Source organism: Sebastes umbrosus, chromosome 10 (assembly GCF_015220745.1).
Source record: "Sebastes umbrosus isolate fSebUmb1 chromosome 10, fSebUmb1.pri, whole genome shotgun sequence".
NCBI classification, from domain to species: Eukaryota; Metazoa; Chordata; class Actinopteri; order Perciformes; family Sebastidae; genus Sebastes; species Sebastes umbrosus.
Window position 1 is genome coordinate 8,219,906 of NC_051278.1, and position 144,179 is coordinate 8,364,084.

The following is a 144,179-nucleotide window of genomic DNA, read 5'->3' on the forward strand; positions in this document are numbered from 1 at the left end:
CTCATGGGCCCCTTTAGATGGTCGGGTGTTCGGGGGCTTGAGCCCCGGTAAGGGACCGACGTGTAGTCCGTCATGTGTCGCGGCCGAGTCACGACAAGAATTTATGACTCTCAATCGTCTAATCTGACAGTTACCATCGTAACCGTCAAAAATACCGTGTAGTCTGATCCTAGCATAAGGTACACACTAAAAAAAAACACTTCTTAATATTATATTCCATTTCTGTCAATAAATCCACCCAAATGCTACACACACCCTTTAAAAGTGTCCTACTTTGAAAATTTACAATACATTTGTTGTTTCAATGAGATGGAATTTTGTTTGATAGACGTAGGGGTAGGCTATATAGGATGCATTTAGACAGTAACTGGACCTCTTTGACTTTTAATTGAATACCCTTCATCTAAAACAATTAAAGCTACTACTTATCTACTACTTTAGAGATTACATGTCACGCTGTGTCCATTAGAGTGCATGCGAGAAGAAGATGTGCCACACTTTGCAGCTGTGTGTGAAATCTCCACTGCTGCAGAACACAGTTTCACAGTCAAGTTGAATGTTGAGCTAATGTGAGAGCTGGACAGAGGAGGTGATACCCCAGCAGAGCAGCTGAGTCGGTACCGGGAGGATATAATTACATGACTCTTTCCAGTAATGTAGTACATATTATTGTTAGATTTGTATTATAAGTAGACCAATTAGCGATAGGACATTTTACAAACTATTGTTATTGGCGGAACTTGGCTCTGATAGTGGCCGATGGCTGCACAGTATCCATCAGTCACGTGTAGAGGTACCTCACTGTTTTGCATGTAAGCTTCATTCACAAAGTCAAGGTAGAGGGGGAGAAAAAAAAGTTATATCTCGAATATATAACGCAACATTATCAGCTCTTTTCCCAAGATACAAGACAGGCAGACAAGGAGGAAAAGAAAGCATTCACTGTTACTTTAAAATGACAAATTGGCTTTTTCTCTTCCAAATAATTCAGACATGTAACTATCCATTCATGAAATGAAACTGCACACTTTAGGATCCTCCTTAACCCCAGGAATATGCATCAACATTAATGGTTTGTAAGAGTGGCATTTAACAATGTAACAAGACGCGTTTATTCTTTGATTTTTGGGTTACTGGAAATATTTTTTTATACATAATGCCTTACAATGACTGATACATTTGACTTCAGGACATCCCTGACTACCAAACATGCTGAAAATCAAACATTTTTAATGTATTAATTTAGATATTTTCCAAAGTTAAAGTCCCTACGATTGTATGATTCAACTTTTTCCCATGGTCTAGTAAACAAAAATCACAAGAAAATCATACTATCTAATCATCGGGATGCACCGGTACCATTACCAGTATCGGGTATCAGGTCCTATACTGTGCTCATATACTCGCACTCGCAAAACGGCTCCGATACCATTTTACGGCAGCGTGACGTTAATCTCTCGTCACCATCTTTCGGGTCCTATCGCACATGCTCATGCTTCACCTCCCCGACGGTGCGGGCGAGACCGGCCGGTGGTGCGCCTGACCCCACGGGGCCATGATCCCACCTCAGCTGGCGCACGCCGGCCCTCACTTTCATTGCGCCACGGGGTTTTGCTTGCACCCTCTGACTCGCGCGTGCGTTAGAGTCCTTGGTCCATGTTTCAAGACGGGTCGGGCGGGTTGCAGACATCGCCGCAGGCCCCTGACGCCTTTCACGTGGGCCAAGCCCCACCCTGGGGGCACGACGTGGTTGGGGCGCACTAAGGACAGTCCGCCCCGGTCGACAGTCGCACCGGGAGCAGGGGGCCCCGTCACTCCCTGGCGGGGAGAGAGGGCGCAGCGAGCACTTTGGCCATGGCCACGGGAACCTTCGCCCCCGAGCCTTTTCAAGTATGCAGGACTCCCCGGTTTGACGTGTGTCGCTCACACCCTCCAGCTGGCTGTTAACGAGGGTCTTTTGGCACAGAGAAGCACTGGTATCCGTACTCGGTATCGGCGAGTACCCAAATGTAAGTACTTGTACCTGTACTCGGTCTGAAAAAAAGTGGTATCGGCGCATCCCTTAATACATCACTGAAGTCTTCCTATATGTAGAAATTGAGTGAAAGGGAATCAACGTTTATTCTCGCAGCATCAACAGTTCCTGCTGTCAGCGGCAGCACCTTACCACTCAGAATCTACTTTTCCAGATAGTCAAGCAGTCAGTGCGCTGTTGCAAATCCCGACTGTCACACTGCCAACCGAGATTCAGAAACACTCTATCTGCGAGCGCTCAGCTACATCCACTCAATATCTCAGAGCAAGAGCTCTGTAAAATTCAGTAGGCACTGCAGCGAACTGCATGTCACTCTCCGACTCTCAGACACACACACCAGCTAAACCGCCGTGTGATTGCCAATAAATCAATACGACTATGAGCGGTTAGAATGAGACTGGTCCCCTGTGTTTTAAAGAAATACTCTATGTGTCAAAGGGAATATATACTGATGACTATTTATAAATTATATGCAGTGTGTATTTATTCATATATTCATAAACTCACGTATATGGGTAAAAAATTGCAGCTACATAAAAGCTCAAAATATGCAAAGCCCCGTCAGAGGGTTTCTTTAATTGTTGCTTAACGAACGCGACAGCTCGTTAATGGTCTCATTAGAGCTGACACCGTCAGACGCCACTCCTGCTGTGAGTGTGTAAGAGTGCTGTCATCTCAGACGCTTTCTATCGCCTCTCGCTCTCATCTCTCTCTCTCAGTGTTTGTGAAGATGCAGCCCAGGCAGGAGGCTCAGGGAAGAGGGGTCACGATGGGGGGGGGAGACGGGGTGAGGAACAATCCCCTCTCCTCCTGTGGAGATCTACCTGAGCTCAGCCGACATGTGCTGTGGTCAACTGTCATCTGTTCAGTGTCCTTGAAAAGGACATTCATACACAATACATGAGGTCCGTCAAATATAACTTACAGCAGCATCTGCCAATGTGAACATTTCAAAGCTCGGTTACTTTGGCTGTCAATCTCAGTCAAAATCTATTTTGAAAATGTATTATTAATATCTAAACTGTTTCTTCTCTTTTAAAAACAGATTTGACTGAACAATTTTTATACTTCAGACAAAACCATTTTTGAAGGTGGTAAATGTTCCGTTGTCTGACTGCTTTCCGCACCAGCTGCCATGAAAAGCTGATATCTACCTGCAGCAGCTAATTCAAAGCCGGTATGATAACGTGAACGTGACTGACAGGAGTACTATCTGATATCACCTGGAGAAGGAGTTAGGAGTACTAATCTACCACCAGGCTGTGGTATCTTCTGCCAGCAAGCTATTTAACAAACATGATCTTGAAAGAGTGAGAAATATGGAAAACTGTTGATGCCTTTAGTTTAATAGTGCTTTTTTAACACTATCAATGGCACACTGTGCTTTACATTTATTTTTTAGCCAATTCAGTGAAATTCATATGTGAAACAAACCTTGATAACTTTATAAACAATATATTATTAATAATAATAATAATAGTTTTCAAACTTATGATTGTAATGACACATCTGACTGATGACCCTTGAGGCCATTACACACTTTTTTCGTGCAATTAATTTGCAATGTATTTTTTTCAAACTGTTATTTTCGTCATGAATACTTTCACACAGAACGTGAATATTACGCGTCGAAAAATCGACGTACTTTTTAATTTATATTCTTGTAATAGGAAGAAGAAGGAGAAAATCACCAAAGAAGCAAAAAGGATAGACATCCTGTGATCCAATGATGACACTTTTGAGGAAAGTCCTGTTTCATATTTAGGAAACATTAGCGCTTAAAGAGAAATGAGGGATACCCTAATAATTTCCGCTCCATCTCATTTTAATGTGACTTTTCTGACCTTTCCCGCAGACAAATGAACTAAATGTGCTCTTTCTTTCTGGCCCACAGCAGATCCGTGTCTCTTTGGATGACCAAACTCATCCAGTATACATGTCACATACAATAACCAACACCATATCACCGTCATGTCACTGATGTCACAGTGTGTGAATGTATTACATAAGTGTCATGTTCCCTGTGTCAATCAAAGCACACATGGTGCACCAAACATCCAGGTCCACAACCTGAAGAGATTTTCACTGCATGAATTCTCCTCCACACTGCAACACAGACCAAATAATGTATGAGCTTCAGTTCAGAGCAGCAAAAAGAGAGAAAGTGTGTGTGTGTGTGTGTGTGTGTGTGTGTGTGTGTGTGTGTGTGAGAGAGAGAGAGAGGAAGATCATCACTGTGGAAATGTTTTATGTGGAGAGATCGGACAAAACACACACTCACACACAAACACACACACTTCAGTAAAAATTGTCTATCCAATGCAGAAATGACTTCAGACAAGACAGTTATGTAATCAGGGTGTATTTGCCTAAATTGTCCAAAAATGTACGGGAGGGGGGAGGAGGGGAGTGTTTCTCTGTGTGTATTCCACAGGAGGTTTGAACAAAGCACAAAATGATCTTAGTTGGACAAAGTTGACTCCCCGCCGGGGCCTAAGCATCAGGGATTTTTTTTTTTTAAATGTATTTTTAAGATGCTCTAAACTAAAATGTGTTATACAAGTAGCAAACTCCTTTAAGGAATAACTAGTAGGTTAGTGTGCGGTGTAGAGAGTGCGAAGAGGTGACAATAGAGTGAGTAAGCTGGGTGTCGGTACTCGATACGATCGAAATAACCCAGTACCAAGTAGTATCAAAACTTCTCCAATCAAATGAATCGATTGTTTCTGTGCCCAGATCTAGAAAACAATTCAAGTCCCTGCAAACGTTCTTCGATTTAATGCGACGTGTGATTGGCCCACTACCACAGCATCTACAACCCATCCATACAGTCTGACGCAAATCTATAAACAACATATAATTTTTGATGCACCTGTTAGGTGTTTTAACACCCGATATTACGCCAAAGCGCATAATAGACCCGCCCGTCCACCAGAGGTCAGTGTCACGTTTTCCCTCGCTGAGGCATGAATACTACACGTGTATGAAGGTACATTAACAGCACGGTCCAACGAGACCACTCACTTAGGTTTAGGCAACAAAACCACTAAGTTAGGTTTAGGAAAAACGTCACGGTTGATCTTAAAATTAGTACGTAACCTAAGTAAAACACGTAGGGAAACAACGTAACATCGGAAAACACGCGACAAACGTCATTAAAGTAACTTAGAAAACACCGGTCTCCTGGTCGAAAGTTAGGGGTGTCCCGAATACCATTTTTTGGGCTTCGAAGCTTCGGTGAGAAATATTCGAAGGTATTCAAAGCTTTGGGACAGCGTCGCTGCTGCACTACTGTACACAAACACCTCTACACAAGAAACAGCGATATCCATCTGAGAATAACTAATAATACATCATCAACCTCCCCTCTCGCCCACCATTAACGGTCTTTCTCCCCTTTTATTCTCTGTCATTACACTGCAGTCAGAACAGACTACATGACGTGAAAATGACACACCTAAAGCAAGAACGGCGTTCTTATTACACACTTTTGCCATGCACATTATCGCGGCATTCACACGTCTTTTTGTCTGTTTTAATGGGGAAGGACATGCCAACCTGTTGTCACTAAGTCTGTTTTTAAGACTACTTGAAGACATTTTGATGAACTTCTGAAAGCCTCCGTCGGTCCATCTCCAAAAGTTCTCCAGTCTTTACAACATAATACACAATATCTATGCCACTTGGAAAAAAACAAAAACTTATAATCAAGGCAGTCTTGAATAGAAAGGCTTCTGGCAGCCAGACTGCCTATGAAACACAGAGTTCTCTGAATGAAGAGCAGGCTGCCGATAAGGACACAGTTTCACTCATTATCTTCCCAGTGAGGAGATGAATATCCTCAGCATATTTGTCTTTTCAATAGGAAGGGCTTTTCTAATCTCTCCCATAATAAGCTTATCTCCGACTGTCTGTCTCACAACACACACATTCACACACACAGACAGACAGACAGACAGACAGACAGACACATACAAACACAGATACACAGATCGTTAAATTTGATTCAGAGTCATCTGAGAGTGTGATTAATCTGACTGGAGTAATTAAAAGCATAGTGGGTTCCTCTGGCTCTGCTAAGAGCAGGTGAATAGCACTGTGATTGTGTTTGCATTGGTCTGGGGAACAAAAAAAGGCCCTGCAGGCTAATCGCTGGAGGAGAGCTCAATCACACATCCCAATGTGTCATCAACAAGAGACACTCAGAGCATTCAGAGATAAAACACGTCGGTTTAAACTGTCATTTTCCTCGTTTTTAGTCTGATGGGGGAAATATATCGAGGAGTGGGAACCAGAGGGGCGCAAGTGACATTTGACCAACACTTTGTCCCGACTTTGTTTATTTAATTCAATCTTTAATATTTAAACTTCATTAACATGTAGATGACAATATACCTAATGAGCATTATTTTGCCATTTTTTTAAAAATACATTTTTCTTTTTTTGTGTGTGTGTTCAGTGGTAGGTCTTTTGCATTTTGATTAATAACTCTAGATTGGTGAAGACTTCACATGTACCCTTTTGGCAGTAGAAAGAGCTCATCGATAGCTTTTAAAATCATTCATCCCTCAACATGAACCTGTACAAGGTAGAGCTTAGGCTGTCGTGGGCTTACTGTATGTCTTCAAGAAGAAAAACCTTATGTTTCTGTTTTTGAGGAAGGACAAAAGATGTTCATTATTGGTTCAAGATTGCTCATGAGGACAATGTCTTCAGGAAGATACAGAGCAAATGTATGAAGTTGGTTGGACTAAAATTCTCCAAAGACCCAATATCCAAAGCAAATGTGGTCAACGCTGCCGTTCTCTTGCATTTAACAACATAAAATGACAGAAGATATAATTTCGCTAAAAAAACGCTGCTGTTTCTATGTATACAGCCTCAACTATTCTGCTAGCATGGCAGAGGACTTGTCCATCCATCCATTGTCTGTAACCGCTTATTGTTAGAGGGTCACAGAGCCGATCCCAGTTGACATTCGGCGAGAGGCAGGGTACACCCTGGACAGGTCGCCAGTCCATCACATGGCTGACACTTAGAGACAGACAACCATTCAAGCTCACATTCACACCTACGGGAAAGTCAGAGCCAACAACTAACCTAACCTGCATGTCTTTGGACTGTGGTAAGAAGGAGACTCCACACAGAAGGGCCCAAGCCCGCCAGCTGGTTTGTACCCAGAACCCTCTTGCGACAGCGCTAACCACTGCACCACCCTGCCGCCGGGACTTGTTGTATTCCAAAATGTTATGCTAAAACATACTGGTGTACCACTAATATTCATGGTCATTTTAATTCTATCAATATGGACAAGAAGTGCTCAGGAAACCTCAAATTGAACATTTATAATTCCATGACCTGATATAATTGAATGCTCCAGAAAAGCTACTTAATTTGAACTGTGTGGTGAGACCGTTTTCTCAACTATCAAGAATAAAATGGTAATGGCATGTAATGGTGTAATGGACAGATATCCTGGCTCTCAGAGCAATTGGTGCTTCACAAAAGTGGAACCAATTCTATCTCTGGTATTAAGGTCATTATATTTCATCCAGTCATTTTTTCAACTGCACTGCAAGTGTCCCATTCAGGAAACCCCATTAACAACAAAACTATCATCGTCTTGGCTTATTATCTGGTTGAAAGATTTCAACAGAAATACCAAGGTAGGTAAATCTCAAATGTATGAGGATACATAACCTTGATATTAATCTTTAGCCACTAACCTACATTTTACTGCAGAATAACTCTCAGTTGTGAAAACTAATACTGTCAGACTCGTTGCCTCAGGGGAAAACAGCAGGTCTGTTCCAGTTTAAATGTAAAGGGAGGGTCTCCTCTATAAGTCAGAATGTAGAGAGCCGGTGAGATGTATAGCAAGTCTTTGCCAAGCTCCTCAATCAGATGCTTAATGAGGACTTTTTGTTCTCCTGCTGCACTATTTTATGTCTTTAAGGCTTAGTCTTTTATGTGTATATATGAGCACTGTTGGAAAGGAGCCTTCACTGTAATTGTGCACATAACAATAAAGAACTTTATGCTTTTTCCATATATAGCTGCGGGTTCAGCTTGAGATAGTAGCGGGACATGATTTTAAAATGCTATATGAATGCCAAGACTGTGGTTGGTTGGGTGAGCAAGTCAAACAATGATTGTGAGAGTTAAAGTCGCAATAAGTAAGAGATTTATTAACACCAGGAACTAAGACTTTTTGTACATTTTTATAAATTTAAAAGAAACGTTTCAGTATTTTTTAAACTGGGTTTTATTCTTGTGATTGTGTACATTCTGACGATGGGTCATACCAACTTTGCAGTTGCCACCTCTGTCGATTGAGGCTGGCGGTATTTCTGCACTCACGGAAACAGGAAAAAAAAAAAAAAGGAGAAAAACTTTTGCTGCAGAGAGTGGGACCGGTTGATGATATCGCAATCTCAACATCAGTCAAAATAACTGCAATTAGATATTTTTATCAAAATCGTTCAGCCCTAATAGTTGGCGATTAATTTAATTAATTATTCATTGCAGCTGTAGTTCATTTCTGTGTTGACTTCTGGTCTGACATGAGAACAACTATTTGAAATGATTTATTTCAAATTGAAGTTTATTTGGAAAGCTTTAGGTGGATCACGCTGTTTGTCCCCAATGGACCTTTTTGTCCGACTGCGTATTCTCTACAATGTTGAGTGCAAAGTTTGCATAACTCAAACTCAGAACGGCCACAATAAGGAGAAAAAAACCCGGGTTGAAAAAAATACCATTAGCTTTCAAAACTCAGTTTACTGTTTCGCACGGACTGTGTTTTGGAGCATGAAATCCAATCCCCCCCCAAAACCACTGGAAATGTCAACAATGGATGATAGTGCTAAGTCTCAAACTGAGCCTCATGTCAATTGCGATTACCAACACACTGTATAACAATGAGCCTAATAGACAATGAGGAGGAACAGGAGATCAGACGTGGAGGGAAGCAAAGCGAGGAGAGCATGAAGTGATAAAGAGAGAGCAGTAAAGACAACAGCAGGTCTAACGGATCTAATACAATGGTCGCACTCCTCCTCCGGGATGGACCCCTCTCTTCAACTCTTCCTCCTTTCATCTGTCTCTCCGAGCCGTGCGAGGATCCCAGAATACACATGGCGGGTGCTAAAATAGGCTTTGGGCTGAGTGATGAATTAGCCAGGGCGTATTTGGGGAGCAAGGGAGCGACAGAGAGAGAGAGAGATTAGAGAAAGAGAGCAATGGCGAGAGAGAGAGTGAGAGATAGAAAATAGCTCCTAATGTTTAATCACAGCTAGATCTAATACAGTACATGGCCCACAGACAAACTCAGTGACCCTCGCTTAGATTTGTTCATCCATCATAACCGAGCTCTGACTGTGTTTATGTGTGTGTGTGTGTGTGTCCATATGATTTGATTATGAACACGTGAGAAAAGACTCCTGAGGGTGAAAGATAAAGCTGTTGTTAACAGATTGGGGACAACCAGGAGACAGTGACACACACACACATTAACACACACCTACAGGATCTCTAATTGTTCAGGTGAGGTTAATGTGAGCTGTTGCTGCTTTTCTATATTTAAAGTCATTGTAAACGGAATATCTTTGGATTTTGGACTGTTGGTCGGACAAAATAAGCAATTTGAAGACCTTGTACCTTTTTTCACTATTATCTGACATGTTAACATACCATATTCCCTACTAGAACTGCAACGATTAAATGATTAATTGATGAGTTGTCAACTATTAAATTAATCGCCAACTATTTTGTTAATCGATTAGTCTGTTTGAGTAATTTTGGACGAAAAAAAAAAGTAAATATTCTCTGATTCCAGCTTCTTAAATGTGAATATGTTCTGGTTTCTTTACTCCTTTATGACAGTAAACTGAATATCTTTGAGTTGTGGACAAAACAAGACATTTGAGGAAGTCATCTTGGGCTTTAGGAATCATTTTTCACCATTTTCTGACATTTATATAGGCCGAACAACTAATCGATTAATCAAGGAAATAATCGGCAGATGAATTGACAATGAAAATAATCCTTAATTGCAGCCCTTTACCATACTGTACTATAGTATACTATAGCATAATACGCTATATTATAATATACTACAGTGTTCCTCCTATAGTTGTACACAAAAATATAATTTCCCCTATATTAATTCTGCTGAAGCGGTGCATTGCAATGAACAGCAGTGTGTCTGTGGTTAGTTCAAATGTCTGTTATAACAGTAGGACAGTTGAGTGTCCGTTATCTTAACTGCTAAAGTCAGTTGAACAAGTGAACTGAAGATAACGTTGTTGGTAGCCTACCGGTTACAAACAGGTTCGGTACAGGAAAGGAGCGCTAACGTACTGACAAATTCTGTGTTTTTTGTGTTTTTAGCTGAGTTATATCAGAGGATATTTGGTTATAACTGATCGGTGATGCTGTTTTGCCCTCATTGTTCTCTGTGAAGTTAGCTGGAAGTGATGTTATGTGGAGTGAGCACTGCAACAGACTTCATTTAAAAAATATCCTTTTAAATTCATTGCTTGTCAGCAACCAGTCTTATGGTAACCTAGGAGGCAAGTTGGCCTCATGTGCTCTGATTAATTTGGTATGCAGTTAACACACCAGTCTTAATTTTGTTTTAATGAAAACTCAACTCCTGGCATTTGCTCCTGGTGTTCTTCACCACAGTTTTGGAAGAAGGAAATAACAGGCGAAACCAGCTTTAAAAAGTGATGCATTTGTGGTAATTTGATTAAAACTCACGTGTTTAACTTGATTTCTTTAGGAATATACACCATGCAAGCACAATACCCACACAATAAAAGCAATAGAATTTGGTGATTTTTCGGTTGACTGACTTCCTTTATCAACTCATCATTGCACATCAGCACTGGCCCCAAATTGAAAGCAATTTTTTTTGCATAAAACCTCAATTCAAATGATTAAGAAATAAATGATTGTATTTGTATTTAAATATTTGCTTTGATTTGATTGACATTAGTAGTTTTAATTATGTATCATAAGCTGCGTAGAGTTAGTGTTAGGAAGTTAAACAGGTCATAATTCCCTCTCTAATATCTGTTTTTATATTGCTGTGAAAACATCTCCTTCAAACAACTGGATTTATCCAAGTTTCTCATCAAAAACTACATTTTACAAGATTACATTTGATTACATCATGATAATGTTAGAATTTACAATTAGTTAATTAGTTAATAGAGTTTATGTAACTCAATGGAACCTGTATCTGTTACTCAGCCAAGACGGACCGTGCAGCCCACCGGCCACTAACAACTAACGTCAAGGGATCGGCGAATGCCCTCATTTCAACTTCACAAATCAGCCATTCCTCGTTTGATGCGGTGCTTTCAAAGCAAGCGATAGGAATAAATAGAAAAAGGGCATCCAAAAAAATGTTCAGTCGCGCTGTGCAGTGCTGCGACTCGGCAGCGGAGAGAGCAACAGCGTATCCTAACAGCAAGCGCTACGTTACGTCATGAAAACAAACCACGTACCTATCAGCTGTGCGCTCGAGATCAGACTGTAGACGTCACCTAAAATAGCCACTCCAACATTAAACAATGCAATCAAACGGATTTTGTAACTGCCGCTCGCGTCACATTCAGTCAGGACACCGTAATCTCGTTGAGACACAAATTTGGGGGACTTTTTGTGGCCACGGGCCATCGGGCCAACCCTGTTATCTCTAGGATAATGGAAGACCCACATTAAGGTGCTTGTTGTTTCAGTTGATATTGAGCTGCAGTGGCACATATTTTCAGACAAATTTGCAATTCATGAAACTACCGGAAACTAATTGGCACACATCAAGAGACCAACAGATCTCAGGGGCCTCAGGGCAGTTACTCAACTTGTCCCGTTTGGTGATCCAGTCTTGACTGAGGTATATATACATCATCACATTGTCCACCATACTATATTTATAGTACATTAGTGTGGGTTCTCTTGCAGCCTGAAAGCACAGTGAGATTTGGCTGCCGCTAAAGTGGCCCATTTATTATCAGCTCAACACAAGAATGTTTTTCTAAGTGCACACATGCACACACTCATAAGCTCTCTTCTTCTCTCTCTCTCTCTCTCACACAACATTCATTTGCAAACACAATTCTGAACTTAGTGTGACATTATCCTCGCTGCGCTTATTAAATAATTACCTTACTCTCTGATTTGAAATGCACGAGGCGCTGCATCACAGTGTCCTTACTCCCAGCAGACCTGGTAGAGCAGCATCACCACATGATCCCACACCGCTCTCCGGCACGTAATCCACAGTCTTCCCCCACAGTTCAAAGTGTCATAGTCTTGTTGCATACTGGATCTGCTCTGCTGTGGATTCATTATTCATCTCCACGGTTTAAATTAAACATAGGCAGGGACTTTCAGGGAATCAACAGGAGCCTCATGATAGCATCATTATTTGCGAGAAGCCTGTGAGAACCTGTGTTTGAATAAGTGTGTAAAGTGTTTATATTTTTAGCTGATTTTACCTAAAACTGTGAGAGAAGAATAGCTCGGTTAAAAAGACATTAAATTAATCAGCAACTATTTGGATAATCGATTAATAGGTTTGAGTATTTTTTTCAGAACAAGCTTCTTAAAGTGGCAGTAGGCATTATATTTTTGGCATCATAATCTTTCAGCATATTGTAATTCAAGTGTTCTGAGAGATAACTAGACTTCTGCACCTCCTCATGGCTCTGTTTTCAGGCTTTAGAAAATCTAGCCCGTGACGGGAGACTTTGACCAATCACAGGTCATTTCATCGAGAGAGCGTTCCTATTGGCTGTGCTCCAGTCATGTGACCGGAACTTGGCGTTCCTTCAACAGATTTTACAATGTCGGCCGCGTCACAAACTTTCTCATTTTACAGCTAAACCGTGCACTACAAGATGTTTCTGAAAATATCTGAGGCGAGAAATAGACATTAACATAACATAATATTGATTCATATATGATCGGCGCTGCCTAGTTTGACCGTTTGGTCGGAGTTCGCGAGTGATTGACAGCCGGTTCTCAAAGACGGCAGCTGGACAGCGGACCTCAGATCAGCTCTGACTGCTTGTTTTCCTCCGGTCTGTGAAATCTTACAGATGTCGTTAGGAGCACTGGAGGACTCAGACGCACATGATTTTTTTCAGGTTACCTTTTTTTATTCATATTTGCTCCAATCTCGCCTACTTCAGCTTTAAATGTGAATATTTTCTGGTTTCTTTACTCCTCTATGACAGTAAACTGAATATCTTTGAGTTGTGGACAAAACAAGACATTTGAGGACGTCATCTTCGACTTTGGGAAACACTGATCGACATTTTATAGACCAAACAGCTAATCGATTAATCCAGAAAATAATCAAGAGATTAATCAAGAATACAAATAATTGTTAGTCGCAGCCCTATTTAATTGTGAATTTTATGTAACAGGAGCATTGTGTGATGATGTGAAACGCAGCTAAAACACAATACTATACACATTGTAGGATCAGACAATATTTCCATAAAGGTACACTACTGCTACTGGAGTGCTATTTCTGCAGGACTTTTGAATTGGTTGTCTTAATGCAGCACATGCAAACAGGGATTTCTACCATATCAGTCAGTCACTGTGGTGAAAAAAAATAGATGGGTTATATCCCACAGGGACAATTTCTTGTTTCAATGAGTCTAGTCAAAGACAATCAACATCTGTCAGAGTGCTATGAGCGAATGTGAGAGTGTTCAGGGGCCTCCTGCGGTGACTATTCCTGGTATTCAATGACAAAAGCGCGGACCCGTCACCCACACGTTCATACAATGGGAGAATGGAAGCTTTGAGTGGCTCACACCTGCGGCTCATTGGTCTGCTGAAGGTACATTGCTAAAGCAGGAAAAAAAACGGAAAGTGCTGACATCTCATTCAACCCACAATGACACTTTACAGCCTCTCTAGACCCTGCAGACCCCCCATTGGACAAGGTCTGATCTGAGGGACCTGCATATGGGTCACACAATGATACTGATTCAGTGGTAAATGGTAACTGCTACTATACTCTTGTGCTGCATGGCAGTTATAGTATGTAGGGAATAGTAGGACTGCATGACAACGGTGCAAGCAATATGATCATTACCTACTGGAACGGACACACTGCTTTAATTTTAATTTAATTTAAGAATAATCAAGTTTGTCTCTTTCTAACGTCTTGAAACACGGACCCCGTCTGGTTTACCGTGCTGCGTGGGTGTGACTTTTTTTCCATTCATATTTATTAGAGCTGTCAAAGTTAACTCAAATTAATTTTAACGCCACTAATTTATTTAACGCATCAACGCAATTGGTCTTTCGGAGGTTGTAGCGGGCTCAGTGTTAAAGCTAGGGAGAAGATGCTGGTATCATATGAAACTAAAAATACGTCATACCAAGCTAAATTTTGTTGAGAAAAAACTGTCATGGCCATTTTCAAAGGGGTCTCTTGACCTCTGACCTCAAGATATGTGAATGAAAATGGGTTCTATGGGTACCCACAAGTCTCCCCTTTACAGATATGCCCACTTTATGATAATCACATGCAGTTTTGGGGCAAGTCATAGTCAAGTCAGCACACTGACACACTGACAGCTGATGTTGCCTGTTGGGCTTGAGTTTGCCATGTTATGATTTGAGCATATTTATTATGCTAAATGCAGTACCTGTGAGGGTTTCTGGACAATATTTGTCATTGTTTTGTGTTCTTAATTGATTTCCAATAATAAATATATACATACATTTTCATAAAGCAAGCATATTTGCCCACTCCCATGTTGATAAGAGTATTAAATACTTGACAAATCTTCCTTTAAGGTACATTTTGAACAAATAAAAAGTGTGTGATTAATTGTGATTAAATATTTTAAATTACTGACATCCCTAATAAAAACTAAAAGTAAACCTTTCTGAAAAACTGAAACTAACTAAACTAAAATGAAATCACACTAAAGTAAACAAATTAAAAACTATTATAACCTTGAGTATTAAATAATTGAAAAATCTCCCTTTTAGGTACATTTTGGACAGATAAAAAATGCGTGATTAATTTGCGATTAATCACGATTCAATATTTCAATCAACTGACAGCCCTTATATTTATACAACCAATATGTTTATGATTAAATTGTTTACTAGAGCACAACGTTCTACCAGAGCTCTAGTAAACACAAAAAAAGTTTTCCCCCCACAGTTCACTATCATGCATGTTACTTTGTCTTGTAATTGTAAGCCCTTTACAACTGACAGTAAATACCTTCTCTTGCTTATTTTCCATCCCCGAGTGCCCTGATGTCTTATTTTCATGTGTTTCCAGGTTCAATCTGTACAAGAAAGATGATTCAGTTTACCGCAGCTCTGAAATGTGAAATGGAGGTGCATCTGTTGGTTAATGTGGCTAAATGTGTCTCTGACCACCTCTGGGGAGTATTTTACTAGATTGTATCCCCACGGTTTCTTTACTGCATTACCAGCGGGATTTCATGTGAACCCTGGAAAAACTCCTCGACAATCCCACTTCAAAGCACTGGCACAAATGGTTACTGAATTAACTTCACATTATCATCAGGAACTCTATATAACGTAATAGAAAAAGATGTAAAGAGACTCATTTCTCAGCAACTTTGCCCATAATGATGCTGTCTCGCTATTCCTTTCCAGGTGTGTAGAAGAAGCCATCAAATTCAAGCTGCCACTTCAAAGCAAAAATATGAAAGTCTCTCTCTAGAGACAGTGTTTGGTTTGTCCATTCTGGGCTACTGTAGAAACAAGCAACATGTCGGATTACGTCAAGAGGACCCGCTCCGTGTGTAGATATGAAGGGCTCATTCTAAGATAAAGAAACACTAAAGAAATGAATAGAAAGCGTTGAGACGCCCTCCGTCACTAGATCTTGTGGAAATGCGGCGTGAGGAGTCAGCTGTCAATCAATGGCAGCATCAAACAGGCAATAAAAAGTGTTTTGACAGACTGTGAGTCACTGCAACCACAAACATGCAGTCATAAATGAGCACCCAAAATATTATGCAGTTTGGTGCAGCAGTATGACAGATTAGCCGTGGACAGACACACAGATGCATTTACAGAAGACATTTCATTTTGTGTTAAAACCAACAATATCCTTCATGCAGTTTTACATGTGTGAACCTTAATCTCCTCTGTCCATTCAGATTGTAAAGCTGCATATATTTGCATGTGGCGGCGTTACAGTATTGATACGAATGGACTGAAAAAACAAGAGCGTGCTCTTTTTCCATCATTCAGTCAGAGAGGAGAACAATATGCAATCTAACCCGGAGAGGAGACGGGCCCCATTAGGTGTTCAGCTTGTTACAGTAACACAAAGCCATCTATCAAAAACCTGGACTCGCTGTCACAAAGCCTGCTCCCATAATGAAGTGCTACATGACCACTGGATCAAGAGGGGTGTATAACAGAGAACAGGCAGAGCGAGAAAAGAGAGAGAGAGAGAGAGAGAGAGAATGAAGCAGTAATAAGAAGCAAATAAGAGAAAGAGAGAGAGAGAAATCCATATACTGTAGTCCCTGATGAACACCAGCAGCCCATTTGCACCTCATGTTCTGACTGTTTCATTCATCACGCACACACACACACATACACTGCCTTTGTGTCATGTAGCTACTGTGCGCTCTCCATTTTACAGCAGTGAGAAACGTTAACACCGTAAAAAGGTTTTGTGTGTGTCTGTGAGTGTGTGTGTGGATAACCTTGATGTGCATCTATTATATATTGCAGATGAAGGTCACTTCATCTATGCTTAGCACCATCACTCACAGCAAAGTGGAGAGGTTAATCTGTGTGTACCTGACGTGTGTGTCACACATTCACATAAACAGTTCTCACAGACGCACTATTTCTCTCATCAAATATGTTTAACTTGATTAGATTTGACTCAAGATTTTATGCAAAAATGTTAAAGCTGCACTGGTTAATATTTTTGTTTATATTAGGGCTGTCAAAGTTAACGCGATAATAACAAATACGGCACTAACTACATTAACGCATCTTGCGATCTTTACGTTGTAGCAGGCTCAGTTTTAAAGCTAGATACTGGTATCATATGAAAACTACAAAACCTAAGGAATCCATTGGTACCAACCACGTCATACTAAAATTAATAAATTCACAAAACACAGTTTGCAATCAGTAATAAAAGGAGTTTATGTTGAAGTACATGGGATTTATTGTTTTGTTTTTGTATGAAGAATCGTAGAGCAATCCACTGGAGCGGAGTAATCCACGACAGGATTTCAGCGCAAGTTGTGACGGTCATCCCACGGCTAGCGACCATCCTAGCCACAGGCACGGCATATTGGTAGCTCGTTAGATTAGTCAAATCCTGTCATTGATCTCTCTGTTCCAAAGGGACAGCACTTGCATAAATAAACTATAACTACTGGAAAACAAAAGAAGGTCTGACACAGCTTCCCTGTCTTATACGTGTTAATTGTTAACATAAAATAGATTCAGAAAGTGACAGCATGTTTAATAATAATAACACATTTTATTTGTATAAATGTAAACGTTTATTTATACTGCAAATGTTGTTGAAATTCTATGCTCCATTCAAATCGTTTACCGTGTTGACGCTGCCACCTTGTGGTTTCCCCGAAACGCCCTCGCAATATGCGCGTATACAAGCAAGTTGCAGTATTTTTTCCATCATGTTATTTAGCCTCCAGAATAATATCAATGTTTTAAAATTGGCCGTTGCTCCCCTTTAACAAGCTCAAATATTCTAATTAGTAAAATAAAGCTGAGGCTCATGGCAGTCAATGATTTCATGATAGTCCGCCAAATATTTCAGCATGGAACAAAGTGGAAAGACATTTCCCCGCCTGGAGCCCCGTTGTTAGCCGGCTAAAAGGGCTTTTATAGAAAAACACATTTGTACTTCTAAAATAACCCTTTTCTACTGCAGGAACTTAACAAAATATAACCTAATGTGTGGTCATTGTCATTTCTCCACGGAGCACTAAAACAGTCCCCCATTTCACTACTGCAGACGTCTAGGCCCTCATTTATGCTAAAGGTATTGAAAAAATCATCAGTACTAAAACAGAGGCATCATAACAGCACTATTTTGAAAACTGACATCCAAGATTGCACTATTGAAAAAAAAGAAAAAGTCTAATTTCTTTCACTTATGTTGAGCTGCATTAAGTGTGCTTGGGCAAACACAGACGGCTACCATATTTAACTCAGAAACAATGACGCAGATATGGGACGGTGAGGCAAAGCAGCAAATAAATAAGTCAACAAAACAGGCGAGCTGTGCTTGAGCACATTCTGTGAGCAGGCTTTGGCAGACTGTTGATACAGGAGAGAGTGAGCGAGGGTGAGAAAGGGGAAGAGAAAAGAAGAGACCGGAGCTGCTGCACGGCTGGGGCGCTACGAAGGGCACAAGAGGTTACTGCTACAGGGGGATACACCTAAATGATAGCTGAGAGCCACTGAGGGAGAGAGGGACAAGATGAGAGCATAGTGACCGCTAGATGGACGGGATGATTGAGAGAGAGAGTACGACAGAGGACGGATGAAATGGATAGATAGAAAAAAAAAAGGAGAGAGGGGTTGTTTGTGTCTGTATCAGACTGGGAGAGTGTTGCTCTCTGTTCACACAGGCTGACCCAGATGCAGCTGAATTAGACACAGTCCTGTGTCTGGAGGTGTGTGTGTGTGTGTGTATGTATTAGTGTGTTTGTGGATGACAGCGTAGGTATGAGAGCTAAAGAGCTCGAGGTAGAGGAAGACGAAGAGTGACAGAGTGTTCCGAGCCGACGTCGCTCTGTTTTTGAGGGTCACAAGCCCCAAAATAACTTGGAGAATCTGAAAATTAAAAGGTGCATATTTGCACTTCTACATCATTAGCACATTGATTTTGAGACTTTTGGTGCCTTCAAATGAAACTCGTGAGCTCCTGTTTACAACATGGGAAGTCGTGTACACAATATGCTTGGCGTTCAAGTGGTTAAGTCGTGAGAACAGCTCGTAGACTCTGAGCTTTCAGAAACTTTCCACTTACGAGGTCGTGAATACCACAAGAGGGGGGTGTTCATATGGACTCTTCTCATGAACACGGTAAACACAAACCCATTTGAAGGCACCATTTAATCGGGCTTGGTATTATGGTTGGGTGAAAAAAAAATCGATACAGCATAGTATCGCAATATTTTGCATGCCAATATTTCATCGATACACAGACGTCAAGTATCGATCTTTTATTATATAAAATACTAACCTCTTAACAATCTGATGGCTCGCCGGCGGACCCGGCCGCTATTGATGTCTTTCAGAGGTTGTATCAGACTCTATAATCTCTGTAATCCATACTGTGCAATATTCATTCTCACTGTGCAATATCATTTTTCCACTTGTACAATTGTGCTAATAGTCTGGTAATAGTCAATACTGTATATATTGTTCCTATTTTTAATATTTCCCCTTGTTTATATTGTTCCTATTTTTATATTTCCTTCTATTTAAATTGTTCATATTTTGTTTCACTTTTTGCACCGTGTTGTATCTTGCTTTTTGTTTTTTACCGATGCTTCTTGTTTTCTGCACTATCCCCTTTGCTGCTGTACACTGAAAATTTCCCCACTGTGGGACTAATAAAGGAATATCTTATCTTATCTTATACTCGATATTGGTGACTACTTGCAACATGTTTTTACAAGAAATGTAGTCTTAAAGAGATATATTACCAAGGAATCTTAGAATATTTTTCTACTATGAATTATTACTTTAATAACAAATTACTTTTTTGAAGCGGCACAAATATTTTCATAGGATTGTAGTAATATGTGGCCTGCTAAAGTACTCAATTAATGCAGCTTTAATTAGTCTGCCTAATATAACTCCATTTATGACTGTTTATGAGAACACGTAGAAATAGGGAACTTTAAACTTCTCTAAACAAAAATGACTGGTCTAACTTAACCACATATTATAACTTACATATTTAGACAGTTGCTCATTTCACAATGAGAACATGTCAACCGACTTAACACTTCCTGTTAACATCAAGTGTTGGCACATACCCATGGGACCTTGCTGCCCTGAGCTGTACCTATCTTACATACAGTACATACATATATGCTTCATATACGGTAAATATGATTTTTGCTGGTTTCCAATCAGCTGTCTCATCCGGAACATGATGTAAAAAAACAATATTCCTGGTGTGTACCTCCACAGCCCCATCTCCATTCTCTCGTGTTTAACTGGCTAATTAATGAACCTGTCAATCACCCGTTAAAAAGGTACCGCCCAGGGAGGAGCAGCAGTCCATTTGTGGGAAATGTCAGAATCTGCCCATTGGCAACAGGAACAGAAGAGGAAAAAATGAAGGAAGAAGAGTAAAATAAAGCTCTTAAAAGTCCGCCTACACTACTAATAAGTAGAATATTGTCCATTGAAGATATTGAGTTTCCTGTAATAAAGCTGCTTTAGATGTCTGACGGCTGCCTGCTAATTCATCTTTGCTTGACTTAAGCTGATGGGGCTTTTACTTTGTTCCTTTTCCTATGAAATACTCTTGTTCATCATTCTGCGGTCACTACAAAACTCCTTCAGGGCCTGGAGTATTCTGCAGTGCTAAATGTTGAACAGGGCATTATAAATACCTGTAAAATCTGTTTGGATTAAGTGAAGACTTTTATTTTAAATGACACATTAAAACTTTGTGTATTATATCTCACATGTTTGCTATGTTACGTAAGTGTTGAGAGTAAATATGTTCTAATGTACAATTCATTTCACTTTCCTATAATAAAGAATATTTGTGTTTTAATAGTACATTTAGCAACTTTGTTGAGGAATGTGTGTGACATGCCTGCTGTGTAGCTTTCAGTCCTAGAGTGTACTGTTGAGATGATGCTACCTAGCGTGGGGCGTTTAGTGCCTCTGTTCGTGGTGTTACACAGGCAGAGAGAGGGTTTACATAAGAGAGACATTGTGAATGTTTGCTTCTCTACGATGCAGGTTTGTGGCTTTATGCACGGGCATTTTTTGATTGTAATATTTTCTTCAGAAAGAATGTACTTTGGTTATTTATTTTATAAGAATTATATTTTCTTTCTGGACCTTTCCCTAGGAGCATCTACGCAGGAGAGACGATGCTTTGTTTCTCTACTATTGCAGTGAAGTTATGCTGATGCCATTTTGGGTTCTTGCAATAGACAGCTACAAGACAGTTTTGAGGTTTGATCCTTGTCCACTTTACAACACAACACAGTTAGACCCACTTAGAGTTGTACTTCCAACACCAATACCATCCTCTGAAATGCCTCCAATACAGCCTAAAATGCTGGATTTGGTATCAGCGAGTACGCAAATCTATGCAACGATCTAATATCACATTATCACATCATTTATCAGCTCATTTACACAGAAACAACAACACCAACACGTGTCACTCGCTACCTGATCCTACTGCTACTGTGCATGAGCAACTCTCAACAGAAAAGAGAAAGAAACAAGATGGCTCATTTGTTAGCTACTTCCAGAAACCGACGATGGAAGTAGCTGACGAGTGAGCCATCTCGCTTCTTTCTCATCTCTGTTGAGAGCTAGAGTGAAGATACGGTATCATATGAAACTAAAAAACCTGATGAATCCATGGTACCAACCATGTCATACTAACTTGTCGCGAAGGAGGTTAAATAACGCTCCAAAGTTGCGCTAAATTTTGGCAAGGAAAAACTGGCACAGACATTTTCAAAGGGGCCCCTTGACCTTTGACCTCAAGATATGTGAATGAAAATGGGTTCTACGGGTACCAACGAGTCTCCACTTTACAGACATGCCCACTTTATGATACTCACATGCAGTTTGGGGCAAGTCATAGTCAAGTTTGAGGGTTTCTGGACAATATTTGTCATTGTTTTGTGTTGTTAATTGATTTCCAATAATAAATATATACATACATTTGCATAAAGCAAGCATATTTGCCCACTCCCATGTTGATAAGAGTATTGAATACTTGACAATTCTTCCTTCAAGGTACATTTTAAACAGATAAAAAATGTGGGATTAATTTGCAATTACTCACGATTAACTATGGACAATCATGCGATTAAATATTTTCATCGATTGACAGCCCTTTTGTTTTTAACGCACTGGTATCAGATCAGTACTCGGTATCGGCCGATATGTAAGTTTGGGTATCGGAATTAGTATTGGGAAGAGAAATGATGGTATCAAAACATATCTAGACCCACTACACTACAAATTAACCTTTAATTTGGGTTTCTTCTATTTGATGTTGATTCTGCTGCTGCACTCATTAGAAGTCGTTTTGCATAAAACACCAGCTAAATGCCTCAAAGGTAAATTAATTATTAGTTTGGACTTTTTAAGAAAACGCCTTGCGCAGTTTATATTTAGATTAGAGAGAGAGAGAGAGAGAGAGTCAGACATTGAGAGTGATCACATAAACTCCTCTTGCTCCTCTTCCTCCCTGACTCCTCACTACCTTTACTCCCATCCTCACTTCATCCACCTCAACATGAACGAGCTCCCCGCTTCATTTTTTCCTCTCTTTCTGCCTGCCTACCCCGGGCTCCATCTCGCCCTCACCTCATCCCTCACTATTTCCCTCTGTCCGGTCTACTCCATCAGCATCTCCCTCCTCCACCTCCTTCCATCACTGCCACTTCTGTCCTTGCTTGCTCCCACTTTTCCTCTTCACATCACCTCTCCTCCTCCTCCTCCTCCTCGTTTCCCTCCACTCTTGTCTCTTTTACTTTTTGTCTAATTCGGCTCCGAGTCCCGAGGCTTCGTCAGCGCAAAGTGCTCCTTCTGTGCTTCTCCCCTCCCGTTCTCTGCTAGCGTGCAGAGGGAAGGGGACCCACCTACGAGAGCTTTATGTTATGTAATGAGATCATCTGGAGACTAATGCTGTATACCAGATATACCAAGCAGCAGCCATTAGTGGCTTCTCCATAGCATGACCATTTGTCTGGCTGGTACACATCTTTATGTTTGTCACAGATGGATGATGAAGGGACTTTGGCTCAATGATATTAAAACCTCCAGATGATAGCAACATGTGTTTGCCCATATGGGTAATCCTTATTCCTATAGTGCTTTTGTCCTGGGTCAGGCTTTTATTTTGTGTTTTCAGGAGGTGAGATATGTGGATGGATAGATGGATGGGCTTAGAGGGATGGTGGGAAGGACAGATGGAGGACAAGGGGATGTGAGGAGAGGTGTGTGCACATCCACGTGTTGGTCCGCAGGGCCGTGGGGGGGGGAAGCAAAGACATGAGGGAATAGACACACACCTCAACACGTGTGTGTTTGTGTGTCAAAGACCTTGAAAACCTCAGCTTGGCCCGAGGGCAACTATTACCAACATGAGAAGAGGTCCATGTGAAAATGCCGTCACTTAGCACCAAACTCAGAACACATTTCTCCATTAGGCGAGGTCACCGTTGACAGTATAGTCCACTGATTTTTAGGGCTGTGTATTGGCAAGAATTTGTCGATACAATATGTATCATGATATAGGGGTATTGATTCAATATATTGCAAGGCAATATTTATTTTTTTTCAAATCTAATTTTAGGAAAAATTGTCATAGTATAAAGACACACCACCATATGTATAAAAACTGAGTAAAAAAAAGTCACTATGTGAAATGGCTATTATGGGGACAAACATCATGAATACAATTGGACTCGTTGGGTCCACAAGAGTCTCAGCTTTACAGTGATACCCAATTTATGTAATTCTAAGACTGTTTAGGGACCCCAATATGCAGAAATATCCAAACACACCATTTTAGAATAGGTGAAAATAACACATTTATACTGCATGTAAAAAAAGTGCATCGTTTTTGCCCAAAACTGCATGGGATTATCATATTGCATATCTTGAGGTCAGAGGTCAAGGGACCCCATTGAAAATGGCTTTTCTTTGCCAGAATTTTGCGTAACTTTGGAGGGTTATTTAGCCTCCTTCTCGACATGAATGCATGACATGGTCTTCACTCTAGCTTTAAAAACTGAGCCCGCTACAATCTCCGAAAGACAGAATAGCGGCCGGGTCCACCGGCGAGCCGTCGGATTTTTTAGAGGTAAATTCGATTTTGAAAGTATCCAACTGATAAAAAATCCCAGCCTCTCCCTTCCGGCCTCAATCCCACAAACACATGAACGCACACTACCTGACTACTGCTGGAGGACGAGTCCACGAGAGAGTGTTGGGGAGAGAAGCGCATCGTCGTCATCGCTAACCGTATCCAACTACTGCAATGAGCAGCAATGCACAGGTATGTAACCTGTCTAATTTCATGCAGGCTGAATGAAATGATTGGACGGGCTTATTACAGGCCTGCGACAGCCACAGATAACAGTTTTTTTTTCTCTTGTTTGCTGTCAGAATGTAAAAGAGAATTTCAACAAATAAGCAAAAAATTACAAAATCAATAACTTCAGTACAGCTTTGTTCTTTCATTTCATGGTAGTTTAGTAGTGGATCAGTGTAAGCTTATTTTTCTCATTGCTTCTTATACATTATTACGGGTGCATGGGTTGAGCTGAAATAATGATAGACACAGCACATCATGGGAAACACTATTCATGTCACAAAGCTTGAGAGTCACATCTGAGAACATAGAAAATCATCCAAATTTAAAGGGGACTTATCATGCTCATGTTCAGGTTCAGATTTGTATTTTGGGTTTCTACTAGAACATGTTTACATGCTTTAAAGTAACAATCTCGAAGATTTTCATTTAACTAAATGTCTGTTAAGTCGCCAAATGAGGTATTACAATGGAGATTGAGCCTATGGCCCACTGATGAAAGTATTGCAATATTTATATACAGTATTTGCAGAAAATAAACTGGGTGTCTGTGGCGACAAAATGCTGTATCAAGCTCCTGCTAATGCAAACCGAACATTTCCTACAGGCTGCAGCTTCACATTAAAAGCATTTAACTGGCGAAACACGAGTTGACTTTTAATATGAAGTAGTCACAGGAAATGCAACGTGTTTGTCAGCGAGTAGCGACCACAGTGAGCTGTTAGACGAAGAGCAGCAGGCGACAGGATGCACATCTACAACTTCTCAACGAGAAAACCAACTACTTTCACTGTCGATGTTTGTAGACTTGTGTCGTGTTGTGCAGCATAAATTCTAATCACGGTTGTTCACAGAATGATGGACAAAGAACAATTATTTCCTGCCTTCTTTATTAAAACAACAATAGTTCGTTTTGCTGCCCCTAGTATTCTGGGATCTGAAGTATTAAACCGTATTTGCTGTTACCACCAGTAAACAGAATGTCGCCAAATCAACCAGGACTGAAATCTTACGGATTGCCACTATAATGTTAAAAAAACACATTATTTTCCTCATACTGTCTGTCTGAATGTACCTGTATTCACCCTCTGTCTAAAATGCGCCGTTTTAGCCCCTGTCTCTTTAAGCCCAGTCTGCTCTGATGGCTTGTGAGGAAAATATGGTGCATCTTTGCGAAGGTAGTTCTCAAGCCGTGGGTGACATATTCTAATGAGCCTGCATGTGACATAGGAAGGGGAGCCTGGGGCTGGGGCTGGGGGAGTTGAATCACGTGTTTTCTGATCTAGACAGCCCATAAAAAACTGTCTGGGTTGTCTTATTTCACAGTTTGTGGGTTTGTACAAGCACTGAAAAAGTGGGTTTTTCATGATATGTCCCCTTTAAATGTCTCATCTGGTGCCCACACTTGGGAAATTTTTCATGAAGTGAAATGTGCCACTGAAGATAATTTATTTGCTTTTCCCCAATTACACACTGGAGACATCTGGCACTCTCATAATGCCTCTGTAATCAATTCACCTAGTCATCTTCTCTGTGGGCCCCAAAAATAGAAGCTTCAGCACACTATCAGAAAAAAGTCGGTCAGTTGCCAATTAAGTGAACAGTAAATGTATAAAATCATACTGTATATGCTATCCCTCTGGACGAGTTCATTAGAAGACAGGGTTATCATAGTGAACTAAAACTGTAACTAAAACAAAAATAAGCAGTGAATAATATTCAAACTAAAACTAAACTGAAACTATATTGTCTGGGTCTAAAAACAAAAAAATAAAAATGAACAAATTAATTTCAGTTTTTGTTTTTTAGCTATGATAGTTCACTACCAAAAAAAGGACACAGCATGAATTTCAACTCTCATGACGTTGAACCACAGAAATTGAACTGACTTGATGTTCCAGGAGATGGCGTTACGCCGCATTACTTCACTAAAGTAGCGCAAAGATTAAACATTAGACATTATGGCCATTCCTACAGTTCTCAAACAATATAATTTGTATGTATGTAGCTACAACTACAGTATACCTGTCCCTAACAAAAACTGAAACTATTGATGTTGATGCCTGTTGGGCTGGAGTTTGCCATGTTATGATTTGAGCATATTTTTTATGCTAAATGCAGTACCTGTGAGGGTTTCTGGACAATATTTATCATTGTTTTGTGTTGTTAATTGATTTCCAGTCATAAATATATACATATATTTGCATAAAGCAGCATATTTGCCCACTCCCTTGTTGATAGGAGTATTAAATACTTGACAAATCTTCCTTTAAGGTACATTTTGAACAGATAAAAAGTGTGCGATTAATCGTGATTACATATTTTAATCAACTGACAGCCCTAATAAAAACTAAAACTAAACCTTTCTGAAAACCTGAAACTAAACTAAAACTAGCAAATGCACTCTGAAAACTAACTAAACTAAAATTAAATTGCACCAAAGTAAAAATAAAAACTACTATAACCGTGTTTGAAGATAACAAAACACAAACATCTAGAGGTAATCAACAACGGGGACCCATTATGTTTCTATACGGCTGCAACAGTTGTTTTGTTGACATCCTGATAATGGACTTGAGTGTGTAATATTCAGCAACATTAACTGGGCTGCTGACTTGACCATTAACAAGACCTACTTGGCAAAGGACACCAAAACATTGGCTGAGCTCAGAGGTGGTAATAATATAAAGCTGTTCAAAAGTCTGAAGCCTATTTACACTATTTAAAATGTTACAACTGACACCACACGGCGAATCGATTACGACTAGACGATTACTGATAACCCAGTCGATATGAAAATCCCCTGCTTGCAGTGATAAGCGTGGTACTGTTTAAAATACATAAAGACTGCTGCCCCTCAAGCTTGTCATTGACTCCATGTCGCCAGTGTTCACAGAATAAACTGTCACGACACATTTACACCTCATATCTTGCTCATCTGCTGTCTTCTGCCTACTGTAGCTAACAGGAAACGGTTGAAAAAAAAAAGAAGTGGATTTTCTGTTAAGTAATTCAAGCAACACAGAGCAGCAGCACAGTCACCGCTACCATTTCCAGGGGATTATTAGTTACAGATGTTGAGCTACAAGAAGGCATGTTGTTGTTTCGTTCTTTACAGTGGTTGTAAATGTGTGCCCCAAAAAGCTGTAGGCCTATATACTCTGACAAAAAATGTAATCTGATTTATCTGTACTAATCCTAATGGGATCTATATTGTCTTTGACAGCCTGTTCAGTCGGGAGTTTACAGGTTCAGTACTGTACTAAGTACACATTATTGGCACTCAATCACTTAAGTTTACATCTATTTTAATACATGCAAGTGTCTGTTGTTCATTAGTCAATATTGATCTGACTGTACTTAGATTAATATTTAAAATAACTATATTATTTTGCATGTTAGGCTTCATTTTCTGTGTATTTAGGGCTTATTTTGTTGTTTTACTGTACTTAGATTAATATTTAAAATAACTACATTATTTTGCATGTTAGGCTAAATTTTCTGTGTATTTAGGGCTTATTTTGTTGTTTTACTGTACTTAGATTAGTATTTAAAATTACTATATTATTTTGCATGTTAGGCTACATTTTCTGTGTATTTCAGGCTTATTTTGTTGTTTTAAAATGTAAAAAGCACAAAGATTTGAGGAGAAATCCTAATAAATGTACCCATGACAGTATGTTTCTCTAACTGCCTGTTGTTCCTGCATGCCACAAACTTCACATGGCTGTCTTCCTCACACAAATAAACATATAATGGTTTATTATCCTAAATTCAATGTTGGTTGACAGTAAAAAGACAAGACATTAAGTGCCCCCTCACCTGCTTTCTGAACCACAGACTTGAGCCCCACGACGAGCCCCAGCAGTACCCCCGCAAAGCACATCTGGATGGCGAACAACTCCTTTCGCTTTCTCCGCCTGGCTTTGCTCCTCCGTCGGTTCAGCATCACTCCTCCTCCGGCGGCCGTCTCCGGCATCCCTTCAACCACCACGCGGGCCATGGCGCTCTGTCTCTCGGGCGGAACACCCCGGTGGTGGTGGTTAGTGGTGGTTAGTGGTGGTGGTGCAAAAAGGTACGAGAAGAGAAGGAGAGATGTGCTGCTGAATGGCCACTGAAGTTACTCGACGAGAGAAGATATGACTGGCTGGTCGGTTGGATGCGTAAAGTCAACCGCAGTTTAAACACAACACTTCCGGTCTCAAATTTCAAAATAAAAGTCGTTGTAGAGTTGTGGGTACCAAGCAAAAACAGTTAGCTAGCTATAGTCAACTAACTATAAAAGTTAACTTCATAAGTTAGCTAAATATATCAGTTAACTTCATAAGTTAACTAGCTATAGTCAACTAAATATACAAGTTAGCTAGCTATAGCCAACTAAATATATAAGTTAACTAGCTATAGTCAGCTAAATATACAAGTTAACTTCATAAGTTAGCTATAGTCAACTAAATATACAAGTTAGCTAGCTATAGCCAACTAAATATATAAGTTAACTACATAAGTTAAATAGCTATAGCCAGCTAAATATATAAGTTAACTACATAAGTTAAATAGCTATAGCCAGCTAAATATATAAGTTAACTTCATAAATATATAAGTTAACTTCATAAGTTAGCTAGCTATAGCCAGCTAAATATACACGTTAGCTAGCTATAGTCAGTTAAATATATAAGTTGTTGTTAACTTCATAAGTTAGCTAGCTATACTACCGTTACTTAAAGCTGCAGTGCGTAGAAATCCGGAAAACGCAAAATCCTGCATCCCCTCGAGCTGCTCTCTCCTCTCTCTCCTCTCTCCGCTCTCCCCTCTCTGTCCGAAGCCCCTCCCCCCACACGAGAACGGGCATATGCACGCGCTTCTTACGTGCTCGCTACATCTGAGGAGGCTACCGCAGCGAGCTACACATTACCTTCTAACGACATCAACAGTTTGGACTGTCTTTTTGAAAGTCTGTCTTTCTTTTTTTGGGTTGTTTTGAGGTGTAGGCAGTTGCTGCCAATGCTGGAATAGCAAGCTTTTCAGTAGGTTGTTCCGCCATTGACCGAGGCTTTCACTATCTGCAGAGACCAGACGTGAACGCGCATCTCCTTTTGTGGAACAGCCAATAGGAACGCTCTCTCTGAAATGCCCTGTGATTGGTCAAAGTCTGCCGTCACGGGCAAGATTTTCTAAAGCCTGTAAACAGAGCCATGAGGAGGTGCAGAGGTGTAGTTTTCTCTCAGATCACTTGAATTACAATATGCTGAAAGGTTATTATGGAATTTTTGCCAAATTATGCCAAAATATTGTTGCCTACTGCCACTTTAACATTATTTAACCAAGGATAACGTTACATAGGCACAAAATATTGGACTTTTATGCTACTTGTAGAGGAGTATTTTCTCTGTGTATGTTACTTTTACTTAAGTAACAAATCTAAATTACGTTACTTATGGACGTTAACGTTGGTCTTCTTTCTTTCTCCACAAAAAGTATATAATATAAAGTATAAATATTTTTCTTATTTGCAAATACAGTAACTCTGCATTAATTTGGCTCATATTTCAGCATACACACATTAAAAAAAAATGTTTTAAAGCAAAGAAAGATTAGCTATGCCGCCACTCAACAGTCTATACATAGTAAAACAATATTTAGTAATTTTATAGGCACATATATTAGTAATGGAAATTGCTGGATATTTGTAAATGGAAAGCTTGATATCCAAGATATTCCGAAGATAAAATATCATATCTTAGATATTTTACTCTTGACAGGAAGTAAGAGCCCATCTGCAGCAAATTCAAACATAAAAATAGTAATAATAATGAAAGACCAAATAATTAATTTATCAAAATGTTGTAATTTATTTGTTCAGTTATTATTCATACTGAGTTTACATTATTTTGATGCAAAATATATATAAATAATTTGTTATACTCTTGACAGGAAGTAAGAGCCAATCTGCAGCAAAACACCTAGTGGGCCCATAACAGTATGTATGTATATATATATATATATATACACATATATATATATATATACAGAGAGAGAGAGAGAGAGAGAGAGATAAATATATATATATAACTATATATATACGTATATATATATATTTATATATATATAGAGAGAGAGATAGATGGATAGATATATAGAGATAGATAGATAGATAGATACTGTAGATAGATAGATAATGTTTTTCTTTTAATCTTTTATTCATAAATATAAATTTAACAATAAATAGCTAATTTTGTTGTTTTCTTGATCGATGTTGAGCAATATGTGAATCCACTTTCTAATTTGACTAAGAAAAAAGGCTATTAAGACAACACTCAATTGGCCTTTATGTGTAGGATTTAATATTTTTTATTTAGTGTGCTATACGCCTGGCTCTTTTGTTATTGTTATACTAAATGTGAGTTGTGTTTCTTTTGTTTCATAAAGAAAGAAAGCAGAGATATGTAGCCAACGAGTGTGTAAAATAACATGAGGCCGTGGGTTGGTTTTCCTCCCGTCCTCCCCAATTATCCAATTTTTTTGAGTTACCAGCTGCCACTGATATTTATTTATTTATTTATTTATTTATTTATGAGAAATGAGAAATGAGAAATGAGAAAATAAAAGATAAGACAAGATAAGATAAGCTAAGATATGCCTTTATTAGTCCCACAGTGGCGCAATTTGCAGTGTACAGCAGCAAAGGGGATAGTGCAAAAAACAAGAAGCATCAGCTAACACAGTAAAAAAAAAGAAAAAAAAGAGCTAAACAAAGTGAAACAAAATATGAACAATTAACCTTAAAGGAAATGTAAAAATAGGAGCAGTATATACAGTATTGACAATAAACAGACTATTAACAAAATTGCACAAGGGGGAAAAGTATATTGCACAGTGTGAATTAAATGAAATTCCACCTGAAAAATATTGCACAGTATGAATGAGTAGTAATAATATTGCACAGTCAGTATACAGTATAGTCAAAGACTATAGTTAAATACATTTTTATCAACTGGAGGCGGAACCTCAAATTGCAGCATGAAGATATTTTTCGGGGGAATCGGAATAATGCAATCATATATCATCATCATCAATATTTGCAAACCATGAAAAATCCTGAAATTAAAAAAAGAAAGATTCAAGATTCAAGATTCACTTTATTGTCATTTCACTGAGTATTTGCATACACAGAAGGAAACAAAATATTGTTTCTCCCAGCTCCCGTCCGCAATTATGTCCATAGTAAAGTGCTGTTTGCATTACTGCTCCAAAAATTGTCTTTGACATGTGACTAGCTTTAAAAACGGTTTCTGTGTTAAAGGGACTGTTTGTAACTTTTTACATGTATAAATCTACCGGTAGGCTACGCGCTCGCGTATGCGCACTCAAACGCGCGCTCGCTTATGCATGCTTGCGTGTGGCTACGCTGTTCAGACTGCTCCTCTGCCTGCCTGCACTTACACAACGCGCGCGTTCTCGCTCCACCTCACGTTCATGCACACTCACTCCACACTGCAGGAGAGTTAGTTTAGCTCTGAGAATATCTAGTGAATGTACAGTGGACGTTTGTGCAGAAATAAATGCTGCAGCTCCTCCAGACCAACAGAGGTTTCCCGTGTCCTGTGAAGTGACAGGGCTCCACAGCGAGAAACGTAATCTTCTCCGACCGGGTGCCGGTGTCTCCCTCCGGGCGCAGTCGGGACACAATAACGTTTCTTTTCCTGCTTCAGCCCCGGAGGCTGCAGCAGGAAAAGACAACACTAGGATCAGCATTGATTCATGGAGAGACCTTCGTCTGGTCAGCTAACATTACTGCCAAGCAGGTAAAATATAGAGTGATATTGTGGTTTTAGCTGACGTGTGTCGCCTCGCTGTTTTGAGCGATGCTCTTTCATGTCTATTTAGAGCGAGCACAAGCGCGAGCCCGGCGCTGACTTTCGTTGACTTAACGGCCACAGGTGTCGCTGTTAACAAGCATTTCTGAAAGTTACAAATAGTCCCTTTAATGCTGGGGGGTTGGATGTGAGTGTGTGTGTGTGTGGGGAGGGGATACAGTCCATTTGAAAGAAGTTACAAATAAGGCATGTACTATATGCTTTTATTTTGAAGTTTCCATTTCCGGTTGTTAGCTCACTCTGCAGCATTGACGCAGTGTGAAGTGGTTGTTGGTTGTTGGTGATAACGGTCTGCCTGCCTCTGCACGGTTCTTCCTTCTCCGTGTTTGGAGCCAGAGGGCGGGCTTCCTGGCTCAACGAGCCGGTACAGGAGTGTGGTTTCTCAGCGTGGATGTTCAGGCTGCTTCAGGCTGGTGATGAGCTGCTGCAGAGCTGGAGATGATACCCAGAGGGAGACAAACACGAGAGAGGGGCGTGTGTGCATGTGTGCATGTCTGAGAGAGAGAGAGAGGGAGAGAGAGAGAGGTTTTTATTTTTTATTTTTTATTTTTTTTATTTTTTATATATACATTTGATATTTGATATTGCAATATATTGTTGTTAATTGTTTTTATTTGTTTGTTTGTTTTATTGACACAACAAACAAATTATTTCTCTATTGTTTTCTACCATTTCAATGTTCTTTTTTTAAATATCTATATATTGTAATGTTCTTAATGAATTGTATATATGTGTATATATATATATGTTTTTGTTTTTATTTTGTTAATTTTAATTAAACACATTGTTTTGTTTCCACTGCTGTTGATGGTATTAGCTAAGGAGTGAGCCTTCTTTTATATATAATATAATTATTTATATGATATAATTTTTATCATATTATTTTATATAAATAAAATTAAATATATATAATTTTATTCATTTATAATAATAAAATAACATGATAAAATCTATATTATATTCATCATTTTATTTATTTATTTATTCAGTTTGTACCACCGGGTGTATAAAAAAATAAAATTGTAAAAAGTGCAAATATTTTGTGGACATACTGTATAATTGGATTGTAATAAAAGTATTAAGAAAAAATAATTGTTTTTTTCTAGAGCTGATGCTGGAATTAGATAAGGAGTGAGCCTTTTTCTGAAGCTTCACAAATTTTATGCAGAGTAATTATGGTGAGTTGTCAATTTGTTTTTCAGTTAAACTCAAAGATACTGAAGTTATGTTGTAGAAAATGAGCCTCCTGGGAGATAATAAAGTGCAGCTATGGATGGCTTGTCAGCAAAAGCTCTTTTGAAGCAGACAGCCATTATTAAAAACAATGAGGTTGATCTTTCACCCTCAAAACATGCAAACGCCCTCAAAGGCAGCTGATGAGGGCCAAAGGTCACGTCCTCTGACCTCTCCATAATGAAACATTAGACGGATGCTTTTATTCTGGAAGAATGGAACATAAAAGTAAATACACTTGAGATTGTCACTTGAAACTGAGCCGTCACATTTAGACTTTCAAATACTGTGGAGCGTCTGACTGCACTGAACTTTCATGTGTAAAACATCACTCTGGGTCTTTGTTCATTTCCTGCCCTCCCACCGAGGTGTGTAATGATGTCATCACAGCGAGGACGGTAACTCGAGACCCATAATGCCATGTGAGAGATAGACGGCAGTGTGGCAGAGCTCCCAGATTACACCCACAGCCCCTTGGCCCGTGCTCACAAACACGCACACACACTTCCTTCATGACGGATTGGGCATAATCCTCATCCTGAGCAATAGTGTCTGACAGCCGTGATTCCAGACAAAGACAATGACATCGAAGCGTGCTGGATTAGGAGGCAGCGAGGGATTTTTACCCTTCATCCTTCGGGTGAAATCTCTAAACAGAGCTACATGGTGTTTTTTTTTTACATTTACTCTATGACCTCATGGTTCCTGAAGCACGTCAATAACACGCTCCGTGTCATATTCTGTTGCTACTGACGGGGCATTAAAATATGTTGTGTGGATGAGATCATCTCATCTACATTAATGCTGCAGTTTGACATGACATAAAACGTAAAGGACCAGGCCAGAGGGCAGGCATGTTACACATGTTTTAGCTCATTCACCACAAATTACATGTGTTGCTGACCATTTTCCTTGAGACGGTCCTCACCAACAGGATTGGGCATTTGTTTTAACACACTTAAACCCATGTTTAAATTTTACTCTCAAGCGAGCTCGTATGGTTTTGTAATGACCGTTATCTCTCTCTTTAAAGGGGCTAGATGTGTGAATCAGAAATTGATTGTTAACAGTGACACCTGTGGCTGTTAAGTCCTGTTGTTCGCGCTTGTGCTCTCACTACAAAGATGCAAGCGAGCATAGGTCAAAACAGTGAGGCGATATACACGAGACTGAACGTGATGTTGATTAACGTTGAGCAATATTAGCCATCTAAAAGCACAATATCACTATATATTTCACATGCTTGGCAGTAATGTTAGCTTGTCAAACAAAGGTCCCTCCATGACTCGAAGGCCCGGCCGATCTTGATCCTAGTCGGTCACATTACTGTTTTGCAAGACTGCACACTGTTAGCTCTGTGGCGGAGCTGAAAATAAAGACACTTGCGACCGTGCATAACATCAATTTCCCAAATTCTTCACATTAAAAGCAGTCTACAGGCTGATAGAGGAAACCCAGAAAGTCGCAGAAGGTCTCATTTTTTAGGTTAGGTTAAAACCTGTTCAAACATTGGCAATAAAAAACTATTGAAAAACGTTTATATGTGTAAAAACTTACATACAGCCCCTTTAAAGGTGCTATATTTGATATCCAGAGCATCAATATAGCAGCAAACAACTATTGTCTATGTAAAGATATAGAGGAGTAATGTCTACCTGAGCAGAGAATGAAGTCACTCTCCCTCTCTGTGTGTTGTAATCAGAGCTTTTCTGTGCTTTGCTGACATAGCACAACAGCATTTGCTTTTAGTGCATGTTCATGCATGTGTTCAGAGTGCCCCACTGGCTGGCTCACGGCCGCTGCTCTGCACTGCCTTCATACGGCGGTTACAGCTGATAACGCCGTCCCGACCGACCACGTCGTCGGGGAAGTGTAGCACCCACCCTCCAGTAAACACTGTTATCTCTGTCAGCACTTTCAATGTTATTTGCACTGTTAGCACTGTGAGCTGTTGGCTTGCCAACGCCATGTTGAGAGTCATTGAGAGGCAACAGAAATGCTTCCAATCCTGTCTCTAGCACCTTTAAAGGAAGGAGACCAGCAGGTGTCACCAACACGTTCTCATCCCAACTTGTTGCATACTGACGCTTTGTCAGAACCTCTCGCCGTCACTTTTCGGGCACAGTAAACACGTACTCAACGTTGTGAATTTAATAGAAACACTTGTTTAGGTTCAGGCACAAAACCACTTAGTTAGATTTAGGACAAAAAATAAATGGTTGGGCTTAAAATTACACTGTGAAAATGAAACTGAACGTTGTGAACACAGGGAAGCGAACAGCGGTCTCCTGGATTGTGTTTGTTGGATCCCATCCACCTCCCCTCCCACCCGCCATAAGTGGTCTTTCTCGCTCTTTATTCTGCGTCACTACCTCTGAGCATAGCATATTTACGCAGATGTGTTTACATTGCAGTCAGTACAGACTACATGGGCGTACAAATGACATGCCAAAGGCAAGAAAGGCGTTCTTATAGCACGCTAAATACCTTGCACATTATCGTGGTAATCATACGCCTTTTTGTGTGAACGGGCTGGAGAATCGGAAAAGAAGTCTCGTAGATTTTCCACTCTCACTCTCCTTGCGTCTCTCTCAAACACTTGCATCATACCTGTCCTCCCTCTACACACACCAACACACACACGGCGTTTGTAGTGTGATGTTACACCTGCCTTTGATGTGTTGTTAGTCCGGTCATTGTCTTGTAAATCATTCTAGGATTCCATGTTTATTCCTTTCTGCGTGGACCATTGAAGCTGCTCCTCGCCTCTTTTGATCATCACAGATTTGGTTGGAACAGTTAAAAGGATTTTTGTTTTCTCATAGAAGATTGATTAGGTGTGTTTGAAATTCATTACGTGAGACACAGAAGACTGACTGTTGGTTCGGTTTGTCCCTTATACACCGCCACACACATATTCATGATAAACATACCTTCCTCCTCAACTCCAAAGAACATCTGCTCTATCAATAGAAAGCTGGACTAACTAACTATGGATCTTTCAATTTAATGTCTAGTTGTACTAAAGGGTGAAGTATATGTCGTCCATCTTTGTATACAGTTAATGGTTTAGCCCGACATTTTGCTCTGTTGAGTACTTTTGTGTTGTGTTATAATGAACATCACAACTTCTATGGGTCACTAGTGGAGGTTCAGATTTTTTAATCTTGCTGAGAGAGGTGTTATGTTTGAGCTTTGTATTGCTTCATGTGCAGGTTACCTCAGATGAACTATATATAGTATTAGGAAGCAGTTATTTCACTGAAACATCGATGTGAGTGTGAAGCAGTGTGTACAGTAGTTGCAGCTTGTCCAGACAGGAAAGGTTGTATTAAATAAATCCTCGCTGCCCTCTGGATGAATAATCCTGTCCTCTGTAAAAGATTATGTGACTGTTTTGTTCAGGTTCATATTCACACAGATGTGCGCACAAAATTACATGCACAAATATGCTCTTCAGATACAGACAGACGCGTACATGTAGGTACACCTGAGTGCACTGAATGATGTACTTTTAAGTACAGGTGCACTTACTGTACACACGTACTTTGTTATGATCAGTTTAACTACTGATCTGGGAGCTGTCCGTGGTACTTCTCTGTTAGCAGGTTTTACTCCCATTGGTTAATAGTTACCTTTAGGTCTTTTATCTGTCATTTACTTCATTTTTTTCCCGCCCTTACTGTACATACTGTCGATGTGGTGTGTTCCAGATCCAGGTTATTGATCTCACATGGTCAGTCAGTCCGTTTTGTTTCTCCTGCTCTATACTGGCAGTGCTATATTGTGTTTTGTGTGTTTGTTGTGCTGCTGAGCCTACAGTGTATTATAATTTTGACTGACATTGACAAGAGAAAGGCTGAACTGTTACCTTAAGGTCCGGACAACCTGCAATGTTTGTCTCCAAAATAAGAATTTTCATTTAAAACTTTAAACGGGTTTGTTTGGTTGCAAACACTCACATGTGTACTGTACCACATGTAACAGAAGGATGTTCCACATGTTTTTTTTTAGTATTGCACATGAAGAAGACGTATTGCTATCTGTCCCTGTGTAGTATGTGTGCACACTAGAGGTGTAATCTGGTCCTCTTTCCGGATCAATAGTGTCGGTCGCCGCTCTGCCTTTCTGCAGCTCTGCTCAGCAGCTAGGCTTTCCCTGTGGGGATTCTCCACAGCACTTATGTCTCTGCTCTCTGGGCTATTCCAGTAGTGATGGTTAGACTCCTTTCTCTATATTTGGAAGAGATCCGCTTGCAAAGTCACACCAGGGACAGAGAGCAAGAGGGGATGGAAGAGGAAGGGTGTGATGAAGGAGGGGGGAGTACAGAGGAAAGGAGAGGTGAAGGGCACAATCACAGCAAAGACTTAAATTTTAGGGTCAAATTCAGTTTCAAGTTCAGTTTAATCAAAATTTCATTCCATTTTTAAATGAAACCTACAACCCTGGCACAGTCTGTGATCAAACAAACTGAGAAAAGCAGACAATAAAGGTGACATTTTCAACCTGCCCTACCAGATCTTGTTGTGATCAGTGGTGGAAGAAGTATTCAGATCCTTTACTTAAGTAAAAGTACCAGTACAGCAATGTAAAAATACTCCATTATAAGTAAAGTCCTGCTTGAAAAGTTTTCTCAAGTAAAATTACATAATTATTAGCAGCAAAATGTAGTTAAAGTATTAAAGGAAAAGTATTGGTTTGGTCCCTCTGACTGATATATTATTATATATGACATCATTAGTTCATTAATACTGAAGCATCAATGTGTAAGCAGCCGCTATTGTTTTATGTTCAGGGGCACCAGATAAATCTGATGGGTCGTGAGATGATTAATGGGAGAGGAAAGAAGAAAAAACAAAGTTATGATACAGATATCTGTTTCAAGTTTTTGGACTTTTGCCTTTACTCTTTGATTTTTGGTGAGATATTGGATCATTTGAACATTTATTGGCATGAAACCATGCGAGAAATTTAGAGGAAAAAAAATCAATATTTGGTGGAGCTGTTAACAATTCATAGACATCTGAAATGTGACCCCGACTACACTGCTTTTTGTAAGACGTAAGAAGCCAAAAAGGTTGGAAACCACTGGTTTAGTTTTTAACAATGTGTTGTTATATTATCCAAAGAATCTTAAAAGTAATGAGTAAATAAAGCTGTCAAATAAATGTAGGGAGTAGAAAGTACAATATGTCCCTCTGAGATATAGAGTAGTGGAAGTATAAAGTAGCAATGCACAAGTACAAGTACCTCAAAACTGTACTTAAGTACAGTACTTGAGTAAATGCACTTAGTTACTTTCCACCACTGATTATGATGTCGTAGTATCCCCACGTCTCTGCAATTACTGATAAGTATGTTAACAGCAATAGAAATGGTGGCCTAAACTTTGAAAATAAGAGCTAAATTGTAATAAATTGGAATAATCCTTCAACTCTAGACCCCATTTAGGATCTTTTTTTTCTCCAGATTGTTACTGGACAGCCAACTGAGACCTTCCATCTGGACAGGACACCTGGACTAATGGATGCAGGGTTGTAGGCAAAACAAAAGCAAGGGGACGTTTGAATAAATGAGCTTATTTACTGTCAGGCCAATCTGTCTGGATGACCCTCATCTCCTCTCCTGTCACACTGTGACACTGGCAGGATGCATAATGGATCTCAACAACACGAGCCCAAACTCAGCAGGAGGACTAACAGTGAGCAACACACTGTTTCCAAACACACCTCCGCGAGCTGATGACCAGCTTCCTTCCAGAGACTCTGACATCCCCACGTTTCCATACATGTTCGGTCTCGTTCTGTGTAAACGTGTTTTTGCTGCCTTTTAAGATGTTTTTCCGGCGGCGTGTGAAGTACAGGGACATGGTGCTGCAGGTGGTGGGAGGCGAATCGATGTGAACAGGCCTTCTTTAGCCTCAGCGATCACACACACCCACACACACACATGCACATTACCATTCATGTAACAGAATCACCATTAATGCATAACTACATGCTCTCAGTGTGATGCTATATGGAAAATGTGCTCGATGCATTTTGAATATGGAAAAGTATGCCTTTAGAGATGGACATGGATGCAGTAGTATGCGAGATTAGCTGCAGACAGACAGACAAACACACATGATCTTCCAACACATGATCATCCTACAAGTTTACACCTTGCGGAGATAATGATCTGGTAATGTGGGTGCCAATAGTTGGAACACATTATTTAGCAAGTATGCTAACATGTCATGTACAGTAAACCCTGGAAAACGACATTGTAATGCCATCCAGTATAACTTCTGTGAAATAAATGTGACCTTTGTGAAGTTTAATGTGCAGTTTTTCTTTGGATTGTTAAAGTTGTGTTGAGTTGAATGAGTCGTAAATGTGCGTACCTAACGACCAATCACTGACCCCAAAACACACCTATAGGGGACTAAATACATACACATACTTTGCCCCTTGCACCTTACTTTGCGCCCAGATTATCGATAGGTAGTTAGGGCCCATAATGTCTACACAAAGAAATATGGATGGATACCACAGGACAGTAATTAAGGATCTTACGAATCATACACGCTGAGAAAAATCATCTACATTCTTGCAGAAAAGGAGACAAAAATAGAGCAGAATAGAAGGCATTGTGGGATGATGCAAAAGCCTATAAATAGAGACTTGAGCTGATCTGGAGCCATGACTTTCAGAATCATAATCTCTTATTTTGGGAAGGTTGGGAGGCTTGGTGACAGATTATCAAACAGTGGGCTCACACATTAGAGGAGACACATTGTGTAACACCATGATACACTCAGACACAAGCTGGAAGGGAAAGAATGTGTCAAAAAACACAGTGTGACTCGATGATATGATCTGAAATACATCTCTTGCTCCTGTCAGAACAATTAGCAGATTGGACAAAGTAGTGCTTAAATGTTGCCAATCAACGAGCAATCCTGTCAACATTTACATCAGGCACAACAGATACAAGTGCCAATCAAATTTAGAGACGGTCCTCAACAGAAAAACAACTGTTTTCATCTCTTAAACTGTTGTTGTCTATATTTACATCTACATTAATGTCTGACTGACAATATGAGGGTGTGAATAATGGCTTTTGTGTCTGAGAAGAAAAGCTGGAAGTAGCGTGACGTCGTTGTAGAACTACAAAACCTGTTAAGGAGGAGGTCAGGGTGGATAAGTAGACATAAGAGGAGTCTGACTTTTTTCTATCAAATGATGAGGGTCCGTGGTCTAATTTGTGTCAGTTTAGGGGTCCTTGACCTGAAAAAGTTTGGGAACCACTGACCTAACCAAACTTTAACCATAGAAAGGGCAGATCAGAAAACGCTCACATGGGTCATTTTCGAGGGCAATGACAAATTACCTATTTTGTCATTTAGGACAAAATTATGAAGACACAATTTTTCTATAAAACAGCACAATCCACTTATTTGCTGTCTATCGATTTGCTCAGTGTGTTCAAAATGCTCATAGTTTTGCCAAAACATGGCTGAACATGTTACTTACAGAGGAGATTCAGAGCTTCAAGGAGTGAGATAGCGTAGCAGAACCATTAAATATCACCATTCTTTGCTGACGATAGTGTTTTGTATCTCAAACTAAATGTATTTTTATGCGCATTTTGAATTGTTGCATTAGAAAAGCTGTATGGAAAGAGCAAAATTTGCTTAAACTTCCTCAATTGAATCAAAAAAGTTTTACTCTCTTTTGAAGTGTTTTTTTGCCTTTGTCAAAAAAGAGTTGATGCGCTAAATAGGATATGGAAACGCCTTTGCTGAATAAGTTCTGACGTACTGAACATTTAACTGACATGAATGATCAGCTGTTTCCGCTGTCGGTGTCTTCCCGGATATATATTTGTATTGTCTTTGTCTCCAGACAGCATGAAATATGGTCAATACTAGCTGACATAAAAGAACAATTAAAAATTTTACAAAAATCCCTGAAGACTCTCATAAATCAAGGCGACTTGTTTGGTTTCCGGTTCGCAACCTCTACTTCTTCTTCTACTCTGTTTGCTGGGGGATTACAGTCATGCGTAAAGCATAGCCTACACCGCCAACTTCTGATGAAACTACACAGCCTAATTTATTTGCTCAAAACCAGTTGATGGAAATGCGTCTAATTTTTTTTTGTTGCAAAATTTAAAAAGTTTGCTTAAAATTCACTTCGACAATTGAATGGAAACACGACTGCTGTAACATTTGATTAATCGGGTAGTTGATTGAAATCAAGATAGCTTTTGCAAGAGAAACCTTAGGGTAAAAAAACATCCTAGTCAGACAAAACAAAAGCACATACGAGATTAGTAACAATCACAGATATAGATAAAGTATCCTAATACTGAGATACTGATTCTCAGCATTTTGTTCTCACTCAATAAGGCAACTTGTTAAATAAGATGACAGAGAAAAGTGTCCATTTTGTAGGGGAAACATTCAACAGGACATGCTTGTCATATTTTTAGTAGATGGCGTTCTTGGCATCTGTTCAGACATGGTGTTTGTAACCGATCATGCTAAATGCTCAGTTCTTCTGGTCACTCTAGAAAAATAAACTAATACTGTGTTAATGTTTTTTTATTTTATTTTACCAAATTAGATTCAATCAAATGCAAAAGCTTCCAAGAACTGGCTCTAGAATACATCCCCTATTATATTATCGGTCAGAGTTGAAAGATATCAAAAGAATTTAATATGAAAATGTATGATCTGCCTCCGACAGCCTGACAGTATGACATTACAGTGCTGTCTGGGTAGGACCACAGCACGTTTCTTGACCTGTGATTGTAGGATGGGGGAAGGGAGCTGTGTGTGTGTGTGTGTGTGTGTGTGTGTGTGTGTGTGTGTGTGTGTGTGTGTGTGTGTTACAGTGACAGTGAGATGGACATAGACAGAGAGAGAGACTGTATGACTGAGAAAATCTGCCTTCCCGCTCAAGTGATTTGACTAATCCTGCACCAAACCCAGTGTGGGAAAACTAATGCCATATAATCCATGCAAGTCCATATCAACACTGTCCACTTGCAATGGGACAGCAGTGACATAAACTACATTATGATAATGCACAGTGCTGTGTTTCCAGTGTAAAGGCTGTCCACAAACACTGTAAGTCATGTGTCCAACCAAACCTCCATCCGAACTGATGACAAAATAAACTGCAAACAAATGTGTTTCCACCTGCTAGTGTTATGCAAATACAACATACGCAAGTGACAAGATTACATAATGAAATGAGCAACTAAAATGGCATTAATGTTATTTTAATGAATTAATGTCTCCCCTTTGTTTACATGCACTGTGCTGTATTGTTGTCAGGCGCCAAAGGAAACATGAGGTCCTCATGCTCTACCCCAGCCCGCTCTCATTTCCAGGGCGTCAAATACAGACACTTTGTCACGGCCGTCGGTGTTCGATACTAGCGCGCAAGGCACCCTTTAGTGCCGGTATGAGACGCATCGGACTTTCCATTAACTACAATGTAAACCCATCCGCAACAGTAAACGCACAGGGAAAGTGCTGTGGTGACATAGTTTAAAGAGCAAAAGAAACACACCAGGTGGGAGGAGAGGTGGATAGGTCCAACAAACACAGGGCTTTCATCCAGGAGACCGCTGTCCGTGCCCCGTGTGTTGAGTTTCACTTTCACGTTACAATTATCTGTTCATTCGTGTCCTGTGTTCACAACGTTAAGTCACATTTTCACTGTACAAACGTAGTTATTTTAAGCAAACAAACGTTGACTTATTTTGTCACTTCAGTCGTTAGTCCTGTGAGTCATTAGTCAGTGAAGTTAACGTCAACTACGACTGTTTCCTCACCCTAACTAAGTGGTTGTCTTCCCTAAACCTAACCTCCTATGAAAACGGAAGTTTATTTTGAAAGGACACTATGCATGTAACGAGTGTATATTGACATGCCGTCCCCGGTCCGTCCAAAAGTAACGTAAGAGGGGTACCCCGTGCTTCGGTCTGATGCCGAGGGGCGCTGACCAAGCGGTGGTATTTGACGAGTTGGGAGTGAAAATGTGTTGGCTTCATACCGGGGCTAGGGTGCCGTGTGCGGCGGTATTTATCGCCCTGGGAATGAGAACAGGCTGGACATTCATGCTCCCCACAGGATGAATTGTACTCACTTTGGTGATCCGTTTCATCCAACATCATCATCAGATCAGAATTACATTAAAGCCATGTTGAGAGCTGTGGGGAGGCACTAGATATGCTCTGAATATCAAATTCAGAACGTCTAAGATTTCTCACATTCACATAGACTACAAACTAAAAAAGACCTTATTCAATACACTCTTAGTGAGTGTTTATGTCCACAAAAGTTCTTCTGCGGTGGAGTAAAAAAACTCAGATGGACCGATATTAGAGGACCATTATGTGTTGTGTGTATGCACGCATGCACGCAGGCACACACAAACACACACACACACACACACACACACATGGCTGAATACGTCAACATTACATTCTTAGAGCACTCTCCTCCACAGAGCAAACTCTATTAGCAGGCATCTTCCCGCAGGGCTGACACTGACTTCTCCTATCAGACTCCACTGTCCTCAAGAGGACACACACACACACACACACACACACACACATACCCATGGGCGTGACAAACAGACACACATGTTTCAAGCAGAAAGTGTGTACATGCGTCACAGAGAGAGAGAGAGAGAAGAAAAGGGACTTATTAAGGAAATAGGCAGAGGAGACTTTTCAGTAAATCACAGTACAGATTATTTCTCATACAGTGAAATCAGAGTAAACATTTCTAACAGTTTGATGCTCTAAGATGCGCACGTCGCTTTCAATTTTGGTGGTTCAATCCATTGGGCGACTCCAGGTCTGAGAAGTGGAGCCAATGGAGAAGTGCGTTAAACTTGTATTCTTTCTAATATCCAGCAGGGGGCGACTCCTCTGGTTGCAATGTCTGATTGTATAGAAGTCTATGAGAAAATAAAAAGACGAGCAGCCCTCCTCCAGGTTTGCTCCACAAAACAATTCCTCAGATTTCCTGCTAAATCCAGTCCGATGTGAACATGATGTGAAATGCAGCGTGGAGGCTTCTAATCCTCTTGGCCATAGTGTTGCTTAGTGATGATTAATACAATAATTAAAACATAATCACACATTTAATGTGAAAATGATACATTGATGTTATAGAGCTGCGTACAATCCCTTTAACCAGATATAATCACTACTGAGTGGGAACAGAAGGTACAACACATCGCCGGGGTAGGTAACCATGTACAATAACGATCAACAAACACAGGACTTTTAACCAGGAGAACGGTGTTTTGTTTTGCAAGTTTCGTTAGTTTGTCGCATGTTTTTAGAGACATTTGTGATGTGTTTTCCGTACTTTTGTTACGTTGATACCGTATATATTTTACTTAGTTTACGTACTTCTTTTAAGCCCAACCATGACGTCTTTCCTAAACCTAACTAAGTGGGTTTGTTGCCTCAACCTAACTGTGGACGTTACCATAGTTTTGTTTTGTGGTGTGCAAATGGCACGCGAAAACCCTAAAACGCGTCCTCAGGACACGCAGAATGTCGTAATGTCATGCTATTTATACGCCTTCCCGTGAGACCGGGTTACTTGAGATAACGGGATAGACAATCAAGAGTTGGTGTTCTCATTGTCCTACTTTAATGACGTCATCGGACCTTCCTGTTTTTTTTCCTACTGGCGAAGGCATGACCCGCCACCCTGCCTCTTATTACCTTCGTTGGTTGTGTTGGTTAGGTTTAGGAATGAGGAGTGAGGTTAGTTAGGTGTAGGTTAAGATTATCAGGGTAAGCCAACCAGAGGCAGAGTATGGCGTGTCATGCCTCACCAAGGTCCGATGATGGCATTCTGCATGATAATTAGCCATTTGCTTCTGTTCATTGCACGGAGAGTTTGTATTTTCGGAACAATGGACGTTTGTTTTCGGGATAATGGGCTGTCGGACAAAAGGGCTTTCGGCAATATGGGACATTATTCGGGCTATTGGGGTTTCATAATAATGGGCCTGCGGAACAATGACATGGCACTGTGTATTATAGGTTGAACTCACCACAGGACATTTCTTAATAAATCTTTGAGGCACTAGTCAGTAAAATACTTGCAGTAATAAGATGACAATCCTTTCCACTGCTTTCTTGTTCAGTGTGTTTTGTGTTGTGAGATTGAACCAGGAAATTGTCATATAAGTGTCATAAAATTCAAACAACAACGCACAACCATCCATGTTAACAGTCAGAAAAGGAAAAAAAACATATACGCATACATGTTTGTCTGCATTACACCTCATAAAACAGTGATGTCAAAGTTGTGCTCCGTCAGATGCCTCATATCAGCCATAATAGAGTGCATGCTTTAAGGGTCTGTGTTCAAAAATGAGTCCAAATCATGTTGAATGATCTCAAATATATAATCAGTTAAATCAGATTCTAAAAGTGTTCCTTTCATCTATAGATGTGTTGAGAAGCATGTAAGAGAGTAGATGGGTGAGTAAGTCCTTATTAAGTATGAGTCATGCAGTCACGCTCTTCTACCTTTACTCCATAAAAGTGTGATTACATACCTGACGCACCGGGCCCGGCTTCCCGCTATAGAAACGGTTGCTGTGGCGACTGAGTGTGTCCTTTGAGTGGATGAGGGTCTGGTGGTGAGAAACAGTGATACGCTGCTCTGGTTCAAGGTTACTTTCTGTTCTCTGAGAGAAACCTGCTGTGGAGCAGCAGCTTTTACTGAGCTTAGTCTATATCAGTGACTCATACTGTTAACGCAGCCCTGTCTCCTACAAAATTACATTCCCACACAGCTAAACTGTGTTTTCAATTACATTTCGAGGGAAACATATTTTCTCCCGGATTATGGTCGTAGTTTTAAACAGTTTTAAACGTGGTTAATGTTGTAAATTGAAACAAAAACGCAACAAGACTACTTGGTTAGGTTTAATAAAAGATCACGGTTCGGCTTGAAATAGTTTGTGATGTTATTTAAGTTACGGACGTAAATTAAACTGAGTCAACAATCCTTCTATATCACCAGTGGTGGAAAGTAAATAAATACATTTACTTAAGCACTGTAGTTAAGTACAATACATACATTATTTTGAATGCAGGGCTTTTACTGTTAACAGAGGCTATTTCTTCATTGTGGTATTAAATAATAATAGTCTGAATACTTCTTCCACCCCTGACTTTCACAAAGCACACCTATACTACCTTACTATATCACATATTGATATCAAAACAATCAAGTTTACCCAAAATGTTTCATACATCTTTCCAACCTGCTAGGACACGTGACTGCACACACCTGACTGAAATGGCTAGCAAATGGTGTTATCTTGTTTTGTGACAACTATAGAGGAAAAATGTCAGTCAAAATCAAATTCAGCCTCTTTTAGGGGGTTGCTCCATTCACCAAGTCTGATATGTTAACTACACCTACAGCACCATCTAGTGTTAAATATCAGGCATCACACTCCAGTGGTACACTCCTGGCAGTAGCACTGAAATTCATCAGCAGATTTTTAAGTCTAATTTTCCATAGTTAGGATCGTTTAGTTCTAGTCTCTAGTCTCGTTTAGTCTCATTTCTAGTCTTTTGACCACTGCATGCTTTTGTTTCTCTTTTAACCTCTTCTATCAATTTTCTGTCCTTTTTAAGGGGGTACAGGGAGGTCTTAAGGGGGAGATAGTAGGTCAACAGTGGATGTCACATAGAAGTGGTGTACATCATCTGAAAGTTGTGAACCTGAAGATTAATTTGAGATGTTTTTCTAGTCATAAATCTGTATAAACATTGTGCTTTGGTTAGGCGATTATTCAAATGTTGAACGTTTAGAGTGAATGAGGGTTTAGAACATCGCGATGGAAGTATATGATGTCTATTCCCATGCTCTATTATGTTTCATAAGTTGTTGCAGCACTTTTTGGGTTGATACCATTTGTTACACAGATCTGGTGCTAAATTTAACAATGTTTTGACCACTAGAGAATTGATAAAAAATGATTAATAATCCCTCCAAAATACCATATTAAGACACCAAGACCTTGAGGAACACCATAGAAAAAGCTGTGATGTGGTTTCAAAAGATTTCTGCAAGAATTGCATTTTTTGGCGATTGGATGACGAGCACTTCTGTTGTGTAAACTGCTCAGGAACCCCCTTATTGTCAATCTAGCATCCTCTGAATGCTCTGGGTCTGTAGTTTGTGGCTGTAAAGTTTCATGAGGTTGTGATTATCCTAGAGGTCACCACAGGTCATATTATACAATTACGTTGATTACATAAATGGAATTGATTTCGTGCTGACCATCATGGAAAAAATGTGAAACTCGTGTCTTCGTACACGAATCAATACATTTAATTTCGTGACTATTTCACAGACTGTTGTGCGACTGGGCTGAATAAACACAAATCTATACATTTATACTCTCAAAATAAGATCCAGTGGTTACAAGTAAAATAAAAAAATATCTTAGGTTCTAAAGGCATATTTACAATTACATTAAGACAAGATGAAAACATTAACCACACATGCAAACAAAGATAAAGCTGTCAACAGTTCATTGTTTATTTGCAGCAGATATGTTTGGAGCAGGAAGCATTACCAGACGCCAAAAATATAATTACTAAGAAGAGTGAAGGACTGCTGGTAAACACCACAACGTTCCTGAAACCGGTTTTCCAGCCAGTTTCATGAGGCTGTGATTATCCTAGAGGTCACCACAGGTCATCTTATAAAGTGAAGTCAAGTTTAATAAAATTGCCTCACTACAATGAATTGTCTACTATGGGGACTAACATCATCACACATTAACACAGTTGGGCTCATTAGATCCACAAGAGTCTCAGCTTTTCAGTGATACCAAATTTATCTTATTCCAAGACTGTTTAGGGACCCCAGTATGCAGAAATATTCAAATACACCATTTTAGAATAGGCGGAAATAACACATTTATACTGCATGTAAAAAACATCATATTTAAGTGGGCATGTCTGTAAAGATGAGACTCATGGGTACCCATAGAACCCATTTACATTCACATATCTTGAGGTCAGAGATCAAGAGACAGCTTTGAAAATGGCCATGCCAGTTTTTCCTCTCCAAATTTTAGCCTTACTTCGGAGCATTATTTGGCCTCATTCACTCTAGCTCTTAAACTGAGCCTGTCACAGACACATATCAAACAGAAACCTGTTTGACGGGAGCGGTGAAAATGTTCTAAATATTTAGGTGAGCCTTTGTTTAAGGTGTCGAAAACATGTTTTGCTGTTGTTGTTGTTGCTCTTGTGTCGGTACTCCTGTCTGCTTCTGCAAACCGGGGGCGTGCTGACTGCCGTCTATTGTAGGTAATACACTGACAATGGATAAGTACCTCATATAATTCCACTTCAAAACATCCAAACTTTCCTTTTAAATAACGATTGAATGGTTTACAAATTTCTTCATAAAGAAAGTTTACCTCTCAAAGTGTACCTTATATTTTCCAATCCCATATAATGTGCCATATTTTGAACCCAGACATCTGTAATTGGCTTATCAATTTCCCCCCAGTTCCGAGCAATAAGTAGCTTTGCTTGTAATAAACCAACACAGTCTCACAGCAGTTTGTTAAATAGTCACGAAATTTAATCTATTTGATTCGCGTACATAAATACGAATTTCCCTTTTTTTCATGATGCTCGACACGACTTTCAACAACATATTTTCGTTTTCTACGAATGTCCGGCAACACGTGACGCACGTGACAATTTCCGCTCTAGTCTTTTCAAAATAAAGCTACTTAGTTAGGTTTAGGAATAGATTGACTTGGTTAGGCTTAGGCAAAAAAAACAACTTAGTTAGGTTTAGGAAAAGGTTGCGGTTTGGGTTTAAATAACACCGGAAGTGCTGTAACTTATAAGTACGGAAGTTACGTGACAAATAAATCAACTTTGACGTGTTGTTTCACACGGGGCACCAACAACGGTCTCCTGGGAGAAAGCCAGCCATCAAACCCTATCTCCTCCCTACGTTCATGGTTCACAATTACGTTGATTACATAAATGGAATTGATTTCGTGCTGACCATCACAAAAAAAACTTAATACATTAAATTTCGTGACTATTACTCAAACTGCTGTGCGACTGGGCTGAATAAACACAAATCTATAAATTTATACTCTCCAAATAAGATCCAGTGGGTACAAGTAAAATAAAAAAAAATACCTTAGGTGCTAAAGGCATATTTACAATTACATTAAGACAAGATGAAGACATTAACCACACATGCAAACAAAGATAAAGCTGTCAACAGTTTATTGTTTGTTTAAAGTAGATATATTTGTTTATGAGCAAGAAGCATTACCAATATCAGTACTAGGAAGTGTGAAGGGCTGCTGGTAAACACCACGACATTCCTGAAACCGGTTTTCAGCATGCAAACAGAAGCACCTGAGCCTGTCTGTCTATCTGTCTGGATCCTACAATTTGTCTATTGTTGTGACACTGTTTATTTCAGCAAGATTGTAGTGAAGTAGAAAAAAGAGAATTCGTTGATTATTGATTGTTGCATTTGATTTAGAGGATAAGTAACAGTGGTTATATGATGTACAGTTTACTAGATTTTGTTGATCCAGATCTCATTGTGGTGAGTAGTAGACCAAAAGGTGTCATAGCCAGCCGCAGAGTAACTATTACAATTTGAATACGTCAAGTCTTCACAGAACTTCTCTGCCTTTTCTTTACCTTCTTTGATGCCTGGAATGGCATTAATGGTTCTGTTGTATGACATGGAAACAATGACAGAAAAAAATGGTTTCAGATTACATCAAATACTTTGGCAAAGTCATCATTCACTGTGAGGTTTAGGCTGGTATGTGTGTCATGTTTTATTTTGCACAATATATATGCCAAATTAACCGATCACTTAAATCTGAAAATGAATAGTGTGAAGAGTGTGAATTCTCAGTTACAGTAAATTCTGACCCCAATAAAGGTCATGTTACATAATTAAAGTGTTGAATGTCTGTTAAATGTAACCCCAACATAACAATAAATTGAAGGATAAAAGAAGGTGTTCACCTGACATAGACATCGGCTTTAGGTCTTGATTCTTTTATGACTAATGGATTGGATATTATTACATTTGATCCAGGAGCAACAAACCAGGACAGCCAATATTCGCTGCCATTTTTGACGGTGGCCAGCGACGGCCAGGAGTCAGAATAACCTGGAAAAGATAAACATGGTACGAAATGGTAAGAAGCTTATATGCAAAACTATACGGCACTACAGGGACACGGGCATGTTTCCGAGGAAACAACCCAGTGGTTTGTCATCTTGTCATCAGGCAAAACTTAAAAACATGTATTTGTTTTGTACAAAACTTGGACAACTCAAACAGATCTTCAAGCAACTGTTTCGCCAGAAAACAAATGTTGGCATTGTACGTTTCTGCAAACCATGGGATACGTTGAATGTCAATGTTTCTGAACCAAAAACATGTTTCATATCAGCCTCATATCACGCATGCACTTTGTGAAATGATTGGTTAGGTTTAGGCAACAAAACTACTTGATTAACCTTCGTTTATTGATGAACAACATTACAAAGCTGGTATTCTCTAATGACTTGTTAAATATTGTGATAAATCCTAGTTTTAATTATAGCACATGAATTGTACCGGTGTATCAAATTAGCTATTAGCATCACAAAAAACAAACTGTATGAGAGAAATTTTTGGTTTCACCCTGACATACCTCCAACGTTGCTCAACCTTGTACGTGCAGCCGTGAAATCAATTATGGTAGTGCCTGCCATCTTGGTGGTAATCCAGTCAGTGGCAACATACGAACGCAACTCATAGTCCTGTAAACACCAGAAACATAAAACTGTTTTTCTACATACACTCTAGAAAAATAGCATACCAAGGCTGTGTGTGAACTGCTCTGAAACCTACCTTTTCTGTGTTTGTCTCAACCACACTGTATTCAGGGCATGGTTTGCCATGACAAAACGCTGGAGGCGTCCATGTCTGTGCTCCGCAGAACGACACCAGGACGAGCACGAACAGTAGCAGCTCCATCTTATCGGACTCTGCAAAGTAACTCAACAGATGCAGCTGCAGACACACTCCTGCCTATTTAAATGGACTGACAATGACACAACTCAACGTACCAGTTTATCAGGTCGCACAGGCACTCCCACTTTGTTTTCCTCTTCCCGTCAAACATTGCTGCCACATAGTTTCACAGTTTAACAGTGAGTCAATATTTTATGTGTTTTTCTGAATGATTTCTTGCTTTCATGCACATGCATCAACTCTGTGAAGGCTGGAACTTGTAGCGCTGCGGGGTATAATGTTAATACGCCACTGTTACACTTCAGAGAGGAGTCTAAAGGCCCAATCCCAGCGTCCCCCCTAAGGCCTTAAACCCTGAACCCTCAGGGACTTGACTGACGTCACCAGAGGTTATCTGGTTTAACTAACCCTAACAAATGAGATCCCGCTAAGTGGTCCTACGACAGTGGTTATCAACTCAGTAAAGAGCAGCACATTTTACAAAGGAAGAGCAGAAGTTCAGCACATAATCCACAATAAAAGTAACACAGTTGAAACTGCCAAATGCAGGAAGGACAGCTGGCAAAAGTAAAAAATGCTGTGTGAATGCGTAAATTAGCAGTTTAATTAATTTAACGGCTTCAAAAGTCAGATATAGTCGTCTAGATAGTGATTTATAAAAAGCTTTCAGAATAGAATTGATGAATAGGTAACTCTTTATTATGGCTTTTGACAGTGATGTGGCGTTTATGACTATTTCAGCCTTCTTTCAGCTGCGTCGCCGATTCCGGCGGTGTGAAACAAAGTTACCTCGCCAACCCCAAATCCTGCTTCGTAGTACAGGCCTCAGGAAAATGGTTGAGTGTGAGAGGCTGCAAGGGTTTGAAATGGAATGGGACAGCACTTTGCAGTGACATATCACGTTACCTTGATGACGCCAATTGTGGGTTTTTATTCAACCCGTCTCGGAGGGAGCTCAGAGTAGAGCCCCTGCTCCTTTGCGTCGAAAGGGGCCAAAGGAGATGGTTCGGGCATCTGATCAGGATGGCTCCTCCCTTTGCAGGTCTTCCGTGTACGTCCAATTGGTGAGAGGTCTCGGGGTAGACCCAGAACACGCTGGAGAGATTAAAGCGTTGCTGGGGAGAGGGACGTCTGGAATTCCCTGCTAAGCCTGCTGCCCCCACGACCCGGCCCCGGATAAGCACAAGAAAACGGATGAACGGATTCAACCCGTTTTCACTCCCAACTCAAATACCACCGTATGGTCAGCGCCCCTCGGCATCGGAAACCGACGCACGGAGGCACCCTTTAGCAACAATATGTGACGAACCAGGCTTTCAACTAACTCCAAAGTAAACTCACCCGCGGCGTTATTCGATGGTCGGAGCAAGTGACGTAGTATTAATAGCATGAGAGTCCGCTAAGGGCAGGCGGGAGTGGCGGTAGATGGGTCAAACAAACTTTCAACTAGGAAGCTGGTATTTGTGTCCCGTGTGAAATTAAAAGTAACGTTGACTTATGTTGTGATTCGCTAGTCAGTGAAGCTAACTTCATCCACGACTGTTTCTTAACCCTAACTACGTGGTTGTGTTGCCTAAACCTAACTTCCATTGAAAAGTTTATTTTGAAAGGACACTACGCATATAACGAGTGTATATTGACACGCTGTCCCCGGTCCGTCCAAAAGTAACGCAAGAGGGGTACCCCGTGCGTCGTTCTCCGATACCGAGGGGCACTGACCAAGCGGCGGTATTTGACGAGTTGGGAGTGAGAATGTGTTGTTTTATTTCACGTATTTTACTGCCAATATGAACGTCTTCCAGGCTCTTGCCTTACGAGACGAGAGGTAACTGTCAAAAACTCAGTTTACTCAGTTTTGCCAAACTTCATTCAGCAAAATTAAAAGAAATACTTGATGAATAAACCAGGTGTGTCTTATAGTCTAATACTGCATTCCTCTGATTTCATGTGTCTTTAATGTACCATCCTAAATCCTTAATGTTTGTGTAAATTTAAATATGCCAGGCTGAACACCCATGTGCCGTCCTCTTTGTTTTCCTTTTTCTTTTCTTTTTTTACTTCCCCCTGGTAACCCTGTGTTTAACGTCAGAGCGCTATGAACTGTGGGTAATTCCCTCACGCAAAGTCTTCAGAAATGTGGACTAACAGGAAGTGTTCATAAAAGACTTAATGATTTGACAGTGGACCCGCCCAAAACCCTTCGACGTGTCTCAATGTTCAGATCAAGATCGAGGTCATATGACGATCGTATGATATGGCGTGTTTGTGTGTTTTATCTGTTCACAACATGTCACTCAATTTTCATAATTGTGGGAAAGTCCGGCCAGAGTGGCTACGAAGAGAGTTAACTTTGAGAGAAACTTTGTCCAACTATAATAAAAAGAGTTTTATTTACCTAACTGTTACTTAGTTTACCACGTATCTTAAAATTTGGCAAATTCTTGTAAATGAATCTGCTGACTGAGACAGTCGAGCATAGTATAAGTATACTTTATATAGTTTATAGTATAGTATACTAGTATAGTATAAGTATACTTTATATAGTTTATAGTATAGTATACTAGTATAGTATAAGTATACTTTATATAGTGTATAGTATACGAGTATAAGTATACTTTATATAGTGTAGAGTATAGTATAGTATAATTATACAAGTATAGTATAAGTATACTTTATATAGTGTATAGTATAGTATAGTATAATGTATATAGTGTATGGTATATGTATACTTTATATAGTGTATAGTATAAGTATACCCGTATAGTATAATTATACAAGTATAGTATAAGTATACTTTATATAGTGTATAGTATAAGTAGACCCGTATAGTATAATTATACAAGTATAGTATGAGTATACTTTATATAGTGTATAGTATACGAGTGTAAGTATACTTTATATAGTGTAAGTATACCCGTATAGTATAAGTATACTTTATATAGTGTATAGTATAGTATAGTATAGTATAAGTATACCCCTATACCCCTATAGTATAAGTATACTTTATATAGTGTATAGTATAGTATAGTATAGTATAAGTATACTTTATATAGTGTATAGTATAGTATAGTATAGTATAGTATAGTATAAGTATACTTTATATAGTGTATAGTATAAGTATACCCGTATAGTATAAGTATACTTTATATAGTGTATAGTATAGTATAGTATAGTATAGTATAGTATAGTATAGTATAAGTATACCAGTATAGTAACATTTAATCCTATCTGCCACCACTGGCCTCATTATAAACTCAACTCACCAAATGGAAGTATCACCTTGAGCAGGAAGTACATGTCATGTAGTACTACATGTAGTAATGTGGTGATACCAGCTGATGGCGCAACCAGACAGAGAGGAGCCAGCAGAGAGAGAGAGAGAGAGAGAGGGAGAGAGAGAGAGAGGAGGGAGATTCTGTCCTCTCCAATAACGCACCTTCATCATCCTCATCCTGGCTCTCCGGCTATGCACCTGCAACCTCCCCTTGCAGTCCCACCCCTCCTCCTCTTCATCCTCCTCCTCCTCTTCCTCCTGTCCTCCTGTCCTCTTGTGCGCAAAGATCGGCCGGCATGCACCTGGAGAGAAACCGCCCTGCAGCCAAGCCGTCCAAGGGCGCAGCAGCAGCATCATCAGCAGCAGGAGGCGGACTGATGCTCTAACATCTGGAGGGTATAGCAGCAGCAGAGCACCGGAGCTTGCAGCATGGGCGTGGGAGACGATGAGAGCCATGTAAATCCACGGACATAGAGCAGGGTGGGTGGGGGGAACCCGAGTAGCGTTTGGATCAGAGTTGTCCAGGGTGTATTTTTGGTGTCTTGGTGTCTAGTTCTCTGAAAATTCACCAAACACAGTACTTTTTTTTTTTATTGCTGCCAGCCTCCTTCTGTATAGTTTGAAAGGATGGAGAAAGGCGCGCAGCATCAGCACCACCAGCAGCAGCAGATGTCCAAGAGCGCAGCAGAGAGTCCTGTGAAGGAGGAGGACATCTCCAAGATGAGCGACGAGGAGCTGCTGAAGTGGGGCAAAGAGGAGCTGGTGCGGAGGCTGAGGAGAGCAGAGGCCGGCAAGAGGAGCGCCATCGTGGAGCACAGCAACCTGATGAGGGAGGTGAACAGGAGACTCCAGCAGCACCTCAACGAGATCAGGAGCTTAAAGGTGAGATGGGTGGAGGTGGGGGGTTCATACAGGTGTGTGCACTGCAAAAAAGGATTTTTAAGAAAGTAAAAAAAGCCTTGTTTCTTTTAAGAAAATATATATATAACTTTTTCTTAATAAGATATTAAGATCTTAATTAAGGTGTACATTCTTAAATTAAGTAAAAAAAATCTTAAAGTCAGGTTAATCAAGAAAGCACAACACTCATTTTGAGTAAACATTTCTTGCTTGTAATAAGCAACATTTTGGCCTATTTTTCTAGTTTTAAGACACATTACAGTCTTCATATGTCTAGATTTATAGTCTAGTTTTAAGAATTCTAGCCAAGCAAAATTTGCTTACCCCATTGGCAGATTTTTTTGCTCAAAACAAGAAAATTTGTCGAAATTTAAGAATATTTGGCTTATTTCTAGTAGAGCTGTTTTTGCAGTGTGTAGACTAGAATGAGCTGATTTGGATCTGTACAGGATTCTTCTGTACAGGATCCTTCTGTACAGGATCCTTCTGTACAGGATCCTTCTGAGATATATTAAAGGGTCATTTAATTGCTGTCTTGTAATTGCTTGTCCCCATGTTGTCCATGTATCAGGTTTTTATGTTTTTTATTTTTTCCCACTCACAATGTTGTTTGGTTATATTTAGTATATATTTAGTATAAGTTTACTTAATATAGTGTATGGTATAGTATAAGTATACAAGTATAGTATAAGTATACTTTATATAGTGTATAGTATAGTATAAGTATACAAGTATAGTATAAGTATACTTTATATAGTGTATAGTATAGTATAGTATAAGTATACTTTATATAGTGTATAGTATAGTATAGTATAAGTATACTTTATATAGTGTATAGTATAGTATAGTATAAGTATACTTTATATAGTGTATAGTATAGTATAGTATAAGTATACTTTATATAGTGTATAGTATAGTATAAGTATACTTTATATAGTGTATAGTTAGTATAGTATAAGTATACTTTATATAGTGTATAGTATAGTATAAGTATACCAGTATAGTATAAGTATACTTTATATAGTGTATAGTATAGTATAAGTATACTTTATATAGTGTATAGTATAGTTAGTATAGTATAAGTATACTTTATATAGTGTATAGTATAGTATAAGTATACCAGTATAGTATAAGTATACTTTATATAGTGTATAGTATAGTATAAGTATACTTTATATAGTGTATAGTATAGTATAAGTATACTTTATATAGTGTATAGTATAGTATAAGTATACCAGTATAGTATAAGTATACTTTATATAGTGTATAGTATAGTATAAGTATACTTTATATAGTGTATAGTATAGTATAAGTATACCAGTATAGTATAAATATACTTTATATAGTGTATAGTATAGTTAGTATAGTATAAGTATACTTTATATAGTGTATAGTATAGTATAAGTATACCAGTATAGTATAAGTATACTTTATATAGTGTATAGTATAGTTAGTATAGTATAAGTATACTTTATATAGTGTATAGTATAGTATAAGTATACTTTATATAGTGTATAGTATAGTATAAGTATACTTTATATAGTGTGTAGTATAGCATAAGTATACCAGTATACTAGTATATAGTATCTGTATATCTAGTAACAGATGAAGGTGGAGCTCTTCTTCCTCCTCTTCTGGTGTTTGTGTTTCTTAATGAGAGAAGAGTTCACATTCTGCTATTTAATTAGGAGAAACATTTGATCTTATCTTCCAACAACACTGACCTCATTATAAACTAAACTCACCAAATGGAAGTATCACCTTGAGCAGGATATTTAAATCAATATCCTCCTCACAAGCACTAACCATACACTTCCACGCAACACACAAACACACACACACTTATTTTTTTTTATATATTTACTGTATTGTTATTGTTGTTATTATATATATATCTAATTGTTTTGTTATCACTATTATGTAGTCATATTATTTCTTTATATTAATCATGTCTCTAGGTGGGGGCTTCAGATAAACCCAGTGTTTTTTTTTGCCTCTTCCTGCACTGAATATTATTCTTTTTTTTTTTTTGTTATGTTGTATAGTCTTAAATTGTGCAAAACAAATAAACAGAATAAACAGAATATATGGCCACATTTACAGATTAAAGGCAAAATGGTCACTTAATAATTAAGGTTATAAAAACATTAAACCTGTTGCATATTGAACAGACAGAATGGTGGATGCTAATGTCAATTTATTTCCAATTTATGCATTACATATACAATTTGTTTAACCCTCTGAGACCCATAATAGATCCATTTTTGTCTTTTTTAGGGGCGTTCAGGGGGTGTTTAGGGGGATATAGCAGGTCAACAGTAGATGTCACATAGAGGTGGTGTACATCATCTGAAAGCTGGGAACCTGACGATTAATTTGAGATGTTTTCTAGTCATAAATCTGTAATAAACATGAATTAATTAATTAAAATAAATTGCAAAAGTGTATAAGGGTTTAGAACATTATGATGGACGTATATGATGACTGTTCACATGCTCTTTTATGTCTCATAAGTTGGTAGGTTTGATACCATTTGTTACACAGATTGGTGCTAAATTTAACCATTTTTTTTCCCACTCGAGAATTCATAAAAACTATCAATAATCCCTCCAAAATACCAAATTAAGACACCAAGACCTTGAGGAACACCATAGGTTTAAACAACTTTTGACATTTGGAGATTTCTGCAAGAATTGCATTTTTTTGGCGATTGGTTGGCGAGCACTTCTGTTCGGTAAACTGCTCAGAAACCCCCTTATTGTCAATCTAGCTAGGAAAGCCATCCATCCTCTGAATGCTCTAGGTCTCTAGTTTGTGGCTGTAAAGTTTCATGAGGCTGTGATTATCCTAGAGGTCACCACAGGTCATTTTATACAGTGAGGTCAAGTTTCAAAAAATGGTCTCACTACAATGAAATGGCTGCTATGGGGACTAACATCATCACACATTAATATAGTTGGGCTCATAGGATCCACAAGAGATTTATACTGCATGAAAAAAACTGCATGGTTTCTGCCCCAAACTGCATGTGATTATCATAAAGTGGGCATGTCTGTAAAGGTGAGACTCGTGGGTACCCATAGAACCCATTTTCATTCACATACCTTGAGGTCAGAGGTCAATTTTTGAAAATGGCCATGCCAGTTTTTCCTTCTGGTACCGATGGATTCCTGAGGTTTCATATGGTATCTGTAATGTATCTACATTCACCAATGTGAGGATTTGCTGCTTTTTCTCTGTTTTATATCACAGTCAACTGGATATCTCCGAGTTTTTTAGACGAGACATTTGGACATTTTTCTTACAATCTTTTGACACTAAACGATTAATCAAGAATAAATTGGCAGACTAATTGAAAACAGTCATTAGTCGCAGCCCTAATTTCATTATTGGTTAATCTGACAAAAAATTATTCATGGTTTTGCCTATAAAACATCAGAAAAATTGTGAAAAAGTGGTGACATTTTCAACTGGCTCGTTTTGTCAACCGTCCAAAAACAAATAAGACAAAGAAAAAGCTCACATTTGAGACTCTGGAACCAGAGAATATTTGGCATTTTTGCTTAAAAAGCACCTCAAACGATTATCAAAATAGTTGCAGATCAAGAAACACCTCATACACACACACACACACACACACACAGAAGTGCATGATGGGAACTCTTCTCACTCATCAGATGATCAATCCCAGCAGGACTGTGCATGTAATCCCTCACTGTGCTGCTCTATGTGTGTGTGAATATGTAAACCAGGACGTGAACCAGAAACTGCAGGAGGACAACCAGGAGCTGCGGGACCTGTGCTGCTTCCTGGACGACGACCGGCAGAAGGGGAAGCGGGTGTCGCGGGAGTGGCAGCGTCTGGGCCGCTACAGCGCCGGCCTCATGAGGAAGGAGGTGGCCATCTACCTGCAGAAGCTGAAGGAGCTGGAGCAGCGGCAGGTGGAGGTCATCCGGGAGAACCTGGAGCTGAAGGAGGTGTGCGTCATGCTGGAGGAGGAGCGGGCTGCGGCGGGAGGAGGTGGAGGTGGAGGCGTGGGTGTGCACGGAGGCCCCGGGCGGAGGAGCTCTGTTGACAGTCAGAGCAGCTTGTCTCAGCTGGGCGGCGGTGTCCCGGCGCCTGGCCTGCTGCGGGACGTCGGCGATGGGAGCAGCACCTCCAGCGCGGGGAGTACGGATAGCCCAGATAACCTCCACCTCAAACCCCCTCCTCTGGGCTCCAGCCCTGGATCCAGAACCTCAGAGCACCCCCACAAACCAGGAGATGTGTGTGAATCCACAGGACGGAGGCACAGCTCCACGCCAGAGTACCACACCTTCCCCCAGTCCTGCCGCCCCCGCGGGGGCTCCCTCACCAACCTGGACCCTCCCGGCCTTCGGGGACACAGCCCGGAGAAACATGGCAAGTCTCCCACCAGGCTGCCGTGTGACTCCCACCCCAAACCCTGCAGCTCTGACCTACTGGCCCACAAACAGCTACTGATGTCGGGGCCGGCGTCACCAGGCTGCAGGAAGAACACTGCCAAGTCCAGCCCGGAGCTGAGTCAGAGACACCGGTCGGTTAACATGGCGGGGGCTGTCTGCGGGAGTCCCGAGGCCAAGCTGGCGGCGATGGGGACGCCCGAGCACCTGAGGAAAGGGCGGGTGATCGTGGGGAGTCCAGAGTCTATACGGCACCACCACCACTATCATCAGCACAGCCCCGGGATGGAGCTCAAGGGGAGGTATAGCAGCGGATCCTCCCCCAACAGGGACGGGGGTCAGAGGAGGATGGCCGGAGACGAGCTGTCCCCCCACCACCAGAGTCTGTACAACGGTAGGCAGAGGGTAACTCTTATCTTGTATTTCAATTCATCACTCATTCATGACCCAAAAATAAGAACAGCATTCAATTTACAGAAAGTTTTATCAGAATGTATGGCTGCACGATTATGGCCAAAATGATAATCACAATTATTTTGATCAATAGTGAGATCACAATTATTTATCATGATTATTCATTGATTTTAGCAACAACATATTTATATATAATATCTATACCCAAAAGTGAAGCCAAAAAACCTCGGCCACCGGATTGTGGCTGGCTGTTAGTTTAGGAAACGCTTGATTTGGTATGCTGCATTGCTTTCTATGAGTAGAATGCACATTTTAAACGCCAATATCGCAGGCGATCGTGTTCATTTAATTGTGGGAAGCCAAAAACCGTGATCACGATTAATATTTGATTAATTGTGCCGCCCTACCAGAATGTCATCTGGCTTTAAAATGATGGATATGAGGCTGTGTATTATAATTATCTCCACCTTATAACGCACTAAATCAATCGATACCCACAACAGAGAGGCCTACAACCAAAACCTGAACCCAGCTTGTACTCAAACCCAATTCAAGACAGAGGCGCTATTTTTTTATTTCTTCTTCAAAGATAAAGTTATATGCTTGCTTTGGAATGGCTTTCTGACGTGAAAAAGAGCAAATTTGACAAGAGCTACAGATAAACGCAGAATATGTTGCATCAAACTTATATACATATATGTATATATTAACTTATTACATATATATTATTATTACATTTGCATGCGATAATAGCCCGTTAACTCAAATTTGTTTTAACGCCACTAATTTCTTTAACGCATTAACACATCTCGCGACTTTTAGGTTGTAGCGGTTCAGTTTTAAAGCTAGAGTGAAGATACCGGTATCATATGAAACAGTAAAACCTGAGGAATCATGTTATACTAGCTTGTTGCAAAGGAGGCTTAATAACAAAAAACATTTTCAAAGGGTTCCCTTGACCTCTGACCTCAAGATATGTGAATGAAAATGGGTTCTATGGGTACCCACGAGTCTCCCCTTTACAGACATGCCCACTTTATGATCATCACATGCAGTTTGGGGGCAAGTCATAGTCAAGTCGGCACACTGACACACTGACAGCTGTTGTTGCCTGTTGGGCTGCAGTTTGCCTTGTTATGATTTGAGCATATTTTCTGTGCTAAATGCAGTACCTGTGAGGGTTTCTGGACAATATCTGTCATTGTTTTGTGTTGTTAATTGATTTCCAATAATAAATATATACATACATTTGCATAAAGCAGCATATTTTCCACCCCCATGTTGATAAGAGTATTAAATACTTGACAAATCTCCCTTTAAGGTACATTTTGAACAGATAAAAAAATGTTTGATTAATCATGAGATTAATTGTGATTAAATATTTTAATAGACAGACAGCCCTAGTATATAAAGACGACCTGCTCTATCTCCTGAGCCACAGCCGCCCATAGACGTCTCTTTTATTCGTCACGAGTGCCAAAAAGACTCCTGTGCATCCTCGCTTATAGATCCTCCAGCTCTCTCCTCTGTCCTCGAGATGCATTTGAGGAATTGAGACATCCGTCCAGACGGCACGCTGAGGTCGATTTCCGGGTCACAGGCAGGAGGACGGAGGAGGAGGAGAGAGGAGGCACAACATAGAGAAATGAGAGGAACGTCATGAGATGCAGTTAGAGGCTCTGGAGAAAGCTAATACAAATAAATGGACCTTGATTTAAGATGAACTGACATAAAACGGATGGCTTGTTCATTCAGTGAACTTGTTGTTTGCTGAATTCACACACATGAACAGACTTGAACAGACACTCGCTGCCTTAATTGGCTCAGACCTTGGTTTAATGTACGGGAGGAAACACAAGGTCACACACTAAGTCTCAACAGCACAGCTAAGCTTAGACCCAGTTTAGGAGCCAGACTTACTCTCATTCACACACACACACACAGGTCTCATGTGGATTCACTGGCTGTGGTAATAGTGGTGAGAGAGTGAGGGAGATGTGTACTCATCTGTGTGTGTGTGTGTTTGTAAGCAGGGGAACGTGGGTGATGCAACTCTCCAGGGCGTTTGGGTTACATAGGTACGCTAGAGGTGTGTTCAGGGCCGAGATGCACACACATGAGAAACTGAAGTGAAAGCAGAGAGAGACAGTTAAAGAGATCTGAACATGTGTGTAAAGTACATACGCTGGGACACACGCTGGGACGATACGACACCTATCACCCAATTCAATACTATCACGATACTTGGGTGCCGATTCGATATGTATTGCGATTAGATATTATGATTTATTGCGATTTTTGTTGACTTTTTTAACACTAGACCATGGGAAAAAGTTGAATTATACACTTCTAGGGACTTTTACTTTGGAAAATATCTAAATTAATAAAGTAAAATGTCCGATTTTCAACATGTACATAGTCAGAGATGTCCTGAAGTGAAATATATCAGTAATTGTCAGGCATTATTTATTACATTTTTTCCAAAAATATAAAGAATAAAGACATTTCCCTCACAAATTAGTGGTATTTACTTTTTAATTTATAAGGGACATGTAATGTTTTATATTTCTGGTGAATATAATATAATCAATCTTATTTCTATATATGTATTTTGTATATTCAGTACCGTTTGTTAACACCTTATTTGGAAACCGGACGTAGTCACACGTATATACTTCCGCTACCTTTGCCAATCTAACTTAGCTCTCCTGTCAGCTCCGTTCTCTTTAAACATCCATGGTGAGCTCCATCGGGGCCGTTTGAATGCATTTAACATAAATGTCAGTATATGGGTGCTCTTGAGTTGTAGCGTCGGCCCATTTAAGAGCGACGTCCGGCTTGACCGCACGTTACCGCGATACGATAACGTTTCCTGTCCATGGCAGAGTTTGCATGCAGCTTTAGCCCTGATGTTTAGCTCTGCTTTTCCTGTCAATGTGTGAAACCCAAAGTGTTTCCATACTTTACTGGATGTGGAGTGTTTACCACTTTGGATTTTCTACCGTTTTCTACTTTGTCGTTTCGGCTCGTTGCGGTTTGTTTTTGTGACGCATACAGAACGGATACGACATCACGTTACTCAGACTACAACAATAATAACGGTAACTTCCTTCTACCTCCGCATAGACTCAAATGAAGCAAATGTGTGTGTGTGTGTGTGTGTGTGTGTGTGAGCTGTCCACTCATGTTAATTAGCTCACATTTGACAGTTGCTTCTGATGTGTTGACATTGATTTTCTCCCACGTGGAAACTATAAACGGGTGCTTTCTGACAGCAGAGGACACGTCTTGCTCTGAAGCCACCGATGAGACTTGAAAATGCATTTTTTCTTTTGGCTTTTAAGCCTGATTTAATTTAGCTGCCATTAAATATTCCAAAGCACTCCCCTGTGATGAGTCTGGTGTAGTTGTTTCTCTGCGTTTATGTCTCTCTGAGTGTTTACTCTGAGATGTGTGACTATGTTGTGTTCAGGGACGCAGTGGAGGGACTGTGGAAAAGACTTTTATTTAGGACTGTTTTTGGGGCTGTTATCACACAGGTGGTTGGTTTTAAAGAGGCTGTTAGTATATGAGGTGTTTGGGAGGAGCACTTACCTCTCTGTAAGAGCTAGGGAGATGCAAGCAATGGGGTTTATTTCACAACAATGACCGGCTCGCTGTACATTATCCCTTATGTGCAGCATAGCAACTGGAATAATATAATGCTCTTTACACCCAACTACTAGGATCCACATTGGAGGTTATAGTTGAGCCGTCTGTACATTCCCCGCTGCGTCCCAGGCTGTGTCTGGTGTGAGTCGGTGCTGCACTGTGGTGTCCAGCAGCAGTAATGATTTCTACAGTGCTGAGTGGAAGGGCTCTATATTACAGCTGAGGCCAGGGGAAATAGCTCTGTACCTCGGGTGGACAAAGGATCCCTGACTCAGCTGTTACCAGGAAACAATACTGGCTGGATGTACTTTACCGTAAGCTGAGACGATGCATAAGTATACTGTATATCTGAATACCATTTGCAGCATAATATATGCTTTTAGTAGAAGAGAAAGTTTAGTAAATCCACAGTTTTTCTGCCTTATAGCACTCTTCTTGGAAGAAAACAGTATCCACTTCAGTAAAAAATAGATTAATAGATCAGTTTACTACTGACGTGGAGAACAATTTGTATTTAAATAATTTCATCCAGACATTATATGGAGGACGGAACCTGCCAAAATCAAACATAAATAAATGACTCGATAAAAAAAAAATATATGTTATTAAATGTAGCAAAAATAAAGAAAAAAAAAATGTAGCCATGAATTAATTGATAAAATGTGACATAAGTTGATATTTCTGTGTTAATTAGCTTCTTTATGTATTAATTCCCTTATTTATTTACTTTCTTTATTTTTCCTTTTTATTTATTTATTTATTCATGTATTTATTTAAATTAATTTATTTATTTTTGCATTTATTTTTAATTAATTTATTTATTTTTTACTTTTAGTTTTACTTTATTTATTTTTGCACTTATTATATATTTATTTTTAAATGTATGTATTTATTTATGTATTCATGCATTTATTTATTTCTGCACGATTTCCCCTTCACATTTCACCCCTTATTTATTTCCCCAAACTCATTTATTTCTTTGTTCTTTTCTTTATACATTTCTGCCTTATTATGCAAATGAGGGGGGCAGTCACTCAACATGTGTCATCATGGGGTCATGTGGTATTGAAAGAAAATAATGATTAGTTTCAGCCCCACATTTGTCTCTTTAATCTGTTATATAAAGGTGAATGCTCTCTTCGACGCGTTCTTTCTCATTTTTATTCTCGGTGTTTCTCTGCAGCCTGTAGCTTCCCACTGCTCCTCCCAGATTCCAGCCCCATCCTCTTCCTCAGCTTCATCCATCTCCTCCACCTTTCATTCATTCCTGTTAACATCTGTCTGCCTCTGCACCGTATACCACCAGCATGTAATACCTATTCTTTGCAGCCCTCGTTGCTGCACTGATACAGTCGGCGTAAATCTTCATTAAGCCGCCTCCATCAAGGGCCACCACTTTTACAAATTGAGGTCATTAACTCCAGTGGTCTCTCTGCACTGCTGCCCTGGTGCACTAAATAATTGAAAAGGTCCTGTGTGATTTCCCCCCTTTTATAGAAGCTCTGGTCGTATCAATACATGTTTCTAAAACTAATGTGACCATCGGGCTCGAGTTGAAGGTTCATGAGATTTCTACGGTGGCCCAGGAGTTCCTTTTACACAGCACGTCTGTTGTATGCAGTCAACATTTTCAAGAAGTGCTGTCACTGCTGTGTTTTCATGCCAATTGGGAGCCATTGCATAGTCAAAAATTCTGTCATCAGCAAGAGAAGAACAGAACGCCAGAGCAGCACTGGGCTGTGCGGTGAGTTTGGGATCGTGGTGACAGTTAGAACTAGGGCCGGGTAATATAGCCAATGATATTTAATATTCAAACATGTTTTTGCACAATGTTTAAAATGAAAGCTAGGGTTGGTAATGTTGAGAAACTAGCAAGAGTACGCTAGATTTAAAAAAATTATCCAACCAAAAAGCCGAGCCCAGTGTAGCCAACTTCCAATGAGAGTAGTATTACCTCTAAACGTCCCTAAATCTAGCAAGAAACTCCAGCTTTTCCAGAGCTCGGATTTTTAATATTGATCATACACAATTTACAAAAACATCACCAACGTGTAGCTGATGGACAATAAAAGCAGCCTCACAGGTGCAGCAGCGGTGACACCCAACCTGACCTCCTCTCTCTCTCTCTGGGACACTCTATACTGCTTTCCCACCTGGCTTATATAACACGGCCTCTACCAGCACCATTACACAGTGAAGGGCACGCAAACACTCCCATAATACATTTAAAGAAATATATTTACAGTTTACCCTCACAAATATTTCTATATACAAAATGCAAATGAGCATTAACGATTCAAGATTGAAAAAAATGCATAATAAACTAAAGAGTTACCAAACAAAAGCTAATTTAACAAACAACTATCTACTCACTCTCCCCTCTCTTCATTCACTACTTTGTTCAGCCTAACAAGGTAACTGACATCAGCAGCTGCTGCTGCATTATCAGGTGTGATCCATGAAAACACGCCCCCAGAAGTAGAGAGTAGGATTACAGTGATTAGAGGAGTTCCCCAAAATAAAAGCACAACCTAACAAACATGAACTTCCTCTATTCGTCTGTTTTGTTGAACTTTACACAATCAATGTGCATGTCTGTGTCTTTTTTCACTTTAATGAGGTTGATGCGTTGCAGCTCCCTCACATTTACTATTTAAGTTTAATTTTTTTTCTGAAAGTGGTTTTATTCCAGGGTATTGATCCTCTCTATTCATGTCACTTCATTTCCATCATCAATACAGCATCCATAAAAATGTTTAGAGGTAGATTTAGAGGCGCTTTCACAAGCCGTAGTCCGTTCGGTAAGTCCGGATCACAGTAAAATTAATACTTTTAGTTAGTTTTCTATTTAGTCTGGTTCGGTTTCACAGTGCACAAATTGAATTGGAACCAAATAAAAAAAAAAATTTGCTGAGGGGCGTGTTTGTAAGGATATGGAGGAGCAAATGTATCTTTTTCGTCTCAAGAGCTACCACTTCGATGCAGGTAATCACGGACTTTGCTTCTCTTAACAACACTAAAGAAATATATCCATAGAATACAAAATATAAAGAATATAGAAATAATCTATAAATACACCCAACTACTACAACTAGCATAAAAAACACTAAATTATAAACATAGAATAACCCACTGTATACATTAGCAAAGTGTGCAAGTTGCACACTTTGCTAACTTAAAGTAGTCATAGTCATAAGCGTAGTTGTAGACATAAGTGATTGTGGATAGTCTTGAATTTCCCTCGGGATCAATAGAGTTACTATCTATCTATCAATAATGGGCAAAACAAATTCTTATATTGTTGAAAGTTTCATGGTTGTTGTTTTGAACATATCTAGTATTCCTCTCCAGTTAGTTTGCTTCTCTTAGTGGTGAAGCTGTTCTCTGGAGCCCAGCTGGTGCTGCCAGCCCTGGGTGGATAAGTGCTGAATCAGATGGGAAGAATTAGTGTGTAAAACTCATTAGGCTCTGTACATAGCCAGAACCCAAAGCAGGCTGCAGTACAAATGACTGTAGATTTGGGATAAAGTCTTTGTTCTCACAGAGGAGAAGAACAGAAGACGCTCCTCGCTTCATTAGGAGCCCGACATCTCCACTGAATGAAGCGTGTGTGGCAGAGCTAATGACACACACACACACACACACACACACATAAATGGTTGCACATTACATACGGCACACAAGCTTATTTAAACACACACGCCTTTAAACCTTAATATGATTAAAACAGGTGAGTAATAGAACAATTCACCTCCCTGTACAGTTGTCATGAATTAGCTACAGAGACCAAAACCGTTTTTTGTACCAGGCTGTAAACGTGTTTATTTCTGCTGTAAAGTCGGACATTTTAACACGGGGGTCTGTGGGCGAAGAGTAGAGAAGCAAAGAGACGAAGCTCTGGTGTCTCTGCCGCCATTTTGGACTGAAAACGCTTATCATATTTACAATATTTTATTGTTGAACTCAGGCCATTTTGGTAGAATATGACAACAGAATGGAAATAACTTTGTTTACAGCACTTTTTAGAAGGACATTTTACTGGCATCCGGTAGTCGCTTTTAGTCCAAAATGGCAGAGGCGTAGCTTTGCTGCTGGGCGCTGATGTTGCAATGGAACGAACAATTGACTTTCACTTCTTGGCGATATACTGTACGTTCTTTGCTGTGGGGATTGACTCGCTTTTGGAGTCTTAAGTGACCATATCCGCCTGCAGAAATGTATGTTTGACCAATGAAATCCTTTCTTCCAACTGATGTCATAAAAAAGTGTGGTCTTCATTCTGCATAATAAGTAGCCATGTGCTTCTGTTTGTTGCACAAACACAAAACAATGGTCCTTCAGAACAATGGGCATTTGTTTTCGGGATCATGGACTGTCGGAGAGAAAAAAAGATTTTTTTCGGACTATTGGTATTTCGGAATAACAATGGGCTGTCCCCTTCTCAACACCCAATAATATACGAAAAACACTACAACCTAAACTACCAAATAAAGGACAATATATGGCTTGAGATCGTCCAGCAGCAGGGATACGATGAAGATGGTAATGTAGCTGATATGCACTTGCTAACTTTATATGTTGGTCATGGAACGGGGCTAACCACAACAGCTAGCGTTAACATCACATTTGGGATCCGATTAGTTTATTGTGTAGTTAATGTTAGCCCCTTAGACACTGTCTGGATATTTTTGTTGTGTGGAGTCGACACAGGCACTATTTAGGAGGAACCTCACTGGACTCGGTGTGCATAGTTGTCACTTCCCGCACCGAATTTTCACATCGCACTGATGAGAAACGGCTTTTAGTGTATGTAGATCTGCAGTATTTGTGCTGCTGCAGCAGCCTTACTGGAAATGAATCCTGCATCTGTAACATCTGTAACCACAACAGCCACCGCAGCAGCGCTATAAACAAAGCCATAATGCCGCCATAAAAGTCATCAAATCATTCTCCATTCAGGGTTTCCTGTTAGCAGTGGAGATTTAGCACACAACATGATGCCCTCCTGCCAGTTCAGGTCTTGTGTTTTCATGTTATAAAGCTCTCTCTCTCTCTCTCTCTCTCTCTCTCTCACACACACACACACACACACAACCACAAGGCTTAGGGGCTCCATGTAACAAGCTCGCACTGTACAGATAAACCCATTTAGGCAGTGTTGGTCTAATTGAATTTGTCTGCTCCAGACTGAAATGAGTGTGATTTGTGGTGTGTGTGTGTGTTTCTGTGTGTGTCGGTGCATAACGTGAACCTCAGCTGCTTTGGTGTCAAGCTGGAATGTAATTTGTGCCCTCCAGAGATCCCGACTGTAGGAGGGAGGGATGGAGCCGGCTCTGGCTTTGTGTTCGTCCGTCTACACTCTGATATTTTACATCCATCCTCCATTCACCGACCATTTCTTCTCTTCTCCTTTTCTATAAATCAGCTCTGTTTCCCTTTTTCTTCCATAGCTCTCTTTATCAAGGTGATGCCTTCTTTTTGGCTATTAAGTTGGGCTGTCAAAGTTAACGTGATAATAGCGCAAATTTGTTTTAACGCCACTAATTTCTTTAACGCGTTAACGCAACTTGTAATGTTTAGGTTGTAGCGGGTTCAGTTTTAAAGCTAGAGTGAAGATACTGGCATCATATGAAACTAATAAACCTAAGCACTCCATTGGTACCAACCATGTCATACTAGCTTGTTGCCACAGAGGCTTAATAACGCTCCAAACTGTCAAAAACTGTCATGGACATTTTCAAAGGGGTCCCATGACCTCTGACCCCATGATATGTGAATGAAAATGGGTTCTGTAGGTACCATCCGTGTGTCAGTGTGCTTAAAGGGAGATTTGTCAAGTATTTAATACTCTTATCAACATGGGAGTGGGCAAATATGCTGCTTTATGTGTAATGTATGTATATATTTATTGTTGGACATCATTTAACAACACAAAACAATGACAAATATTGTCCAGAAACCCTCACAGGTACTGCATTTAGCATAAATATATGCTCAAATCATAACATGGCAAACTGCAGCCCAACAGGCAACAACAGCTGTCAGTGTGTCAGTGTGCTGTCTTGACTATGACTTGCCCCCAAACTGCATGTGATTATCATAAAGTGAGCGTGTCTGTAAAGGGGAGACTCGTGGGTACCCATAGAACCCATTTACATTCACATATCTCGAGGTCAGAGGTCAAGGGACCCCTTTGAAAATGGTCATGCCAGTTTTTCCTCGCCAAAATTTTGCATAACTTTGTAGCGTTATTTTGCCTCCTTCACAACAAGCTAGTATGACATGGTTGGTACCAATGGATTCATTAGGTTTTTCTAGCATATAATGTCAGTATCTTAACTCTAGTGTTAATGCGTTAAAGAAATTAGTGACGTTAAAACAAATTTACGTTAACGCGTTATCGCGTTAACTTTGACAGCCCTAATATTTTGTCATGATTATTATATAAGTTTTTCTGCTCTTGTGTGGATAGCTCACCTACTTCATCACTCCTTTATTTCTGTCCTTATCACACACCTCCCTCTAGGTAAATAAGTAAGTATAAGTATAAGGTATATAGTATAGTATAGTATAAGGTAAATAAGTAATTCCAAAGAATTTTCAAATAGGTTACTATTTAAATACAATTTCTCTGGACATTCGTACAAAAGGTTGCACTTATGAAAGCCCAGTTATAGAGTGCTGCAGGTATGACATATTTTGTAGCAAGTTAGCATCACCCTGGTTCCTTCAACCAAAAGCCAATGAGATTTTTTCCATTGGGTTTTGGATTATAAACTCTGTGGCAAACAAACGTTTATGATACTAACACGTTTTGTTCCGTAAAATAATCTCCACAAGTGAACACCACTTTTATGACTTTTGAAGTGTGGATGCAGTCACCAGAAGCAAAAAGCTAACTTAGGCTATTGATGAACTATATGATGACATTTAGTAGTCTAATTTAGCCACTTGTTAGCAACCCCCTTTTTTAAGACACGTAAAGGCTTCAAAATTCACGAGTGGGATATTAACTGATTTATATCATAGAACAACACGTTAAATCTCTTAAGTTTGTGTTAACCACAGACCTTATTTCAGGCATCTAACTAAAAACCCATTGACTTCCAGACGAGGGAACCAGAAGGGTAAACATGCTAACTCATTTCCAGGTTTTAGGACTCATTCCTGCAGCACTCTTTTGGAAGCAATACATTAATATATTTTCCTACTCTTTCTGTCTCTGTCACTGATTTGATTCCTGTCTGTCTGCCTGCATACCTCTCAGTCCAGGACAGAAGGTAATATAATGTCACCAAAAAGGTCCCGATTTAAACAGAAAATGTGGTTATTTCATTACATCCTTTCCTATCTAAAATTGCAGCAAATGGCTAAGAGGATTTGTGGCTCTTACATCACACCCGGGCGCTATCAGTTTGACAGCCGATTTAGGAAATGAGAAAGGCCTCTTTTGTCATCATTCATCTGCTAATGGACCCAGAGTTAAACAGGCTGAATCCTCTACGACGGCCTCTCTTCATTACCTTTAACTACTGAGTGTAAAGTCCCAGAGAAATGAACTGCTTCTGTTCACACACACACAGTTTCACTGATGTAGCGCGACGTGAGTTTGAGACTGACACGAGACCTTTGGTGTACCCTCACGTTGTGCACAATTGCAAAATTACCTTGCTTAATTAATTCTTGGCTGTGTGTGTGTGTATGTGTGTGGACAGAGGGAAGTGTGTGTGGTACGTGTGTGTTGAGTGCATGTATTCTTGGTGCGCTATTGTTTGTTTACAAGGGTCAGGTATGGTGTTGACTGCAACAGATGGCCTGCATGCATGTTTGTGTGCATGTTACAGTGTCTGTGTGTGTTTCTATGTGTGTGTGTGTGTGTGTGTGTGTATGTGCGTTAAATCAGTGCCCTAGGTGCAATTGAAAACACAGCAGTTTTTGTCAGGCTCAGCTGGCCCAATCTCACATTACTGTGCATAGGCAGAAAGTATCTTCATGGTGAGCTGAAAGCACACACACACAGACACACGCACACACACACAGAGAGTCATCTAGTTTCTGTCAAGGGAGCACATAATATATTACACCGCTGCTGCTATTAATAAACATAAGCCACATAGTCGTGGATACCTGCAGCTTTTGGGGCTGTCACTAAAATAAACCTGAGCACAAACACATTTGTGACCATTTGAACCACTTAAGAAAAACGTATTTTTGTATTTAAAATGTCGACATTACTGAGTCATTTCCATATTAAGTTGGAGACATTAGCGTTATTACCACAAACAGCCGTCACTGAGAGGTTGGCACAGGATGTACAGGACGATTTTCTGTAGAGAGAGCACAATTTTCCAAACTGATTCCAAGGGTCAGTTCACCAAAATCACAAAAAATAAATGTTTCTCACTAAAGGGGGATTTGTGGTTAGAAGAGGTAATAGGGGAACTACAGAGGATATGCATGCATCTGCCAAAGTTGACAAGGTCACTTATTATAAGCAACTTTGGGCTTCCTGAAAAGTTGCTTACAAATATTGCTAGTCGCAGGTTGCGTTTTTTTGGTCTTGTTTCTAAAGAGTAGCTATATATTTGGGCTCAAATACACAACTCGTACACAACTCAGATTCAAAGACAGTTTGCCTTTTTTGTAAGTGTGATATACGAGCACATCATGCCGATCTGGTTCAACATGTTAGCACTGAAAAACAAAAGAAACGCAGCACCGTTCTCTTCAAATGAGCCTTACTGACATTGGATTCACGGTCTTTGCAGAAATGAAATAAAATGTTCAACTTCTTTAACTTTAGTTACAAGTTACAAGCTAAAAATGGATGCAAAAATGCAATGAAATGCATGCAATCCAAAATAAACAATGCCAAGGTACTAAGTGGGCAAAATGTGGCTAAAAGTACAACAAAGACTGGGAAGAAGAGAGAGGACTTAAAGATTGGATTCTCCTTCAAGTGGGGGACGATTCGAAGGCAGTTTGCCATTTTTGTAAGTGTGATGTATGAGCACATCATGCTAAACTGCCGCCGCCTGATCTCATCTACTTTCCAGGCGAGGCGCAGTTCATCTCGAACGAGCCTAATGGTTTGAAATGGTATACACTTCCTGTCTCATAAGAGGGCGCGGTCATGGCGTTTTTTGCCTCTCCGCCCCATTCCGTTTGGAAGTGTTGTGAATGTCGTGTGGATGGATGAAAGCAGATTGGTTTATATTTGCATAATGTATTTATATTTCCTTCCGCTAACATTAGATATTTACAAAGCTACCAGAAATATTTAGAATTACATAAACAGAGACATGAATACAGGATAGGAGGGCGAGATGGTTCATGATGAGTATTTAAGGGTCAGTTAAAGACACCCAGGACAAAGTTTTTAACTTGGATTTAAAGTTGGTCCTGTGGAAGTGTTCTCAAGTTTGTGCTCAATGTTTCTGTTTCACTGAATCTTAGAAAGCAACATACTGTAGCGGAAACAGGAGGCTCCATCTTTCTTTCTCATTAGTGTCTATCCTCGCCGAGACACTGACACCACAACACAGCAGCCTCTGTCTTTCACACAAACTATTTGTTGTTTTATGCTCAGGTTTTACTGTATTGGTTCACTACATGTAGCCTTACAGAGTACATATCATTTAGAGGTACGTGGTCTGAAAATATTGAGAAGAATCCCTGAAATAGATAAAAAATAATTGCCAATATGATGATTCTGCTGCTGACCTTCCTGACTCGATGTGGTTTTTATCTGTCTGATGAGCCCCCATCAATAAGGCTTTAACAGGCTGAAAAGGATGGTCACAATAAGCTAAATCACTCAATAATCAAATGATCCTAATTCAGCAGCAATGGGAGATTTCTTGAAGTGCCTCTGAGACAGCCCGTCCCCCCGCCGTCATAAAAAATGACTGCTCTAAATTGTGTTGTAATGACAGACAATGATTTTATCCTCTAGACAACGACGGCAGACAGAAAGATAAGAGGCTATCTTTGGATGTTGCTGTCGCGGCCGAACATAAAACAAGATTGCTGTGTCTCATTCAGGGGCTGGACCCTCTGAAGCCTGAATATGTCATAAATGTGTTGACAAGGCCCGTCTTAATTCAAAAGGCTTCTCAAAATGTGGCTGAAAAATGGAGTTTTGTTTTGGCTGGATTTGGAGGACCCAATCACCGCTTTTATACTTCCGTCGGACCAAATTTAAAGCAGACACTCCGTCCACGAGTGTCTTTAATATCAGCGGACTCCATTTCTAACCGAACGTTAGCTATGGTTGCACACTGGAGCCGAAAATGACGCATTCACAAGCATGCATGACGTCACATCCGTTGGATATTCCCAGAAAGAACAGCTCGGGTTCTTCACCTTAAAAGCAGTCTACTGGTTGATAGAGGAAACCCAGAAAGTCGCAGAAGGTCTTATTGTTTAGGTTAGATTACAACCTGTTCACACAAAATGATTAAAATACATGTAAAAAGTTACATAAGGTTCCTTTAATGTGGTCAAGCAGTATCCGATTGCAATCCCATCACCCAAAACACATTTTAATGCAAGTAAAAGTGTAAAGGCGGTCTCCACTGCCTCTGTTTCTAAAAATATCCAGCTCTCTTCTTTTGTTTGTTCGTTCCTATCTAGTCTCAGTTTGTTGGTTTCATAATTTAACTTAAAATCTGCTGCTGCAATGATGAAATTTCCCCACGGGCATCATTAAACTAACATCTCATCTGCACCATGTGGGCGTGCGTTCCCTCATTCAGCAGTGGTCTGGTAGGATGAAGGTCCAGCAGGGCAGAACAACGGGAGAGTTCACTGGCTCCTGTCCCAGTTTGAATTCCCTGGGGGGGGGGTTGGAGCTGACGTTCATGACCCTCGATGCCAGTTAAGCCCCCACAATCTGTTCCCAGCTACTGACAACTGGTGTGTGTTGAATAGAAAACCGGAAATCAAATTGTGTGTGTGTGTGTGTCAGTATGTGGGCAGAAGTAGCTTTCTTGTTTCGCACCAACAGAGAGAGAATATGTGGTCTAACTCCACCACTGTGACTTTTGGATTGAATCTAACTGAATAGACTGTGGGACGACTAACAATGTGTGTGACGCATGTTGACAGGCTGACGCAGGCTGTGTGAGTGTGTGTGTGAAGAACACTGAGTATTTACCTTGGTGATGTGTCATAACAGCTATGTGCCGAGCTGAAGGTCGCTGCGTCTTTCAGGATCACTGTGAGTAACTCTGGTTGAAGCACGCACATCCCTCCCTCCTCTCTCTCTAGAATATCTGAAAAGCTGCTCTCTTTCTTTCCTTTTAACTTCTTTTGCCCATTCTATACCACCATATTTATCCCCGTAAAAAAACTCTCAATAAACAGAAAACTTTTTTTCTTTCTTGAAGGAATGATGTGATCCGACGGTATCTAGCGGTGAGGTTGATGATTACAACTTGAAGAACTAGATCGCGGGTACAAGCGGCTGAAATGGGTTTCCTGGTGGTGGGTGGCATCTCCCTTAGAGATAGGGTGAGAAGCTCAGTCATCCGTGAGAGACTCGGAGTAGAGCTGCTGCTCCTTTCCGTTGAAAGGAGCCAGCTGAGGTGATTCGGGCATCTAGTGAGGATGCCCCTTGGGCGCCTCCCTTGGGAGGTGTTCCAGGCACGACCAGCTGGGAGGAGACCACGGGGAAGACCCAGGACTAGGTGGAGAGATTATATCTCCACACTGGCCTGGGAACGCCTCGGGATCCCCCGCGTCAGAGCCGGTTAATGTGGCCTGGGAAAGGGAAGTTTGGGGTCCCATGCTGGAGCTGTTACCCCCACGACCCGACCCCGGATAAGTGGTTGAAGATGGATGGATGGACTTTCATTTAAAAATAAAAGCCCTCAAGCATTTTTTTCTGTGGACGGAATTCCTTCATTTGTTAACATGAGTAGGACAGTGTTGTAGAAGATGCAGTGACTGGCAGAGCTCCATGAATTAATATAGTACGGGGTTTTAATTGTGGATTATTACTATTATTTACAAATTACCACATCTTTCTTATCCTTTCTCTGTCTAAAATAAATATAAATGACATTTATAATGAAACGAAATGGCCATTAAAAGGCAAACTCTATGTAGAAAGAAAGGGCTGACAACAGCAGCAGCAGCAGCAGAAACACAGCTGGTGTGAATACCCGACCCATGAATCACGCAGCGTGTTGGAGAGATACGGTGATTGTCGCGAAAACGTGAATGGCCCTCTCTAGAGCCAGTTGTCGTAAGAGTAGAGTGCGTAGAGTGTGTGTGTACGTGGGAAGTGAGTGGTGAAGCAAGAGAGAGAGAGAGAGCAGCGGTGACGGCATCGTCAACGTTATCGTCTCCGGCCCAAGCCGGAATAGTTAAGGGTGTTTGGTTTGTCCGTTCTGGGCTACTGTAGAAATATGGCGGTGTAACAAACACTCAGAACACTTGAATTACAATATGCTGAAAGGTTATTATGACATTTTTACCAAATGATGGCAAAAAATTGTTGCCTAATGAAGCTTTAACACATCAGCCCCGACTGTGTGAATGCCAGGAAGTAGTCTGGAAAATCACATGATTGGTTTACTTGTGAGGAAGGAAGTCGGTTGATTACAATGACAGAATGGGATTGTATGTGGATTATGTTGACATGGCCGATGGTGTGATCAGGAGCTCTCCTTTGGATAAAGATGTACTGGAACACAATGTAACCGTCTTTCCCTCGACATCAAAGGGTTAAACACACCTGCATCTGCTCCGTGAGCCGCCTGCAGCTCCTCAGAGAGAGAGAGTGTGACAGGTAGTACACACTGTATGTTTGTGAGTTGTGAGTGTAGTTTTCTCCAGGGTATCAGACGCTGCATCGCGTCAGGATATGTTCTGAGGCTGATGGGAGCCTTACTGACGTGGCCGAGCTGTGAAACAGTGACCGCACCTTCCACTTCCTGTTGTAAACGTCAGTCAGCTCTCCTTGTAGGTGAGGCATGGAGACCAGTAGTGGACTGTAACTAAGTACATTTACTCAAGTACTGTACTTCACTACAATTATGAGGTACTATATGAGTACATTTTATGTTACTTTATACTTCTACTCCATTTTTAAAAGAAAATATTGTACTTTTTATTCCATTAAATGTATTTGACAGCTTTAATAACTAGATACTTTGCATATTCAGATTATTAATAGAAAATTAAAAAAAAACAACTAATATATTATGATGTATTATCACAGGTTAAGTTACCAGGTAGTATATAAAGTACTAGCTCTTAGCTCCATCTTAACCAGCTGCAATATTACAGTGACGAACACATTAATGCATCACAAAGTATAGTACAATAATATAATATATATCATTCTGCATAATGAATACTTTTAAGTTTGATAATTTAAGTATACTTTGATGCTAATACTTGCATACTTATATATACATAATAAATGCAGGACTTTTACTTGTAACAAAGCAACAAAGTATTTTTACACTGTAGTATTGCTACTTTTACTCAAATAAAAGGTCTTAATATCCACTGTTACGTAACCTCTGCTGGAGCAAAGACTGCTCCACATAACGGGGGATGGTTTTGTAAGTGTTTAAGGGTACAAATATCTTGAATAAACTGCATGACAGTGATTTTCTTTTAAGACAAAAAAGGTGCTTTCTGCTGCCAAACACGTCCATAGATGGTTAGGTGTGTTTAATATTTGGCACTGACTGATACAGATTTATTCTGCACCTGATCATCGCTCACTACTCTATCCAGCCTGCGGTGCTGTGCATAAAGTATGTATGTTTGTTTTTGTGGATACCCTGCAGAAACACAGTTGCTTTGTTGCTAATGGAGGGGAACATTACCTAGGGACAATTAATTTGTCAGTAGCATCATTGCAGAGAGAGAGAGAGAGAGAGAGAGAGAGAGAGAGAGAGAGAGAGAGAGAGGTGTAGTGAATGCAGTATGTGGGTGTTTGCTCCGAGCTGAACTAGTGTTGACACTCTAATTTCCTGCTAGAGGCTCACTGTGTGTGTGTGTGTGTGGTTTACAGTAGTTTATGCTCCACTGTTACTTTTTTACCTTTAGTGCAACTCAATCCAAACAAGCCTATTTGCAGTACCTACCATATAAAGGGAAAAGAGAGATAGCAAAGCAGGTTGTCAGGAGGACTTTATATTCAGGAAAGACAGATTAATAAGAGAAAGAGAGAGAGAGGAGCTCAGGTATATTCTATTCTCCTGTGGATTTCAGCATCCGCTACACAAACTCCAGCATGAAATGTACCGTTATGCATACGTCAGCAACTTGGTGTGAAGGTTCAAATAGCGCTGTTGTTTGAGCCAGTTCAACCTGCTAGTGTTACACCTCTTGATGCCTCTCAGTGTTGCTTCTATGGCTGTACATGTGTGTGTATGTTGCGTCAAACTAAAAACTCAATAGGTCGGGACTGGTTTTTCATCTGAGACCAGAAGCCAAGGCTCTCAGCAGCATCATCCACGTTCTCTTCCCAACTCGACACATACTAATGCTTTGTCAGACCCCGTGGCGCCACTTTTTGGTCGCGGTAAACACGTGTGCTTAATGTTGTGAATTAAACAAAAACACTTGCTTCGGTTCAGGTTACAAAACCACTCAGTTATGTTTAGGAAAAACAACATGGTTGGGCTTAAAATTACTACGTTTGTACAGTGAAAATGTGACTGAACGTTGTGAACACGGGACACAAACAAACAGCTGATTGTAAAGTGAAAGTGAAACGTGACGCACAGGACACGAACAGCGGTCTCCTGGATGAAAGCCTTGGGTTTGTTGGACCCATCCACCTCCACTCCCACCTGCCCTGTCTGTCTCTTTCACTCTTTAAACTACGTCACCAAACTCCCGGCGCATTTTCTCAGAGTGTTTACTGTTGCCGCAAATGGGTTTGCATTGTAGTCAATGGAAAGCCCAATGTGTCTCCTACCAGCGCTAAAGGATTTCAAAACCTCCCCCAGAAAAAATAGTTTTCAGAGATTTTGTTTCCTGCATTCTGGTGACTTTAAAAGAGTGAAAATAACAAGTATAGTAAGTAAGTAGTAAGTATACTGCAACAGATAACGAAAAGGAAAAAAAGAGTGAAAATTTTTCATAAATCGGGAGAAATATGGGAGAATTGTGACCCCGGGAGGAAACTGGGAGAGGGCGATGAAAAACGTGAGTCTCCCGGGAAAATCAGGAGGGTTGGCAAGTATGGCTCGGCACAAATTTGCGTCTATTGGCCTCTTTGCATTGATATTGTGTGTAATCGCTTCGCTCTTGGTGTTTGAACGTACCATTACAGATTTAGCTCATCAGTGTTTATTTGCTTTTGTATTTTGCATATTGATTTGCCACGTCCTGTGGGGTGGAGTAGATTTCCCAGCAGTAGCCGTACATTTCACGATGTTGCCTGAACTAGAACTAATGAATTTTTACATCAAATTCTTGCCTGCTGCAGGGTTACTGTATATATGACATGTAATATGGGGCCTCTTTTTTTATGAGGAAGTGGGTCAGGAAGGTGGCGGAGTCTTGGAATATTTGGCAGGAAAGTCATTAAGTGTTGACCCGAGGGCCTGGTGGATTATGGGATATTACAGTACAGTGAAATCAGGGACACACACACACACACACACACGGGTCCAGATGAACAAATGGAAGCACACACGCACACACATGCATAATAGCACATGATGGCGACGCGGTCGGGGAGGGGTCAGCAAAGGTCTCTGGCAAAGTTCAACTGAAGCTGGCAGCTTGTGTTCAAGTACAGGCTGTGTGTGTGTGTGTGTGTGTGTGAGCTTTTGTAATGTGTGTGTGTGATCAGAGGTCCTGTGTTAAGGACAGGCCTGCTAACTAGGCCAACAGCTGCTTCCCTGGCAATTCATCTCCAGTCAGCTTTGAAGCCCTTTTTCCCCCCCTATTATTTCAACACTGGGACATTTTGCATATTAATGCAGCTCATATTCTAGTACACTGACCAGCACACATGTACACAAACGCTTATTTAAAAACCTCTTTGTAGAAGCGTGTACAATTGTCCAGGTGTGGACTCCAAGCCTTCTTTATGTATTCAAATAGATGCAGCATATTCACCTTGTCCGTGTGAGTGTGTAGCAGCGTGGGTGGTTGTGATTGAGCAGCACAGAAATTAGACTTTAAATTCAGAAACGCCGCCGCCACCGCTCCGTCCCTCGACCACCTATTGTGTGCGTCTGCCCTTTGATGGTGGACGGTCCTCTCGTTCAAAGAGATCCTCTGCGTCTCTATTACGTCTTTCCTCAACAGAAAAAAATATGTAATTACAGAATAAAATGCTTGAAAACTAACACACACACACACACACACACTTCCCTCCTCTCTGTTTCTCCCTGAGACACTCTCCTCTTCCTCCATCCCTTCCTTCCTCCGTCCATCACTCTCTCTGACACACACAGTGAGGTGCATTGAAGCGAAGCAGAGCACACAGCTGTGAACCAACCCAGAGGCGTGTGTGTGTGTGTGTGTGTGCGTGTGTGTGTGTGTGTGTGTGTGTGTGTGTGTGTGTCTGACAGCCTGGACCACTGAGACACAACCAGAGGCGTAAGCAGGTCAACATGAGAACGAGGGCAGAATGACTGTATGAAACAGAGAGAGAGAGAGAGAGAGAGAGAGGTGGAGTAACACAGGTCGATCCAAAGAACTGTCAACGACTACGTTTACATGCATCAAATATTCCAGTTTTTGCCCTTATTCCGAGAAAGACAATATTCCTACTAAGATGTTTACACATTATTACACGGCTGTATTGAATACTTGATTCTGATTGGTCAATCATGGCGTTCTGCAGTCTGTAATTTCTTTATAACAGACCGTTGCTGTGTATAACAGACCGGTGCTATGTATAACAGACCGTTGCTATGGGTGCAGCTCTGATGTAAGACTCTGGCGGACCGTTTTTGTGTCAAAATATTGATTTCTTAAGTAAGTAGCCGCATAATAAGCGGGATAATGTACAGCTAGCGGGTCATTGTTGTGAAAGAATCCCCTTCAGGGCGATGAGAGACCCCTTCGCTTTGTGTCGAGGTGCAGCATCGCCCTGTCGGGCACTCTTTCACAACAATTAACGGCTCGCTGTACATTATCACTTACTTACATCATGAAGTTTAAAAGTAGGTGTGTTTCTCCTTCTAACCAGAAATGTGGGCTTTTCTTCTGGGCATCCATCTCTGCAAACTGTCGGCTAGTTGGTTTGTGTATGACGCACAGAGCTGGCCGCAAACAGGCAAGAGGCCGTAAAAACCCCAACTGAGACGCATAATCTGAATGTGCTGTATACATGTCCAAACAATGCTCCTAAAACCTGAATAATATCAGCATATCCCACATGTCTTAATCTGAAAATGCTCCATTTGTAATAAGGCCTAATTCAGAATATCCAAACAGAATATACTGTTAACATGTCCCCTATCAAATTCAGAATATTGTCATAAATTACGTAAACGTAGTCAGTGTTTCCTCTGTAATTACAATATTCATCACCTACACACACACGCACACGCACACGCACACGCACACGCACACGCTGCCTGGTTAAGCTGTGTTTGAGGGTTGATAAATGACCACAGTCAGTGGTCAGCCTCTCTTCCTCTCCACAGCTGCTCTGCCACATGCTCACTTGGGGTTGTCCAACACGTACAGCAGGCGTCTAGTTTCACCGCGGTAAACTGATGGAAACGCTTGTCGTGCCGCAGCAGCAGCAGTCTGTGTTCACTCAACAGAGTCTCCCATTTGCATGCTGATGTGGGTGTGTTGAATATGAATATTCCACCAACACTGTGATTTTCACTATTCACCAGGGCTGGGACGATTCACCATCTCCTGATTCGGTAATATCATGATACTTGGGTGCCGATTTGATATGTATTGCAATTCGATATTGCAATTTATTGCGATTTTGTTTTTTAAATTTTTACTTTTTTAACATAATACCATGGGAAAAAGTTTAATCATACACTTTTAGGGACTTTTACTTTTGAAAATATCTAAATTAATACAGAAAGAATGTTTGATTTTCAGCATGTATGTAGTCAGAGATGTCCTGAAGTCTAATATATCAGTCATTGTCAGGAATTATTTATTAAATCTTTTCCAGCAACGACATTTCCCTCACAAATTAGTTGTATTTTCTTTTTAATTTATAAGGGACATGTAATGTTTTATACTTCTGGTGAATATAATCCAATCAATCTTATTTCTATAAATGTATTTTGTATGTACAGTTCCCTTTGTTAACACCTTATTTTGAAAACCAGACATAGTCACACGTGTATACATCCTCTAACTTCTCCAAGCCCGTCTCTAGTTCTCCAGTCAGCTCCGTTATCTTTATACATCCATGGTCAGCTCCATCGGGGCCGTTTCAATGCATTTAACATAAATGTCAGTATATGGGTGCTCTAAAGTTGTAGCGTCGGCCCATTTGACCACGGAGATGGCGTTAGCCAGCCGTCTACTACTCTGTAGACTGTAGTCTGCCAGTGGCGTAGGGGTCGGCTAATCTGGTCCCGTTGGTTAATGTTAACTTTCTCAACTAACACTTGTGATCCTGGAGAGTGACAGCACATATTGAGAGAAACTAGTATTTTCTTCAGTCATTGTTTAAAAAAACAAGCCAAAAATACGTGTTCAGAGAATTTTTCTGCCTCCACTTAACGCTCCGCCCACAAAATACGTCATCATGTTTCCTAACAGAAAAGAGGTCTATTGCAGAAAGAATCAACACTGTTGTGTTTATTAATACAGTCCTGAATATATCACTGACAAAAAGGTAACTACTCCTGCTGAGAAACAGCATAAGCATCACAATTTTGTCCAATCTGCATAAATCCAATCAACATTCATCTCCGGCACATGGACAGTGAGAGAGATATGTGTTTGTTTGATGTGTAAAACACCAAGCAGTTTGTTTGTCAGATGATGAGAAATCTTCTCCTTGCCTCATCAAACTGAGCTGACATCTTTGTCTCAAACACTCTCCTTCTGTTGCTACGACTAAAGACCTGTTTGCAGTGAAACAGAGCAGAATTCAACAGCAATTTAGATTCTCTTTTCCCACTAATCAGTGTAATTATGTGTGTGGTAGACAGTGACGATATTTGGCGTGGCTGGCTCTGTTCTTACCAACCGCCACGTCATTCAGCTGTCTGAGATACAGAAAGGGTCACAACTGGAAAAAGGGGAGGAAAACCAGCATCTATTTGTCCTTGTCAACATATAAGATACACATTCTCTCTTTGACAGCTCATTTCTATATAATCATTATTGCATATAGTAGCCTATCAAGGCCCGACTGTGACGCTTCTCTCTTACATGAATGCATATGAATTTTAAAAAGACGTTTCGCAGTCAGAACAGATTCAGACGGACCGACATATCTATGGTAACTGTCACAAAGAGAAAGGACAGGAGAGGATGATGGGTAACAAGAAATGTGCCAGTGGCTGCCCATCCATGACAGGAATCAAAGTGGATTGACAGAGAGAGAAAAGTGTCTGTGTCATACAGTCAGCGAAGCAGCTCCGAGTGAGCAGATACACCTTTCACTGAGCGTGGCTGGAATAACTAGCAGCAAACTGGCAGTGGTTGAAAGTAGAGAGAGATGGGACCGATTCGATCCACTATTGGCGTTGGGCTCCGATATGATGTAATTCACGTAACGGTTATCAGACTGAGCTCACCGATCCATGTGCCGATCCATATAAATATGTAATAATGGTGGAGAATGTTCCTCCGGCTGCAAAAAAGCTAGTTTGCTCTGCTAGCATCTTTAGCACGGAGTTAAAGACTAGAAAATAGTCTGCAGATGAATCGATAATGAAAATAATTGTTAGTTGCAGTCTTACCCCTGATAAAACTAATTTATTTCAAAACTAACGCTTGATAAAGCTAAGCCTGGCTACATTGCTCCATCACAAAACGGAGAGAAAACAGACAGAAGGTATTCAATATATTCAAATATCAATGATTAATAATCAGTAATAAAATAAGAAATTTACAAATTAATCGATTATCAAAATAGTTGTTAGTTGCAGTTGAAAGTCACACACAAACACTCACTCACACATTTGACAATGAGCGCTGGAATTGATTTGATTATTAATTATTTCTTTTGATTTCTTTCGCAGCTCTGATATCTGCTGGTTGCTGCACCAACTCCTGTAGGAGTGTAAAGCTTTGGGACAGGTGAGTCACATTGACACACGCTTTTAGCTCTGTTTTAGGCTCCACCTACTTGTGAGGAAAATATCTGACTCTCTAGCAGCTAAATTCTCCACTATGTTCACCAGAATCCACCAAATTCCACAATTCTTGATACCCAATTCGATACCATGATAAAAAACAAAACAATAAATCCCATGTTCTTCAACATACATTCCTTTATTACCATTTGCATACTTTTTTTTTGGTGTGATTGTATTATTAATCCCTGATTATCCGCCAAAAACAATTTGTTTTACAAGATTACATTTGAACACATCATGATAATATTATAATTTATGGCCCAATAATAATTTTTACTGAACAGAGCTTGAAGGCATCATAATGTAACTCAATGCAACCTCTGTACGTTAGCCGTTCTAATTTGGCTGAGCAGGACTGAGCTGCCAACCGGTTGCTAACAGCTGACTTGCTCTTCTCTTGCCGATTTCTGCCGTTAGTCTCGAGCCCTGATCCCCGGTACGGTACCTGCCGTACTGTCGAAAAACGAGTACTCTCACGTTATCCGAATTTTGGAAGTTCGTGGTTTGGGTTCAAATACGTAGGCTACATTTGTTCCGTAAAATAACTACACTTACAGCATAACTACTGTTAGTTAAGTATGGAAGTTATGCAATAAAACTATGGTTAAATTAGTCAATGTTTATGTTCAATTGTACTCTGTGGTTTCTGGGTATTTTGAAGTTTTAACAAGCTGAGGAGTACTTTACATTCTACAATTGAACATAAATCACATTAAAACCTATGTTCTCAATCAGCTATGGCCATGACTAGTGGAGCAGTTTTTTGTAAAGGTGGCTTGCAGGAAATCGGAAAAGGCAAATCGTGTTTGAGTATGAGAGGTCACCCTGGTGTGACCCCTGCGTTAATGCATTGGCCGCAGGGTGAGTGATGGCGCTGGGTTAATATTTAATGATGAAGCAGTTCTTAATGGGTGAATAAATCAGCCTCCATCTTTACCTGGAGGAGGACGGATCCCTGCATTCTGCTGAGCACAGGCTCCACACACACACATACACACACACAGATGCATCCATGTGCAGTAATTGCACCATTTCCTTTTTGTCTTTCAGCTTTGATGCCTCCTGACCATGACATGCCCCTTGATCAGATGCTGCTGTGACAACACACACACCCCAGAGACAGAAGAAGAGGGTTATTAGCAGGATGGATGGATGGATGGATGGATGGACGAGTGGATCTCGGGATGGAGAAATGATCATGAAATTCAAAATCAAGCAGTAAGGGCGAAGGAGCAGATGAGCGAAACAAGGCGACAAAACACTGTAAACACTTGAAAACCTCTCTCCGCCCTGTCTGCTGCTGCTGCTGCTGCTGCTATGCATTTCCCGTGGACCACCAGAAAAGACTGATCGATCGGACGGACGGGCAGAGGCTCATCCCTGCGTTGCCAAAATGAAGAGAGGAAAAATAAATAAGACAGCTGAGAATCTTTGTGTTGCCAACAAAATAGTCCTACCTCTTTGGAAAGCCAGAGGCCGTCTGGATGAAAGCACCCGTACACAGAAGAGTAACACTGGAGGTTACAGCCCCTTTCTCTTCACAGTCACGTGCCAGTGATTATTTTAAAACTTAATGCCCAACATGGTAACTTCTTTTACAAAGTCATTGTGGACCAGGAATTAAAGCACAAGAAGTTACCGAGTCTTTTTTTAACTAAAAGAGGAGTTATTCAAAAGATAATTCTGTTTTTATTACAACCTTGGTCTTGTTTTCGTAGCCTAGCATTGTACTCATTAAAGTCATTGCTGAGATCTAGGAACACTCGCTAAAAACAGTCCAACAGGGCAAGAAACACAAGAGGTAAGACTATCAGACAGGTCACAAACAAGACAGTTTTGGAGGTTATACTGAATGTGAGTGCACCACAAATGACGATACATCAGACCGGTCAGCCAGCGTAGGATAGCATGACCACGCCCCCTTTTGGGGGGAAAACAATCCTGTGTCCCTCGTAGATGGTAACAGCGTAAACAGAAGAAGTTGAAACACGTCTCCAAACTTCTACTTTAAAAAAAACGGTAACAGTAATAACGCTATGCCGAGGAGTTACTGTGTAGTTGGTTGCACCAACAATAAATCAAAAAACGCTGATCTCCGATTTGTTCCACTGCCGTGTCCTAAAAAATATATAATTGCTTAATGGCTCCAAGCTATAGACCAGACCAGCATGGTGTCGAATTTGTCAAAATTATAATCCAAACATACGTCAGATTGCATTGAAGTTTATGGGATTTTTAGTTTTCTTTCCCCCAAAAGGGGGCGCGGCCTTGACTTTTTGCGACGTACCCGTATGTGCCGGTCTGATGTATAGTAAATCCCTCACTGCACATGACAACTATGTTCACACAATACATTAATATCGTTGTTCCCACGAAAAAGGGAAAACTGCCCTGACCCACAATTGGTAGCAGGGCTGACCGGAGCCAACCCATGATGGTCTCCAGCTGCTAAACATGTGGTTTTTCAAAACCATTGCTTTTAAAAGTTTCAAATTGTTTTATGAGAATGCCAAAATTATTTGCTCTCAGCTTCACAAATGTGAATATTTTGTGGTTTCTAGAGGATCTTTTGGATTTTGAACTGTCGGACAAAACCAAACATTTGAGGACATTATGTCCTTGGACTTTGGGAAATTGTAATGCAATATTTGGACATTTTACAGACGAAACGATTAATTGAGAAAATTATTGTCAGATAATTTTGACAAGATAGACAGATAATAGAGCGTGAGTATAAACAACGAGGCTGTAAAGGCGGACGTGTCGGTGTGATGACGTTTAGTAGTCTCATTTAGCCACTTGTTAGCAACCACCTTTTTTAAGACGCATAAAAGCTTAAAAATTCACAAGTGGGATATTTTACTGACGTATTTTATATTGTAGAACAAAACGTTAAAATCTCTTCAGCTGGTGTTAACCACAGTCCTTATTTCAGGCATCTAAAACCCATTCAAAAAACCCATTGACTTCCAGACGAGGGAACCGGAAGTGCTAAAATGCTAACTCATTTCCGTGTTTTAGGACTCATTTCTGTAGTACTGGTTGCAGCCCTTAACTTGATGAGTACAATGTTATTGTTACTGATAGAAATTATGATGAAAACTATGACACTAAGAGTCAGGTTGTAATAAGCACCAATTATACTTTGAAGACCTCCGTCAAACCAAACAATTGTTTTCTTTGAGCATAGCTTCTGTTTGGAGTTACAACACAGCAGTTAATTCAAATTAATAGACTTTGACACAGCAGTTACCAGCACAGCGAGCATTTACCTCCAATTGATGAAAATAAGCTGACAGAGAAGTTGCCATATTTTGAAGTATGCATAGCTTCTGTGTGTTCCTGTGTAGTTATGAGGCATTTACCCAGGGTGCTGTAACGTTAAGGGGTTACAGAGAGAACATATATGGGGGTGGGGTGGGGGGTTAAATATGTTGTTGTTTAGGGGAGAAGGAAAGGTTTACTCATTTTCTGCTCCTCGTTCAGCTTTTGTGTCAAGGTCCGCTCCTATACCGACAGTGTTAGAGTACTCTAAACCTTGTGTCAGCGTTCAGTCATATATATGGTGCTGTGCGTGTGTGTGTGCTTGTCATTTTCCACACTCCCAGGTATTTAGATATGGAGGACCAAGAGAGTCACGTAAATAGTAATAGAGCATTTCATTGATAAATTGATACATTTTATTAACATATGAATAAATGGAAAAAATTAAAATGCATAAAGTCTCTTTTCAAAATAAACTTCAAACGTAGGTTTACTTACGCAACAAAACTACTTGGTAAGGCTAAGGAAAGGATCGTGGTTTGGGTTAAAATAAGTATGTTTGTTACGTATCTTCTGGACTCTACTAACTACAGTAAAATAAGTCAACGTCAACTTTCACACGGGATACGAACAGCGGTCTCCTGGGTGTTTGTTTGACTCATAGATCCTCACCTCCCATCCACAGTATGCGGACTTCTTCGCTCTTTATACTACGTTATTTGCTCTAATTGTTTAACAATGATGCGGATGGGGAGTTAGATGAAAGCCTGGTGCGTCCATTGCAAACGCTAAAGGGTGTACTGACCAATTTGACGGATTGGAGCGAGAAAAGGTTGATATTAACCACTCAGCCCGACCTTCAGCTAACCCATAAATGTGCTCGTATGTCTTGTGCTCCTACTAAAAAGTACTAGAAGTTTGAGTTTATGACAGAACTAAAGCTCTATTTACTGTGGGTGGGTTAGTGGAGCCTTCTTAGATTTAATGAATAAATGCTCCCAAATACCTTTGCAACTGTGTTTTGTGCTTAACTTTCACAGAGGAAATTAGATTTCACTGCACCAAATCCAAGGTCAAGATTTAACAAGAAATGACTTACACGACTTGAGGTTTGTGTCGAAAATGTGTTTAAAAATCATCCATTAGAGATCCACCAGGGCCGGTATGTTTCATGACAGGAAGCTTGGTTTCAGCAGGATTAGCATTAGGGGGACGTCTGTCTTCACTAAAATATATGTGAGGTAATTTATCCCCAGAATGTTTACTTTCTCTTTAAAAGTATTTTCAGGATTTTTTCACCAGCGGATGAAACGATCAAGATGTGTTGTCCTTATAAAACTGGATGCTTGGGTGTGTGGAAAATGTGACATTTTACTTGGTGCACACACAGTGGCTCACAATAATATACACATACAGACATACACACATATACATTTATCCTGAATCCATACTCTATAACCTCTTCACCCCTTTTTTTTTTTTTTTTTTTAGATTTGGTGACAGATGAAACAAGATGAGAACTATAATATATTATCAAAGACCTTTATGTTTTTAAAAGTCAAGAGTAGTATATCTGCTTAGTTTTATAAATATATAACTACAGTTATTATTTTTGACTTCTTGGTATTATATATCTAATTATTATAACCAGAGATGTATGTATAAGCTAATAAAGTGTCTTTATGTAAAATCCACTCCTTTGTTGGTGTTTTTGTTGGATACACACACAAACATACAGCTGTATATATGCTGCATAGTGATGCGGAAAATCATTCTTAAAGGAATAGTTTAATATTTTGGGACATGGTTAGCCTAGCTTGGCATAAAGACTGGAAGTCGGGCGAGCCTGTCTGTGTGTGAGCTGTTTTCACAAAATAATCTCAACTCAAGGTCCACTTTCTAGCTTTTTTTCAGAGCATTCAACTGCATCTTATGGTTTTTGTCAACAAGTAGAGCTGGCCAAGGTGTCATCGGGTTCGGTGATAACATTTGGTTGTATGAAACCCTAGCCTTAACCACACACACTCTGAGTGTCTGTGTGTGACAACGGCTGCCTCGCTGAACCACTGCGTATGTCACGCGTGGGTTGTCCACACCCGCAACGTTTCTACTGCTGCTGCCAGCCCTTTCTTTCTACATAGAGTTTGCCTTTCATAATGTCTATTTAATTTCATTATAAATGTAATTAATATTTTTTTTAGACAGAAAAGGGTTAAAAACGAGTACTCATTTGTAAATAATAGTAATAATCCACAATTAAAAGTCGGTACTTTATTCATTCATGGATCCCTGCAAGTCACTGCATTTTCTACAACACTGTCCTGTAAATATTTCAGAATAGGTTTTGGCAACCAAACTACTTGGTCAAACGGACAGCGGTCGCCTGGATCAGAGCCCTGTGTTTATAGAAATTACTGCCAATTACCCCAATATTAACCTCAACATTTATCGAAAATTATTTTATTATAAACAATATTTAATAGTAATATGTTAAAATAGCATATAATCGTTAAAATAGGGCCCTAAAGCTAATGTAATGATTCAGGGAGTTTTTAAAGAAATTTCAAATAAGTTATTTGCTAATTATTATATATTTATGAGTAGACATGGAAATGAAAAATATCAATTAACTTTGTATTATTTTCCTGGAAATGTATTAAATAAATTAGTGAAATATAATCATTAAATAATGTTTATAATAAAGTAATTTTCGATACATTTTGAGATAAATTTATCACCTAATTACCATGACATTTGTGGACCTGTAAAATGACGTGTTACCAAAAAAGGAAACGAATGCATGAGAGACTATAGAGCACATATAGTATAGTTGTCGGACCGTGGTCAGAGCTGGCCGATGCCACGCTATGATTGGCCCCTCTGCGTTCGAGGGGCGGGACTTAGCGAAGGGTCAATTAAGGTCTCAACTGCTGCCGTTTACTAAATGCTAGTTTAAGATGATCACTCTCACTGATCTGTGATAGCACACGTTGCTTATGCTGCCCCCATCAATAACATTACTTACTATGTGTGTGTGTGTGGTAAGCAGATCAGACATTATTTATTTATTTAATTTAATTATAGCAGTAGTGTATTTCTCTGTATATGTGTGTGTGTGTGTGTGTGTGTGTGTGTGTGCTCTGTGTACAGTGAGCAGATGGCTGGCTGGCTGCCAGAGGAAATGGTCCCCTATTATTTATTAGCTGGGATGGCAAAGGATCAAACAAATTTGAATATGAGCCACCCACTCAGCACTCACTCACACACACACAAGCAGCATAATATACCAAACCTGCTTTCCTATTTACATATCTCTCTCTCTCTCTCTCTCTCACAGAGGAGGTGACTTGCTTATTAAGGTGTGTCACTGTAAGCATATACAAACTCTCACTTTCTCCCTCTCACATACACACATACAGTGTACAGTATTTGTAGCTTCACTCTGCAATGCAGCAGCAGTGTTGGGCTCTCGGTGTCTGTCAGTCTGCCAGTATACACGTCTGTCCCGGTTCCTCCGTGACTGTCTGTAGCTGGTGAGTCACCCTGTCTGTCTCGGTCCTTTTTTTCCTGACAACACCAAGCTGCTTTCACATATTTCATGATTTCTGGTAACTCAGTTAAAAAGCCTGCAGTGTTCTCCTCTTGGTCATTGAGAGAGTTGAGACGGGAGAGAGTGTGGCTCTGTTCAAACTGGGACAGGAAACCTGCAGCACTGCTTTATAGCCAAAGTAGGAAGAAAGAAGTTTAAGCTTTATGAAATCCTTACAAAGTTGGAAGGAGTGAAAAACTGATATTCATGGAAACTTAAAAGGGACTCTATGTAAGAATCAGAAATTGCTCGTTAACCGCGACACCTGTGGCCGTTAATTCAACGAAAGTCAGCGTCCTGTTGCTCGTCGCTCTACATAGACTTGAACGAGCATTGATCAACACAGTGAGGCGACACACGTCAGCTAAAACCACAATATCACTCTATATTTCACCTGCTTGGCAGTAATGTTAGCTGACCAGACGAAGGTCTCTCCATGAATCCATGCTGATACTGTGTTTCCTGCTTCAGCCTCCCGACCGCGGCCGGAGGGAACAGGGGAGACACCGGCACCCGGTCAGAGATGATGACGTAACTCGCTCCGGAGCCCCGACACTTCACTCAGCAGCAGAAAACAACACGGGAAACCTCTGTTGGTCTGGAGGAGCTGCAGCTTTTACTTCTGCACAAACGTCCACTGTACATTAACTAGATATTCTCAGAGCTAAACTAACTCTTCTGCAGTGTGTAGTGTGCGTGCATGCACGTGAGAGTGGAGCGAAAGAGCGAGAATGAGCGTGGTGTGTGAGTGAAGGCAAGCAGGCAGAGAAGCAGACACAGCATTGTCTCCCCTATGTCTTCTGGCCGCGGTCGGGAGGCTGGAGCAGGACGAGTTGAAACTGTTTTGTAAGACGGGCTTCACTAGATCTAACTTTGCGTTTTTTGTGCTTCCGTGTAGTTTGTGTTGGAACAGCGGAGCCACATAAGAGTGTAAGTTTAAGAAGTTACAAACAGTACATTTAACAAAGCGGTGGGAAAGCTCAGAAAATTTAACCTTGTTCCCAAAAAAAAATTACGTTTTTTCTCCGCATAATATTTGTGTTTATGTTATTCCTCACATGTAGCTCGAACCGAGCATGCTGAAGGGTCAACAACAACAGGGTCCGGGGTCTGCCCTGGAGTCTCCTCCCAGTTGGATGAGCATGGAAAAACCTCCAGGCTTCATCCAGATCAGATGCCTGAAACATCTCAAATGGCTCATGTAGACCAGAAGGAGCAGCGGTTCTGCTCTGTTCCCTGCAGACGTCTGAGCTCCTCCTCACCCTGTCTGCTAGGATGAGCCCCAGGCACTCGATCCGACATCTAACCCTCAGCTGAAAAACAAGATCCTGAGATGAACTCCTTCACTTGGGGTAGTGAAAAGGGATGTCCTCTGAGATAATTGTGCTGCAATACACAACAACATACAATATATCACACTGGGCCAACAGACAAGGACTCAGAAGCAGGACTCAAACACAAGTGCTGATATAATAAAACGTCTTTACTTGCAAAAGGTTCGGTACACAGGCAATCAATCCGAGACAGGCAAAAGTATCCAAAAACACTGGGCAAAGTCGTAGTACACGGAAGCAAGGGTTAAAACACACGAGGAACAAAAGGCTGGACCGCTGACTGTGAGCGCAGATGAACTAACAACAGACAAAGGACAACATGAGGACTATATACACAAGGGTAGAGGGGTAATCAGGGCCAGGTGAAACTAATTGGGGCGGGGCAGGTGATCATAGAGGTGGGAAACAAACAGGGACAGGAAGTGAAGGATCTGAGAGACAACGGTGAGTATAACAAAATAAAACTGGAAACAATGAAAACATGACCTTAATCAGGAGACACAATACAGCGGTGGTTTCCAACTTTTTTTTCTGCCGTGACCCTCTTTGCAAACCGAAAGATTATGCGTTACATTTTTCCCCACTGCTCATACGTGTGCCAACTGCAATTCCACCGCATCCTCCACCATCCTCCTCCTCCCAGTGTGGGAACCACTGCACCGCAGTATAGGCTAATTGATGAAACACCACACCATAAACAATATTATAATAAACCATCTGTCATCATATTGGTCATGCAGTGTCACATCCAATTGTGAGCAAAATAAATCATGCATTTCAGTGTGACATCCTGCAATAGAATACAATATGATATAACACACAAACAAATTCCATATTGCCACTGTCAGATGAAAAGCTCAGTTTTCCGGGTCCATCCAAAGGTTCTGGATAGAGTTACATAAACCTTGTTTGTACAGTTAGAGGGCAATGTACTGTAACTGCAATGGCCTGTAGTAAAAATATGATAACACTTCATTTTACAGGTCCGCAAATTTCATGGTAATTAAGTGATAATTAGCAAGTAACCTCTTTGAAATTTCTTTGGAATTACTACCAAATTACCCCAATATTTACCTCAAAATTTATCGAAAATGACTTTACTATAAACATTATTTAATAATTATTAAATAGAGCCCTTAGGCTTGAGAAGCAGCTGTGCGCTGCTCTTCATCGGAGCTGGAAAACCAAAACTTCAAACAAATAAATCTCACCATTGTGTGACTTACTGTGAGTTTTATAAGAAATTTCAAATAAGTTATTTGCTAATTATCATCTATTTATCAGCAGACACGGAAATAAAGCATATCAATTAACTTTGTATTGTTTTCCTGGAAATGTATTAAAGAAATTACCAGCTATTTATTACTGCTTATTGGGAAAAAGGGGACTATAATTATTAAATAATAGTTATAATAGATATAAAATAATTATAATAAAAGTCATGAGTCAAGTCCCAAGTCAAGACAGCCAAACAATGTAATTTTTGATACATTTTAAGGTAAATATTGGGGTAAATTGGCAGTAATTCGAAAGAAATTTCAAATAGGTTACTTGCTAATTATACAATGCAAAAATATAAACGCAAAAATATAAACACAACCAAAATGTCATGTTCTGTTGTTTTGATGCATTATGATATACCGGTAATAAAATATGGCATGCCAGCTCTCTGACTTAGATTTGAATCTACTTTATTCTCCAGTCATGAGCTTGCTTGGCCCTCCTACTGCCAGCCCCGAGGCTGAGGGCCTATTTTGGGTTTTGGCACGGAGATCTGGAGAAGTGGGCAGTTTGATGTCATTTAAAATGCTCTTTTTTTCTATCTCTCTTTTGTTCTGAATGGGCAGTCATAAGTGAGCAATGGTTCAGTCAGGCAGATAGTCAAGCTAAATGTAGGCATATATCCTGTGTGCACATTAGTTCCTTACATCACTGGCACGCTCCCTTCTGCCTCATTGACTCTGCTTGTTCTTACATAATTGTCTGCTGAGCCGTGAACAACTGCTGGCTAACGTGACCTCGGTGCTCCCGCTGGTTTAGTCTCAGTCGCTAATCCTGGATTGTGAAAACTCATTTTCCCAGGAGTCACTGCAGGTGCTCTGCTCCAAGCATTCCCCGAGAATCTGTCAACAAAGAAAGTGACTGAGAAATGATGCGTCAGGAGGATCTTTAAAAATAAATAAAACTCATTGAGACTCAATACGATTTTCAGTGTCATTTTTGTATCCCATTTTTGTATATGACAGGATGCAAAATCACTTATGCAACACGAGACGTGGCGTGCTCCTGTCCCTCATCATGTCTTCAGAGGGAGCAGTGAGTTATGATGCAGGACAGCTTCTCAGCTTAGGGCTTTGGTGTGTTTTATGTGTGTGTGTGGGGGTTGTTGAGTGGGTGTGTGAGAGACAGCAGCTTGTATCAGAAATGTTCACTGACAAGCTGCAGTCTCTGCTGCTAAACACAAACTCATATACCTGCATGAGCTGGGCATTGCATTAAAACTAATACTGGGGTGTAAATGTTTACATAACCTACAGTTTACAGACACTTACATCAAGAAATTGCCCATTTTTCGCCAATCGTTATCAGCGGCTCAGAATGAGTTTTGAAGTGGGGGGATGTCCGGTTTTGGATGACGTAATACAGTGTTTCCGACAGGATTTTGTGGGACTGTGGTGGGTGGACTTTAGACCCTCTAGTGCAGGGGTCTGAAACCTGCGGCTCAGGAGCCACATGCAGCTCTTTAGCCCCTCTCCAGTGGCTCCCTGTGGATTTATAAAAATTTAAATGATTAACTATTTTTTGTTTACATTTTCATTTGTATCTATCTTTGTTGTAGGTGTATGGTATGACGGAGTATTAGGGCCACATTGAGGAAATAAATAAATCTGAGATTTCAAGAATAAAGTCGTAATATAACGTGAATAAAGTCATAAGTTTAAGAGAAAAAAGTTGTAATATTATAAAGTAGTAATTTTACGTGTTATTTTCTTTTCTTCTCGTAAAGTTATGACTTTATTCTCGTAACATTACGATTTTTTTCTCGTAATATTATGACTTTATTCTGGAAATCGCAGATTTTTTTTTCCCTCAATGCGGCCCTCATACTCCGTAGTACATTTGCACTTTGGCCCTCACTACATTAGACTTATATACTATATACTTAGACTATAAACTATGTTACCTTCATCACAATGCTCAAATGTTTTGCGGCTCCAGACAGACTTTGTTGTTGCCTAAAATGGCTATTTTTTATGTAACCTGGTAGCTAATGTAATGATTCAAGGAGTTTTTTTAAAAGAAATTTCAAAGAAGTTATTTGCTAATACATTAAATGTATTATTATATTATTAAATGTATTAAATAAATTATTAGTTATTGTGAAATAGTGGAATATAATGATTAAATAATGTTTATAATAAAGTAATTTTGAGGTAAATATTGGGGTAATTTGGCAGTAATTCCAAAAAAGATTCAAATATGTTACTTGCTAATAATCACCTCATCAATCGGCCAATTGATTAGTGAACATAAACAATGTACCTGCTAAAACATCAGTATGTTATCGTTGTCAATGTGAGCATGTTAGTATGTTGATGTTAGCATTTAGCTCAAAGCACTGCTAACTGTACTAAGTACAGCCTCACAGAGCTGCTGGCATTACTGTGGACTCGTATGTGTTTTGATTGTTATGTTAAATCACAGATTAATATTGGATCTGGCTCTGGATGGATATAAGGGACCTTCAGGCACAGACCACAGGGGCCACCCCAACCTCTAATTGCCTGTCGAACTATAAAATGGACATCCACCACCCCCACCACTGACTCACACACGAGACAGAGAACGCCAGCTTCTTACTTAATTAGCTCTCCATTGAGAGATAACTCCTGTTGAAGGCCAATCTTCAATCTAGTAGCCCAGAACTATTATAGACACCCCTTGACAATAGGGGGAAGCAACACTGAAGACTTACCATCAAGAAATGAGTCGAGCAATTAATGTATGTATTTAAATGACTTCCTGAGCTGCTCATCATACATCCTGTGTGTATTTTTAGCATCAGCCTGGGGTGTGAATTGTTAACCCTCACACGTGTTGTATCTTGTCACTTGTCAATAACAAGTACCGCTTCTTTAAAATGTCTATTTTAACACAACATATGTCACATTCTAACACATTCTACAACAACTACTACTACGAGTTTTAGGGACACATTGAGGAAAAATAAATAAATCTGGGATTATGAGAATAAAGCCATAGGTTTGTGGGAAAAAAGTTGCAATATTATGACAATAAAGACAAAAGTTTACGAGAAAAAAGTCGTAATTTTGAGAATAAAGTCAAGTTTATGAGAAGAAAGAGTTGTAATATGAGAATAAAGTCATAAGTTTACGAGAAAAAAGTTGGAATATTATGAGAATAAAGTCAAAGGTTTCACACTTTTTTTTCAGACATTTTTCAGATCTTTTTTTCTGACATTTTTTCAGACTTTTTTTTCCATACATTTTTCAGATCTTTTTTTTCAGACTTTTTTCAGATATTTTTTTCAGACTTTTTTCAGAATAGATATTTTTTTTCGGACATTTTCTCAGACATTTTTCAGATATTTTTTTTTCGGACATTTTTTCAGACTTTTTTTTCAGACATTTTTCAGATATTTTTCTTCAGAATTTTTTTTCTGACATTTTTTCAGACTTTTTTTTCGGCCATTTTTTCAGACATTTTTCAGATATTTTTTTCTGACTTTTTTCAGAATAGATATTTTTTTTCAGACATTTTTCAGATATTTTTTTCGGACTTTTTTTTCAGATATTTTTTTTTCGGAAATTTTTTCACCCTTTTTTTTCAGTCATTTTCAGATATTTTTTTCCCATACATTTTTCAGATATTTTTTTTCAGACTTTTTTCAGACTTTTTTTCAGACATTTTTCAGATATTTTTTTCTGACATTTTTTCAAACTTTTTTTTCAGACATTTTTCAGATATTTTTTTTCAGACTTTTATTTCTGACATTTTTTCAGATATTTTTTTTCAGACTTTTATTTCTGACATTTTTTCAGACATTTTTCAGATATTTTTTTCAGACTTTTTTTTCAGACTTTTTTCAGATATTTTTTTTCCATACATTTTTCAGATATGTTTTTTCAGACATTTTTCAGACTTCTTTTGTCCGACATTTTTCAGATATTTTTTTTCAGACATTTTTCAGATATTTTTTTCACACTTTTTTTAGAATAGATATTTTTTTTCTGACATTTTTTCAAAGTTTTTTTTAGACATTTTTCAGATATTTTTTTTCAGACTTTTATTTCTGACATTTTTTTCAGATATTTTTCAGATATTTTTTTTCAGACTTTTTTCAGAATAGATATTTTTTTCTGACATTTTTTCAGACTTTTTTTTTAGACATTTTTCAGATATTTTTTTTCAGACTTTTTTTTCTGACATTTTTTCAGACTTTCTTTCAGACATTTTTCAGATATTTTTTTCAGACTTTTTTCAGACTTTTTTTTTAGACATTTTTCAGATATTTTTTTTCAGACTTTTATTTCAGACTTTTTTCAGATATTTTTTTTTCAGACTTTTTTCAGAATAGATACTTTTTTTTCTGACATTTTTTCAAACTTTTTTTTCAGACATTTTTCAGATATTTTTTTCAGACTTTTTTCAGATATTTTTTTTCCATACATTTTTCAGATATTTTTTTTCAGACATTTTTCAGACTTCTTTTGTCCGACATTTTTCAGATATTTTTTTTCACACTTTTTTTTCAGATATTTTTTTCACACTTTTTTTCTGACATTTTTTCAGACTTCTTTTGTCCAACATTTTTCAGATATTTTTTTTCAGACTTTTTTCAGAATAGATATTTTTTTTCTGACATTTTTTCAAACTTTTTTTTCAGACATTTTTCAGATTTTTTTTCAGACTTTTTTTTCAGACTTTTTTCAGATATTTTTTTTCAGACATTTTTCAGATATGTTTTTTCAGACATTTTTCAGACTTCTTTTGTCCGACATTTTTCAGATATTTTTTTCAGACTTTTTTTCTGACATTTTTTCACACTTTTTTTTCCATACATTTTTCAGATCTTTTTTTCGGACATTTTTTTCAGACTTCTTTTGTCCGACATTTTTCAGATCTTTTTTTTCAGACTTTTTTCAGATATTTTTTTCAGACTTTTTTTTCCCATACATTTTTCAGATATTTTTTTTCAGACATTTTTCAGACTTCTTTTCTCCAACATTTTTCAGATATTTTTTTTCAGACTTTTTTTTCGGACATTTTTCAGATATTTTTTTTCAGACTTTTTTCAGAATAGATATTTGTTTTCTGACATTTTTTCAGAATAGATATTTTTTTTCTGACATTTTTTCAAAGTTTTTTTTCAGACATTTTTCAGATCTTTTTTTTCAGACTTTTATTTCTGACATTTTTTCAGACATTTTTCAGACTTTGTTTTCTGACATTTTTTCAGACATTTTTCAGATATTTTTTTCGGACATTTTTTTCAGACTTCTTTTGTCCGACATTTTTCAGATCTTTTTTTTCAGACTTTTTTCAGAATAGATCTTTTTTTTTCTGACATTTTTTCAAACTTTTTTTTCAGACATTTTTCAGATCTTTTTTTTCAGACTTTTATTTCTGACATTTTTTCAGATATTTTTTTTCAGACTTTTTTTCTGACATTTTTCAGACTTCTTTTGTCCAACATTTTTCAGATATTTTTTTTCACACTTTTTTTTCAGACATTTTTCAGATATTTTTTTCAGACTTTTTTCAGAATAGATATTTTTTTTCAAAGTTTTTTTTCAGACATTTTTCAGATCTTTTTTTTCAGACATTTTTCAGACTTCTTTTGTCCGACATTTTTCAGATATTTTTTTTCAGACTTTTTTTTCGGACATTTTTCAGATCTTTTTTTTCAGACTTCTTTTGTCCAACATTTTTCAGACATTTTTCAGATATTTTTTTCAGACTTTTTTCAGAATAGATATTTTTTTTCGGACATTTTTTTCAGACTTCTTTTGTCCGACATTTTTCAGATATTTTTTTTCAGACTTTTTTCAGATATTTTTTTTCGGAAATCTTATCACCCTTTTTTTTCAGTCATTTTTCAGATCTTTTTTTTCCATACATTTTTCAGATATTTTTTTTCTGACATTTTTCAGACTTCTTTTGTCCGACATTTGTCCGATATTTTCTTTCGGACATTTTTTTCAGACTTCTTTTGTCCGACATTTTTCAGATATTTTTTTTCAGACTTTTTTTTCGGGCATTTTTTCAGACATTTTTCAGATATTTTTTCTGACATTTTTTCAAACCTTTTTTTCAGAAATTTTTCAGATCTTTTTTTTCAGACTTTTTTTTCTGACATTTTTTCAGACATTTTTCAGATCTTTTTTTCAGACTTTTTTTCAGACTTTTTTCAGATATTTGTTTTCAGAAATTTTTTCACCCTTTTTTTTCAGTCATTTTTCAGATATTTTTTTTCCATACATTTTTCAGATATTTTTTTTCAGACATTTTTCAGATTTCTTTTGTCCGACATTTCTCAGATAGTTTTTTTCAGACTTTTTTTTCGGGCATTTTTTCAGACTTTTTTTTCAGACATTTTTCAGATATTTTTTAGTATAGTATGACTTTATCCTCATTAAATTACGACTTTTTTCTCGTAATATTATGACTGTATTCTCGAAATATCTGATTATTGTTTTTCCCTCAATGTGTCCCTAATATTCCGTCGTATGTTACAAATCCACATGTGTAGTTTCTCTTGCTTCATTTTCTTGAAACCAATATCTGTCTTGGAATAAGGCAAACACAAACAAGCTGATCTACTTCTCTCATCCTGATGGCAGGTTTTTGCACTTTCAGTGTCTCTCTCGTCTCACATTACTAGCAATTAAAGGACCGTATATTAACTAACAACATGTTTATCATACGGTTTTGTTGCTGTCCAATAAATCTATACCAAACATCCTCCTACAGTTTTAATAGACAGAAGATAGAACTGAAATTTGAAAAAAACAATACACTTCTTAATTCCCTGATTATAATCTGTCTTGTCTTAATGTGTATATTCAGCTACTTATTTATCTTTCAAAACCTGTCCACTTATTGATGCATTGACATTTTTATGTGTAAAGCCTTCTATTAGTCATGTTATACTGTCCCATATAAGACCAAGACCTCCATGCATGAGTTGCATTGTGTGTGTGTGTGTGTGTGTGTGTGTGTGTGCGTGTGTGTGAGTGCTAAAGAAAGAAAGAGGATGAGAAAGTGTCTCAGTAGCTTTATTGCTTTCTCATCCTTCAGTGTCAGCCGGGCCGCCGCTGTCTTGCAATTCTCTGGTCTAGATGCCTCAGCAGCACACTTGAAACAGTGTGTGTAAATGAGTGTGCGTGTGTGTGAGGATATGTGAGGAGGACGGTGTTTAAGGAATCAGATCACAATCTGTATAATGCCACTGCAGGGTTGAGAGACTGAGGAGGAAAGAAAGACTGAGAGGGGCAGAGAGAGAGAAGAAAGTTGCCGATTGATCTCAAGAACGCAATCGTTATTTTGGAGGTTGTAGCGGGTTCAATTTTAAAGCTAGAGTAAAGACATTGGCATCATATGACACTAGAAAAGTTAATGAACCCATTGGTACCAACCATATCTCAAAGGAGGTTAAATAACGCTCCAAATTTACGCAAAACGTTTGGGAGGAAAAACTGGCATGACCATTTTCAAAGGGGTCCCTTGACCTCAAGATATGTGAATGAAAATGGGTTCTAGGGGTACCCTCGAGTCTCCCCTATACAGACATGCCCACTTTAGGATAACCACAATCACATCACAATTACGTGGATTACATATAAATTGATTACGTGGGTTATATACGAGTTATAGTGCATTACTTTTCGTAGGTGTAGATACAAACAGTGTATGAGAACAGTCTGACAGGTTAGGTGTGAAAGCACCCTTCGTTCCTGAGTTTACTTCCTGGGGCTCCTTGTTTCCTGGAACTATTTGGTAAAAAAGGGCTATAAAAGGTTTTGTTGTTACTGATGAAAAGGTAACGCAGTACAGAGAGATAACTTGAATTACTGTAGTTCGACATCCGTCTTCTCTTCGCTCCTTTTCACACTTCTTGACTCCCCCCGTCTCTAAATGCTAGGGATAATAAAAACACAAGAAGCAGAATAAAAGCTGTATTCACTAATCCTCTATAATGAAAGTACTGTAATCACTCATAACCAAATACTAATAAATGGCAAACAGTGAATGTGCTTCCTGCTTGGCTATGCAAATGTGAATTGTGCCCCTCATCTGAGTAACGCTTTGTTTACTCAAAGCCAAGACGGATGAGCTAACATCCCTCCTGCTCTTCTGCCACTGTTGGCACAACAACAGCCCCCTGATTGCGAGCGCTGTTCATTTGCATTGGACACATGGTGGAAATGAGATTCCCATGGTGATGGATGGGCTCAGTCTCACTGCTATTTAAACAGACTGACTGAAGACCTGTGGGGACGCGTTCCCAGCGCCACACATTCCCAGTTTCTTCATCCACAATCCCATCTCCAGATAATAGACTTGGAATGGGAATTGGCACTCTGGTGGATTAATGCTGTTTTCCCACGCTGGTTCACGTTGCAAAATTACTTAAATGGTTATTGATCATCTCCCTTCTACATGTAACAACCCAGTTGAAATTATTTTAAGGGACAGTTCTGCTACAGTGGTGAAAAAAGTTAGTCTGGATCACTGCTGCTATTGACTTTTATAATGAATTATTGATAATGCAAGGGCCATAAATATCTAGTCGTGATGATGACGTAATGTAATGACAGCTACTCTAATGTCGGATGACTTTGTTCCCATTCATTCCATTCAAACTGTTATTCCCTTTCTATTTTCATTGACAGGTATATCGGGAGCAAGCAGAGAACCAATGTGCAAACAGACGATTAATGCCGGGTACACACTACACGAGAATCAAGCCAATTTTGGGACAGATTCCCCGACGGTCGTCAGCAAAACACAGATTTTTTGATGGTTCTAAAGATTTTCTTTCCAGATATTCCTGTGGTGTGAGATCTGTTAAGTGTGTTTTTTTTACATCCCCCTGATCGGCTCTGAAGTCCACTCCTGGTTGCACTGATTTCAAATTGTACATATTAAACATGTTCAATATTTACGATAAGATCCGTTGTGTGTGGGGAACCCCAAAGGCAGCCGATGACGCAGTCACGTGATAAAGAACGATCGCCAATTGAGAGCCAAGCAGACTGAAGCGGAAGGACAACCACTGCCATCATGGAGGTCGCGGCTAATGCAAAATGCAAGGCTTAAAGTAGTAGTAAGACGGACCTCAGAAATGGAGGACCAACTTGTTGATTTGTGGCAACAAATTTATTTAACATATCTCCATGACTTCATCCATCCATGCTTTGTCAATTTTCAGTACAAAGTATTGTCCGCCATGTTTGTTTACACTAAAGTCTGGTTTGATTGTGAGATATTTTTTTTAGTTGGGACTCTTGTTGTTTATGAATGAATCTGTTAGTGTGTGGTGTGCTGTTTTGGCCAAATTGTTGCTCTCCACACACTATAGGAATAAAACTGTTAAATTTAACATAACATGTCATTAGGTGTGGGGTCTCTCATGGGTGTGGACACATAAGTAGTGAATTGTCACTAATTGAAATTCATCAACATGGTTATTCTCCTACAAAAGAATTATCTATCCATATGATGCAGATTCTCATTTTTTCAGCAAAATGTTAACTTGTGTTCAGCAGGTTTTCCCGACTGTCTTTTCTTTACAACACCCATTTAAGTGGACCAATTACACCACTCGCCATTCCGAGTGACACCGTGTATGGAGTAGCAGCAAAGGATTGGCAGTGAGAGAAAGAAGGTCTATATACCTCCGTGATCCACTGACTGCTGATAATGTCACGTTTTGTGCTGACCACAGGCCTTTCAACCTGGCACACTTGCACCTATTTGTTCCTTTTGGCTAGTTCTATTGTATCTCTGACATCGATGTGTTTTTAACAAAGTGGACAAATGCATTACAAGATAAATAGCAGCACTAACATTAGCTGTTGTTAATGTTATGGCCTGGTATTGTTGTCAATAGCCCAGTAATGAGGGAATCCATTTCACTCCAACTGCAATCAATGAGAGTGTTGCCTGAATGAGGCCAGCGTGGCTGCAGGCCAGATGGATAAATACCTCTTGTAGTGAGCCGGAGACTCTATGGGAGCTTACAATGAGTGCATGTGGATAACCGAGTTTTCCCAAAAAACACAAACAAGCCCACACAAAGACTGCACAAGGTCTAAAAGACATTTGTTTTATTTATCACATTTGCACGTGTGCTCAGTCACAAAACTATCAATCACCAGCATAACAACCGTTCTGTTCCTGCAACACTATAAGACCATTGTTTTAGGCTTAGAATAATGGAGCATGTACAGCACATGTACACAAACAGCTACACAAAGTTTGTTGGTGGTACGCTGCAGGCTATTAAAATATAGAATAATTTATACTATTATTGTTATTAAGTCATTTACCCTAGACAGAGAGAGCAACAGAGCGCAGAACAACTTGAGTGTGAGAACTGAAAGATAATAACTATATTTGGTAATTACGTGTAATTCTGTGGTTTAACAGTGAAGTCAGTGGGACTGCAGACTGGAGTCTCTAAATGCTGACAATTGTAGTTTAACAGTCAATGTTTGCTACGTCCGAACAGCGGTCTCCTGGATGAAAGTCCTCCCTTTGTTTGACCCATCCATCCAGCCTGACCTCCTCCCTAAGCGGACTATGTTTAGAAATGTATTTGGGATACATCAAAAACATACATAATCCCCGAGAAAATGTTTCCCTCGCAACGTAATTGACAGTACAGTTTAGTTGTACGGGTGTATGGGGCTGATGCTGTTAACTTTGCACACCATTAGCTTAGGTCCTAACCAGCATTCAGCTCTTCGGCAGGAGACTCCACAATCAATAAACTTAAAGGGACTGTTTGTAAGAATCAGAAATGCCTGTTAACAGCGACACCTGTGGCCGTTTAGTCAACAAAAGTCAGCGTTGGGCTCGCGCTTGTGCTCGCTCTACATAGACATGAACGAGCATCGCTCAAAACAGTGAGGCGACACACGTCAGCTAAAACCACAATATCACTCTATATTTCCCCTGCTTGGCAGTAATGTTAGCTGACTAGACGATGGTCTTTCCATGAATCACTGCTGATCCTAGTGTTGGCTTTTCCTGCTTCAGCCTCCCGGCCGCGGTCGGAGGGAACAGGGGAGACACCGGAGTTTTGGTCGGAGACAATAACGTTTCTTGCTGCGGAGCCCCGTCACTTCACAAGACACGGGAAGAGTGAACGTCTTTTAATTGTATGTCTTGATTCAACAGTTCCTCACCGCCATCTGGTGTCATCGCGGATCAGCCCACTGCCCCCGAGAACAACATTGACCTGGACGAGGAGTCTGATGAGGACAGTGACGCAAGGTAAGATTATTTTCTCTGAACATGGCACTTATCCCTCCAACAGAAGAAAGAAATTGATTGATTGGCATAATGATTAGAGTAATCAATAAGAATGTAATTTAATTGTATGTCTTGATTCAACAGTTCCTCATCGTCATCCGGTTCAGACCTGGACGAGGATTCTGATGAGGACGGTGAAACAATGTAAGATTATTTTCTCTGAACATGGCACTCACCCCTCCAACAGAAGAAAGAAATTGATTGATTGACATAATGATTAGTATAATCAATAGGAACGTCATTTAATTGTGTGTCTTGATTCAACAGTTTCTCACCGCCATCTGGTGTCATCGCGGATCAGCCCGCCACCCCCGTGATCAACATTGACCTGGAAGAGATTCCTGATCGGGACAATGAAATAATGTAAGATTATTTTCTCTGAACATGGCACTCACCCCTCCAACAGAAGAGAGAAATGGATTAATTGGCAAAATGATCAGAGTAATCAATAAGAACGTCATTTAATTGTATGTCTTGATTCAACAGTTTCTCACTGCCATGCGGGATCTCCATGGTTGTGTCTTCAGCCCCCAAGAACGGTACACACCTGGACGAGGAGTCTGATGAGGACAGTGACACAAGGTAAGATTATTTTCTCTGAACATGGCACTCATCCCTCCAACAGAAGAAAGAAATTGATTGATTGGCTTAATGATCAGTGTAATCAATAAGAATGTAATTTAATTGTATGTCTTGATTCAACAGTTCCTCATCGTCATCCGGTTCAGACCTGGATGAGGATTCTGATGAGGACGGTGAAACAATGTAAGATTATTTTCTCTGAACCTCATCCCTCCAACAGAAGAAAGAAACTGAGCCATATTTAAGCAGATTTTTTGTCATGACAAAAACAGTACAAAAATACTAACTCTCTGTGCATTTATATTTTTAATCCCCAATCTGCTCCACTTCCTCCCACTCCTGTGGACGCCACCAGGATCCATCCGGACAACGAAGACCTCTCTCCCGACACTTCTGGTATAAAGAAATTATCTTGTTTCTTAATTGTTGAGAATTCCATATTATTTTTTAATCTGGGGATGGTTGAGGTGTTTAATGTTGATTTATTTTCAGACAAGAAGAAGAAAAAGAAGAAGAACGGCTTCAAACGTTTCCTGTCCTGGATGAAGAAGGCCATTTGCCCTTGCTGCAACGTGAAGAACGTGCAGGACTGACAGTTTCTACAGAGGTTTAGTAGCAAAAGACCTGAGAGGTGACCTCTCAAGTGTTCTGCTACAAAAGCATTTGTAGTTGTCCTTACAGGCAGCATGGTGGCATTGTTGGTGTTTGTGTGAGTTTTCTCCGGTTGATCCAGTTTCTCCCACTGGCCAAACACATGCCTGTCAGATTGGTTGGAGACTAAATTGACGCTTAAATGTTATGCGTACGTTTAGTCCGGGTGATCCGGTTTCTCCCCACTGGCCAAACACATGCCTTTGAGATTGATTGGAGACTTAATTGACGCTGATATCTCATGCGTGGGTTTTTACTGGGTGATCCGGTTTCCTCCTACTTAAAGGGACTGTTTGTAAGAATCAGAAATGCTTGTTAACAGCGACACCTGTGGCCGTTAAGTCAACGACCGGTTGTAACTGTAAAATTAAATAAATATATCTACTCTTTATCATATTACATAATTGCCTCTGCATTCAATTATTATTGGTTTTAGTAATAACTTAATTCTGGGAAAAATTATTGCAAGCAGACATTCAAGTGTAAAACTATCATACAATTTATTTTAAAAATTATTTCAGTAACGAAAACACATGCTTGTGCATCGACACAAAAATACTGAATGTGAATGGCATTGATAATAGTAAACATGTGGCTGTATGAACACACACACCTGCACACACACACTGAGTACATACTGTACACAAAGTAATATACTAATAAAGTCAAAGTAACAATAAGGGTTGTTTCATTTAAGATAAGATAAGATAAGATAAGATGGACCTTTATTAATCCCCGGAGGGAAATTCAGGTGTCAAAGCAGCAACATCAGCAAACAGAGTGAATCACAGGAGAGGTAAAGGTATACAAAAATTCTAAAGACAATAATAGAGATATAAAAATTAAGATATAAATTTCATGACTATACTGCTCAGGTTCTGGTTGAGGTATCTCAGGCATAATGTGGACGAAGTGGGATGTGAGAGTGATGCTGTCTGGCCCTGTACCCACCAAGTAGATCTCTATTCACCCTGAGACACCATATTACACACCATCCTAATCCATGGATCAATCCCTGCACATAACAACAAACACAAAACACACAAAATGCAAGCGCCACCATTAGAATGCTTACATTGTGCCTATTCTTGATTGAAATACATTTCATGATATTGTATATACCTGAAGGTTAAAAGCGTACCTATTTGTTTTCTGGCCGGACGACTGACGCCATTTTTCTGAGGTCAGTCCATCGATGTCTGGCTTAAGGTCTTGTGCGGTAGCAATCCGTAAAACAGCGTGGAGGTTATCATCGCTGATGCGTGATCTGTGCTTGGTTCAGATTCCTGATTGAAAACATCTGTTTGCACAGGTAAATGCTTCCAAACATGAAGAGCACATGGGCAGCTTGAAGTCGGAGCTGTTGCATCAAAGCAGGGGGGAGGAGACAGTAAAAGTCCTTGATTGCAGCATCCTGTAACTTTGCTCCCAGGCTACTGTTGCATTAAAGTTCTATTAATTCCATCTGAAGGTGATGCGGTGCACTGTCAACGTCGGTGGTGAAAGGATTGGCAAAGATGGCAAAGGTTTGGCACTGTGCTTTAAAGTCGGAGAAGCGCAGATCGAATTCATTAATCAACCAGTTCACTTTGGTAGCTAATCGATCGCATGAAAAAGCACCCGGGATTGAGGTTGAGATGATCTGTGTTTGGGGATTTTCACAGATTTCTTGGGCAATAAACCCAAATTAAGTCACATAATTTCCCAACAGCACAAAAATTGACAGCCTATACAATCATTAAAAATATATTTCAGCTACATCATCTAATGCTGCAGAGTAGAGGGAGAAATTGAGATGGGTGCAGCACAGAGTGACACAGACAGTGAGAAGCATGACTCAGCCCTTTCCTTCCTCATTAGGAGTCTTGAGTGTGTGCCGAGCTGTTAAAATGTTTAGGATGCTTCTCCAAGCTGGGGCTCCCTCTCTCACCTTGGCCAAGTTCATCTTCTAACAGTAAGGGAGTGACACACAGATGTACATGAGTACACTCCCAAAGTTACTCATAGTCACATCTAAAACCTTTTTGGCTACTAATGAATTAATCTTTTGTGAATTAAGTCTGATATGCTCTCAGAATACCTATTATTCTGCAACCTTGTTTGCCTTTTCCTCCCACACAGCTACAACTTTGCTGTTTAACTGGCTGTAGCGTTAAGCCGAAGAATTACTTTCCGTGAGTATGAATGGGTCTGATGAGGTAAATATTGTCATCAGAGGAGACATCAATTTGTTGTGACTGCACGAACTTGTCCAGACTTATCTGTGCGGCCACTATACTACAAGTGGTAGAGCAGCGATCTACTGCGCACGTGTGGAACGCATCCTCCAAGTGGACAATATTAACAGAACTACTAATAAGTGTCCATGGTGTCCACTGCTGTCCGTGTCCGTCTGGGAGTATTTTACTGACAGCGTGTCCACACCGCTCACGTGAGCAGCGCCTGTTGTTTTTTTTATTTCGACGTCCATGTTAACAGGTTAGAGCAGCCACACGTCTTCAAAGAAAATGACGAACATGTGAAATTCGTGTCTATGTACACGAATCAATACATTTCGTGACTAATCATGAACTACTGTGAATAAACTTTACAGTTCACTCAAATGACAATAAATAATTTAAAATTCAAGATGTTTTTTTGTATTTCATTTAGTCTAAATAGTATAGAGTATAGTTTAGTAGAGTATAGTTGCACCAATATGGATTGTTGAATGGAAACAGATGTAAAAGGTAAGTTTGTATAGGTAAATTATATATACGTATTGGTCACTCATTAAAATTTTCTTCTTTACCAGTGTAGTTATATTATATAACAGGTTAGAGCAGCCACACTGCCAACATGAGCAGCAATCGCGGCTGCGTGTCAGCGGCATCTCTTCTAGAGATACGAAGTCTTGCCTATTTGTACCGCGAGCGGTTCACAGCAACAACAGACAGTGAAAATGATCAGTTGACAGTAAATTGACATCATACCAGCAACATTACAACACTTTCAATGTCTGTATCTGTAGAATATGTTACAGACTTGAAAAAAAGTAAAGATTTATTTTTAAATCAACACTTCCTTCTTTCATTTAAAAATAAAAGCCCTCAAGCGTTTTTTTTCCACTAACTAGCTACCGACTCAACATTAGCATACCAAAACTACCATCACAAAGTAAAACTCGTCTCCAAAGCAAACAGTAGAGACATTATCGGCCTAATGTTACATGTGTTCGCCTTTTACTAGCTAATTAAATGCCAAACGCGCTTAAAATCCCAAGCCGACGGCCACACGGACCGCCTCAGTGGGCTGCTGTCAGTGGCAGGACGGGGGAGCCCTAGTCTTCGCTTCGTTGGCTTTGGATTATAACTGAGTGAGATAGTTCGTTAGTTGAAGAAGAGCACTGGCAACATTAGGCCAATAATGTCTCTAATGTTTGTTTTGTAGATAAGTTTTATTTTGTGACAGTAGTTTTGATATGCTAATGTTCTGCCGTTAGCTAGCTAGCAGAAGCTACCGGCAAGTTACATAAACAAATGCTATGACATGGGCTTCAGAATAAAGTACTGCTTTTGGCATTTATTTTCTCAGCGAGCCTGTCTTTGAACGGTCGGAATGAGACAGCAGAGAGGAGAGACAGAAAATATGAACGGTAGTTAATGACGAGACAAATATTTTTTTGATTCCCGTTTGAATTGTACCATGAATCACACATATGCTTGTCAATTTAAAACATCATTTTGCAAGTCAAGAAAGTTGCAGTATAAGAGTGTGAAAAACTACACACTCAAAAGTCAAGTGACGTTTCTCTCGCTGAAGCTACGATGCCTGTTTCGTACTGGGATGTACTCATATGAGCAACGAGTCCGGCTAGACTATCATATCAGGATTTGAAATGTTGTACTACACATCCCTATCATCTTCTCTCCAGTCAAACTGCAGACTGAGGTCAGTGTGATAACATATGGTGTGTGGGCTACGTGCTGCATTATACTGAGACGGGCAATGAAAGGATAACAGGGACTTTCCTTTTGCCAGCCTAAGCACTTTGTGAACCCCAGCTCCGTGTGGTAATTGACTGGACTCTTCTTAGACATCTCCAGGTTGCTAATTAATGGCTCATGTTAATGACTACCTGTGTTAGATGTAATCACATGAATAAAACATTCAGTTGTGAGGAAAGACCAAGGTCATATATTGAGTCTTTACAACCTACTGTGTCCTTTCTTCTGTACATGTGATGTTGGGGAAGAAGGATACTGCAGCACACTTAAGTGCAATGCACATTGGCGCCAAAACCACTATAGTTACCCTGGCGTCACTTTAGGATTAGGCATCAAAACCACTTTATCTAAGTTTAGGAAAAAAAAAAAAATACATGGATGGGTTTAAAACTATACTTTTCGTACAGTGAAAATGACACTGATGGTTGTGAACACGGGACACGAACAAGCAGCTTATTGTAACGTGACGCACACAACACGAACAGCGTTCTCCTGGATGAAAGCCTTGTGTTTGTTGGACCCATCCACCCAATGTGTCTATTTTCGCTCTTTAAACTACACTCCCGGCACAGTTTATGGAACGCCCGGTGTGTTTCATACCAGCGTTAAAGGGTGCCTTGTGCGTTGGTATATAACGCCCTGGGAATGAGATTGAACTGGACTACTGCAACATCCAATTTTTCAGAGAAATTGTCCTAAAAAGGTGTGTGTATAAAAAGCTAATATTCCAAAAAGAGGCTATCTTTAAATAGTTTTATAACTTTGCAGTGACATGACTTGAATTTTTAAATTGGAATTACAGCAACTTTCACATGACGTGAACGTGACATGAAGCATAGCTACAGCCGATAAGGCACAGCTGCAGCAAACAAATACGTTTATGACATACCACTGCTGAGAGTGATTGAGTTTAAAGTGATGAAGGATAGTTGAGTATGAGATGTCCTAAAATTGCCACCGTGCTATAGATAAAAAAAAAAAAAACGTACAACAGGGTCGCCAACTCCCACGTCACACGTCACATTCAGACACATTCTCCTTTAAATTTACAGTCTGCAGAAAACAAGCTCTGTTGGTTAACTCCCGATCCACTGCTCTATATCTCACCCTCGGTGTTACCCCCCTCACCATCTCCTCTCAGTTAAGGTGTGAACGAGACACCTCTGCAGAGGTGACACCAGCTCCAACACAAAGGAAGATTTAACTGGAGACATTTTCGGCTTCAGTCGTGTAATTTCCTCGACAACAAGAGCCCCAGCTGGCTGACTGCAAACACTGAAAGACACAATAAGCCAAATGGGAAATTACATTACAGCAGTTAAGTTATGCTAACTTCAGTTCTGGGATTTACTATCCAATTCTGTTAGATTGGTCTCATTTGCAGGCTCCTAATATTGAGTTTGGAATTCAGAACAGGGCTCTCTGTCTCACACAAGGTCATCACATACATCTTAAACAGAAATTCAAGAGGACAAACTATTGGTGATCCATGAACCTGTTGGCAATATACTAATACAATTTAACACATTACATGGACATTAAAAAATCAGTGGCATGATGTCCTAACTTTTCAGATCAATGCCAGAGGAGGTTGGTCCATAGAGGCAGAGGAGTTTAATCCTCCTCTATTTATGAGAGGCAAGAGGGTGATCAAAAACGGGTTGAAATAGACCATTGCCAAATCTCAGTATATCATTTATAAAAAAAAATTCTCTAGTCTTTGGAAAAAAAATCCATTATTGATATTCTGATTAAAATGCATGGATGTCATAAGCATGGATGTGTAAAGAGAACTCGATACAGCATTGTAGGTGGGCTCCTGTTCATTCCTGTGAGAGTTGATCAGTGGCGCATGAAGCCAAAATGGCTCGACTGCTGAGTGATAAAATACCCGGATCTTCTAGCGGTCTTCTGCATCTATTGGGCCCATAGAGCAGGCGCAGTAGCGTTTCCTTTAACCCAGCCTCCCAACCCGGGGCTCATTCACATGAATGGAGGAACGCAAGGTGTTTTCGTATTAGGCACGATCAAGACCCCAGGAAGTGCACCGGTAGTTGATCTGGACTTTCGTAGTGGCCAAACGGCGGTACTGCAACCTCCGTGTCAGTCACGTGATGTATTGGGCCCAAAAATACTTTTCCCCATAGACTTACATTAGGATATACGTCTGTAACTCAGCGGATAATTTTTTTTTAGGTGAATCAACTCCCCAGTACGAACACTCTTATAGCCCTTATTTAAAAAACAAAGTTTTTAAAGTTGTAAAACACACTAATAGCTGAATCCAGAGTTATTTCCCTTCCTCCGTTCATGCGAGTGAGACCCAGACTGAAGCTGGAGCGCAAGCCATGCAGACGGCCTGACGTTGACCAAGTCATGTGACCGAGCGGACGCTGCTCCACCAATCATCTTGGACACTACTCCGCCAAGAACCGGGTACTTTTCCAGATGGAAGTCGAGCCATTTAGGCTTCATGCGCCAATGAGCAACTCTCATATGAATGAACGGGGCCCCGCCTCCAAAGCTGTATCCAGTTCTTTTAATACATCCATGGTTTTCGTATTAGCTATGATTGATTCGTAGCGTGCCAGAGTACGATTGAGTACATTAGTAATGTTGTTATGTAGCATCAACATTTTCGTGACATTTTTTTGTGTTGATGTTTGCATTATGCCTAGCTAGGGGCAGACCATTAAATTAGCTGCTAGCATGGCTGAACACTCTTAACACTAAAATTAAGTAGTTTCTTCACACATTTATGTGCTTGTTCATAGACTAAAAGTAATGTTACACACAGAAGTTACCTTTTTTAACAGTGGAACTTACTTTCCTGGGTAAAAATATGAAGCCAGAGAAAAAGAAGGTTAAAATAACAGACTATCTCACAACTGAGAGAGGGAAAAGAAAAGAACCTGTCCTTAAATTGGTTCTGAGTAAAGCCAGAGAAATGCCTCTGTAAATGTCACAGGAACCATCTGGGGTAGCCTATTAACAGTATCACACAACACATGAGCCCTTTTAGGTGCCGTTTGCTCATGTATGAAGGCAGCGTTGTGTAAAACCGCACTGAAAAAATCTGTCAATTTGTCTCCTGAATTACAGACAAAGGCAGAAACCGTTTCTTTTAATTGCTGCATTCAACCATCTGGTGCATCAGGCAACATTTTTATTTAAATATAATCTACATTTTAAGGCTCTGTATTGACATTTCCTATTATATTCTATTCTACAGTCCTATATGCACTTCTGGCATTGATTCAGAGTCGAATTGAGATACACTTTTGAGTCACGCACCATGGGATGACAATATATCTCATTGATTTTTCACGTTTCGAAAGGACACATGAAGATTTATTGCCTTTGCTTTGGCCATGAGAAGCCGAGCCTCGGGGGAGTACACCCATACATCTTTTTCGGCCGAGGTCCATCTAAAGGCTCGGTCTGGCCGCTTGCCTGTCGGTTACCACGGCAACCCCATCCCCCATCCCTTCTGAACGCACGCTGGAAGTGAGAGGATGTGTGTCTATTGAGTGGACTGTGTTCTTTTAATGTTGTTATGTCTGTATCTTACGTGTGAGTGGAAGTCTTTTGGCATTGTGGAACCGACACAATATTACTTATAACACTGATGCACAGATCATATCACAGAATTTCGTTGTTTCCATGTTTGTCCCCATCTTGCTGTTGCATGTAACACACAGCAGGAGACGGCGAAATATTGACATAAGTGTGAACAAGCCACCAACAAACTCTGAGAAGATTCCCCACTGAGACTGACGAGTGGGACTCCACATTAAGAGTCTGCTTTTCTGTCTTCCTGTGTGTCATTTTCGTTTTTTCACATCACTTATCATCCCTTTCTTTTTCTTTTTTTTTGTCTCCAGTAAGGCCTATTTTCTCAGTCTTCTCTCCCTCCTTATGTCTCCGTAGCCTTAGGCCATCACAACGAGGTGTTGAAAACTGGTGTCAACAGAGGCGTCTGACTCCCAGACAACAGTCCCGCCAGATAAACTCCTGTCAGTATCAGAGACAACACTATATACCACAAGTACACTTGCCTAAAATGACTGACAGCAGACATATGGACATACACACGTTTTGATAGTAGTGCGAGTTTCGGGGCACTAGTTGTATTTGAAACCGCCTACTACATACTACTGACGAACGCAGTATGAAACTGTTAAAGCGATGTATTTTGCAGTATGCTAGACCAGGCTTTAGCCTTTAAACAAGCTCTTAAAGCACTGGACTAATGCAGTATTATCGAAAAATACAGCTTAGATTTTTTTGTTTATATTATGTTCATTTACTTATAAGATACTGCATGGTTTAAACTGTTTATTCTAACAGCCAATAGTGAAGTAAGACAAACAAGATCATTCAACGAAACATTGCTCGACAATTCACGTTACTCAAACTGCTTTTTCAGTTACAGCAACAAAACAGTGGACTGATATCCCTAAAAATATTAGAGTAATGTTAATAAGGGTCGTCAGCAGGTATCTTTCTGCCCGGTCAGAGGCAGCTCTTTCCCTCACCACTCTGCTGTGCTGTGGCCGTTCTGTGAGCATCACTGGCGAGCGAGCGATGCGATTGTGGAGCTTTTCAACTCCAAAACGGCAGGTAAACACAGCCTCCTGTTAAATTATAATGGACATTTATGTTGTGATATTTAAACAAACTATCCGTCAACAACGAAATAAGAGCCCCAGATACTCCTGTCATGACTTTCATGTTGAATTACTGCTGATTTATTTCAAATACTTAGATGGTAAATTGATATCAAAATCATTATAAATGCTGTTTTGACAAGACAAGAACATAATGACAAATGTATGTATGTTGTAATGTATTTACTTTATCACTCAGCATTTACCTGTGTCCATCTCTACAAATGCCCACACAGATACGTGGGTAGCCTGCGTTTGACAACAACAACAAAAAAAGAGCTCTCGCAAGCGGTCTTGTACCGGTTGTTTTGGTCCTCAACAGAGAACAATTACTGCGTTCACAAATGCTCCAAACGAACAGCGCCAGGGGTTGAACCACACCAGAGTTCGATTAAACCGTACTAAATGTTGGCTTGTGAAAGTGCCCTTACAGACATGAACCTACTTTAATTTATTCACAGTGTTTGTTTTAATCTGTTTGGGAGAGCAGATGTGAGAGACTAATGTATACGGATAGTTCAAGTAGTGTCAAGGAATGTCATCAGTCAGAGAAAAGTACACTGAATTGAATTTAAATACTCTGTGGGTGGAAACTCTGCATATCTGGCATCTAAGTAGGGTAAAGCAACTCTTTAAAAGCATCTCCACATACATTTCCATCCAGGTCTGGATGAAAAAATAAAACACATAATGCTGAATGTGGTATTTTTCCAGCCTCCCTAAATCATACCCCGTCACTCCACCACATATATTTTAGTGCTGAGACATGAAGCAGACCATTTCTCCAAATTACTGATACGTTAATCTCCCTTTATTTTAATACATCCTGTAGCCCATTGAGGTTATAGCAGAGCCCATGACCCTGATAACCTCTCGTTACCCCTTTCAGTTTCTCCCCTGTCTCTGCCTCTCCCTTCAGACTGTGTTATCAGCACCACAGACTCTACTGACTTATGATGGGGCGTTAACCTTTGAACCCTGACGAGTGAAAGGTCACGGCTAGGGGGATAAATAATCCCTCTTGGCGAGGGCGATATCTCCACTGGTCTGGCATGTCGCCGTTACATCAACGGACCCGCAGGAGAAGATGGCTGTAGCCTTTTGTACACAGAGGAGGTACTAAAGTGAGGTAATCCAGTGACCTCCGGATGAGTCAGACAGACGCAGATACATGTAGGCTTCTCATTTCTGGTGATTATGCCGGCTGAAATGACAACAGTCAGATATTTTTTAGATATAACCAGCTTGCAAACTAACAAAACTTTGAGAGACCTTGGGTTGAAGGATCTTAAATATGAATTTGACGGTATGTCCCGTGTCCCTCATAGATGTAACAGAGTAGAAAGAAGAAGTTGAAAAACGTCTCCAAACTTCTACTTTAAACAAACCGGTAATAGTAATAACGCTGCGTTCCCTTTTGGGAGAAAGAAACTCGCAGTCACTGCAGAGAAAATTATGAAAAGCTGTTGTGTAGCGGGTTAACCAAAGTTTTCACACTGAGATTTGAGGCACAAATTATTAGTTATTGTTAGTTATAGCAGCATCAGACTGCCGTTTCCAACTAAATCTCAGCCTATAGATCAAACAGTTGTCTATTAACACGTTGGTTATTTCTAGTCGTGATTCAATCAAATATGTACAGATGTCTGGATAGGCAATATCCGGCCACTGTGTTGGACGGGTGAATACAGAAGGGACATGACGGCGATCAACCTTAATTTATTAAGGTATCGCAAACGCTCAGGTTCAAGCAAGGTCGCAAAATAATTATTAGACATGTTTATAAAACAAACATTTGTATAACAAGAGATGAATGCTTACGATTTTGTCAAAATTATAATCCAAACATACGTCAAATTGCATTAAAGATTATGTGCCGGTCTGCTGTATACATGCTACAAGTTAAAAAAAACACCTTTCTCATGTTGTAGTTCCACTAGAAATAAAATACAATGAAAGGCATACTTTTTGTACTCCCAGAAATTTTAAAGGTTATCTGAAGTCATTTGTAGATTAAAATAATTATACTGGACTTTTCATGATGAATCACTAAGAATAAATGTCTAAAATATTATTAATAAAAGCCTGAGAATTTGTTTTATTCATACATTTAAAAATGAAAATGTTTCAGTATGCTGTTTGGATTTTTTCTTTTTTCTCCTCTCCTCCTTTATATGCAGTTTTATAGGCATTTTTAGGACGCAACTGCCAGTTCCCAACACATCACTCCTCTCCTCCTCGCTGTGAAAACAAACAGCTTGTAAACAACCTAGTCACAATGCAAACATCATCAAATCAATTCTCTACAGCCTTCACTCCTACTTTGTAAGCGCTCAACTGCTGTCTCGTGTTATTTCCCCAATGAGAAGAGGTGGAAATTGCAGTAATGAACGAGGCCAAACAGATTTTCCATGAAAATCTCCTCCACTCTGTTTCAGAAAGCACCTAGAAGGCAGACTTATGGCTCCTTAATGCCTCGATTGCTTCGTTAAATAGAGCCCCACTAATGAAAGCACAGATATATGGTGTATTTGAAAGTAATTGAGAACACCGTTATTGATCTGGTGCCCTTTGCCCTCTCACCTCATTGTTTAATATTGATCATCTTTGATGTTTTGAAGAGGTGTTCTTATAGCACTGCCAATAGAGTGAGGAAAATTCACTGTATTCATAAAAGCACAGCAGGTTTAAAAGATGTGGTAATTGGCCCTTAGTGGAAAACTGTTAGATATGTACAGAAAAATGTAATTTTATTTTTTAGATGGCCACTGTTTTTCAACCGAGTGTTACTAAATGAAAGAATAAATTAGTGGTATTGCCAAGCGATCCATTGTGTACTCTAAAGACATCTTTTCGGTGTATTTATTTTTTATATAACTATCATATTTTTTTTTTTTTAAATAGATCTTGCAAGGGGAGCTTGAAATAAAACAAAAAGACATAAGCTTCCCCCTTTTTCCCACCAATAATATTCATATAGTCTCTAAATCAAATCCTGTTTTAATGTCTAATTTTCCAGCTCACACAAGTCAGTAATGTAGCTGATCTGTCTTCTGTCTTCTTGGATGATAAGAAACGAACTAGCCCGGAGGTGTGAAGGCACTCTGGACATCCATGTCAAGGGTCACTGCAGTGGATTGTGGTCTATTGATCTCAAGTAAAGACACTGTCCATCCATCTTTATAAAGATTTATAGGTTGAGATAATGAGGTCAAGACAGAGTCTAGGTGGACATTACTTAATGAAGAATGACTCTCTGCACTCACCTGTTTAATGCTATTTCAAAAGTACTCAAAGTAGTTCCAATTTTAATGGGAATATAATGTATTTATCTTAGGGTGTAAATTTAGTACAAATACATTATGAATTGCTTATGATATACTATTCAGTCTAAGGGAATATTTGATCACACAGGAAAACATTTAAAATGCAATTAGAGCTGTCACTTACAAACTACTTAAAGGAGCTCCATACGACACTCAGAGCTATGATTCAGACGTTGGCTGCGGTTGAAAAAGTAAAAAAAATGACATCCTAATGTCTTTTTCTAACCACTTTTCTTTGACCTCGATGCGAAACGTCATGAGGTCAGCAAGTGCGTTGATGTGAATTTTAATTAAAAATCTCTTTTCACCTGAATTTACCGTCTGAGGCTCTGAGCTTTGTGTAAAAGTGTGATGATGGTTTTTCCTCACAAATACATGTACATTTATATACTGAGCTCCAAACATTTTCATTCACAGCAGGTCAAGTTGCTTTTCTCCAGAAAGAAATATTCTTTTATTTAAAGCTGGTGATAGAAAGCCTGACAACGTTAGCAAAGCAGGTACGAGCCAAAGGTGAGAAGCAAAACAGCTTGTGAGAACATATTGTATCTCACCGTTCAGACGAGATGGAAGCTCAACTCGCTCTTCAGGGTGTGAAATAGGGTATACACTGAGCAGAGAGGAGAGGTGAGAAGGGGAAGCTGATGTGTAATGTGAGCAGTGGGGAAGAATCTGAGTGAAAGTGAAAAGAAGGATGTGTCGGATGCAAACAAGTCTCTTGTAAATTCTCACCAAATTGAGAAAAAACTGAAATTAGAACGAAATTTGCAGCCCAGTCGCATAGCAGGTCGTGAAATTGTCACAAAATTTAGTGTATTGATTTGTGTACATAGACACTCAATCAATTCCTATGTAATCCACGTAATTGTGAACCAGTAAGTATAAAGAGCAGCGAACGCCATGTAGGGAGGAGATCAGAGTGAATCGGTGTGCGAAAAAACACATAATTTTCACCCAGGAGACCGGTGTTCGTGTCCCGTGTGACACCAGAAGTCAAAGTTGATTTATTTGTCACGTAACTGCCGTACTTAAGTTACAGCACTTCTGGAGTTATTTTAACCCAAACCACGATCTTTTCCGAACCTAACTAAGTAGTTTTTTGCTAAACCTAACCAAGTCGATCTATTTCTTAACCTAACTATGTTGTTTGTTGACTAAGCCTTACCAAGTTGATCTATTCCTAAACCTAAATAAGTAGTTTTATTTTGAAAAGACTGGAGTGGAAATTGACACGTGCGTCACGTGTTGCTGGACATTTTGTAGGAAAAAGCGCAAACAATACATTGTTGAAAGTCGTGCTGGGTGTCACGAAAGAAAAGGGAGATTTGTGTCTGTAAACCAATCAAATAAATTAAATTTCGTGACTATTTTACAAACTGCCGTGAGACTGTGTTGAAAATTCGGGCAAATAAGGTGAACCTACTGCTTTTCAGTCACTGGGTGTAGAGCACTCTGAGGTTGAATGAAGGGTTTTACATCTTCTCATTAAGGTTTAAAAACCCATTACTTAATTTTACCATATAGGGGTTATTTATCCTGTAAAAACCTTGGATGTATTAAGAGAACTGGATACAGTATTGTAGGCGTCCTCCCGTTCATTCCTATAAGAGTTTCTCAGTTGCGCAGGGAGACAAAATGTCTCAACTCCAGAGTAATAAAGTACCCGGATCTTCCAGCAATCTTCTGTAGCCATTGGGCCCATAGTTTCCTTTAACTCCGCCTCCCAAGTCCAGCCTCGGTATTGGCCTCATTCACATGAACAGAGGAAGGGAAATATCTCTAGATTCGGCTATTAGTGCATTTTACAACTTTTAGGACCTAATGATTTAAATAAGGGTTACTCAAGTGTTCGTACTGGGAAGTTGATATACCGTAAAGAAATTATCCGCTGATTTACAAGCGTCTCTTTCCCAATGTTAGTCTATGGGAAAAAGTATTTTTTGGCCCAATGGCATCACGTGACGGACACGGAAGCTGAAAGCCTGGCGCTCTACCTGGGGGCTTGGTTTTTCATCTTCTCATTAAGGTGTAAAACCCATTCCTCCATTTTACCACGTATTATTTTCTACATACATGCCTTTGCGTATATGCATTCTCCATTGAAAAAATAGAGAAATGTCCATTTAGAATAATTTATACTGTAAAAACTCAACGAGCAGAACTGATATCCTGTTAAAACTCAAGTCTCAGCAAAAACAAAACTGCTGTAAATCCCCAGCTACATGACGGAATCATGTAGGACATCTCGCTGCGTAATCTACCTGTGATTTCATAATAGAAAAATGAAATGGCCCGAAGCTTGCTGCATGCATGCATGCATGTTACAACCTACCAACTTGACAGATTTAATTATGCAGTTATCAACGCTTTCTATCTGCAGTATTGTTTAAAAGGCCCTTCAGCGTGGCAGAGAGATATGCTGTGCACTGCTCCTCACCCCTCTGCCTTTAAAACCTTGTTTGTGTCAGCAAAGGCACACGCACAATCTCTCAAAGGTCTTTATGACTGCTCGCGGCCTCATAGATCTTCATAGATAGGCTAACATAGATCACAGCATGAAGGCCGGGCTGTTCATATTTTATTCTCCCAGTGTGTGTGTGCCTGGGTGGCTGTGGAGGAGAGCTTTATGCTGGACAGAGACATAAAGAGAGAGGAAGAAATGGAGACATAGAGAAATAACGAGGGGCTTGAGAACAAGATTGTTCCCAAGCTACAACAAGCAGATGACCAGAGGCCGTAACTCCTGCACCGATGAGCCCCCAGTAAAAGAAGTAAAAGGCTTATCTAGTATTTAAGGGGCTGATTATGAAAACAATAAATTAAGTGTTTCCGCCATACAGAAACGTCTAAATGCCACAACCATGCTACAACTCCTGGCAACGATTAACTTATAATGAAAAATGTGCATACTGTGCTCCAAAATGTCACATTAAATGATCACTAGCTAGTTAGCTGGCAGAAGCTACCGGCAAGTCAACGTAAACAAACACTATAACATGGGTTTCAGAATAAAGTAGTGCTTTCAGCGTTTATTTTCAAAACATGCATGAAAGATAAAACAAAGCTTATTTTTTCTTTTAAATACTTTTCTTTAAAGGGACTATTTGTAACTTCTTACACGTATAAATCATAGCGGGTCGGTGTCCCATGCGTGCTCGCTTGTGGCTACGCTGTTCAGACAAGACTCCAACACAAACTACACAGAAGCACCATGGCCGTGGTCGGAGGACGCGGGGGAGACCGTAGCTTTGGTCTCCAGGGCCGGAGTCTCTGCTGTACTCTGCTCCTCTGCCTGCTTACCTTCACTCACTCACCGCGTTCGTTCTCACCTGCTCTTTTGCTCCACTCTCACGTGCTTGCGCGCACACTACACACTGCAGAAGAGTTAGTTTAGCTCTGAGAATATCTAGTGAATGTACAGTGGACGTTTGTGCAGAAATAAATGCTGCAGCTCCTCCAGACCAACAGAGGTTTCCAGTGTCTTGTGAAGTGACGGGGCTCCGCAGCGAGAAACGTTATCGTCTCCGACCAAAATTCCGGTGTCTCCCCTGTTCCCTCTGGCCGCGGTCGGGAGGCTGAGGCAGGAAAAGCCAACACTAGGATCAGCATTGATTCATGGAGAGACCTTCGTCTGGTCAGCTAACATTACTGCCAAGCAGGTGAAATATAGAGTGATATTGTGGTTTTAGCTGACGTGTGTCGCCTCACTGTGTTGAGCGATGCTCGTTCATGTCTATGTAGAGCGAGCACAAGCGCGAACCCGACGCTGACTTTCGTTGACTTAACGGCCACTGGTGTCGCTCTTAACAAGCATTTCTGATTCTTACAAACAGTCCTTTTAAATGCTTTTCTTTAAATGTTTTACTCTGGTAATCATTGCTTTTTTGGTGAACAGTTTTGGCAGTTTGGAAAGGTGCTGCGTATCATACTCATATGGTATAATCTCATTTACTCAGTGGAATAATCTAGACAGATCATAACATAGACATAACTCTTTGGTACAGATTGGGTCTTTTCAATTCTTTCCAAAGATTGAAACGTCTAATGAGAATCAGCATGACAAGATCACACAAAGAGTTGAAATCAATGTTGCAGTGTGTGTGCATTGACGCGATGAATACTAATGTCTTTTTTGACATTTGGAAATACTGAAAATAACGATCAGCCCATAGTCAGATATCCCTCATTGTCGGGTCTGGCCAGTGAGAAGAATGACATCATTGAGTATTATAGCCAGGTCCCAATAACCTCCATGCTGACAGCTAAAAGCTGCAAGGGATTGTGGGGGGAAAAAATACCCAGGGATACTTGTGAAAAGGTTACAAGTGAGGTAACCGAGGTAAACAGCTTAGGCAGCACATCTGAAGGTTAATCTTGTATGTGAGAGTGGATGTGCATGTGTGTGTGTGTGTGCCTGTTCACCAGTGTGTGTTCATGTGTTCCTCTGTATATACACACAGTGGGTGGATCACTGTGTGATAGACTTGTAAGTAATCTGATGCCATTCAGCCAATTTATGCTAACAGAAAATGACATTGGTGACAAAGTCCAATTCACTGAGCCGGCCCGCTGACTGGTGAAGAGGCCGTGCTATTGATCCATGCTCACACATGCTGCCTGCTGTCAGAGCTTCAATTTCACTGGAAATTAGCTGGATGACACCTTGAAGATGTTTCAAGCTCGAGAAATTGCTTTGGAGAGTGAGGGCTTACGAGTGGAAGCTGAATACTAAACACATTCGGGCCCTCCAAGGCTCTTCTGTGGTCCTCTCAGTTCAAGCATGCATTTATACAAAACTAATACACAAGAGCCTGGTCTGCTAAAAATTATGTTTCCGTACAACGAAACAGAATTGTCAATTACGTTTGTTTTTGATGTATCACAAACACATTTCTTATCACGGTCTGCGGACATCCGCGTAGGGAGGAGATGGGTGGGCAAACACAGGATACCCAGGATACCGCTGTTCGTGTCCCGTCTGAAACCAAAACGATTTATTTTAATGTGCGTCCGTAACTTAAATAACGTAACAAACATACTTATTTTAAGCCAAACCATTACGTTATTCTAAACTTTTTTGTTTTGTTTTAGTTTACGTTAAACACGTATTTAAAACTATGACCACAATCCGGAAGAAAAAATGTTTTATTCGAAACGTTATTGAGAATGCAGTTTAATTGTGTGAGAATGTGTAATTTTGTAGGAGACAGTGTTGCAAGTACATACACAAACTTACACAGGACTTTCACCCAGTAAAGTGATAATTAATATCTCAAAACAAAATTTTTTTTTCCTTTTAGTCTAGGTTTTTAGCTTAGCTTTTCTTCAACAGCACAACCACAAGTTAATCTCTTAAACAAAAGCCAGTATTCAAATAATGGCAAAGTGTCAAATAACAGTACGAACATTAAATACTGGTTGTTACAAAAGGCCGAGGGGGTTGGGACTCAGCGGCAGTTTATGTTCCCAACACATTTATTTTAATATTAACATTTTTAACAAACACAAGACTTTCACCCAGGAGCTGTTCGTGTCCCATGTGAAACAAAAAGTTAACATTGACTTATTTTAATGTTAAACGTTTTGTACGTAACAAACACAGGACTTTCACCCAGGAGACCGCTGTTCGTGTCCGATGTGAGACAAAAATTCAAAGTTTATTTATTTTAATTTGAAACGTTTTGCACGTAACAAACACAGGACTTTCACCCAGGGGCTGTTCGTGTCCCATGTGAAACTTAAATCAACGTTGACTTATTTTAATTTTAAATGTTTCGTACATAAAAAACACAGGACTTTCACCCAGGAGACCGCTGTTCATGTCGTATGTGAAACGAAAACTCAACGTTGATTAATTTTAATTTTGGTCAATGATCAATCCATAGTCTCTTATAGCCTATACACACTACTTAACTATTTTTCTTCCGTGTCTAAGATGAACTCCAGCTAATGATTGCTGTTAAGACGCACACATTAAAGACTTACTGTCTCCACTTTCCTTTGTGAGACTTTTATGACACGAGAGCAGTCAGTGAGCTGGCCCAGTGGGCTCGTGAGATATTGCGGTTATTAAATTTGGGTTTTATTGTTGACAGTGGCCGTAGTTGGTCGGCTGAGCAGTGAGCAGCGTCTCGTGTGAGTGAACAGAGTGATAAACAGACGCTGACACTGGCAGAGAGGAAGAAAACAAGATGAAAGATTGAAACGGAGACGGAGAAAGAGAGAAAACGGAGACAAAGAGGCGCTTTCGCCAGGCGGAGGACAACAGTGATCATCCGTCAGACATCCTGAGCCACATAGTTTGATCACATCTCCCTTTGTTTTTTAAGAGCCTGTAAGCCTAATGGACCCATATACAATTCTCTATTCTTCTCCATGTGTCAGCTTTATAGATTGCCGTTTAAAGATAATTCTTCTAGTAAATGGACGTCTCACCAGTGAATCTACACATTCATTTAGTTCTGTGCAGAAACTAATGACTGAACAGTGCGTGTGTACCTTTACGTTTGTTGTGTCAGACCTATTTATCTTCTCTTTATCTCCACTTTCAATTTTTGTCATACCTGTGTTATATTTCTTTTTTTGCCGTACTTAAATGTATCCTTTGTTGACATATTTTTCTGCTCGCATTCCATGGAAACATGTTTGTTTTTTCCATTTATGTCCTTTTTCCCCCTTTCTTTCTGCAACTTTCATGGATAGTTAATGAATCTATCCATACCAGTAATTTAAAACAGAGGCATCAGTCATAGTAAATGCGTAGAACTTCATGGGTTCAAACAGTACACAGCAATGTATAATGGAAAAGTCACTCTGTGTTGTACTCCGAGCGGTTAACGGCGTCCCGACCCACAGTGGCGGATTTCTAGTCAAGGTTAATTTGCGACCCCTGTCACTGGTTAGACCTTTCCTCATAAAAAGGTAATATCATTACCAAGAGTACAGTAGTTCATAAATAGTGTGTCATGATCATATAAAAATTACAATATTTATGTTCACTAATTCATGGCAATATACGTGTATGTGCATAAATGTATGTGTGTGTGTGTGTGTGTCTGTGTGCATGCATACACATAGTCTTTATGACTATGTATGTATGTATGTTTATCTATGCATATTTGTGTGCATGACAGTCACCGCATGGGCAAATAATAGAAGGATGTGTGGGAAAAAAAGAGATCATGATAAGAAGAAAGAGAGAGAGAGAGAGAGAGAGAGAGAGAGAGAGAGAGAGAGGAGGATACTGGGAGTCTTGCTCCACCATTGTCATCCAAGCAAATTGAGATGAATTGTCTCAAGACAAGAGAGCAAAGGCTCAGTAACATATCAAAGGAATCGTGGTGTCAAGCCAACTGCAAAGTCCCAACCGCCATGCCTTAGATTTTATCTCCTCCGTTTCTTTACTTTCCATCATCCTTCCTGTCTTCTTTCACTACCTCTTTCAATCATTTTAACTCTCTTTCATCTCGTTGCCTGATTTTCTCCCTTTTCCCTGTCCGCCATCTTATACTCACTGATTGGCGCTTTGCTAAGATGCTTCTTTAGTCGCATGCTTTCATCTGTGGGAACGGTGTGACCAAGGGCAAAGGAGAAGAACATCTTAGTCCAACACCGTCCTTATTTGTGTGTCTTTGTCCAAACTGTTATCACGGGAAGGCGTATAAATACCACGATATTACACGGACATTCCGCGTGTCATGAGTATGCATTTTAGCCTTTTACCGTGTCATTTGTACGCCAGGTGACTAAACCACGGTAATGTCCGCAGTTACATTCAGGCAACAAAACCAAGCTCTACAAGCCATACTGTCCACATCTTCCTCGCCACCCACGAGTCCATATACGCTGGCGCCCCCTTTTTTTTAGACGTTTCAGCAGACAGGATGGCACATGTGATCAAGGCAGCACGTTTCTACCTTGTTAGCATTGTGACCCGTATAGACCTCTGCTAGCAAACAAACTTTGCCTGCCTCGGAGCTTTCAAACAAATCTTTATTGACAACTGTCAACAGCCAAAGCTGTCCGCAGGAGCCAACGGGTCGTGTTTCTTTCTATTTTACGTGTACAGTGTGAGCACTCAGGTCGTGGCTGACGATCAGACCGAACCGTGTGAGCACAAAAATCATGAGATTTGGCTTTACAACGCAAACGATCTACTCGTACAGTAGGAGTAGGAATCAAACAACATTTTAAAACCGTACAGTGTATGCCCGGCTTAAGTAAAATATGTACGGAGAAAAACGTAACACAACTACGGAATACCCGTCACAAACGTCACTAAAAAATGTGACAATCGTCACTAACGTAACTTACAAATGCCGGTCAACAATGGTCTCGAGCACCGGCCTCCTGGTTAAAAGTCCTGTGTTTGTTGGACCCATCCATCTCCCCGCTTGCCCATCATAAGTGTTTTTTCTCGCTTTTCTACGTGGATGTGTTTAAATTGCAGTCAGTACAGTATACATGGCACGCGGAAATCAAGAAAGGTGTACTTATTGCATGGTAAACGTGGCATTTATAAGCCTTTTTTGTGCAAACAGGCAAAACGTCTTACACACAACCTACACACCAATCAAACTGACAGACAAGGAGCACTCCTTGTCCTTTTTCTTTCACACACTCATACTTTGAGTCAACAGTGAGGTGTTATACATTGACGTGTCACACTGAACAGCTTCCAATCTAAGTATAGAAAGATAATAACGATCCCAGGAGTTCACTTGCCAAACGAGGCAGCATCAGATGGCAACTTGGCTGAGAAGAATTATTGTGGAGCCTCAAGATTCCCTCTGAGAATGATGCATCATGGGATACATCATGGGGCTGAGACAGCTGTGTTATAAATCATCAGAGTGTGAAGAGTTGATATTGATTGATTGCTTTAAATTGCTGTAATTTACTTTGATCCATCCTCTTACCCCACCACGGTGTCAAATTGTCTACCTTCACCTTTTCAGATACTGATGGATAATTCTGTTGAAGTGATATTGACACAACATCACCTCATATACATTATATTTGAACAGCATCCACAGCAATAAAATACACCTTGAGAGGCAAAGTGCATCAGCAGTAACAGTTTGAGCATTGCAGTGGGGATTTTTGTCTTTCTTGTGACACAAACAACCCAAACTGTAAAAAAAAAAAATCCTTCTCTGTGCTTTTCCGGAGAAATTTCATAACAAACAAGTGACAGGAAATTGTGAATTTCTACTCTCCATGTCTTCCTGCCTCAAATACAACGATACGATGCAGTGTGCCGATATGTAAACGTGAGCGTTATATCAGCCTATTCATCACTCCACCCCTCAGTGTGCATTTGTGTCAGTGTGTATGAAAAATCACAGCGTTTTGTGTGCATGTGAGTAAGAGACAGATGAGACGTGATGCTTCAAGTATGATCACTGCACTTGTCATCAAACATTGAGTTGTATAACATGAAATATTGAGCATGAAAGAGCATTTTGCTGATGTTGCATAAAAACCTTGTAACTTCCGTATGTGAAGTAACATATTGTATTGTTTTTTAATTGCTGAGAAAGTTGAATTTCCTGTAAACAGTTTGGTAAAGGTCTTTGGATACCAAGTCCGAAATTATCGTATGTTTATAGATAAACTCGTCCGTCATTAAAGTTTTTCATAACAGGTTAAATTTTCTGCGTTTTTTCACATCCGTCAAGAGGCAAAAGAGGGTTGTTTGAATCGGAGAAATAAGAAATAAAAGAATACAAAGATGCAGAATTTAAAGATCGATTGTGGCAGGTGATTGCAGAACAGCTTGGAATCGGGGATGATCGCATAAACAAAGGATGTAGTAAAGATTAGACAGTAGTGATTGTGCTCTAGGCAGCTAAATGATAGCTTCTTGCGTCATTGCGAATGACGTCAATGTCATTAACGTCATTCATTCATTAGCCCGGATTGGGACTAGCGCTAACCATTGCACCCACATAATTCATTCAGTTTTGTCTCGTATTGCGAATTTTCGCAACAAATAGACTAATGAAATGCATTAGACTCAGTGTGCAACGTTTCTGTGCATAACGTTTCTTATCGGATGACGGATTAAGAAAAACGAAAAATATGGACTTAGTGTGCAAAGACCTTAAGAGTGATATTGCAGTTTGAAGTTTGATAATAATAACCCATCAGAATAATAATTTATTGCTTTCCAGTGCATCAGTGTTTTTGAACCTTGGCGTCACTTTATTTTCATCATCAAAACCACTATTGTTACCTTTGGCGTCACTTTAGGTTTAGGCAACAAAATCACTATAGTTAGGTTTAAGAAAGAATGTTTGTAAAGTGAAAATGACACTGAACGTTGTGAACGCGGGACACAGCTGATTGTAAAGTGACGCACGGGACACAAACAACGGTTTCCAGGATCACAGCCTTGTGTTTGTTGGACCCATCCACCTCTCCTCTCACCTGCCAGGTGTGTCTATCTCGCTCTTTAACTTCGTCACCACACTCCCGACGCACTTTCTCTGAGCATTTATTGTTGCCGTGGACGGGTTTACATTGTAGTTAATGGGTGCCGTGTGCGGCGGTACCGATGGCCGTGACAAAGCCTCGGTAAACGCCCTGGGAATGAGAACAGGCTGCAACACAGCAAGATGACCTCTAGGCCTCTATTACATTACAAATAAGTTAAATACACTGTGAAGTGTCAGTGAAAAAGGAAGTATTAGAAACCTTCACTAACCTCGATGTAAAAACAGGAAGATGGAGATGACCCAGGAGGGAACCCCATCACCTACTCACACTGTTTACATTTTATAGTACTCTCCTCCCCTCCCCTGGGGAACCGTTAACACGTTAACGCAGCACTTTCTGCAGCCTTCGACCAATTAGGCTTGATTGATATGGCTGGGATTACCATCCTAACTGTCGAGGTGAGCTAATGGGAGGTAGGAGCCCACCCTCCCTAACGCTGTCTGTGGAGCCTCAGGCAAAACAGCAGTATGTAATGGATGATGGCATCTGCCTTCATAATGGCACCAATGAGAAGTGTGTGTGTGTGTGTGAGGGAGAGAGAAAGCAAACAAGAAACTGCATGCACGCTATCATCTGAATGTACTTTCTGGAGTTGCAGCAGCGCTAAGTGACACGGTGATAATGACACGCCATTGCTTTTTTTTTTGGTTGCGCTTTAAAAATAGAAAACAGGCCTGGGATTTACCAGGAATCCAGCTGTCGCAGAATCCCAAAGCTTGTCAATTCAAATGTCTGGTTAACAAAAGAAGCAGTTAAATTCACCATGTGTAGTTCTGTGGCTATTTTTATCAACCACCCATGTGTGTGTACACATATTGTTACTTCCATCTCAAACCTGCTGATTACAAACTCAGTAAGCATCTCACAGAAAATAAAGATCAGTGTGGTTTTTAAGGTAGTCAATTCAATCAAGTAAATTTAGTATGAAGAGGTGTATGAAGGGCTGTCAGAAATGATCATTAGCTACCATAGATCTAGCAGCACTACTCGACTTCACACTTGTTAGCACTATTATTTTTCCTCATTAAAACTATTAGATAGGGGGCGCCGCTGTGGCTCGCCTGGTGGAGTGGGCGCCACCTGCATTTCCTGCATTATGTTACCCACTTCCTAGCTTGCTAAATTGTTAGCCTCTGTGGCTTCTAGACTTAACCACTTAACCACTTGATTGCCAAGCATATCGTGTACACGACTTCCCAAAAAGTAAAGGAGGTGGGACGATTAACCCGACATGGATTTTCCCAACCAACCAGTTTCTCTTCATCCTTGTCTTTTCTCTTGTAAAAACATTTCAAGAAGTCAAATAATACCTCAGGGAATCTCAAGGTCAATTTCAAGGTCAGCAATGTAGCAGTCTGAGCGCTGCTTGCGCTGGTCGTTGCGGCATCACGAAAAACAGGGCCCCATATCTCTGGTCACATGGCATCATTATATCATTTTATATCCTGCAAGCTATAGATGACACATCTTCTCTCATTTGCATCTTCATTTATCACTCCTGAACTTGAGACTGAAGCTATGGCACTCGTTAAATCTGTCCCACTCATGTACCAATCAGTGACCTCAGAGTGTGATTGCATGAGAAGAGCGTTGCAGCCCCGTCCGGGACAGAACCGCCGAAAGAAGAGCTCGTATTAGAGGTGATGAAAATGTCAGCTCTCCACAACTCCGGCCTCAAGACGCATCTCATTCGTTTTAAAGATTACTTTTATAGCATTTCTGCCTCACCTGACAGCTACGACAAGAGCATGACAGGAGGACACACGGGACTGAGGAAGAGCACGGGGATGAAGTGTGACAAACGCCACGGGCTAGATGTGATCCTGCAGTTCTCTGCTCTTTTCACGATGATTGGAAAAGAGTGACGGAGGGGAAAGAGGCAGGACAGGAGAGAGATAAACTCAGAGATGAGACTGAAGGAACACATAGCTTTAGACATTACTGGTTGATGAATGGACTGAAATCTTAAAATCACCACATTAATGCTACTGTAAGTCGAGCAGCTCTGAATGCTCCGCGGCAGATTTTTATCTAAAGAAGGTAAAACATGTCTTCTCCGCTAAAAGTCATACGTCTCCCTTCCTCTCTGCATGACTGACCCATAAGCAGCCACAGCGGTTGAACGGCACCGTTTGTCATGATTACCTTCTTTTCAAGTCACTCAGCGCGCCATGCACGACTTAGCATCCGAATGTTACCTCAAGCAAACACGCACACATGCTACACACATGCACATAGGCTACACTCATACTCGTATTTCAGTAGGAGATAAGGGTGTAATCATATGATTTATACTGCAACTTTCAGTTTGTATTTATAGAAGAAGTCTAGTGTCATCTGTAGTCTACATTTTTCTTATTATCAACAAATCCCTGAGTCTGTGGCACTCCGCTCAAACACCATTTGTTTGTGTTGAAGAATTAACTTTTTAAAAAGGCTAACTTGACATTTCAAAATCACACGATAGTAACGCGTTTGTGCAAATTCATTTTGATGCCACTAATTTCTTTTACGCATTAACGCAACTTGCGATTTTGAATTAAACTCTTAAAAATCCGACATGCCACCATTCGATCTTTCGGAGGTTGTTTTAAAGCGAGAGTGAAGACATCATATGAAACTAGAACACCTAAGGAATCCATTGGTACCAACCATGTCATACTAGCTTGTCACGAAAGAGGCTAAACAACGCTCCAAATTTGCTCTAAATCTTGGCGAGGAAAAACTGTCATGACCATTCTCAAAGGGGTCCCTTGACCTCTGACCTCAAGATATGTGAATGAAAATGGGTTCTATGGGTACCCATGAATCTCCCCTTTACAGACGTGCCCATTTTATGATAATCACATGCAGTTTGGGGCAAGTCATAGTCAAGTTAGCTCACCTTTATGAATTTATTTTGTTGTCGGCTGTGTGTGTGGCTGGGTAATACCTTGGTTAATTTAAGAGATGGAATAAACACTATATATCTATGTTAGATACTTCAATTCATTTTTTGTATCCTAATCCTCTATGTCCAACACAATAACTCAAATGAAAACAGTATTCATTACAGCATGATCACTGCTCGTGTGTGTGTGCGTGTGTTTGTGTGTGTGTTTGTGTGTGTGTGTGTGAGAGAGAGCATATTGCTGCAGAATGGTCCTCTGTAGATAACGTGCTGTGCTGGCTGCTGTATTTATGAAGTGCCAGAGCAAAGTCGGGAATCACAGGATGATCATGGAGCTGCAGAGCTTTGCTTCTGTGTGCACATCAAACATCGTGACCAAGGCCTCGTGGAATGAACCAGACAACTGCTGCCCTGTGTGATGGACCAAGTTCTTGTGCTGGAGCAGCTTCCACAAAATATTGACCCGTTCTGGCTGTGTGCACTGCCAAAAAAAACTTGTCGTCAGCGAGCAATATGGGCTCCATGTGGGCAGAGTGTGAAGCAGACGGTCTCAGCCAGGAAACTAGTGATTCAGTTGAAAAAGAGAATCCAATCTATGGCGCTACAGAGTGGAGACTCTTCCATCACAGACTATCTCTGGCTGAGTACAGACACCAGCTCGCTGCGAGCCCACAAACCCGACACAGACATGTTTGGTCTGTCATCAAGTTACTCACAGAATCAATAGGCCCTGTTCAACGCAGTCATCTTGACATGTCATTGCAGGGTAAACACAGGTGTAATTAATAACATTAATTATGGCCCTGTTTTATAGGGAATGGGAATGTGACGTCACCAACAGCAAGTTGGCAATTTTTGGAGGATAAAGGGTAAGAGTGTCTACCTGAATATGTTGCACACTCTTTGCTAATGACAAGTAGCATCTGAGTTTAATGACAATGTGCATTTTGCCAACCTCAGCGCAGCCAAATCATTTTTCGCTTTCACACACTTTGATTTTCACCTGGATATGCAGCCAAATGCTGCGATGTAGAGCCCGACTATCAGGAGGTGGACGGAACAGTAGAGTACAGTAAAGAAAGGATTTTGATCAGCTTTATTTTAGCTGCTACCAAACCATTCAAATATGCCTGGATCGGCCCTGATAGTGATCCTTAGAATCGGCTTGGGACATCTCTAATTACGACTTTTTTCCTAACCATGGCTCTTCTGCATACTTGCCAACCCTCCCGATTTTCCCGTGTATAATCCCTACTATTTCTACCCAGGACGGCAAGAGAGCTACACTAAATGTCATTTGTTGGCGGAGGAGATCTGCTCGCCACACATCACAGCAAAGCCGTCGTGGCGCGGCGCAAGCCATTGGAAATAAAGGGTTTCAGAGCGCAGTGCTGCCGTTGTTGCATTGTGTCTTGGACTACTAAGAGAAAGAAATACTCAAGGAGAAGCAAAAATATGAATGAATGAAAACTGATGAATATTAGAGATTCACACAAGTTCACGCCAGAGGGGGCGAATTAATTCTTTCCTGACAATTAAAAGTAAAATTAAATGTAGACCTCTTTAACAAAAAGTGCTGTTGCACTGTACTTATATTAGGAACCCCCAGTACCCCCACTTTGGTTTTCAAATCCTCCCTATTTTTGATTTCTGTTTCAAGGTTGGCAAGTATGCAATTCTGTGTTCACCAGATCATCTCTGTCCTATGAGCACTTCCCTCTGCCTTGTGTATTTAATGCCTTAGCGGACATGTCTGTGCTGTCACTGCAGTTTGTTGCTGGTCCACAGTCCTGGGGGAATCTCTCTAAACCCTTACCAGGCTGAATAAACGCAAGCCTCTTGCAACTACTATCTTATGTTTGGGAATGATACCGATTTCTTGTCATTGTTTCAGCACACACACCACATAATCAACAAGATGAGTCACAGCTGCTGGCATAGACTGACAGCCTAATCAAACAAGGTGAATAAGCATATTTCCCAAAATGTGAAGTATTCCTTTAAGGAGGTGGATATTATCATATAAACTGTATTTAAAGCATCAGGAGGAATGCTGCATGGGCCGGAGGTTGGCATCAAAAAGTAATGTGCTAGAGCAATTTTGCCATGATCTGAATTTTAGAAAAGCGCTGTATGACGATGAGTCAGAGATTTAGTTTGATGAGAAACTCTTAACACCTCCTCACTCCCAATAGTTTTCACTGCAAACATTTTATTTAGGCTATATGGGAAACACACAAACTCACACAGGAACTGAAGCGAAACAGTCTAAAAAAGAAAGGAATCCTGAGAAAGTTCAGACCTCTCATCTCTCCTCTGTACTGTACGCAGCTCCTTTGTGTCATTTTATTTTTATCACAGTAAGACGAGCCCATAACTTTGAGTCAAACAGGAGAAGCGAGTGTGTCTTTGTGAGGACAGGAAGTGATTTGGACTTCTGAAGGTGCACACTTGGTGGTGGAACACGAGCAGTTTTGGATCCATCCCTAAAACGACTGTTTTGACCCAGATTGAGTCAGATATTTTTAACCTCATTCACAGCCATTGCCACATTATAGCCTAGTTACAAAGTGGGACCAGGCAGAGAGCAGAGCCTTTACGGGTAATAGTATAGGTATTGACAAATCACTCAGTTCCCTTTAACAATGGTATAACTTGTTATCTTGATATAGTATTGCAACAACTCAAAAGAGAGCATAAAAATGTAATTTTGATGTTATTTTAATAATCTAAAAACTGCAGAACAACTCTTCAGTGTGTTCATGAATAGTGATTTACTCAACGTATCCTCAAACAACGGTTCGTATGATATCTTACGAAAAGTTATTCCTCATTTTTTGTGCGTTTTCCTACAAACGTCCAGCAATACGTGACGCATTTGTCACTTTCTGCTCCAGTCTTTTCAAAATAAACTTCCGTCTTTACAGGAAACAACTTGGTTAGGTTTAGGAAAAGATAGTGGTTCGGGTTAAAATAACACCGGATGTGGTGTAACTTTGTGACACTGTGACTACGTCCACTTCTTATGTACAGTCTATGGATAACAACTGAAAATGGCTATTTAATGGGCTGATAGCATTCGAAATGGGTGAAAATTACTGATAACTAATACAGAGCCCTTTAATGCATCTTAAAGCAAGCTAAAGGAACAGTTTGAACTTTTCGTAAAAATGTTAGTTTGCTTTCTTTTGAGTGAGATAAGAAGACTGACACCACTCATGTCTGTCTGTTAAATATGGAGCTAGATATGGGACGTTGGTTAGTGTAACTTGGCATAAAGGCTGACCTGGCCGTATGCTTACTGGTCCATCTGCTTCAATCACACCAAAGTCTCTGTGTGTTGTGCTATGTGGATGAGCACCAGAGCCAACCGACTGGAGCACTACCGTGTGTCTATGTGTGCATGTTGGTCAGCATACACGGTCTCCCGCTGGATTCAGGCCCAAAGCGATCAGAACATTTGGTCGAATGCTGTGACACCATGTGCCTTATATACGAGTGAGAGGAACAGTATCTCCATACTACAAGTAGTGCTTTTGCCTTCATTGTTGCTTGTGTGTGTATTTGAGGGGAAGGGAGAAGGTAATGCTTGGCATCAGACAGGGTGAGTCTCCGCGGCGACATGATGTCATCCGGCACAAAGCACAGGGGGTCAGCTAGACACCCACTCAAACACACAAAACATTCAATGAAATGTGTTATTATTGTGAAAGCATTTCCATGATGTTAATCCTGGTCACACTGCAGTGTTTCCAGAGCAATTTATCACCATGACTGATGGATAGAGTTTGGGAAATATTCATATATTGTGTGTAAACCGCAAACTGTTACAAAGCCATGATCCAAACATAAAATGCATACACAAACAGAAGAAAAATAATGCAATAATAAACCAGACTATTACAGCCGCAAATGGCAGTTCGCGGGTTCAAGCTTGCAACAAGCTTTCTGCAACTTTTAAAAAAGCTTGGTCCAATAATGATCCACAGAAAATTTGGTAGAAATCGGATTCGTGGTTTAGGAGGAGAAATCAAAAATGTGTTATTCAAAAAATTCCTACCTTGTGACTGAAATGTTTTTTCTGCCTCAGAATGGTTTGATTTCAATTATGAGGATTATATCTGACAGATTATAGCCCACTCAGTCCTTTTAACCTGTTTAAATTCCTTTAAAGGACCATTACAACCCATAAAATACAGTTTTCACCTGCCAAAAACTGATTGCAGCTCCTACCTTGTGACTGGCAGGTTTTTTCTGTCTAAGAATGAGGATTATAATTGACAGACTATATCCCACTCAGTCCTTTTCACCTCCTATCTACCAAGATTTACAATGATTAGACTAATGGTCAATGAATTATGTCCATTTTCCTATTAAGCCCCACCTGTTGAAAAGTTTGTTGATCATTATCTTCAAAACACAACAAGATATCAGCAAGCTTTATGCAACTTTAGATGAGCATCATCCAAATGTGATCCACAGAAAATTTGTTACCAATCGGATTTACGATTTAGGAGGAGATGGTCTCCTGGTTAAAAGCCCTGTGTTTGTTGAACCGCCCACCATAAGTGGTCTTTCTCGCTTATTATACTACGTCACTAACTCTTACCGTAGCATTTACTCGTGGATGCGTTTGCATTACATCAGTACAGGATACATGGTGTACAAATGACACATGGAAATCAAGAAAGGCGTACTTATTGCATGCTAAACACCTTGCGCATTATCGTGGAATTTATACGCCTTTTCGTGCGAATGGGCTGGGTTTCACACGGGGTACGAACACCGGTCTCCTGGCGAAAGTGTTGTTTGACCTGCCGTTTTGTCGCACTTTATACTTTACTCTTTATGAGAACAGCTTGATTTACAGTGCTGTAAATGAAGAAAGTGCTCACACAGAGCTTTGTAAAAGATGTGATACAAAATAGATTTTCATTGTATTTTTTAGAAATGAGGTCTCCATTTGAAGGCTGTAGTGGGTCTCTGGAGCCTAAAGGACATCAGGCTATGCCGTCATAAACGTAGAGGACCATTAGACAGGCAGTAGCATAATGTCAATGAGGTTATGAACTGTCCTCCCCTCACAGATGGTTGTGTCTCCCTGTTTGAGTCCACCGAGCAAAGGCCGCCTAAAGGCCATCTTACAGACCACTGACTTTTCCCTCTTCTCTGCATCATGTGTTTCCAAAACATTTTTATCATTCAAAGTAAACTGAAACCTCGTCCCCCTGTAGTGCTTCATATCAACAACATTGTGTGACCTTGTTTCTTTAAACTGATGGATGTTTACCTTTACATGACCCCAGACTGGAGGTCATGTGTTTTATCTACATCTGTGTACTGTACTGCTCAGTAATGTATACTGTATATTTAGTGAGTTATCTGAGACACAAGGGCCAAGTGATTAGATATGCCTTAATCACTGACAAATCAACTGCAACATCACCACACTAACCCTCCAGGGAGCTTATAGATAGGATGCCTCCTCCTTTCTAATTAAGACAGCTCTTTCACTTCCCTTATGTCTACTACATCACGCTGTCAGAGGCCACTCGCTGCCTAATCCTGCACACTGACTAACGGCGGAAAAAAAGGTGACGGGCGTTAAAATATCGAGGCATTTCGTTCGTTGACGCGTGGCAGCCGATGCAGCCCATTAAAAACTCATTTCTCGGAATGTGACATTTGCGGGGACGCGGGTGGGATGCACTGAGAGGGTGAGATATGTTTCACTGTTATTAACGCGGTCAACACGGGCCAATTATCCGCTCTGTCTTCATTTGGATGGGGGCACAGAAGAAGACTGAGAGACAGAGAAAGGCAGGAAGAGATTAGGGGGCTGGCTGGAACAAAATAAAGCCACAGAGAGCAGATTATTATTATCTGAGTGCTGCTAGTCATTCATTTTAATTGCATTATTCATTGCATTAAGAAAAAAACATGACTGAAATGACTCAAATGAATATAATGCTGCCGTCTTTATTAACCCAATCTAGTTCGAGGATTATCACAAACACTCAGATTGGTGCAATGGTGCGAGGGCAAAGAGTGTTGGAATAAATACGGGTAAGGTTGCTTTATATACATGAGGTAGGTGGATATTGCAGTATATACATATGATATTATAAAGTAGTAATAGTATCAGTATTGGCCCTGGCATTTCTATCATAAAGTATTGTGGTAAGAGTGAAACATCTGTGCCTGCTGGTGTGGAATTTGATCAACATGCTGCTTTAAAAATCAATTCAGCTGAAGTGTTTTCTATCGACAATCAGTGTCGCTGTAATCATCGTTGCAGTAAATATGAAACCAATCAAACTGCATCTTATGAATCACTCCAGAAGTGATTGAAGCTGGCTAAGAAAAGGTATATATATATATATATTAGGGCTGTCAATCGATTGAAATATTTAATCATGATTAATTGCATGATTGTCTATAGTTAATCGTGATTAATCGCACTGTTTTTATCTGTTCAAAATGTACCTTAAAGGGAGATTTGTCAACTATTTAATACTCTTATCAACATGGGAGTGGACAAATATGCTTGTTTTTATGCAAATGTACGTATATATTTATTATTGGAAATCAATTAACAACACAAAACAATGACAAATATTGTCCAGAAACCCTCACAGGTACTGCATTTTCAGTACTACTGTTTACTGTTACTGCAACAGCTGTCAGTGTGTCAGTGTGCTGACTTGACTATGACTTGCCCCAAAACTGCATGTGATTATCATAAAGTTGGCATGTCTGTAAAGGGGAGACTCGTGGGTACCCAGAGAACCCATTTTCATTCACATATCTTGAGGTCAGAGGTCAAGGTTACCATTTGAAAATGACAGTTTTTCCTCGCCAAAATGTAGCGTAAGTTTAGAGCATTATTTATCGTCCTTTGTGACAAGCTAGTATGACATGGTTGATACCAACGGATTTCTTGTGTTTTGTAGTTTCATATGATGCCAGAATCTTCACTCTAGCTTTAAAACTGAGCCCGCTACAATCTATGAAATATCGATTGTGTTAACGCTTTATTATTGTGTTAACTTTGACAGCCCTAATATATATATATATATATATATATATATATATAGAGAGAGAGAGAGAGCATAGAGTAGAAGAGCCATTTCACGCACACACAGGATTTCCAGCCTGCTGGGTAAAGTGACTGATGCTTCACCCTGGATACTCTTTTATTCCTCCATCAGCATCCTCACCGAGGAACACCCCACCCAGGCAGGCAGCCGCTCGCCAAATGGGAAATTGTTCCAGGGTAGGGGGTTTCCATGGTGACCAGCCTCAACTTCTGATGTGTCAAGCTTACACTGCACACACAGATGCAGCCGTACACACACACCCACACACACACACACACATAGGTGTGTGGCGATGAACGGCACGGTGAGAGCAATGACAAACAGCATTGATTTCCCCCCCGCTGCCAAGATGAGTGGCTTCAATACGCTGCTAACAATTACCACTCCATTAGAGCGGATAGATAGTGTAGAGAACAACTTAACAGCAACCTATACCACACACACACACACACACACACACACACACACACACACACACACACACACACACACTGCTGGCTTCCTGCCATCCACACTATCACCATCACTACTACTGCTAACACACACACACCATTGTGGGAGGTGGGTGCGGTAGAGAGTGATTGTAGGGGATTTTATAGTCACAATGTGCATATTAATTTAGCAGGATGAATAATTAATAGGTGGTGAAAGAGCAAGGGCAAGAAGCAGAGCCATTACTGAATTATCCACAGTCTTTTATAAGATGAATGGAGCGTTATTTGGTTAAATACAGGAGCCAAAGAGTGAAATGTGGGATCACATTCAATAAAATTAACGTTCATAATCATTATTAATATTGACAAATGAAACATGCCAAACACTCCTTGCCTCATGAGCTTTAAGGAGACAGAACGTTTTCTCCATCTTTCTTGATTTCAAACAGAATTCCCTCCTTTTCATTGGCAGAGGGATTATGTCATCGACTGAGGCGCGGGAGCAGAGAGGGGTTTGCAGACGCAGCCGTGCATTTATTCTCAATACTCCTGCTGCCATCTTGTGATATTATGTGCGTATTACAGGCTAGAGGTTTCTCACATCATAATGTTGTGCAATGACATTGCTTGACAGACACTAACTCATTCTTCTCACCAATAAGTGTTGTCATGAATTTAGTCATTCGTCAGATAGAGAATTCTGCTGCCTATTTTATATTCTTTTTATATACAATAAAAGGGCATGATGTTAAGTTGGGACTCTTTAATTTAATTCTTATTTGCTCACATATGCTGTATGTAAGGTGTTTGTAAGGATATTCATAATTTCATCAATGCAGTTAGCATTAATTAAAGTTCTTCTTCCTTTAGTGCAACTGAAAGGAAGAAACCTTTCGGTTGCACGAAACGAAAGGAAAAGCTGCAGAGGAGGGATCCCTCTTCCAGGACCGACATTAAGGGTCCCCTAAGCTTAATGGGGATTTTGCAAAGCTTTCTTGATTTTAAGGGGTGTAAGACAACTTTCTTTTTTTAAATATACAGTCGGCCTATATCTCAGCATTTTCATTCTTTTCTAAATGAAATTGTTCAGTAAAACTTCATTTTACAGGTCTGCATATGTCATGGTAATTAGGTGATAATTAGCAAGTAACCTATTTGAAATTTCTTTGCAATTACTGCCAAATTACCCCAATATTTACCTCAAAATTTATCAAAAATGACTTAACATAAACATTATTTAATAATTATATTATTAATTTATTAATTCATTTCCAGGAAAATAATTCATGGTTAATTGATATGCTTTATTTCCATGTCTGCTGATAAATAGATAATAATAAGCAAATAACTTCTTTGAATTTTCTTAAAAAAAACTCCCTGGATCATTACATTAGCTACCAGGTTACATTTGTGTAGACAATAAGTCACATAAATGGGGAGATTTGTGCCTGATCAGAAGTGTCTTCTATTAGTTTTGGTTTTCCATCTCTGATGAAGAGCAGCGCACAGCCACTTCTCAAGCCTAAGGGCCCTATTTTAACCATTATATGCTCATCATTATCAAATAATGTTTATAATAAAGTCATTTTCTAAACATTTTGAGGTAAATATTGGGGTGATTTGGCAGTAATTCCAAAGAAATTGAAAATAGCTTACTTGCTAATCATCACCTAATTACCATGAAATTTGCGGACCTGTAAAATTAAGCGTCACCGAGCGCTTAGAGTGGTCGGAAAACTAGAGAAGCGCTATATAAATGCAAGTCCATTTACCATTTACTTCTAAAAATGTCAACATACTCACCATCATTATTTGTAAGTAATCCCTCATTGTTCTCTTCAACGTACACTTATCTCATAATACGATGAGTTTTCTGCACTGACACTCGTTGCCAGCTAGGCTATACTTATTTTTATATCCCCGTGACAACGTAGTCGGGGGATAAAAATGTCCATCCTTCCGTCCGTCTGCGTGTCACACTTTTGTTTCCGGAGCAGAACTCGGAAACTATTTAACTTAGGAGGTTCAAATTTGGTATGATGGGTGACAATGTGGTGTAGTGGTGCCTTTTGGGGGTTAGAAGTCCAGGGTGCCCAAAATTTAAACAATTTTGGACACCCTGGACTTGAGGAAGCTGAGCTAATAACAAGCTGGTTTGTGCTCAATAGACTAATTCCATTACTTCCAAAAGGGCAAAACCTCTGGCCCTACTTTAGCAGGGGTCAAGCGGTGAGCGGGGGCAGGTGAGCCATGCTCACTTTTGCCTTGTTATTTAAGTATAGTTTGCCAACACTGGCGCTTTCCAGAGTTACTGAAACAGAAATCCACAAAAAAAACATTTACCCTTCAGAAATGTGGCTCAGCTCTGGTTCCTCTCCAGTGTTCCTGGTGATCGTTTTAAAGCGTGCTGTGGTCCGAGGCTGTGCATTCCCTCCGCAGACGAGAGTCGTGGAGAGTGCTGCTCGTCTCTGTCCTCATGCTGACCCTGGTCCTCGCCGTCGTTATCATCTGGAGGCAGCCACAGAGCACAACTAAAGCTGCTTTCCTGGTAAACCGGAGGGGTGATGATGGTGGGCAGGATTTCATGCATCCTGAGGATTTGCACTTTCACAGTTCCAATGGGGCGATCTTGTTAGGTGGGTCAGTTATAGCGGGCCTTACTGAGGGCTGTTGCAGGGCACAGAAAGTTTATGGCAAAGACGTGATGATGTGCCCATTGAAGGGGAGGCCAACTCAGGTTAAACCCACGCTGAATGACCGCTGTTTGTATAACACAATTATCGTTTGAAATAATTCCCCTTTTGGGACTGAGATATTTAGAGTTTTGCGAGATAATTATATACAGAAAGTAATATTGATTTTAATTGCAGGAATGAGTTATAAAACTCAGAATACGACAGGAAGATATGAAGGTTGTATGGTGCCTTCAAATGAAACTTGTGAGCTCGTGTTTACAACATGGGAAGTCGTGAACACGATATGCTTGGCGTTCAAGTGGTTGTGGTCTAGAAGCCACAGAGGCTAACAATTTAGCAAGCGGGTAACATAATGCAGTAAATGCAAGGGCATAATGACAGAGGAAAAAGATGAGGTCGTTAGGAATATCAACATTTTCCTCAGACATATTATAAAATTACCGATTATTATACTGATGATAATGTGGTGCTGATGTGCCAAAAGACGAAGTATTTGGTTGACTAAAGTATTTGCTAAACTAAAGTATAACTTCACAAGATGCTCCACGTTCCTCATTTTCACACAGGCGGCACGCTGCACGCTATTTTCCCTCTAAAATGACACGTAAAATTACTACTTTATAATATTATGACTTTATTCGCATAATACTATGACTTTCTTTCTCTTAAACTTCTAACGTTATTCTCATAATACTACGACTTTTTTCTCTTAAACTTCTGACTTTATTCTCATAATAGTACGACTTTTTTCTCGTATACTTATGACTTTTTTTCATAATAGTACGACTTTTTTCTCGTATACTTATGACTTTTTTTCATAATATTACGACTTTTTATCTTGTAAACTTTTTACTTTATTCTCATAATATTACAACTTTTTTTCTCTTAAACTTATGACTTTATTCTCATAATAATACAACTTTTTTCTCGTGAAACTATGACTTTATTCTCATCATACGATTTTTTTCTCGTAAACCTGGGACTTTATTCTCATAATATTATGAATTTTTCTCGTAAACTTATGACTTTATTCTCATAATATTACAACGTTATTTCTGTTTATTTTATGACTTTATTCTCCTAATATTAAAAAAAAAAATTCTCATAAACTTCTGACTTTTTAAACTTCAGCTTTCTGTGACAGACAAACGTGATGACGTCATTTTCTGGCGCACGTACCTAAAAAGGAAAGGAACAACTAACCGTTTGGTGAGTCTTATTTGGTTTCTGTTCACTTTGAATGCTTTACTATGAGTTAACACGGCAATTAAGCCCGTTTTAGTTTGGTGTAAGAGTGAATTCAGAAGGTGTATGGTTGTCTTTTTTCTGTTTAGGTGTCACAATATTTCCTTCATTGACATTTTTGTGAGTTTATTTTGTTAATGAGCCGTTAGAGAAGTCGCTGCTCGCGCGCAATGCATCCTGGGAAATGTAGGCACAGCCGGCAGGGCTCTGCAGCAGCAGGAGAAAAATCAGCTGTTGGTCAATAGCAGCAGAATCAGGTTTATTTTGCCAAGTACATACATACATACATGGGATTTGACTAAGGTTTTATGCAGCTCTCTCAATTTACTTACACATAATATGAATAAAAGCATGATCTACAATTAAATGCAATAATTAAAAAAAATGTCTATATACAGTTGTAAACAATACAAATAGTGCAAATAAATAAATACTGGATGGTGGACTGGATGATGATGTGAATAGGCTGTGTCTATATAGTGTAGCCTATGTACAGCGTGTAGGATTTATATTGGCAGTGACAGATCATTTTATTTTATTTATTTGCACATATATAAAACTGCACAAAATCCAGTCAATGAAAAAAAAACAAGAAATGTGTCAGGAGAGGTCAAGAAGCCACAGGCTTATACAAAGGATCTCCAACCCCAGGAGAAAAAAACAATAACAAAAAAGGAAGAAAGATCTAAACTAACATTATTTTAAAAATATAACAAAAGTTAAATAACAACAAGAAGTACACAAAATGTGCAGAAAAACCTAACCTAAACAATCCAATAAAAACAATGAAATACATACAAAAAAACAGTACAGAAAAAAAGAAAA

At 39.9% G+C, this 144,179-nt stretch overlaps 4 protein-coding genes and 3 long non-coding RNA genes across 9 annotated transcripts in view; 4 read left to right on the plus strand and 3 right to left on the minus strand.

Moving 5' to 3' along the window:
• Positions 1-28,545, minus strand: part of slc24a3 (solute carrier family 24 member 3) — a 99,381-nt gene extending 70,836 nt beyond the window's left edge. Inside the window, exon 1 of one of the 2 annotated variants that reach the window (XM_037782063.1) lies at positions 28,209-28,542. In XM_037782063.1, the coding sequence (XP_037637991.1) occupies positions 28,209-28,389 (181 nt within the window). In that variant the 5' untranslated portion in view covers positions 28,390-28,542. Of the gene's footprint in view, positions 1-28,208 lie in introns of both variants that reach the window. The other variant, XM_037782064.1, reaches the window with a different exon arrangement.
• A 19,148-nt stretch (positions 28,546-47,693) lies between these two features.
• Positions 47,694-48,457, plus strand: LOC119495945. The gene is made up of 2 exons (XR_005208596.1): positions 47,694-47,744; positions 48,217-48,457. It is a non-coding gene; the product is annotated as an uncharacterized LOC119495945 (long non-coding RNA).
• A 1,339-nt stretch (positions 48,458-49,796) lies between these two features.
• On the minus strand, positions 49,797-51,640 carry soul2 (heme-binding protein soul2). The gene is made up of 4 exons (XM_037781410.1): positions 51,456-51,640; positions 51,256-51,364; positions 50,579-50,726; positions 49,797-50,274 (listed from the first exon to the last, which is right to left on the minus strand). Exons 1-4 carry the CDS (start codon positions 51,579-51,581, stop codon positions 50,115-50,117), a joined length of 543 nt encoding a protein of 180 aa, XP_037637338.1. The 5' UTR covers positions 51,582-51,640; the 3' UTR covers positions 49,797-50,114.
• Positions 51,641-54,806: 3,166 nt separating this feature from the next.
• ccdc85a (coiled-coil domain containing 85A) lies at positions 54,807-86,615 on the plus strand. Of its 2 annotated transcripts, none has more exons than XR_005208661.1 (4): positions 54,807-55,734; positions 59,505-60,578; positions 84,407-84,464; positions 85,574-86,615. XR_005208661.1 is itself a non-coding variant. In XM_037783305.1 (4 exons), the coding sequence occupies exons 1-4, from the start codon at positions 55,480-55,482 to the stop codon at positions 85,587-85,589; spliced, it is 1,392 nt and encodes a 463-aa protein (XP_037639233.1). In that variant the 5' UTR covers positions 54,807-55,479; the 3' UTR covers positions 85,590-86,615. The 2 variants fall into 2 exon arrangements, 1 of the variants encoding a protein (XP_037639233.1); XM_037783305.1 differs by having other exon boundaries at positions 59,505-60,567.
• On the minus strand, positions 71,389-87,649 carry LOC119496184. The gene is made up of 3 exons (XR_005208662.1): positions 87,563-87,649; positions 84,510-84,512; positions 71,389-71,415 (listed from the first exon to the last, which is right to left on the minus strand). It is a non-coding gene; the product is annotated as an uncharacterized LOC119496184 (long non-coding RNA).
• Positions 87,650-92,452: 4,803 nt separating this feature from the next.
• On the plus strand, positions 92,453-120,178 carry LOC119495734 (clumping factor B-like). The gene is made up of 7 exons (XM_037782491.1): positions 92,453-92,577; positions 105,140-105,235; positions 105,359-105,418; positions 105,542-105,637; positions 105,761-105,856; positions 105,980-106,039; positions 120,100-120,178. The coding sequence occupies exons 1-7, from the start codon at positions 92,453-92,455 to the stop codon at positions 120,176-120,178; spliced, it is 612 nt and encodes a 203-aa protein (XP_037638419.1).
• On the plus strand, positions 106,060-106,908 carry LOC119495204. Its single transcript, XR_005208393.1, has 2 exons — positions 106,060-106,252; positions 106,349-106,908. It is a non-coding gene; the product is annotated as an uncharacterized LOC119495204 (long non-coding RNA).
• Positions 120,179-144,179: the final 24,001 nt, after the last annotated feature.

What these genes read in the sequence shown, in the direction of transcription:
- LOC119495734 (XM_037782491.1), top strand. Translation starts at nt 92,453, where the DNA reads ATGCTGAAGGGTCAACAACAACAGGGTCCGGGGTCTGCCCTGGAGTCT. An exon ending in GATGAGGACGGTGAAACAAT is followed by an intron (nt 105,419 to 105,541) that starts GTAAGATTATTT and finishes TTGATTCAACAG; the next exon opens with TTTCTCACCGCCATCTGGTG. An exon ending in GATGAGGACAGTGACACAAG is followed by an intron (nt 105,857 to 105,979) that starts GTAAGATTATTT and finishes TTGATTCAACAG; the next exon opens with TTCCTCATCGTCATCCGGTT.
- soul2 (XM_037781410.1), bottom strand. Translation starts at nt 51,581, where the DNA reads ATGGAGCTGCTACTGTTCGTGCTCGTCCTGGTGTCGTTCTGCGGAGCA. An exon ending in TTGAGACAAACACAGAAAAG is followed by an intron (nt 51,365 to 51,455) that starts GTAGGTTTCAGA and finishes TGGTGTTTACAG; the next exon opens with GACTATGAGTTGCGTTCGTA. An exon ending in AAAGCCGATGTCTATGTCAG is followed by an intron (nt 50,275 to 50,578) that starts GTGAACACCTTC and finishes GTCATACAACAG; the next exon opens with AACCATTAATGCCATTCCAG.
- ccdc85a (XM_037783305.1), top strand. Translation starts at nt 55,480, where the DNA reads ATGGAGAAAGGCGCGCAGCATCAGCACCACCAGCAGCAGCAGATGTCC. An exon ending in ACGAGATCAGGAGCTTAAAG is followed by an intron (nt 55,735 to 59,504) that starts GTGAGATGGGTG and finishes TATGTAAACCAG; the next exon opens with GACGTGAACCAGAAACTGCA. An exon ending in CCACCAGAGTCTGTACAACG is followed by an intron (nt 60,568 to 84,406) that starts GTAGGCAGAGGG and finishes TTTCTTTCGCAG; the next exon opens with CTCTGATATCTGCTGGTTGC.